Source organism: Triturus cristatus, chromosome 12 (assembly GCF_964204655.1).
Source record: "Triturus cristatus chromosome 12, aTriCri1.1, whole genome shotgun sequence".
Taxonomy (NCBI): Eukaryota; Metazoa; Chordata; class Amphibia; order Caudata; family Salamandridae; genus Triturus; species Triturus cristatus.
Window position 1 is genome coordinate 432374756 of NC_140595.1, and position 144179 is coordinate 432518934.

Sequence of the window (144179 nt, forward strand, 5' to 3'; positions counted from 1 at the left end):
ACAAACAAGATCCATCAACAAAAAGCACATGATCTGATTCAGGCAAGGGAGTATCAAGTATGTCAGGATGAGGCTTCGTACACAGTTCAGTCAAATCTAGACAATCAACAATCACCATCAGTTTTACCAATCACAATCTCATTTCCAGGAAGGGCCACTAGGGTTGCAGGATTCAGACTTGTGCATCTCATAAGAGTAACATTCTCTGCTCCCAGAATATTCTTCTCATACTTGGTGAGGCGGCTACTGGTAAGATGTTGAGTTCGGGTATGAGTAAGCAACACCTCAACTGAGTTAGAGACTTGACAATGTGCAACCTTGGCGCTAACTGCAGAACAAAGTAAAGCTCTTGTTATAATTGGGCATTCCCAAGGCTGGAGCTCGACAAAAACTCTCTCGCAGTTCATTAAAAGAGCACATGCAATTGTCATCCCAGGGTACCGGGATCAGACACATCCTGGTGTGTCAACCTCTGGAGAGGCTTTGCTGTCAGGGACAATTGGAGAATCCATTGATGACAGTAGCCAACCATTCCCAGAAACATGCAGACTTCCTTCTGTGTACTGGGCAGACTCATGTTTAGAATCGCGGTGAATCTATCTTGGGATACTTTCTTTGTTCCTTTTTCAATGTGATGCCTGAGATACAGAATGTCTCTTTTGCAAAATTGCAACTTGGACAAGGACACTTTATGTCCATTCTCAGTTAAATGGTTCAGTAATGCAATGGTATCACGTGTGCAAGCCTCCTGTGAACTTGATGGTACCAGCAGGTCGTCAATGCACTGGACAAGGACTGAATGATTGCGGTACCTAGAGGTATGGGTATTGCAGCCCCCACAAGGGATTCTGGCCTCAAACTTGGTAACAGGGCAGCTCCGACCTCAAGGGACGTAGAAACCCACCTCCTGTGATGCTGGAGTCTTTGGAGTCCATAGGAGCTACCGACCTGTCTCCTGCTCAAAGACCCTGCGAAGAAGAGAACTCCTGTCCCATGGCCAGCAACTTCTAAGAACCCCAGGAAGAATGCCATTCTTCAGACCAGACCAGATCTCCAGAGAACAGTAGCCCTGTTCAGAAAAACTCCATCTTCAAGGATTCTGGATCCAGGCAGATCCGCAACACCTGCCCAATCTGCAACCGACGACCATGGCCTGCGTTCAAGTGGTTTACCTGTCCTGTGAAGTCTCCCCGATGATCCTGACCTCATCACCATTGGTGGTTTACCTCTCCTGGACTCCACAAAGTTGCCTGCAGCCTCAATCTTAAGCGTTCCCCCAACACGACTGACTGCAGTAACGTAAATCCAACACCAAAAGGCACCCCTGCATCCTCCCCCCATTGACTTTGGGGAACCCAGCCAATGGCGGCCAGGTGTCCCTCAACTCTCCAACTTACCTGCCCAGCCGGGGGTCACCTTCATCCAGCCTCCTGATCCAAGCCAGCAGCCTTTTTGTGCGACCGAGATTCCCCATTGAAACAAATTGGGTGCTCCACGCTGATTTTGCACCCTGCACCCAGCCGCCGCTGGTGGTGCAGCTTTGGTGCTGCCTTGTGTCCCCCCTGTGCTGATCTTAGCCCCCGGTGCCTGTGCTCTAAAACCATGGGTACTTACCTGAAAACCGTGCCTCTTTGAGGTACCCCCAGCCTCCATTGACTAACATTGAGGCCAGTGAACTCTGCACCGTCTGCCCCAGTGCCGCTGGTGGTGCAATACCTACCTTGAACTGACCCTTGCCCAGCTTTAGTTCAAACCCCCAAAGACTGGAATTGTAAGTCATGTACTTACCTGCTAATGCATAACATTTTTTTCTCTCTATATGAGTGCATTGCATTTACCAACCTATTGCATACAAAAGTCTATCTGTTTCTATTGCAAAGTTCTACTATGCTAAACCGATTTTACAAAAGTATTTCAATTGCTGTAAAGCATATTCTACAGCCTAGCAAAACCATTCTAAACTGCATTTGAAAAGTATTGCTACTTTTAAAGATGTTACTTACCTACAACTGTGTTCCTCTTGGTTCTAGATAAAACAATAACAAAGTAATAGCTTTTTATACAAAACAGTTGGTCTGGATTCAGTCTTTGAGTGTGTGGAATAATTTCTTGCCTGCGTTTGTACTATAAATGCTTAGCACTACCCTCTGATAAGCCTAACTGCTCGACCCGACTACCACAAATAGAGCTTTTATTACTATCTACTTGAGCCTCTGGGGATTCACTGGACTCTCTACACACTATACCTTACTTTGGTATAGTATATACACAGCCAGCTTCCTACACTTCTCAATCAGGAATTACAGATTATAAGTATAATAAGGAGTTCCCAATGTTAACCTCAGAGAGAGGTAGGACTCATAGTAGTAAAAAATTGATTCGGGAGTTTTTCACTACCAGGAAATGTAAAACTTAAAAGTACATGTTGTGAGAAGCTGGCTTAGTATATGACCCTTGTGGTGATTTTAGTGGTCTTAGACAACCTTAGAAAGCTATCTAAGTGGTAGCTGTGGAGAGCAACCTTCAGGCTTAGTCCAGAAGGAGTGTAAAGCAGCTTGTTTTACCAGAACGTAATCTCATTGATACAGATTAAGTGAAACAGAACCACACAGTGTTTTTACGTATTTATTATAAGACACTCACTAATGCATAAAAATATCTCCTACCCGGAGATATACGAAATGCACACAATACTTTGCAAAGAAAACAGGTAAGCAGCACGAATACACAGTGGTCACAAGGGTGGACCAAACCATATACTAAAATAGAGGGATACGAACCACGACTCAAGTGAAGACTGTAACCAGAGGATGTAGAAATGCTGGGGACCCAAGGAACCACCCGAGGTAAGTAACCAGGAACCACACGGAGGCTGTGTGCAGTGTGGGAACACGATCGCGGGCTCAATTCAAGTCAATGGGTAAGTCGCAGTTGCAAATTTTAAAGAAGAATGACCCTTCCAAGTGGACACTGAAGAACCCCCATAAAAGACAGAAGGTTGGAGAGCCACCCTACCCGTGGATACCCTAGGAACCAGGATACTTACACCCAGGAAGCCCGGTGCATAGGTGTGAAGTGGCGTCGGAAACTGCCGTCAAACTCAAGGGAGGACTTCAGGATGATGCCTCTGGCAAAGAAGTGGAAAGTGTTCGGTGGAACCCAAAGGTGGATTCAAGATGAGAAGGACCTGCAAGTAGACGGAACTGAGTCTATGCCACTCGGGAGTGACCAGGGGGAATGGAAATTGAAAGCTAACCGATGTTGGGTGTTGCAGGAGAGTTGGCGGCGACCTTGGAACTGCAGCTGTGCAGACCAGGCGAGGCTGTGGAAGACCAGGAGCTGTTCCTGAGCTGTCCCATGTTGGATGTCGAGAGTTGAGGGGTCGGTGTCCATCGGGAGTACCAACAAGCCTTGGCAACTGCAATCAATGTGGAAGCAAAAAAGGTGCAGTGTTGGGACCGGGCAAAGTTCAGGTGACTTGCCACAAGCAGGGGAGTCAGAGCAGTCCATGAGCAATCAGGGGAGATTGCTGGAATCAAAGAAGACCCTCAAATAGACCCACCGGCCGGATGCACTGGAGTAGCGAGAGGACCTCAAGCAGCTCACCCAAGATGCAATACCACGGTGCAAGGGATACAGTGAGGATGAAGATCTTGGTCACAGGAGATGCATGAGGTAGAGGCTACTTCAAGCCCAAAGATTTCTGAGGATGAGAGCCAACAAGCCTTTGCAACTGCAAACCATCATAGTTCACAAGGGTTTAGTTCCTGAGGCTCCGACAAGGGATAATGGCCTCAAACTTGGTGAGAGGACAGGGCAGGCCTCGTGTGAAGTGAGACACCACCCCCTGTGTTGCTGAGCCTTTTGGAGTCCGTGGGAGCCCTGGATCAACAGACAAGTCAGCTTCATTGCGGTGCGTGCAGATGCAGGGAAGCGATTTCCTCACTTCAAGGGAGATTCCTTCAGGAGTCTTGGATGCCCACAGACCTTGGACGGATCCTGAATGGAGCACAGGCACAGATGTTGCAGCAGCTGAGTAGGGCGACAAGACCAGGAGCTGCAGGAGTCTTCCCAGTTGCAGTCTCATTGCCCAGAGCAAAGTCCAGCGAAGTCCAGAGTGCCCAGACGGTCGAAGATGAAGTGGTGTCTTGGTATGAATCTTGTCCCATGATGAATCTAAGGACCCACAAACATGTAAGCCTTTAAGTACCCTGAGGAAAGGATTGGAACGATTCAGGGTTCCCTCCCAGGGGAGGGGTCAGACTGTGGGAAGGATACGTCCATGTCCTTTGTCCAGTTTCGTGCCAGAGCGGGAGCCAACGGCTCCCTGATCTTGTTTGATCTGGACTATGCAAGGAGGGCACCAACTGTGCCCCTCAAGCAGACTGTGTGTGGCTGGCAAGTGTGTCCATTCAGCACAAATACACTAAACCCTGCCTGGGAGGGGGTCAAACCTCCCTGTGACAGGATACCTATTGTTCTGCCTTCCCCTGCTCAAGCTTGTCTCAGCAGCAGGAGGGCAGAAACGTGTCTCTGGTCGACAGAAGCCATGTTGTGCTGTCTGAGTCTAGAAGACTGGTACCGGGAGCACTGAGGTCTTCTTGAGGAGCTTTACTGTGCATGGAATCATACCTCCTATACTGTTTATGGTCTAGGGGTATGATTTCAACATGTTTGATACCAAACATGGCAGGGTTCATTACAGCCAGTTTAGAGATGATCATCGCATAATGATGCATGGCCACTCCATGTATCTTAATGGCTGATGCACTTACAACCTGGGAGAATGGCATTAACTACCTGTTTTTCCTCCTAATGTCTTCCTTGCTCTGTGCTCAGACATGTATGTTAAGCAATCCACCCCAGCTTCCATTTTGTATTAGCAAGTGAGTGAAACCAGACCCCCCTCTCCTTTTTCCTACTTAGCAACAGGGATAGTCTACATTAGAGAGTGAACAAAGGGTACTTTGAGACAGCAGCAATCTGCTGTGATCTGCTTAAGCTGTGTTATTTAGGGATTGAACACCCGTCTTTTGGCTGGAAGAGTGAGTATAGGTTTATACAAACAGAATAGTTGGAGGGCAGTTTGTTAGGCCCTTACCTGCAGAATCACAAAGTATGGATTGAGCCTGTCTGTCCTCCTAGGAGATTCTGAATTGAGGAGCAGCTTTGCGGCCCCTCTGGTCAGCAGCCTAAGCTTGCTGATTGGCTCCACAGCTCCCAGGCAACCCTGATCCCTCCTCTCACACCTGCCCAGGTCCCTTAAGGGTTTGTTAGGTGAACCCCAAAACATCCACCTCCATTTTGTGAGCTGCAGTTTCCCTGTGCCCCAGATTGCTGTGAACCAAAGACCAAGAGGTGGGAAGGAAGCAGACTTGTGCTGTCTCTTTACTAAAATTTAAAAAGTGATTTTCCCTACCCGTGATTGCATCATTTTTACCTGTTTTGCTTGTGGTTGTTACAGTTTAAAATTTGTAGTTTTTACCTGCCTCTCATTGCTTCATTTTTTCACCTCTTTTGTTTAGAAACTTGTGGTTTCTGCTTGCCCATGACTGTTTGATTTAACCTGTTGAATTGTAGGATTTGCAGTCCAAAATCTGTTGTTTTTTTCCCTCAGATTTCCATTGACTAACTGTTTTTCCCGCCTAATTTCTCCAATGCTCTGTGCTCATACCTGTATGTTAAGCAATCCACCCCAGCTACCATTTTGTGTTAGCAAGTGAGTACAACCAGATTTCCCCCTTAGCAACAAGGACATTCTACATTAGAGAGTAAACAAATGGTGCTCTGAGACAGCAGCAATGTGCTGTGAGCTGCTTAAGCTATGTTTTTTAGGGCTTGTACACTCGTCTTTTGGCTAGGAGAGTGAGTTAAGTTTTATACAAACAGTATTATTAAAGGGTAACATTTGTTAGGCCCTTACCTGCAGAAGTCCAAAGTATGGATTGAGCCTGTCTGTCTCATAGGAGATTCTGAATTGAGGAGCAGCTTTCCAGCCACCTTGAGCAGCAGCCGAAGCTTGCTGATTGGCTCCCCAGCTCCCAGGCAACCCTCTCACACCTGCCAAGGCCCCTTAAGGGTTTGTTGGGTGAACCCCAAAACATTCACCTCCATTTTGTGGGCTGCAGTTTCCCTGTACTCCAGATTGCAGTGAGCCAAATACCAGGTGGTGGTAAGGAGGCTGACCAGTGTTGTCTCTTTCCTGAAATTTAAAAAGCGATTTTCCCTACCAGTGATTGCATCTTTTTTAACTCTTTTGCTTGTGGTTGTTACAGTTTCAAAATTGAAGTTTTTAACCTGCACGTTGTCATGTAGTTCCTATAACTCCATATAGGATCTGCATGTTTAGACAACATAAACTGTGGGATTGGTGTCCAGACTGATTGCAGACACCCCCACCGGGTATGTTTGCCTGTAAAAAGCTAGCTCACAGTGCCACTGTAAACTCCACTTACCAAGGAGAGAATAGTTCCTGGCAAGTATCGAACATGACAACTCTGTCCCATCAGGGATTGTGGAAACAGTACAGTACTTTTCGCTCAGTCACTCGTGCTCACTTTGTCTCAGAGGAATATACAGAATAAACGGTAGGGACGTTCTTCAATAAGTATTTTATTGAGCTAGCGTCATTCTAGTGTAAAATAGGTGTGCTGAAACAACCGTAAGACAGAAACAGCTTAAAACCATTATATGCACCAACAGAGATAATGGATGGTAGATTTCTACCATAGTGCTAAAACAATGAGTATATGCAAGCTTATAAATACATGACAATATTAATGCTTACTCCTACTATGCAACCCAAACTTGATGTACCTAAGTGTACCTAGCATGTTTGTAGGTGTAGGGCTAAGAATCCCCCTAGGCTGAAGCCAACCGCATTACCTGGAGTGAGCGACTGTGGGACCCAGTCTTGATCTTGAGATGGACACCCGGCGAGGAATGTCAGACCACTGCGAGCTGGAGTGTCTGTGTGCAGGAACCTCAGCGTCTCGCGCCAGTGTGTCAGCATGGAAATCTTTCTCTTCTGCCTGCCCCTGCAAAGATATTGTGTATATATACCCAAAAGGTACCCTCAGGAGATTCTACCTTGCTGTGTCATGTCGGCTGAGGTTGGCGGAAGGGATGACCCTTATACACAGTTATTATGCAGAAGAAGGTAATCCTGCTGTGGTTATGAGAATCCTCATGCATAATTAATGAGTCTAGTTTTTGGGTTAAACCACACAACATTTATGCAGCGCTTAACTAGACAAAAGTTCAATACCAAAACCTGTTATGTAGTGTAATGGTACAGTATATGTAGGTGAAGGGTTAGGGGACTACTGAAACCTATACTGGGGTACCCTATGAAACATAACATGATTGCATTATTTTTTAAATGGTTTTGTTTCGAAACTTGTGGTTTTTACTTGCCCGTGACTGTTTGATTTATCATTTGAATTGTGGGATTTGCAGTCCAAAATCAGTTTTTTTTCCTCAAATTGCCAGTGACTACCTGTTTTTCCCTTTTCCAATCATACGGGGGGAGGGAGAAAGAATAGAAGCGGTGATCCATTCAGCTTCCAAGTAAAGTACAAAGATCAAAGGAGGGGGGGGAATGGATCACTTGTAACTACGTTACCAGGGTTGTTAGTTCATGGTGCCTTCCATAAAAACTCTCATACACGCACTTAGATGGAAAGGCGGTATATCTTGATTCTCCGCCTATTCGTAACGTGAGAGCATCATCATAGGGTTTATTTACTGGTATGCTAACCTCCACCTGGAGATAAACCACTGGTATTGCAGTAGTGTCCAGAGACCAAAAAATTGTTAAAAATTCAAATGCTCAAGGTGAAGTGAAATTAAAATTCTTTAAACATCCTCATTTGTGTGCAATTAATTTATTGAAGAATGGGTGTTAAAGAAGTTAAAAATAGTGGGTGTGCGTATTCAGATCGTGTAACTGGATCTCACGCATTAATAAAGTCCATAGGTGAGGTCGACATGTTTCAGCCCTATTTTGCCCAGCCGGGTCTAGGGGGCTTTCTTCAGGACCGGTGAAAAGTGTGAGCTGACACTATTTGTGCAGCATTCATGAGTGGTTTACTGTTTGTCCACTCTTACAAAAGTAGGTCGATAGTACTTATAATTGTAAGCCCAGCAGTGAAAGGAATAAGTGTGAATCCCTATTTTATTTCTAGATGCTAATCAAGCTTTGTGTCAACCATTCCTTCAGTAAAAGACTAGTGGGGTCAAGATTCTCGATCTCACTTCATCACGCATTTCGCTTAAGAAGGTTATTTATACATTATGTACATCATGGCATTATCCAGAACTAAGGCGCATAGGATATTGAGGCGCAAAGGTCTAGTGCAGGGTTACTCATAGTACGGCCCGCGGGCCGCCAGTGGCCCGGCAATCCTTCCTTGGCGGCCCGTTGACCTTGCAGACATCCTACATGTGTTTTAAAAAAAAATTAAATAGTGTTAGCAAACACTGCCGGTTGCAGCAACCCGGACTCTGAGACTCTGTTCTGTGGGGGCCGGGGGATTCCAGTGATTGTCAAAGTGGAGATGCAGGGGCCTAAGAGGTGAAATACAACAAAACTTTATTAACATGTAAATGGTCTTTTAAAGACCTGTGAAGTACTCGGTGCGGCTGTGTGTGAGCGCTGGGAAGTTGTCTCAGGGCGGCTGTGTGTGCGCGCTGGGAAGCTGTCTCAGCCCAGGCTGAGGGCTGACACACACACGCGTGAGATGACAGAGGGTGACGGAGGGAGGGAGAGGAAGACAGAGGGAGAGGGAGGGAGACAGAGGGAGACAGAGGGAGGGCGAGAGACAGGGAAAGAGACAGGGAGAGATAGAGGGAGGGAGAGAGAGAGACGGAGGGAGGGAGACAGAGGGAGGGAGACAGAGGGAGGGAGACAGAGGGGGACGGAGGGAGAGGGAGGGGGACGGAAGGAGGGAGAGGGAGGGAGGGAGAGGGAGGGAGAGAGAGGGAGGGAGACATAGGGAGGGAGAGAGACAGAGGGAGAGAGACAGAGGGAGGGAGACAGAGGGAGGGAGAGAGACAGAGGGAGAGAGACAGAGGGAGACGGAGGGAGGGAGACGGAGGGAGGGAGATGGAGGGAGACAGAGGGAGGGAGACGGAGGGAGGGAGAGGGAGACAGAGGGAGAGAGACAGAGGGAGAGAGACAGAGAGGGAGGGAGACGGAGGGAGGGAGATGGAGGGAAGGAGATGGAGGGCGACAGAGGGAGGGAGGGAGAGGGAGAGGGAGGGAGGGAGAGGGAGGGAGAGGGAGGGATACGGAGGGAGGGAGACGGAGGGAGAGGGAGGGAGGGAGATGGAGAGAGACGGAGGGAGAGAGACAGAGGGAGAGGGAGGGAGACAGGGAGGGAGACGGAGGGACGGAGACGTATGGTGGGAGAGAGTGGGAGACAGAGGGAGAGAGACAGAGGGAGAGGGAGGGAGACAGAGGGAGAGAGACAGAGGGAGGGAGAGGAAGACAGAGGGAGAGAGACAGAGGGAGAGAGACAGAGGGAGAGGGAGGGAGACAGAGGGAGGGAGACAGAGGGAGGGAGATGGCGGGAGAGAGAGGGAGGGAGAGGGAGGGAGGGAGACGGAGGTAGGGAGGGAGACGGAGGGAGGGAGACAGAGGGAGGGAGGGAGACGGAGAGAGACGGAGGGAGGGAGGGAGACGGAGAGAGATGGAAGGAGACAGAGGGAGATAGGGAGAGGGAGGGAGACAGAGGGAGAGGGAGGGAGACAGGGAGGGAGATGGAGGGTGACAGAGGGAGGAGGGCGACAGAGGGAGGAGGGCGACAGAGGGAGGAGGGCGACGGAGGGAGAGTGACGGAGGGAGGGCGACGGAGGGAGAGAGGCAGGGGAGAGACAGGGGGAGAGACAGGGGGAGAGACAGGGGGAGAGAGACAGGGGGAGAGAGACAGGGGGAGAGAGGGAGGGAGGAGGAGGGAGGGAGAGGGAGGGAGAGAGAGGGAGGGAGGGGGAGGGAGGGGGAGAGGGAGAGAGAGAGAGAGATCTGTGTATGCTGGGTCTGATGGCTCAGTGGACGAAGGCGTCTGCTGCAGGGACCTGTGTTCAACCTCATGGTCACAATTTTTTTTGCTTTAGCCCCGCCCCTCCCCCTCTGACCCCGCCCCCACCGGTGCGGCCCTCGGCCACAAACCACACTGTAAATTTGGCCCCCGAGAGAAAGTTTGTGAGTACCCATGAGCTAACTGAACGCAAAGAAACCTCACAAGTGACCCTGGAAATATTGGTTGGTCATTCTGTCAGGGACTGTCCTGGACTGTCTGGGACACACTCAGGGACTTGGACAAAGACTGTTGACTGGGTAGAAAATGAAGCAGAAAAAGAAGTACAGTACTGCCCAGGATCACACAGGAAGTCAGAGAAGAAAAAGACCCAAAAGCGAATCCAGCACAAAGGAACAAAATGGCTTAGACTCAGAAAGGACAGGCACTAATGAGGGGATTTAGCATTCAAAATAACTACACCCAGGACGAATGTGCAAGACTGATATATGAAACAACATTAACTATATTGGGGGTGTGGGGTAAAGCACTCAGGAGCTCCACACTGTAAGACTGAAGCTTCGTAAATTCCTCACCCACAATGGCTGTTACAGCTTCTAACTGCAAATACCCACATAGAGGATATGTATGCAAAGGCAGGGTCTGTGGAGATGATACCTATGGTGATGTTATAAATGTAACTCAAAGACAATACTCACAGTGAACAAGAAACACCACCTAGGTTGTCAGCTGTGCCCATGGATGCTGGCGATCAAACAGGAACACTCAAGGCAGTAACAACAAGGGGGTAGAACTACATACAAGCACAATAGACAATGAGCTAGCAAGGAGGAGTGCTTAACAGGAAAGGAAGGCAATCACAGGGCACACTTGGCAGAAAGCAAGTCACAAACATACAAGGTAATAGAAGCAATACAGCAGGAATAGAAAGACTGTAAACTAGGAACTGGAACCAAGGAAATGGGAAAAAAAGCAGGGGCTAGAAAAGGATATACAGTAGGTGAGACTACAAGGGTATACCAGAATAGAATAGAATCAGGAGTCAAGAAAACACAGTAACACTGATGGCTGTGCTGGAGCAGAAACAAGAATTGAGCAAGAGCTCAAAAGTCAAGGTAGTACTGCAGGCAGTGCTAGTTCAGGAACAAGGGAAACTGCTGCAGCTCAATAACAAGGAATGCTAAGGCTCAGGAGTCAATGTAGAACTGCAGGCAGTGCTAATTCAGGAACAAGGAAAACAGCAGCAGCTCAGGAACAAGGAATAACTAAAGCTCAGGAAACACTGGTTATACTTACTGGATTTTTTATGTTTTGGTATTTTGTTCATAAAAATATAAGCTATTTTTCTACACTGGTGTGGAGTCGTTTGTGGTATTTTCACTCTGTTACTGTTTGAAGTGTTGCACAAATACTTTACACATTGCCTCTTGAATTAATCTTTCCTGCTGTGTGCCAAGCCACCAGAGGGTGAGCACATGTAAATTTATAGTGTGTATCTGATTTAAGCTGACTGAGATTGTGGTTTCTGCTTGGAAAGGTTGCATACCTTTGCCAACCAGAAACCAATTTTTAACACACCCTCACAGTCTGCAACTTCCTACTCTACGGTATGACACACTAGTCCACTGTACAGCTCGCCACTCCACTCTACAACATTTGACTCCATTATATGAGACACCATGCCACTACACTAAATAACACTTTTCCACACTGTATGATATGCTACTCCACTTTACCTTTCTCCACTCTATTCCACTTTACAATGCTCCACTCTACGACAATAGACTTTACAACACTCTTCTCCACTATACTGTACGACACTCCACATAACAACACTGCATTCAGTGACACAGAACTCTTTGATTTGATAAACATTTTTTTTTTAAAGATTTACATTTAAATTTAATCAAAAAACCAAAGATTAAAGGTTAGTTATGGTTAGGAAACCTTTTTTGCCTATGCAAACTAAACTTAACCTTCTGAAACTTTCAAAGTTGTGAAGTTATAGCTTTCATTTACAAAGTAAACACCACCTTCAAATTATTATAAGTAGCACACTTTGTTACACACTCTTTTCAGCTAGTTAACTAAACAACACTAACTATAAGTCGCCACTCTTTGTATATGTAAAAATATCAAATTAGCCATAATTTATATCTGGATTTTAAAAGTGGATAATTGTATTTATTCTAACATTATTTCCTATGGAGTGTTATTTTTAAGTCCCTGCCACCATTATTTTCTACGGTAGTTGATTGTATTACCTTTGAGTTGCCACTTGTGGTGCTTGACTTACTCCAAAGTTTGGTTGGAGTACATTTACAACTGTTTTGAGATCTTTTTGGTTTTAGTAACTTTGGAAGTTCAGTTTGTGAATAGCAATGGGCTTACTCATGTGTGGGTGATTCTGTTATTGTTTTATTTTGCATGTTTCTCCTTAAACGTCTTCTTCCCCCTCAGTAAATGCTCCCTTTTAAGTGGAAGTATTCCCCATTTGCAGCCACTAAACCCTGTCCCTCACATATTTACTACTAAAACATAGACCTATGTGTGCAGAGAAAAGATAGGCGAGGCGGAGATCTCCGCGCATAGGTTTGTGAAATGCATTTTTTTGTATGTGAGTAGTACTACTGAGGTACCATTACATGTCCTTCAAAATGCAGTTTGTGAATAAGGCTCATTGCCTTAAATTACATAGAGAAACAATGATTCACAATCTAGGAACAGTTTAAGCATTGACTAGTGATGTTTGGTTATAACTGTTTCTGCTGTTGTGTGCAGCCCTTATTTCTACAGTGCTGTTTATGAAATGGAAAAGCAACATAAGAACATTTAACTTGATTAATGGAAATTAGAGGAGCATTCTGTTCGAACAGAGCACAGTAGCTTGGGCCACATACAAAGGGAGTTGTTTTAATAGCAGTGGCGGCGGTCGCCAGTCTAAAGTGGTAGGGCAGTCACGGGATTAGGGAGGGGGGGAAGTCATAATAAAAAACAAAACAAAAAAAAGACTTACCTGCTTCTGTGCTCTGCTCCCGCTGATGGCTGCCTCACTGCTGCTCTTGTCAGGCTGTAAGGGGATGGACCCTCAGGACACAGTCTCCACACCCAATTCAGAAGCTGCTTTTATAGCATGAGAGCAGTGCCAAGGTTGGTCTGAATGGCCTAGTTTGCTGCTCAGACAGTGCATTGGAGCCTATGGCTTTTCTCCAACTCAGCTGTGTAACACAGCTGTGTTAGAGAAACATAACCAGGCATGTGTGTTTGGCTGGCCTAGAATGGCCGTCCAAACACACATGTGCACTTATAAGTGCACAATACTACTCCTCCCAGACATGCCTGGTCCGGCCCCACCCTATACTTATTACGGGGCTCAGACAGCATAAATAAAATTATAATAACATTGTGTTATTATCGTTTTATCATCTGCTGGCATGAGGTGTGGGGCGATGCTTATCTGCCATACGGAGGAGCCACTCCTGTTTAGTAGCAGTGGTTATTTGTTGCCACTTACAATAATTTCCTTTTGTTCCCCTAAAGCATGTTTCAACTTTGTAGTGTCCATAAATAAAAGATAGCAGGATTTTGGCTGGCATCCATCCCTCTATCATCTCTAAGACGGTGAGTGATGAAAAGAAGGGATCTGTGTGCCAGCGATGCTTCATTCTGACATACCCAGGCCAATGTGAATTACAACAGCTGACTTGGCCACAGGTCAGTTGTGAATAATAACTTGTTTGTAAAATAAAATAAAGGCCAGACATTTATATGGTTATTACAGTGCCCCATGTATATGTGATCAGATATGGATGTTGCTCTGCATTGCATAGGCAAGTGCCTCCCTGCCATGTACCATTCATAAGGCGTTAGACTAACGCATTTCAGTGTGGTGGTTCGCATCACTGCATTGAAATGCAACATTGTGCATTTATGGTACCTCAGCTGTCAAGCTGGAACGCAGTTAGTACACTGTCAAAAAGCCAGGCTGCAGCGCTGGGTTCGTGCTGCTTGCTGCTGGATTTTTTTGGCGGCTGGCTCAGCTCGCGACTGGTCATGCTGAGAGGTTACAATATAACAAGAAAGTTCATTCAAATCAAATCAAATCAATCTTTATTCGGGAGCCAAAAAGGCAACCATAAAAGTACATAGAAAAACAGTTGACAAGAGCTTCAAGGTTTTCAGCGTAAAAGAAGCAGACATATTAAAACCAAAGAAAATATTTAAAAAGTAATTTAACAAGTCACAAATTCTGCCTATGTCTCACTACCAATTTCAAAAAAATAACTGTTTGTTTAGCAAACAACTCGGTGTCCAGTAGTTGCAAGACAAGGAAGGCGGGACGACATCTGCGTAAACCCCAAATTTTAAAAATCGGGGTTAACCACTGCTTTCTCAAGTCGTTGTAAAAATTACAAAACATTACTGTATGCATTGTGGATTGAGAAGAACTCATATCGCAGGGACATGGTGTTCTGCTTGGGTTTTCGGATCAGATAGAACCCGCTCATCAGAGCCTCACTAACCCAGCCAGAACGTTACCCCCTCCCTAGAACCTGTTTACAATAGTGCAACCACATATATCTACCACCTAAGGACAGGGGATTCCTACTATACATACCAAGACCTCTTATAATCGGCGGCCTCGCGATCCCACACGGATCCAGACCTCTCTGCCCATACGACAGTATCACAAGTGGCGGCCTCGCGATTCCACACGAATCCAGACCTCTCTACCTAGACGGCAGTCTCAGCACAATCGGCGGCCTCGCGATCCCATACGGATCCAGACCTCTCTGCCCATATGACAGTATCACAAGTGGCGGCCTCGCGATCCCACACGGATCCAGACCTCTCTACCCAGACGGCAGTCTCAGCACAATCGGCGGCCTCGCGATCCCATACGGATCCAGACCTCTCTGCCCATATGACAGTATCACAAGTGGCGGCCTCGCGATTCCACACGAATCCAGACCTCTCTACCCAGACGGCAGTCTCAGCACAATCGGCGGCCTCGCGATCCCATACGGATCCAGACCTCTCTGCCCATACGACAGTATCACAAGTGGCGGCCTCGCGATTCCACACGAATCCAGACCTCTCTACCCAGACGGCAGTCTCAGCACAATCGGCGGCCTCGCGATCCCATACGGATCCAGACCTCTCTGCCCATACGACAGTATCACAAGTGGCGGCCTCGCGATCCCACACGGATCCAGACCTCTCTACCCAGACGGCAGTCTCAGCACAATCGGCGGCCTCGCGATCCCATACGGATCCAGACCTCTCTGCCCATACGACAGTATCACAAGTGGCGGCCTCGCGATTCCACACGAATCCAGACCTCTCTACCCAGACGGCAGTCTCAGCACAATCGGCGGCCTCGCGATCCCATACGAATCCAGACCTCTCTACCCAGACGGCAGTCTCAGCACAATCGGCGGCCTCGCGATCCCATACGGATCCAGACCTCTCTGCCCATACGACAGTATCACAAGTGGCGGCCTCGCGATTTCACACGAATCCAGACCTCTCTACCCAGACGGCAGTCTCAGCACAATCGGCGGCCTCGCGATCCCCTACGGATCCAGACCTCTCTGCCCATACGACAGTATCACAAGTGGCGGCCTCGCGATCCCACACGGATCCAGACCTCTCTACCTAGACGGCAGTCTCATGCGACAGTTCATCCTATGATCACCATATCATACAAAAAGGGAATCAGTCTCACTATTCATCAGATCACACAAGGATTGCCAGTTCGAGCATAGCCTGTTCTCAGGTTCGAGGGGCTCCTCTTTCCCCTATTCAGTTACCACTTACCTGATCAGGGTTAACATCTGTTCATGTAGCCGCAGCTAACTAGAAGAATAGGCTACCCTCTCATACAAGAACACACAGCACATGTTGGTTCACTACAAACTGGGTACTTTATTACTCATTACATACGCAATCACATAACATTACAATATAACACATAACCTGCAAAGGAAAGTGAAAGATTAAGTTGTACACTCTAATAAGAAAGGGTCGACATCACCTTAGTAGTATGTAGCCTGCACTCAGTGGTCATCTAGGTTCCCTTCTCGTCTGTGCCTCGGCTCGCCTGGAATCACCCTTCTCCGAGTCACTGGGACCTCTTCCTTATCGGCTACTCTCTCCTCTCTGGCTATTCTGCTAGGAGAGCATCTGTCTCTCGGTTCTTCTCCGCCTTCAAGATGGCGTCTGTCTTCCCTGGAATAAGTAGTAGCTTTACTGCTAACGGCTAGATGCCGCCTACGGACTGAACATGTAACTGCCTCAGACTTTCACTAATATAGAGGTGCGTTTCCTCATGGAAAATTCCGGCCTGTAACCTGCCGCCCACCAAATTCTCGTACCTCCCCGTACCAAGGACACGTTCCCAGCCGGCCGGCCTGATGTAGTGTCTTCGGCATGAAGAAAAATACAATCCTTCGATAAGGGCCGGCCTGAACCGGTTCTCTCCAAGCGAATAACACCTCATAACTAAAACATTACGTTTGACCTAGAAGCATCCCAAGCTGCCGGAGCAGAAAGAAAGATGGAGTCTCTCCCGTTTGAGGCCTACCAGGCCTGAATTCAGCACAGCTCCGTGAAATACCCTCACTACAGGACAGGTTATCCCTAATACTAACGAATCTATCCCCTAGGCTATGTGTGCGAGCCCTGATCTATGGGGAAGAGCACAGAATCATGTCGAAGTGCCTAGTAAATAGGCTCCATTCACTACTCTAACCCTTAGACTTGAATGGTAAGAGACTGAAGTCACATTTAATCATCTTTTCCTCACAAGAAGGCCGGGAAAATCGAGCAGAACATTTCACCCTTGACTTCAGTCTATTATACATTCATTAAACGGAACTAATATCTGTGGAAGAATAATATGAAACAAGACTAACTGATCTATGTCTAGTACCAGGTGTGCAGAATTGAAGTAGTGAAGGAATACACTGAATAAAGCAACAGATAGAAATCAAAATGCCGATAGTAATCAGAATACCTCCTAATATTTGACGTAACATATGTAAATCAGGTAACCAATTAAAGAGCCAGTCAAACCAGCCCTGGTCAATGTGTTTTCTAACTTCTTCTGTCAAGTCATGTAATTTGTCAATGTGAGCTTGAATGGATTTTGTATGATCCGACAAGTTAAAACAACAAAGACCCTCAAAATCAGAACAATCGTGTCCATGTTTAAGCAAAAGATAATCAATGGCCGCTCGATTTTGCAAGATAGCCTTACGTTCACCCTGGGCGTCTAATAGCATGTCAGACAGGACTGTAGAAGTATGATTAATGGATTTTACCATCCAGCAGGCCATTTTCCCGATAGATTTGGCATTATAAACTGCCAAAGCAGGAACACCAACAATTGAAATAGCCAGGCTAAGGTATTCAGACTTGGAATAGTAATGGCACAAGGGCCTCCAGAAATATTTGCGGGGATATATGGCCAGGAAGTATTACCACATGAGAAAAGCCATCCGGCAGGTAGTAACATCGTGCGATAGTGACTGGGGGTAACTACCATACTCTTGCAAGTCATGTTATTCTGAACAGAAGTACATGTTTTCGGTGTCCTTTGAAGGCACAAAGTTCGTTCATGAGCGGTGAATGAAGTGGCACCTTTCAATCTTAAACGCATACATTCGGAAATCGCACTAGGATCACAAGTAAGGAAAAAACACAAATCACCTTGTGTGATATTATAGGTAACTATTTGGGACTGGATGGGGGGTATCGGGTCTGACAGTACAGTACACAAGGGGCAATACTCATGGGCAGCGAAATCGCCCAGAAGAACATTGGGGCGAGCATTTGATAAATTAAAAATATGAGTCAAAGTCTCCAATGAAGCAGGGACAGCAACTAAACAAGTTGCTAGAATATCCGTCACCGATCTCATCGGTGTCAAGCAGAAATGAGGGGCTTTAGTTACTTTCTTGGCTAATGTAATCCAAAAGTTCGACGACGAATCCCACGCAGCGAAGGAACGCGGCACTCGGGTTCTCCACTCAGCCCGGGTTGATGGGATCCATCCTCTCTCGTCGTACCAGCCCAAAAGGAGTCCAACGCCGACACATCCTGCAGCAACAGTCCAAAGAATGATCTGAAAGAGAATCAAATACAGGCATTATTCATTCTCGTAAGTAACATTTGTCAGCCGGGACTGCTTCCCAGCTATCTTTCCCTGGTCTCATAACTAAAATGGTGTTGTCTTGACCGGTTGCAATGACCTCTGCTTGTTCAGGGGGATTCTTAGGCGACTGCACCCAAACTTTGGCCCCAGGATTATCTGTGGAGCCAAAACCTTTCTGGCCTCGTACAGTTAGCAACGTTGGGGCAGTGCCTTTTGTGATCTCACCACTGAAAACAGGCATTATTAGCAATTGAGCCACTCGGTCAGTTTGATGTATCAGTAAGTCAACCTCACTGCTATTCAGCAGGAGCACCTTAATCTCTCCCTGATAATCACTATCAATGATTCCTCCAAGCACCTGAATGCCTTTTACAGCCAGCCCCGATCTAGGGGCGATTAATCCAAAATTTCCAGTTGGTATATGAACACCAACACCAGTTTCCATGATGACTCGATCCTTACTTTTTATAACGGTGTCATCCATGGCATGCAGGTCTAAACCTGCCGACCCTGGGGTCGCTCTACATGGAGCCAAAGCTCCGGGAGTAATCTCCCAGTACATCACGGTCTCTCTGATTTCATTGGGCTTAGCATTAACATTCGGAGGAAACAAACGCATAAGTGGGGATTCAGCATTTAGAAAAGGACGGTTATTCAAAATCAATAGCGCTTGAGGCAAAAAGTCTCGCCAATTCTTATACTTGTCATCTGTTAAGTTACGCAATTTATCTTTTAGCAGGCCATTCAACCTCTCCACAAGACCCGAGGCCTGTGGATAATATGGTATATGAAACACCCATTCAATATTGTTTTCCACACAGAATTCCTGTACCAATCTTCCACGAAAATGGGATGCATTATCAGATTGAATTTGGAATGGCACACCATAATACATCATAATCAATTCCAATGTTTTAATAGTATTCAATTGGGTAGCTTGCTTACAGGGAAGGGCCACCAACAGGCCACTGTATGTATCAACCATGGTGCAAACATATTGACAATTCCTACTCATAGGAAGTGGACCGATGTAATCAATCTGCCAAATTTGAGCGGGCAATTTCCCGCAATGTAAATGAACTTTAACAATTTGGGGCACTTTGCGCTGCCTGATATGCTGACAAATGGGACAATGTAGAATAACATTTTTAATTAAATCTAGGGGAATATAAATCCCTCGATCAGCAGCCCACCTGCTAGTGGCTTTCTCTCCAAAGTGTCCTGCTTTCTGGTGGGCCCATTTCGCCAATCCCGCAATATCAGAATCTTGCCTGTCCACCACTGCCTCAGCAATTTTAGATTTCTCATCTGCAATGTTATGAAAAAATTTGTCAAGACAGTCTATCGGGGTATGAGCATCCACATGGAAGATTGTAACAGTACTCTGTGGGAGCATTTCCCAAATCTCCTGCCATAATTCTTTTCCCCACAGTTCTTTTGAATGGATTCTCCAACTATGGGAATGCCAAGTCGGTAACCAAACTGCCAACCCATTGGCAGTAGACCAAGAATCGGTGAAAATATGACATGTGCCAGGTAACTCTTGTTTCAGAACTTGATAAACAGCATAGAGTTCAGCAAATTGACTGCTCTTACCCTCACCAGTTGTACTCAGCAATTTTTGTGTGATCGGATTATAGGACACCGCCTTCCAATGCCGTTTCATCCCTATGAACCTTGCTGAACCATCTGTAAACCAGACATGGTTTCTGTCCTCTGCGGACAAATCATCAAAAGGTCTACCCCACTTAACAGGAGACTCCTGTACTAAAGGTACGGAACATTCACTCTCAGTCTCAGTCGATGGCGCTCGTGCCACCTGCTCATGCAAAGATGCAACTCCTTTTTGTCCCACACGTGCCCTGTCTTGTATATACCATTTCCATTTAATCACACTCGCCTCTTGAGCGTGTCCAATTCGGTGAGTTTTCGGCGAACTCATAACCCACTGCATGATAGGAATTTCAGGTCGCAAAACTATATCATGTCCCAAAGTCAATTGCTCGGTATCCACCAGAGCCCAATAACATGCAAGTAACTGTTTCTCAAAAGGTGTATAACGCTCACCGGCATCAGGTAACTTTTTGGTCCAGAAACCTAACGGTACTCTACTCTTGCCTTGTTTCTGCCACAAACTCCAATTCGCATAAAGGCCTTGTACAGACACATTCAAATCCACATCACCATCACATACAGGCCATAAATCCAGAGCATGCTGAATTGCTTCTTTTGCCAGACTGAACGCATCTTGCTGTGGTTTATCCCATTCAAATGCATTGTTTTTACGAGTGACACGGTACAAAGGGGCCAATATTTGACTCAAATGAGGAATATGCTGGCGCCAAAAACCAAACAAACCAATGAAGCTTTGGGCTTCTTTCCTGTTCCTCGGAACTGCAAAATCAAGAATTTTCTGTTTAACCTGAGGGATCACTTCTCGGTGCCCCTCATGCCAATTAATACCCAAAAATTTCACAGCCTGGGACGGACCTTGTAATTTATCCGGGTTGATTTCCCAACCTTTCTCACGCAGGCACTCAATGACTCTGTCCAATTGTGTCTGAACTTCCTCTTGTGTTTCACCTTGGATCAAAATATCATCAATATAGTGACATATCTGAATTCGTGGATGAACCGGTACCTCAGCCAAATGCTCTGCCACCAGCCGGTGACATATCGTAGGACTATGCACATAGCCCTGGGGAAGACTTCTAAACGTCATCTGACGCCCGTTCCACGTAAAACTGAATTGTTCCTGACACTCAGAGGCAATCGGAATCGAAAAGAAAGCATTAACAATATCAATGGACGCATACCATGTACCTGGATGTTTTTGGATTCTTTCAATTAGGGTAATAACATCCGGTACTGCAACAGTCAAAGGGGGTGTGTGTCTATTCAATTCTCGATAATCAACAGTCATGCGCCAAGAATTATCACTCTTACGTACAGGCCAAACAGGATTATTCCAAGCAGAAGTAACTGGGGTGATAACACCTGCATCCACCAACTCCTGAATAGTGGTACTAATCTCTTCATGACCACCCGGAATACGATACTGCTTCTGACGAACCACTTTTGTCGCCTGGGGAACTTTTATGGGGGGCATTCTTAAACGACCAACCCGTACAGGCCTGGACGATATATAATGTTTAGTTCCAAATTGGTAACATCCATCATCTAAGTGCAAAGTCATTCCTTTCACAATATCAATTCCAATTATGAATTCTAAGAGTGGTACCACTAATACAGAGTATTCTTTTCTAGGAATTCTACCTATTCTCATTTCAAGTAAAGTTTGAACTGCGGGAGTTTCCTTTCCACCTAATCCGGTAATTGTAAAAGGCTGACCTTTAAACTTCTTTGATTTTCCATGAATAAGAGTGGCCTCCGCTCCTGTATCTACCAATGCTCGGGCCCTTTGGACATTACGATGTCTCCAATAAATATCAATATCTACATAGGGTCTATTATCTCTGTGAGCCCATCTGTGTACTGGAGCTTGACCTATTTCCTAGTCATCTTTACTGCGTTCTGTGTACCAGGATAAATCAGGATAAAGATTCTCACGTTTCCCAGGTATCGATACCTCCTGTTCATCTCCATCTCCATTACGAAATGGATTCCTGTTCTCTGCATTGTACTGCGGGTTTCGATCGGCCAATCTGTGTCGATCCTCTCTCCTTCTCAACTCAGGGGATTGATCCCTATCATCTCTACGTCTGCTGTTAACATAATCATCTCCCCCCCTCTCTCTTTCCCCCTCTCTCTCCCTGTTTCTCTCATGACGGGGGGACAAATCACGTACATAATGGCAATCATCACGACGATCAGAGCGCCCACGGCGGTCGTCATCACCGCTACCGTCAGAAAAACCACGATCACACTCAGTTGTCCGAACACGCCGGGCACCCTCCTTTCGATCCAAGCCACGTTTGCGAAACATTTCCCACAAACGAGCAGTGGTCTCACCATCAATGTCCTCCTTCCGCACACCATCGGCCATAAGACCAAAAAACATATCACGTCTAGTAAGTTTATTGTCACCAGGAGTACGAGTGTCAGGCCGGGATTGCCGTTCAGGTTTAAACCACTCACCCAACTCACCGAGTTGGCGTACCGATTCCAGCACCACAGATAACATGTTACCAGTCTGATTAATCAATAAAGTCATCATAACCTGCTTATAAGCAACAGGGGAAGAACGAATAATACGATTCCGCACAGAAGATGTCAAGAAACCATCAAGCAACCTGTCAGCAGTATTCAGAAAAATTGCCGTTTTCATCACCTCCTCTTTGAGACGTTGTGTAGCATCGCGCAAAGTATACCACGGTTTGTCATTCACAGGCCAATCAGATTCAGTAGGATATTTTTGATTACAACCCTCAGTCGCCAATTGAAGCAAAGAAATTTGACCACCAACATTAAAGTTACGAAAATGATCCTGTACAGTAGAATCCGAACTCAAGGAACAAAACTTCAAACTATCGCCAGCATCCAACATAATGCCAGCAGCGCCCAGTTCATAAAGGCGCACCATCCATGTGAGTAAGGTCTCACCAGCTCGCTGCCGAAATCTCTGTAAAATATCACTAATTTCTTGTTGAGTAAAATCCTCCAAAGAGTCTAAAGCAATACCATTCGGAGCACCGGGAGCCTGCTGCAACTTCCTCCGAAAAACCGAATGCACCGAGACCGCGGGACGAGCAGCACAAGGAGCTCGACCAGTACACGTAGAGGAACAATCAGTGTAAGAAGCATCGACCCCACTCGAAGGACGAACGCAATCATGGAGGGCACCATCAGAGGCGCAAGAAGCAGACTTACAATCACGGCCGGAGCGAGAGGACTCGCGCTTGGCAGACTCCTCACCCGAGGAAGGAGAATCACTCGAGTTCCAGATATTACCATCCCATTCATCAGGATTCCAATCCAGTCCGGCTTTCGCCACGACCAGACGCACCTTTCGCTTCGAAACCCGACCACGCCGATTTTTGTATTTATAACGAGCAATTCGCACAGCCGCCCTCTCGGCAATAGTTTGGTACGTCTCAAGTTTGTCAGCAAGCAACTTATTTTGACACCGTAACAAAGTATGAGCATTCTGAATCTCAACAAAATTCGCTTCCACATCCTTATGCACATTCTGTAACTTCAACAACCTCTCATGCAGGATCCTGTACGCGGACAGAACAATCCAACCCCTGCGCCCCAAAACGGGAAGTTCATCACCCTTAGATACCGGCGCCTTCTGTAAACAAGTAATCACATCAGCCGGTTCCGCCAGCTCCAAAAAAGAATTCCAATTCTCACTCAAACCAGTAGAATCAGCCCACTCACGGGCTAAGGCTTCATAAGGCGTTGAATCCCAACCGGGAATATCAACGGGCAACTTAAAAGTAGATTTCGACTTTCTAGAAAACATCTCGGAAAAGAAAGAGAAGAAAAAAAGAAAGAGAAGAAGAAAAGAAAAACTACACTCACACTTATATAGAAATAATATACAAACGAAACCACGCACGCACCGAAAGCAAACACGATACAACCACAACGCACACAGGTTTCGTAAACGGTTCGTGACGCCAAATGTTCTGCTTGGGTTTTCGGATCAGATAGAACCCGCTCATCAGAGCCTCACTAACCCAGCCAGAACGTTACCCCCTCCCTAGAACCTGTTTACAATAGTGCAACCACATATATCTACCACCTAAGGACAGGGGATTCCTACTATACATACCAAGACCTCTTATAATCGGCGGCCTCGCGATCCCACACGGATCCAGACCTCTCTGCCCATACGACAGTATCACAAGTGGCGGCCTCGCGATTCCACACGAATCCAGACCTCTCTACCCAGACGGCAGTCTCAGCACGATCGGCGGCCTCGCGATCCCATACGGATCCAGACCTCTCTGCCCATACGACAGTATCACAAGTGGCGGCCTCGCGATTCCACACGAATCCAGACCTCTCTACCTAGACGGCAGTCTCAGCACAATCGGCGGCCTCGCGATCCCATACGGATCCAGACCTCTCTGCCCATACGACAGTATCACAAGTGGCGGCCTCGCGATCCCACACGGATCCAGACCTCTCTACCCAGACGGCAGTCTCAGCACAATCGGCGGCCTCGCGATCCCATACGGATCCAGACCTCTCTGCCCATACGACAGTATCACAAGTGGCGGCCTCGCGATTCCACACGAATCCAGACCTCTCTACCCAGATGGCAGTCTCAGCACAATCGGCGGCCTCGCGATCCCATACGGATCCAGACCTCTCTGCCCATACGACAGTATCACAAGTGGCGGCCTCGCGATTCCACACGAATCCAGGCCTCTCTACCCAGACGGCAGTCTCAGCACAATCGGCGGCCTCGCGATCCCATACGGATCCAGACCTCTCTGCCCATACGACAGTATCACAAGTGGCGGCCTCGCGATCCCACACGGATCCAGACCTCTCTACCCAGACGGCAGTCTCAGCACAATCGGCGGCCTCGCGATCCCATACGGATCCAGACCTCTCTGCCCATACGACAGTATCACAAGTGGCGGCCTCGCGATTCCACACGAATCCAGACCTCTCTACCCAGACGGCAGTCTCAGCACAATCGGCGGCCTCGCGATCCCATACGAATCCAGACCTCTCTACCCAGACGGCAGTCTCAGCACAATCGGCGGCCTCGCGATCCCATACGGATCCAGACCTCTCTGCCCATACGACAGTATCACAAGTGGCGGCCTCGCGATTCCACACGAATCCAGACCTCTCTACCCAGACGGCAGTCTCAGCACAATCGGCGGCCTCGCGATCCCCTACGGATCCAGACCTCTCTGCCCATACGACAGTATCACAAGTGGCGGCCTCGCGATCCCACACGGATCCAGACCTCTCTACCTAGACGGCAGTCTCATGCGACAGTTCATCCTATGATCACCATATCATACAAAAAGGGAATCAGTCTCACTATTCATCAGATCACACAAGGATTGCCAGTTCGAGCATAGCCTGTTCTCAGGTTCGAGGGGCTCCTCTTTCCCCTATTCAGTTACCACTTACCTGATCAGGGTTAACATCTGTTCATGTAGCCGCAGCTAACTAGAAGAATAGGCTACCCTCTCATACAAGAACACACAGCACATGTTGGTTCACTACAAACTGGGTACTTTATTACTCATTACATACGCAATCACATAACATTACAATATAACACATAACCTGCAAAGGAAAGTGAAAGATTAAGTTGTACACTCTAATAAGAAAGGGTCGACATCACCTTAGTAGTATGTAGCCTGCACTCAGTGGTCATCTAGGTTCCCTTCTCGTCTGTGCCTCGGCTCGCCTGGAATCACCCTTCTCCGAGTCACTGGGACCTCTTCCTTATCGGCTACTCTCTCCTCTCTGGCTATTCTGCTAGGAGAGCATCTGTCTCTCAGTTCTTCTCCGCCTTCAAGATGGCGTCTGTCTTCCCTGGAATAAGTAGTAGCTTTACTGCTAACGGCTAGATGCCGCCTACGGACTGAACATGTAACTGCCTCAGACTTTCACTAATATAGAGGTGCGTTTCCTCATGGAAAATTCCGGCCTGTAACCTGCCACCCACCAAATTCTCGTACCTCCCCGTACCAAGGACACGTTCCCAGCCGGCCGGCCTGATGTAGTGTCTTCGGCATGAAGAAAAATACAATCCTTCGATAAGGGCCGGCCTGAACCGGTTCTCTCCAAGCGAATAACACCTCATAACTAAAACATTACGTTTGACCTAGAAGCATCCCAAGCTGCCGGAGCAGAAAGAAAGATGGAGTCTCTCCCGTTTGAGGCCTACCAGGCCTGAATTCAGCACAGCTCCGTGAAATACCCTCACTACAGGACAGGTTATCCCTAATACTAACGAATCTATCCCCTAGGCTATGTGTGCGAGCCCTGATCTATGGGGAAGAGCACAGAATCATGTCGAAGTGCCTAGTAAATAGGCTCCATTCACTACTCTAACCCTTAGACTTGAATGGTAAGAGACTGAAGTCACATTTAATCATCTTTTCCTCACAAGAAGGCCGGGAAAATCGAGCAGAACACATGGTTGAAGATGTCTTTCCCAAGATGTAGAAATAGGAAAGGTAACCGAATGGTGAAAAACATTCAGTCTAAGCCTTGTTAAAAGAGATTTCTCATAATCAGTAATGTTAAAAGTCAGGTAGGGCTGAATTGAAAGAGTCGTTTGGGTCAGTAAGGAGTATTGAACTGTGGGTTTGTGGGCTTCGCTAGTTAACCTCAGGGATTCAAGCTGAGCGAGGCACAACTTTTTAAATTGCTTCCTAGGAATTTCAGCAATTTTCGAGGGGGAAAGATAATACTGGATCATGCCCAGATCACCTAAGAATCTCTTTACATAAGCAATCCATCTGACCTTATGTACTCTATCCAAGGCCATACAGTCTTTTATGAACCCTTGGGTAAAGGTAGTGTCTATAGAGGTCCAAATGCGGTGCCATAGTAACAAAGGTTGGATCCTTATTAGATCTGCTACAAAGGGCAATCCTACTTCTAAATGGCATACATAGGTTGAGGTAGACCGCGGGACTGCAAGAAGAAATCTTAGGAATCTGTTTTCCACCCTTTGGACCTCGTCAATCATAGCGTAGCCCCACACACCCGCCCCATAAATTACGCTACCGATGCATTTTGCCTTGTAAATTTCCAGGAGTTCAACAGTGGGTCGTCTACCTAATTTGCTCGCGAAATTGACCAAAGCGGCAGTTGTTCTTGCAAAAGTGAGTTTTCTAGACTCAATGGCACTCTTCCAGGAGCATGTTTGATTGAAAACAATACCCAAGTATGGGTACGTGTTAGTACTCTCTATTTTTTGGTGATCTACAGAAATAGACATTTTGTTCTTTTTCGATGACCCGAGGGACATTATAAATGTTTTTTTAATGTTAATCCTCAGGTCCAAGTTCTCCATAAATGAATGGTATTTCGTGAGGGAACGCTGCAGTTCAAGCTGGGTACGCGCCAGAACTACAGCGTCATCCGCGTAGAGTAGGGCCGGTATGGGACGATTGTTTATGGTGGGGAGGTCCTTTGCCCCGGATAACATGGCTTTCTCCAAGCCGTTTGTGTATAAGTTGAATAAAAATGGGTCCAGGACGCATCCCTGTCTAACACCGCGCTCTACTCTAAACGGTTTTGTCACCTCACCCCCCAAGCCATATCTCACGCGGGTTGTAGCATCTGAGTACAGTCCGCGCAGGAAAAGTATTAGGGGCTCCTCTATTCCCATATTCTCTAGGATGATCCACAGTTTGGTGTGGTTGACACAGTCAAATGCTGCGGAGAGGTCCACATATGCCAAGTAGAGGGCCCCTCCTTTAGCACTAACATATTTGTCTATCATCAAGGAGAGGTTAAGGGCTTGCTCTGTAGTACCCAAGCCGTTGCGAAAGCCATACTGAAGATCAGAAAGAACTTTATTATCCAGTGCCCATTGCTGCAAGCGCTCTAGGATAATACGACCGGCCACTTTCCCGAGTGAGCCTAATAAAGAAATAGATCGGTAGCAGGATGGCAAGTGACGGTCCCCCTTTTTAAAGATGGGGACAAGAATTGATTTAGTCCAGGAATCAATGGGGCCTACTGCACAAGAAGCTTGTAAAACCCTCGTTAAAATTGGAAGCCATAAGTCCATCATGAATTTAAAAAAGTCAATTGGGACCCCGTCGGGGCCCGGGGCTTTACCATTTTTGCTAGCTTTTAAGGCTTGTTCCACCTCCTCATATGGAATATTAATTGACAGAGGGAAATTCGGGGTATATGATCTGGAAAGTGTTAAAGGGCCAGCAGTTGAGGGAAGGCTGAATATCCGCTCAAAATATCCAAGCCAAGTTTGTTCGTCTATTGCAACCTCAACTGTTGGTTTTGGCGCAGAATCAGTTAGAAAAGGGGATTTCACAACCTTCCAGAAGGCAGCGGTGTCCCCAAGAATTGATGTTTTATGTAATTGATCCAGGAGTTCTTTCTTTAGGTTATTTTTCCTATGCCTTAAAGCTTGTTTATATTTAATTCTGGAGGCTGCAATTTCCTTGCTGTACCTTGCCTTATTTTGGAGGACAGTTTTTAAATTCTTGTGCGCCTTGGAACAACAAGAATCGAACCATCCCTTAGGTTTTCCATTTTTTTTCTTTACTAATAGGGCATCCTTTATTGCAATCAATAGAGTTGCAAAGTTATCCATGATTCCCTCGTTAGAAATGTCTGGATCAAGACATTTGTTGATCACTGGACCCAGTTTTTTGACTAAAGATATTGAAATAGCCATGGGTTCAACCTTTTCCCATCTTAGTGAGTATCCGTTCAGTCTATCTAAGGTTAGATTATTTTGGGCTAAAGTTCCCTCAATATTAAACCTCTCTCGAGATTTTTAAAACAAGACTAATAGGATAATGATCGCTAATGGCGATATCGTGTGTTTTGCAGTTAAAGAGATCTTTACCTGCTGCCATCGAGAGAAATATAAAATCAATGGTGGATGGCCTGCCTCTTCCATTAAAAGTTGGTAACACGGGTGTGGGTGGATTCAACAAATTATTAGCTAGTGTAAGATCTGTTCCACTCAATATCTCATTCAAGAGATATCCAGTGGAGGTGTGCGCGAAGTGAGGTATTGGATCATCATTGTCATCCACTATGCCGCACACTATATTATCACTATGAGTACAAAGATTTTGATTAAAATCCCCACCCCATATTAGAACTAACTCCTTGTGGGTTTTTTAAAGTATTTCTTGAAAGTGACCATGTAATTCCTTAGTTACATTCGCCAAATCGGAAGCAGAAAGATTATTATAAAAATTCACTAGAACTAAGGCTTTACAGGTATTCCAATGAAGAAGAAGAATTTGGAAATTTGCTTTCAGCGCTATTGGGACTATTGATGTAAAACGGAGGGTGTTAGAAACAAAAATAGTCAGGCCCCCCTTGGCCCTGCCAGAGGGAGATGGTAAAGCTGGGGAAAAATATGTTTTGAAGCCCTGGAGATGTATTTCAGTGGAAGCCCAAGTTTCCTGAAAGCAGAGGATATCAAAATCCTGAATGAAAGTAAGGTCGTTCAAAACCTTTGAACGGAGGCCAGCAACGTTCCAAAATAAAATATTAAGCAGTGAGATATCTTTATGGGTCACTCCGTCAGGAAGCAGTCTTGACGAATCAACCTGATTAAGAGACTGAACAATGGGTGAAGAAAGGGACCCAGATGTTTCAAAGCCCTCAAGAAGATGGTCCGACTCTACACTAACGGGAAGTGGATTACACATGGGCATAGCTGACAAGCCATCTGATTTAAGTCAATCCACTCTCTCCAGATCAGAAAGTTGATCATAATGATTGAAAGTCGGAATATTATAACATAGTCTGGGGGCCTCATTTCTAGCCAGAGCTGTTAAATCACGAAAGTGTATGTCTGATAGGTGGGAAAAAGGTTGGGGATAGAAGAAAGTCAGATCCCTAACATGAATCTTGGTATTGGCACTAGATGGAAAAAAATTACAGATATGGTGGATCACTCGCCTATCCCTGAAGTTTATTACGATACAATCTCCTGAGATATCCTTTGGCCTGTGGCCCACCCAACTTAACCTTCTTGCGAATAGGATTTCTCCGGACATAGAAATGGGTAATGGTCTATTCGTATTCAACCAATGAGCAACTTTATTTCTTAGCTCAGAAAAAGTTTCTAATTTGCCCTGTAATAGCTCTGGTACCCCAACTAGGACAACAGTGTAAGGAGTTGATTGTGGGGGTAAATCAATATGTGAGAGAGACTGCAACGGGGTTGGTTGTGTGGAACGGTCCCTAGAGGGACCTAGGGTATGAGTGGTATTTGTTACACGGCTTACGGGCTCAGCGTCCCTGCATGGGGCAGCTGCCCCTGTTGTCCTGGGTTCGGAAATCCCCAAGGGAGCTGATAAAATGTTAGTGGGCGGGATGGACAATACCGGAGTGGTAGAGCGAGTTGGTGTTGGTCTTTTTTTACCAGAATGTGAATCAATTTTTTGTTTATCCTTGGGGTGTAGGTTAGTTTCCGCTTGGCCAGAACTAATATTAAAAGTGTGCATTATTTTTTCCATATTGTCCATTTTTTCCCCTAAACATTTTACCCTTTCCATGAGTGGAGACATTAAGGACTTCATAAGATGTTCAATTCTTTCCAATAAATTCTCATTTGAAAAGTGGGAAGGAGCTGGGATAGGTAACTGATCAGGAATATTTACGTGCAAGCCATTATCCTGGGACGGTTTAGCTGCACTCAAGGTTACATTTTTGGTTGCTTTTTTCCCTCTCGTGGCGGGGGATTTCGGGGTTACCTTTTTATATTTGTTATCGCCAGTGGCGCTTTTCCGAATTGTAGCAGGCTTTGCCTTTTTTATATTAAGCCCATCCCTAGTGGGATTTTTTAGAATGGACCTGGTTTTTTGCCCTCTTGTTATCACCCTCGGAGTATGAGGTAGTGGAGTTACCGGGGGGGTTGACCCCAAGGAAGAATTTATGGGTAAATCACAAAATGAAGTTAGGGAAACAGCTCCTGAATGGGGAAGAAAGTCCGTAGGCAAGTCATTGGAAAAAATGGTAGGGGACTGAGATAATCTGGGTGGATCTGGGGTTACGGCTGGGGGGTCAATAGCAGTGATAGATAAAGCAGGCTGGGTGGTGGAGATGGGGTGGGGTCCCGGTAAAGCCACAAACGACGGAGCTAGGATCGAATCTTGAGAATTAACAGTTACAAACAAAATGTTGGCAGCTTGTGGGGGAAGAAAACTACCAGCAGGTAAGGAAAGGCGGCGTTCAGTGTTTTCGATTGCATTGGCCACCACCCCTATCGTCTTCTGTAGCATGCGTTCAATAGCGGTCAGACTAGGTAAGGGTTTAGTTGCAGGCCCAGTATGATTTTTTACGAGTGTATTGCCAGAATGGTTTCTCCTACTCATGTTTTCACTGTTACAAACAGACAGAGCACGGGAAACAGTAAGCGGAAAAATAAACTAGCCAATATGGGTGGCCCAACCCGACCAGTCCGGCCACTAACGGCCACAAACGGTCCCGCCCTTGTCCCGGGCTTCTCCCGGCGCGCGGCCGCGCAGCGGGAGTGGCAGTCAGTTAAATGTCTGGGGCGGGAAGAGGATGCAGCTGATTCAGGTTACGGGGCTGCTGGTCCTCGCAGTCCCGACCTCAGCGTCAAACCGCCAGCAGCTTTCAGAAGGGTCCTTGAGTCACACACAGTAAAACTGGAGATTCAATAAAAAAGGCAGGCTTCCAAAGAGTGCACAAGACTCCCACGGCGAACGGCACCCATCAACAATCACCCTGAAGCACCCCGAAGCAAAGGAGGACGCACGCAGGAGGACGCCGCAGCAGCAGTCCTGCAATCCTGCAGCTCCACAGCTCCACCGCTCACCGCAGCATGTGAAGCATGAAGAGCGTCTCCCTCGCGATGCACCTGGAAGTGCTGGGGCGCTGGGGCACTGGGCGCCAGCCACGAAGAAAAGACAGGCAGCTCCTGCAGCGATGGGCAGGCTTTTCTAGGCAGGTTCTCCACAGCACATCGCTCCCCGCAGGCCTTCCGCGGCTCCTGCCTGCCGTCGTACAGCTTTTCGCGGCACCCCCTGCGGCTCCAGCCGCGTTCACACTTCGTTTTCAGTTCTCCCCTGCTGGGCACTGAGACCGGAGCCGGCAAGAGAGGCCCTCAGGTGAGGCGTGCGAGCCCGTCAGCTGGTCACTCACCTCGCTCATTCACCGCTGAGGCAATGGATTCAAATTCAATGACTGTGACATGACATCACGTGGCCGAGTGTAACAGTGAGTTAGTCTTAACAAGCATTTGCAATGTAATAGGTCTCGCATTGATACTTCTTTAGTTGTAAACACTGGAAAAGGACACTTAGATTAAGTTGAACGAGTCGCACAGTAAAAAGGTGCGTCCGCAATTGTTGAGTTGAAGCCCTGCGTGCTGCGCTGCTGAAGTTAAAACATAAGATTATGCACGGCTGAAAAAAAAAAAAAAAAGTATGCCGTGCTGCTTTAAAAAATATATATATTATGTTGTGTACAGTCTTAACATCAAGTTAAGTGAGCCGCAAACAGAGAAAGAGTGACGTGCTTGGGCTTCTGTTAGATGCAGGCAATTGAAGTAGGCAATGTGAGCACTGCAGCAGGAAGCGGAAACGGAAGCCAAAGTCTCAAATAGGAGGAACGCTAGTCACCCCAGCTGCAGGCACTGAAAAAGGACACTTAGATTAAGTTGGTCAAGCTACGCAGAAGAAAGGCGTGGCCGCTATTGTTGAAGTTGAAGCAAGGCGTACTGCGCTACTAAAATTAAAACATAAGATTATGCATGGCTGAAAAAAAAACTGGTGTGGCGTGCCACACTGCTTTTAAAAAAAACAAGGCGTGCCATGCTGCTTTAAAAAAAGTGTGGTGTGCCGCGCTGCTTTGAAAAAGAAATATTATGTTGTGTGCAGTTTCAACATCAAGTTCTGCGAGTCGCACATAAGAAAGGTTTTGTCGCCACTATTGCAGCTAAAGCCCAAAAGCATAAGATAAAGTTAGGCATGCATCACGCTTGATAAAAGAAAAAGCATCTGCTGTAGAGCGTGTCCTGCAGCGAAAGTCATCTCAGAAAATAGTGCTCACAGACTGTTATTAAGACATACCGAGTAACAACACATGTAATGGAACAGTCCTCGCGGGAGATTACAAGAGGAGAAAAGGAGGTACTTAGGAGGGACTACTAAGCCTACTAACAATCAAAAGCCGCCATTTACAAATGCCAGAAACAGGAGCCAATTGAAAAGATGGGTGGTAAAATGGGCGGAGCTTAAAGTCCATACCTGTTCCAACAGACAGCACAAGCCCTGCCTAAGCAGACCTAAAACTGACCTATGGCTACCCGCCGGCACGGTGTGAGCGGCAGACTTGAATTAGTTGCTCAGCGTTAGAAGAGCGTCCGGACGCCGCTTTTCGCTCAGAGCATTTGTTTACTGACTCAGTGCTTCATGCCGTAATGAGGAGAGTCTGCTGCAGTGCAGTCCGGCAGCACTGAGCTCAGCAGTCCGACATCAATCAGAATGCGTGTCACAGCGAGGAGCAATGGTGGACTTGACTCCTGGAGGTCCGCGCCCTGCCGTCAGACTGGCACTGCAGCTGATAACAAACAGTAAGGGTCAATACTGGTCCTTCAATTCTCAATTAACGTGGGTGCTGATTTATGTTACCTCCGCCTCAGATGAGGTCGGAGAGCGCTGGTATTTCTCTTTTCCACATGATGGCGGCAAAGCACTGTAATTCAAACCTAAAGGCAATAAGAGTGTACTGTGGCATCGAAGAGCCACAGAAACCCCTGTTTTCCTGTAAATGATCCTCTTAGAATGTATAATTTTCTTATAGAAGCAAAGGGATCATGATCTTGGAGGAAAGTGAACAATATTTATTCCAGTTGTCGCTTTCACGCTGCCCAAATCGCTCCAAATTTTCTCGGGAGTGCTGCACCTGGGTTATTGAACGCGAGTATCTTGTGTCTGGATTCTAAATATTATGACGAAAAAGGAGTTTTAGTTTATTTTTGAGTGTTTTATTCGGTTCAGTTTTCAGTATGCTCTCGTTACAACTGAACTGGCAGTGTGTTTCGAATCAAACTCGGCGATTAGCGCGCCCAACAGTCAAACTGAAATACTTCGTGATTCCATCTGCTTATCCCCGGCCAGTTCTTCGGGCCTCGCGTATGCAAAACGCAACAAGCCTCACCCTTCCCAGTCACAGTTCTTATTACATGTTGAATACTCATCTGCGTTACAGATTAGCCCTCTTACACAGCGTTTCACTTTCGTAGCACTCGATTATAAGTGTTATCATCGCAAACAGGATGGTTTTCGTTTCATATACTGTAGAAGGAAAAGATGCATCGCAGCAGTAGGGACACTAACCCTCCGACCTATTGCAGGCACAATATGGCGATTGGATAGGTAATCTTTTGGGATACAGAGTCCACACCAGAGAACTGTGGACCTAATCAGCATGATACGGTCTTATTCACAGAAGAGTCACAGTGCATGCGCTTGCCACGGGGCTTTGAGTGTAACCTGCAGGGCGCAAGTTAGCTCAGTGGCTCGTGCACATGACGGAAGGATCTGCTTGTAACCTGCAGGCCATTACTTTGTAATCCATTGCTATGGTTAAGTGCAAATAAACAATGCAGGGTGTCCCCCGTTTTGTATGAATATTGATGATTAGTTTATTAAACGCCTGGACTTACAAGTAAACTATACATTAAGGTGCATTGAGAGGCCATTATATCTGTGTCTGTATTTATGTATGCTGTGGCACTTTTATAGGGCAAACCTAGCTGGGCAGCAACGGAGCTCTGCGCAGGGGGCGTGAGCTCAAGAGAGTGATTCTTGTTACAAAAGGCCTTGACTGACCAAAAGACAGCAGCAGGGCAGCATGTTCTGAGGCCATTTCTTAGGTCATTCCTTTGAGGACGCTTTAGCTTCACCTTTTCTTAAAGCTTCTTTTCTTTGTCGCTGATCGAGTAGAAGTTTCAAGCCCGTTTGTGTTTCTTCCTGTTCATAGTTAACATTTGAATTATAAGCCGGAAAATATTTCACGTTTTTGCCTGTCTCCCATTACTTAATCATAAAAGAGTTGGTAGAGTGTGTGCGTTCCCCCATGACCGGATTGGACTTTGTCACCCTGGCATTTCCCGGTGGGCTGGGAGCGACTTCAGGAGTTTAATGTATAGCACAGAGGTGTTCCTTCGGAATCACTTTGCAAGTAGCGATAATTGCTCACGTGGGGGCAGAATGTGCACATCCTAAAACCAATGTACGGTAGAAGTAATGGAACATAAGGCGAATATCCACGGTCCACGCATTTAGCAAACCATGAAGTGAATATATTATTTTTTCACGGCAATGCACAATATATGCACATCTATACCACATCAAGTGAGGAAACGGCGCAGAGCAAGTGAACGGTGAAGAAGTGACTAGATCATTTAAAACCAAGCTTGGCATGTTTAAAGTCTGTTCTGGCTGTAGATGATCGGTATTCACAGAAGCAAGGTCCACTTCACTCTAAGTGCGCCTTATATATCCTGTTAATCACAGGCCTACACAATAGTTTTGTAACTGTTTCGATTCCTCCCAACAACCAAATCACATGGGATCTTTATTAGGACAAAAGCGAGGGTAAGACCCTCTGTCCAAAGTGCCACGACTCATTCCGCACATGCACAATCTGGAATATGGGCTCAGGAGGTGGGATGGAACTCATGCATAGGCTCACAAATTATAGTGCACATTTAGACCCCTTACATCACGCTTTCAAGATGGGTTGAGTTCAAACCAGGGTGGAATGTACAATTCTAAAGTGCTTTTACATCCATTTTTTCAGAAACACTGATTGGGGAAGAGCCCCCTATCCATGGAGTGGGTCCGGCTCACTTGACAAGTGTCTGGCATGCTGCAGTGTGGGGCTAATTGGAGCATATTTGCCGGGGCTGGTTTTGCTTTACAGTCCGGCCTTCATTCTTCTGGAAATCTGTATGAGTGCAGGAGGTGGTGACCAGCTGATGGGATGAGGCCTATTTTCCAAGGTCATTGCATCGCCTCATGAGTCCTGCGCAGATCCTGGAAAATGAAAGCCAATGAAAAGAAAAGTGCAAAGTATGAGATATTTAGTTCTAATAATATCACAGAGCAAATTACTGAACGGGAGGTATACTCTAGTGAAACATGCACACGGAGAAACCACTCCCCAGTTTTTGGGGGTAGTCTCTGTGAAATTAAACCAAATGCTGAGTGGACTCAGGCAACATAGTGGCCCGCGTGGCATTCAAACAGTGAACGCACCTTTGGAAGAAAGATCCCACCCATTCGGCGCAGTCCTGTAGCTGAAGTGGGCAGACCCGCACTGGACGTCTGGCAGGCTGCTCGCCTCTCTAAATAATACCCTTAGTTACTCAGCCTCTGTTTTGGAGCATTGGTTTCTAAATACACTTTTTAAACTAACTTGTGGTAGTTTGTGAAATCACTCGATCATTGTGTCCCTCAGATTCTAAATCTATGTAGGGCAGCATAAGTGTGATGTGATGCATGCAATATATATCTCAAAGATTTATTTTTTGTAAACTGAATTTGAGGCATGCGATAGTGTTCCCTATACAGCACATAAAGCTTTAGGCTTCTCATAATAACGTTCTCAGTGTACAGTCCACTGCTCCTGAGATCAGTTCAAACATCTATACACTACAAAAAATAGAAATTCATTTTGTAGTTTGTCTTTTAGCAGTGTGCACAGAGATAATCTTTTTAGGTTTCGCCTACACTGTTTTTGAAATCTTTTGTATTTAATATAAAAATTTAAAGGGGTTTACGCCCCGCCTCCATACTTTCCTTGCTTTTCATTGGTTCCTGTACTTGACACTTACTTTTCCTTCATTTCTATTTGCTGTAGCACACTTTTCCTCCATTTACCAATGCATGTTCCTTGTGTTATCTTATCAGTTTCCCTTCGCGAAGTACTGTTTTCATCCACTATTGTGGATTTTTTTTTTAAGGGTTTGCATGCAGAGCACGCGTTTACTTTCATCTGAGCACACAGCTCTTCTAATGTGTAGTCCTCTATCTGTTTCTGTTGGGTCGCTTCGTTTTGTTGGCTCCTTATTAGTAGCTTTCTGCTCAGCCTGACTTTAATATGGCTGCGTCTCAGGACATTGCCTTGTTCTTGTTTTCAGTGTTGCCTTCTGATCCTTCACCGGTGACTGTTTCTTGTGGCCATTCAACCCACAGTCCTTTGCAGTGCATTATTTCAGGTAGTTCACCATGAGTTTGTGTGCGTGCAGTTTTAGACCATGGATCGTACTAATGCTGTTCACCATGGACTTTCTTGCCTTCGGCCCATCACTTGTTACTTCATTCACCGAAGTGATGTCTGTTGCACCTGTCTTCCTCATCTGCTCCAGTCAGACAAGAGTACATTCTATCTCAAAATGTTTGCTTTTTCTGGTCTGTTCCTTCTACGAATATATTTAAAGCCATGCCTTTGTCCCCCTCTTGTTGAGTCAGTTCCTATAGTCTTCAGCGGGATCTTTTCGTTTATACTTATGCCCCTTTCACCCTTTTTAGGTCTCACATAGGCAGCGCATGCGCTGCCTCTCCGAGGCATGAAGTAATCTGTATATGGGGTGAAAGTCCGCCTATTGCCCGGTTCTTTCTCTGGCTGCTTGCCATTTGTTCAATGTTAGCACAGCTCCTGTTAGCTGGCTTTTTACTGGCTTTTGATCTGTAACTGACTTCCGTCTAGTCCGGAAATAGTGGTCCCTAATTACTGTTTTTGTTCGCCCGATTGCCCTTTTTTTTTTTTGTCTCCGCATTTTTGCCTGATGTAAACATGGCAGCATGTGCAAGGCTGCATCAGGAGCTGGTGTGCACGAGGGGTGGACAACACATGCTGCTTGTTACTGTTTTATATAGTGTTAACTCGACCGGAAGGCATGAGTGCGCATTACCCAAGCACCACTTGCATTACAAACGGGTGCATTAATTTTTAGGCACGGGGAGAGAAGTGATTCGTTCAGAAACACAGAATGCTTGAACTAGGTTTCCCAGCTTCAAAGTCGGCCAGATCGCACTTTTTTTTTTTTTTTTTGCTTGGCATTTTTGCCTGATGTAAGCATGGCAGCGCCTCCAGGCGCATGCACAAGGCTGATCGTCACCATAATCCCGTCCGGCCCCTGCAGACCTTATATGCTCATTATTTATAGCGCAGTCATCGACCAATGAAAGCATGGTGCGTGTGTCGAGCTCTCAGCTGCTGGACCTCAATCTACACCTATTGTAATGTAAAGGATTTATTATAGAGATTAAGCATGTCTGGGCATTAAGGATATTCATTACAGTTGCCATGCTCTCTTCTTAAGTTTCGTTCCTCTTCTGTCTTTTTTTTTTTTTTCTCTGTGGATGCGAGCCGTCACTTTCGTTTTGCTGTCTGAAGTGAGCAAGCCTGGCTCTCCCGGCCTCCAGCTTTCTCCTTCACTCCTCCGATGGCTCCATGGGGTGAAATGGGGGTGCTCATCTTCTCCTGATGGGCTGTTCTTGTTCCTGCTGTTCTGAGGGTCGTACTGTTCTCTCATGTTGTTCCTGTGACCCTACTCATTTACCCGCATCAAATCCAGTCAAAGTCCTAAGCGGAGCGGATAGGAGCTGAACATGTCCCTAGCGCCCCCCTTCTAGGGGCGCTGCTGCTGCCGGCAGCTGCCCTCCCCGTAGGTAAGGGCTGCGCTCGAGGGTGCTGAGGAATAAGGGGCGCACTGCAGAGATTAGTCCACAGCTCCAAATGTGTATCTCTGTGCCCTCCCAGCACATACCAGTCCCCTTATACTATGCTTAGACCGGTATACAGCTCATGCACTACCCCCACACCATCTTTTGGTCTCTGCTCAGTCGTTCCTGCACCCCGTCTAATGCCACTGCCCCTCCCCGTGTGTTGTAACTGTTCATCTGCTGACAGGATAATCTGACATGCTCTAACCTCCCGTCTTCTCTCACTTAAAGGCGTCCATGCTCGCATTCTCATTCCCACTTGTATCTTGGTTTCTGCATAGCATTTCGTCTGCACCTTTTTTTTCTCTCCCCTCTCAGCTTCTTCTGTCCCAAAATCTAGCTCATGTATTGTTTTAACCTTAATGTCATTACTCCACTTCTCAATGTTGCAGTACTCAGCTGTACCGCTCCTATATCCCTTTCTATTGATCTTCCCGTTTCACCACTTCCGTTGTCTTCACTCCCCTCCTTGTTGGGTGACAAAATTTGTAAATGAATATACTAGACATTTTAATGTTTGTCTTGCCGAAGAACAAACACATTTGTTGTGTACGGCACTATGAAATTTGGATATTTTGTGAACGCTTAGATGCCCCCACTGTGTTGTTTTAACATGTTGCATGCATCTGTTCTTGTCCACATCAGTTAGTCATTTTATTCTCAGGGGCCTAACGCAGGCCGTGTGGGGGCCCACAGCCCTCACGGTCCCCCTTTCTACCCAAGGGTATGAGTAGCTTTGGGGGCGCTCGCCACATTCTGCAGAGGAGGGCATCCTGTTTCGTTAAGATACTGTTTGTCCTGTTTTCCTCTTTTTCTCTTCTATCACTCATCTTCTATAATAGTTTATTCCGCCCCCCTTCGGTGCGTGCTTTTAGTGTTGTATTTGTGTACTCATCAGGCACCAACTAAACCACCAACTGATGGGGGCAGTTCTCGTTTACATTAATAACACAACGCGATAAGACTTTTGTTGTTACTGTTCATTTTTTAAGCGTAGAGCGGCGCCCACTTGTTACACATTGTTTCCAGATGTCTTGTGAGATGACAAATAAAAAGCGCGAGACTTGAGGCTGTCATCTTAAGGTCAGGCCGGCCCAATGGCCAGAGAAAGTCCACTTCAGGCATCTAATCCCCTCTCTACCGCTGCGGTCCCCCCCGCGCTTTCTTTCCTCTGTCACAGAGACTTTTTTTCCCCTCTTTGCATATTATTTGAAGTTACTTTAATTTTATGGAAACCGGGAGTTTTGGAGGCGTCGGAGGAAAAACACAACTTGATGCGTTCTTTTTGTAGTGCCCTGAAGCAGACTTCTTGTGGAGGCTACCGTGCCATCTTGTGCATTTGTTGCCCCCCTTTTTGCTGCCCCCCCCCCCCTTTTTGCTGCCCCCCCTTGCTTCCGCTCTCAGCCTCGATTGCTGCCTCCCTTACTTTTTGGTGCTACCTGCCATTCTCTCTCATTATTTTCCATTCCGCTGCTGTCTCTCATGCTCTGTTGGTCTGTCTCATTATTGTGTGTCACTCTCTCTTCCTGCCTCCTTCATTCTCCGTCTCTGCCTGCCTCCCTTATTCTCTGTTACCGTCTGCCTAATGCCCCGTCACTGTCTCATTCACTTTCTTTTATTTATCCACTTTAAGAGGGCATAGTTACACTGCTGGTGTGTCCCCGCGCTAGTAGCCAACAAGCATTTGCAATGCAGTAGGTCTCGCATTTGCAAGAGTTTGAGCTATTGGCATTGTAAATGACAATGCCTTTTCTTTATGCGTTTGAAAAGTCAAGGTAGTACTGCAGGCAGTGCTAATTCAGGAACAAGGAAAACAGCAGCAGCTCAGGAACAAGGAATAACTAAAGCTCAGGAAACACTGGTTATACTTACTGGATTTTTGATGTTTTGGTATTTTGTTCATAAAAATATAAGCTAATTTTCTACACTGGTGTGGAGTCGTTTGTGGTATTTTCACTCTGTTACTGTTTGAAGTGTTGCACAAATACTTTACACATTGCCTCTTGAATTAAGCTTTCCTGCTGTGTGCCAAGCCACCAGAGGGTGAGCACATGTAAATTTATAGTGTGTATCTGATTTAAGCTGACTGAGATTGTGGTTTCTGCTTGGAAAGGTTGCATACCTTTGCCAACCAGAAACCAATTTTTAACACACCCTCAGTCTACAACTTCCTACTCTACGGTATGACACACTAGTCCACTGTACAGCTCGCCACTCCACTCTACAACATTTGACTCCATTATATGAGACACTATGCCACTACACTAAATAACACTTTTCCACACTGTATGATATGCTACTCCACTTTACCTTTCTCCACTCTATTCCACTTTACAATGCTCCACTCTACGACAATAGACTTTACAACACTCTTCTCCACTATACTGTACGACACTCCACATAACACTGCATTCAGTGACACTGGACTCTTTGATTTGAAAAACATTTAAAAAAAGAAAGTTTTACATTCAAATTTAATCAAAAAACCAAAGATTAAATGTTAGTTATAGTTAGGAAACCGTTTTTTCCCTATACAAACCAAACTTAAACTTCTGAAACTTTCAAAATTCTGAAGTTATAGCTTTCATTTACAATGTAAACACCACCTTCAAATTATTATAAGTAGCGCACCTCGTTACACACTCTTTTCAGCTAGTTAACCAAACACTAACTATAAGTCGCCACTCTGTTTGTATATGTTTAAATGTCAAATTAACTATAATTTATATATGGATTTTAAAATTGGATAATTGTAGGTATTCTAACATTGTTTCCTGTAGAGTGTTATTTGTAAGTCCCTGCTGCCATTATTTTCTATGGTAGTGGATTGTATTACCTTTGAGTTGCCACTTGTGGTGCTTGACTTACTCCAAAGTTGGGTTGGAGTACATTTACAACTGTTTTGAGATCTTTTTGGTTTTAGAAACTTTGGAAGTGCAGTTTGTGAATAACAATGTGCTTACTCATGTGTGGGTGATTTTGGTATTGTTTTATTTTGCATGTTTCTCCTTAAACGTCTTCTTCCCCCTCAGTAAATGCTCCCTTTAAAAAGTGGAAGTATTCCCCATTTGCAGCCACTAAACCCTGTCCCTCACATATTTACTACTAAAACATAGACCTATGTGTGCAGAGAAAAGATAGGCGAGGCGGAGATCTCCGGGCATAGGTTTGTGAAATGCATTTTTATGTATGTGAGTAGTACTACTGAGGTACCATTACATGTCCTTCAAAATGCAGTTTGTGAATAAGGCTCATTGCCTTAAATTACATAGAGAAACAATGATTCACAATCTAGGAACAGTTTAAGCATTGACTAGTGATGTTTGATTATAACTGTTTCTGCTGTTGTGTGCAGCCCTTATTTCTACAGTGCTGTTTCTGAAATGGAAAAGCAACATAAGAACATTTAACTTGATTAATAGGAATTAGAGGAGCATTCTGTTCGAACAGAGCACAGTAGCTTGGGCCACATACGAAGGGAGTTGTTTTCATAGCAGTGGCGGCGGTCGCCAGTCTAAAGTAGTAGGGCGGCCACGGGGTTGGGGAGGGGGGGGGAAGTCATAATAAAAAGCACCAAAAAAAGACTTGCCTGCTTCTTTTTTCTGCTCCCGCTGATGGCTGCCTCACTGCTCCTCTTGTCAGGCTGTAAGGGGATGGACCCTCAGGACACAGTCTCCACACCCAATTCAGAAGCTGCTTTTATAGCATGAGAGCAGTGCCAAGGTTGGTCTGAATGGCCTAGTTTGCTGCTCAGACAGTGCATTGGAGCCTATGGCTTTTCTCCAACTCAGCTGTGTAACACAGCTGTGTTAGAGAAACATAACCTGGCACGTGTGTTTGGCTGGCCAGGATGGCCGTCCAAACACACATGTGCACTTATAAGTGCACAATACTACTCCTCCCTGACATGCCTGGCCCGGCCCCACCCTATACTTATTACGGGGCTCAGACAGCATAAATAAAATTATAATAACATTGTGTTATTAGCGTTTTATCATCTGCTGGCATGAGGTGTGGGGCGATGCTTATCTGCCATACGGAGGAGCCACTCCTGTTTAGTAGCAGTGGTTATTTGTTGCCACTTACAATAATTTCCTTTTGTTCCCCTAAAGCATGTTTCAACTTTGTAGTGTCCATAAATAAAAGATAGCAGGATTTTGGCTGGCATCCATCCCTCTATCATCTCTAAGACGGTGAGTGATGAAAAGAAGGGATCTGTGTGCCAGCGATGCTTCATTTTGACATACCCAGGCCAATGTGAATTATTACAGCTGACTTGGCCACAGGTCAGTTGTGAGTAATAACGTGTTTGTAAAACGAAAATAAAGGCCAGACATTTATATGTTTATTACAGTGCCCCATGTATATGTGATCAGATATGGATGTTGCTCTGCACTGCAGGGGCAAGTGCCTCCCTGCCATGTACCATTCATAAGGCATTAGACTAACGCATTTCAGTGTGGTGGTTCGCATCACTGCATTGAAATGCAACATTGTGCATTTATGGTGTCTCAGCTGTCAAGCTGGAGCGCAGTTAGTGCTCTGTCAAATAGCCAGGCTGCAGCGCTGGGTTCGTGCTGCTTGCTGCAGGATTTTTTGGGCGGCTGGCTCAGCTTGCGACTGGGCATGCTGAGAGGTTACAATATAACAAGAAAGTTCATTCACCGCTGCGGCAATGGATTCAAATTCAATGTCTGTGACATGACATCACGTGGCCGAGTGTAACAGTGAGTCAGTCTTAACAAGCCTTTGCAATGTTATAGGTATCGCATTGATACTTCTTTAGTTGTAAACACTGGAGAAGGATACTTAGATTAAGTTTAACGAGTCACACAGTAAAAAGGTGCTGCCGCAATTGTTGATGTTGAAGCCCTGCGTGCTGCGCTGCTGAAGGTAAAACATAAGATTATGCGCGGCTGAAAAAAAATAAAGTAAAGTGTGCCGTGCTGCTTTTTAAAAAAGCGCAGTGTGCCACACTGCTTTAAAAAATATATATTATGTTGTGTACAGTCTTAACATCAATGTAAGTGAGCCGCAAACAGAGAAAGAGTGACGTGCTTGGACTTCTGTTAGATGCAGGCAACTGAAGTAGGCAATGTGAGCACTGCAGCAGGAAGCGGAAACAGAAGCCAAAGTCTCAAATAGGAGGGACACTAATCACCCCAGCTGCAGTTAGAGGACACATCCCCAGCTGTAAGCACTGAACAAGCATTTACAATGCAATGGTCTCGGCATTGTTAAAGTTAGAGCTACTGGCATTTTCATGAAATTATTTTTGTTTTTAAAACATTTAAAGAAACAGCATTGGTATTTACAATGTCAATAGCTTAATCACTCTCAAATACGAGACATATTGCATTTGCACCCACACACAGAGCCACACACACCAATCCACCCACACACACAGAGCCACTCACATAGCCACCGACACACACACAGAGTTACCCACACAGAGAAAGCCACCACGCATAGAGCCACCTACAAAAAAAGCCACCCACACAGAGCCTCCCACACGCACACAGAGCCTCCCACACGCACACAGAGCCTCCCACACGCACACAGAGCCTCCCACACGCACACAGAGCCTCCCACACGCACACAGAGCCTCCCACACGCACACAGAGCCTCCCACACGCACACAGAGCCTCCCACACGCACACAGAGCCACCCACATGCACACAGAGCCACCCACATGCACACAGAGCCACCCAAATGCACACAGAGCCACCCACACACACACAGAGCCACCCACACACACACAGAGCCACCCACACATACACACACAGCCATCTGCGCTCCCTCAGCCGGCTTGTGAGTGTAATGTCCCATGTGCTTGTGCTGGTGGTCACTAGGATAAGCTAGTCCCCATTGTTTGGTTTGCTGCGCGCGTTAATGACAGCTTTGCGGTAATTGTTCATTATATGTAAGACATCAGGCCAATCTGAGCTGTTAGCCGAGACCTAAAAAACAGCTAAACGTTATATATCACTTGTAAGGCATCTCCGGACAGATTTTACACCTTCTGATGGAGTAGGGATGGAGTAGGGATCATTCAAAGATTTCTTACCTCCACACAAGGAGCACCTGTCAATTTTGCTGAAAGAAGAGAAAAAGCAGGAGGAAAAGGCACTTCCTGCAAAATAATGCAAGAATGTGTAGGACTTGGAATAAAGCCAAAAAAGCATGTTTTAGCCCAAAAAAACTAGAAGGCAGCACTTTGTGGATCCTCCTGACAGAAACAAAATGCCTCACTGACCCTTCCCTGCATGGTGGATAGTCTGGATGACTCTGGAGTTCCTTAACCCCTTGCATGCCCGCCCCTTTCCCCGCCCTGTGCCGCGCTTTGCCTTAGTGGGTGGGGTTCATGACGAGCTGGACTCGTCATGGGCACAGCGCCACCGCAGCCCATGACGAGTCCAGCTCGTCATGGGCACTGAAGGGGTTAAAGGGGCAGTGTAGTAAATTGTGGGGATTTACAAACGTAGGTCGTTCAGTGATGTTTTCAAACAAATGTATTTACGTTAATTAAAAGGTGTTTCTTTGTTTTATTTACTTTTCCCCTGTTAAATGCTTTACAAAAACTTAATAAACAGATATTTAAAAAAGATAACCTAGTTATTATACAAGAAGAAAAGGACATATATAGACATACACACCCACGTATCCATTAAAGAGAAGATAGAAGCAACGAAGCTCCTCGAAATGGACTGGAAAACTACAATTTGTAGAAGTATCAAAAAGATCACTGAGTGTTGAAAACTATTTTTGTTCAGGATAGATTTAGCAAATGTGCCGCCTGCCCGCTTGTTTAATCACACTGATATCTGGCCCATGTTTCCATCCAAACAGGTTCCTCAAACATTGGGAAGTGGTCGGCATTTGGAAGAAGACAGTGTACTATTCACGTAGTCCCTGGCCAGCTCTACTCCTCCATCATCGGTCAATGCTCCAGAGGCAACATTCGGGTTAGCAGGTAGGCATCGGAGTAACTAATACTTTAAGACTGCCCACACGTGACTTGAGTATACTCTCGGAATATTGGATAGCTATGAAAACGGAGCAGGTGTTGCTCGTTTTCATTATTTCCTTTCTGTGTCGCAGCGTGTAAACAAACAAAACAAGCATTTACAATGCAATGGTCCTGACAGAAACAAAATGCCTCACTGACCCTTCCCTGCATGGTGGATAGTCTGGATGACTCTGGAGTTCCTTAAAGGGGCAGTGTAGTAAATTGTGGGGATTTACAAAAGGAGGTTGTTAAGTGATGTTTTCAAACCTTCGAGCCGAGACCTAAAAAGCTGCCTCTACCCGGGAAGTGGCATTTTCCGAGTGATGTGCAAGGGCTGCTGCCTCTGCCCGACTGTGCTGCTGTCACGTGTGCATGCCGGGGCCACTCCTCTACTGCTGAGCCTGGCTGTTCTGTACCAACCCTCGCCTGTGTGGAAGTGACCACTGCACCGGTTGGTGGCTGTTCTTTACTCATCCCGTGAGTCTGTTGGAAAGACTTCACAGCTGCTGGCTTTATTGTACTTTTCTGAGTAGTCAGTGCGCCGGCGAAATCGGAAATTTTATTTTCAGGTCATTTACCTCAAAATGCAAAAACATTGAAGTACAAAAAAAAGGAGAGATAAGGAGATACATATAAAAGTTAAGTATTAAAGTCCTGGGGTATGAGTAACTGTTAGAAATTCATAAGGGTAAGTAAAATGGGGCAAAGCTAAAACGAGAATCTTAGACGAGTATTGGCAAAGCCAATAGGTTTCGTCTTTGTGACCTATTTGCTTTGCCAATAGCTTTCGGGCACGTTGAACGGTATCCGTGATGCTGTGGAGCATGGCTAAACTACAAGAAAAAAGCCGTAGACGCGGCCACCCGAGTAAATTTGTAAATGCTGATGCGCACGCGAACAATACGATACAGGTGTGGTTTTGTTGCTATAGTTTTCTAAGCGCGCAGGGGAGCGAAAGCTACACGGGGGGGAATAGGGCAAAGCAACATGCAAGAGAGAGGGGGGAGACCAAAGCAACACAGAAGGAGACGAGAAAGTAAAAGGGTGGGAGGGCTGGAGTGGATACGAAACCAACAGGGTGGAAGGCACAGTCTCTAATTGGGAGCAGTAGTGGAACCTACCACGTGCACACACAACTTAACGACACAGCACTCTTGAGTGGTGGTACGTGCACTGGCAACGAGCGGCGAGCGCAACTTTACTTACGGATATCCAAGAGATCTGATCATATCTGGCTGGTAAAGCGAACAATACGATACAGGTGTGGTTTTGTTGCTATAGTTTTCTAAGCGTGCAGGGGAGCGAAAGCTACACGGGGGGGAATAGGGCAAAGCAACATGCAAGAGAGAGGGGGAGACCAAAGCAACACAGAAGGAGACGAGAAAGTAAAAGGGTGGGAGGGCTGGAGTGGATACGAAACCAACAGGGTGGAGGGCACAGTCTCTAATTGGGAGCAGTAGGGGAGCCTACCACGTGCACACACAACTTAACGACACAGCACTCTTGAGTGGTGGTACGTGCACTGGCAACCAGCGGCGAGCGCATCTTTACTTACGGATATCCCAGAGATCTGATCATATCTGGCTGGTAAAAGAGGGCGGTCTTGGCCAACACAATTGTTAAACGAGAGGAGCACCGAGGGAGCCGAGAGCAGGGGGAGTGGTGGACGGGGATGACGCACCACCGCCTTTCTCCGAGGTCAAGCAGAAATGCCTCGGAGAAACGCAGTGGCGTTTTCGGATTCGGGGGCGTGTTTTTCTTTCTCTCCTCTTGCCATTGGCTGGAATGTTTACATTCCAGAGGAGAGAAAGAATCGAAAAAACACGCCCCCGAATCCGAAAAAGACGGGGCTTGTTTGGAGAGACAATGCTCTTCTCCAATGGCTGACCAGTATTTCAGAGGCCAGCCAATGGAGAAGAGATAAAAAAAAAAAGGGGCGGGTTAAAGCCCCACTCCTAACATTAAATCTCGGAGCGAAACTGCGCAAGCGCAGCCTTCAAGCCGAAATCTAAAAAGGACACTTAGATTAAGTTGGTCAAGCTACGCGGAAGAAAGGCGTGGCCGCTATTGTTGAAGTTGAAGCAAGGGGTGCTGCGCTGCTAAAATTAAAACATAAGATTATGCGTGGCTGAAAATAAAACTGGTGTGGCATGCCACACTGCTTTTAAAAAAACAAGGCGTGCCATGGTGCCTTAAAAAAATTGTGGCGTGCCACGCTGCTTTGAAAAATAAATATTATGTTGTGTGCAGTTTCAACATCAAGTTCTGCGAGTCGCACATAAGAAAAGAAAGGTGTCGCCACTATTGCAGCTAAAGCCCAAAAGCATAAGATAAAGTTAGGCATGCATCACGCTTGATAAAAGAAAAAGCAGGTGCTGGAGAGCGTGTCCTGAAGCGAAAGTCATTTCAGAAAATAGTGCTCACAGACTGTTATTAAAACATACCGAGTAACAACACTTGTAATGGGACAGTCCTCATGGGAGATTACAAGAGGAGAAAAGGAGGTATAGGAGGGACTACTAAGCATATTAACAATTAAAAGTCGTCATTTACAAAGGCCAGAAACAGGAGCCAATTGAAAAGATGAGTGGTAAAATGGGCGGAGCTTAAAGTCCATACCTGTTCCAACAAACAGCGCAAGCCCTGCCTAAGCAGACCTAAAACTGACCAATGGCTACCCGCCGGCACGGTGTGAGCGGCAGGCTTGAAGTTAGTTGGTCAGTGTTAGAGGAGCGTCCGGACGCGGCTGCTCGCGCAGAGCGTTTGTTCACTGACTCAGTAATTCATGCCGTAATGCGACAGACACTCAAGTCTGTGGACCCGTGGGACCCGGTCCGGACCGCCCGTCGGAGTGGAGGAGCTTCACAGGCAGTCTGCTGCAGTGCAGTCCGCTCTCACTAAGCTCAGCAGTCCCACATCAATCAAAATGCGTGCAGCAGCGAGGAGCAATGGTGGACTTGACTCCTGGAGGTCCGCGATCTGCCGTCAGACCGGCACTGCAGCTGATAACCAACAGTAAGGGTCACTACTGGTCCTTCAATTCTCAATTAACGTGGGTGCTGGTTTATGTTACCTCCGCCTCAGATGAGGTCTGGGGTCGGAGAGCGCTGGTATTTCTCTTTTCCACATGATGGCGGCAAAGCACTGTTAATCAAACCTAAAGCCAATAAGTGTGTACTGTGGCATCGAAGAGCCACATAAAACCCTGTTTTCCTGTAAATGATCCTCTTAGAATGTATAATTTTCTTTTAGAAGCAAAGGGAACATGATCTTAGAGGAAAGTGAACAATATTTATTCCAGTTGTCGCTCTCACGCTGCCCAAATCCCTCCAAATTTTCTCGGGAGTGCTGCGCCTGGGTTATTGAAATATTTTACGCGAGCATCTTGTGTCTGGATTCTAAATATTGTGATGAAAAAGGAGTCTTAGTTTACTTTTGTGTGTTTTACATCAGTTTTTTCAGAAACATTGATTGGGGAAGAGACCCCTATCCTACATCCACTGGAGTGGGTCAGATTTAAGTATGCTCTCATTACAACTGAACTGGCAGTGTGTTTCTAATTAAACTCGGCGATTAGCGCGCCCAACAGTCAAACTGAAACATCCCCGGCCAGCTCTTCGGGCCTCGCGTATGCAAAACGCTACATGCCTCACCCTTCCCATTCAAAGTTCTTATCACATGTTGAATACTCATCTGTGTTACAGATTAGCTCTCTTGCACAGCGTTGCACTTTCGTAGCACTCAATTATAAGTGTTATCATCGCAAACAGGAGCGTTTTCGTTTCACATACTGAAGAAGGAAAAGATGCATCGCAGCAGTAGGGACATTAACCCTCCGAACTATTGTAGGCACAATATGGCGATTGGATAGGTAATCTTTTGGGATATAGCGTCCACACCAGAGAATTGTGGACTTAATTTGCATGTTAGTCGTATTTGTAGTGTCCATGCATGGACACGTTCTAGTGCTCCGACCTGCTGTATTACACTGTACACCCACCCACCACAGACGTCACTGTGTCAGGTGACGCTGTCAATAAAAGGGGCCGAGCGCACGTGCTCGTGGCCATTCCCACTATCCCCAACTATGTGTGCAGTGTCCTTCTTCACCTAGCATGTGGGCCTAGGGCCCATCATTACAATGGCGACGAGAGTGGTACTACGCCCCGCGTGTGCAGCCTTCGTTCTGCGTGAAGGGGGAGAGAAGTACCGAGCGTAAAACCCCTGCAGGCGCGGATGACGCCTAATCGCCCGCCGGGCGTGCACAGAGCCCTAGCCACGAGCGGTGACCGGGAGCCCACCCCGCACCGCCACGAAGACCGGGAGGCCGACGCTGTGCCCCAGGGCGGAAGCGTGGCAGTCGGGTGCCCACCCCGACCTGCCGCTGTGCCCAGAAGCGCCCCGGAATAAAGCACAGGCCGAGCGGAGCCCACCCGCATCGGCCGCGACGCCGTGATTCTGCAGGACGAGGTCGGGTGCCCACCCCGACCCCGTCGACCCTGCCGCTGTGCCCGGAGGTGCCCTGAAGGACAGCAACCCGAGCGGAGCCCACCCGCATCGGCCGCGACCCGGCAAGTGGCGGCGACCACGCGGAGCCCACCCGCGTGGAAGAAAAGGCCCGCCGGCCGAAAGGTGAGGAGCCGCGCTGAGACGAAGACCAGCAGGGCGAAGGTGAGCCCTGGTTGTGAAGCACCCGGCCAGAGGAGAGAGGTGCCAGCACCCCCCCCGCGGCCCGCGATGTGAGGAGGCCGGCTGCGGGAGGGGGCGGTATCGATGTGAAAAGTAAAAGCAGAGCCACACCCAGCGGCGCCAAGAAGCCACCACATCAAGTGATCATGATACTAGGAGCAACGCTACACTGGAGATGTACCACGACGGTACGAAGAGTAGCACGCACCAGCGCCTGACAAGGCAGCGGACACAGGTACTCACACGACGTGACACACCTCGTGAAGCCGACCAGCCAAATGGTCGCACCACAAAGGCCAAGCCGACCTGCCCAACGGTCGCAACACAAAGGTCAAGCCGACCAGCCCAATGGTCGCACCACAAAGGGCAAGCCGACCTGCCAAACGGTCGCACCACAACGGTCAAGCCGACCAGCCAAATGGTCGCACCACAGAAGCCGACTCGTCAGGAGTTGCACACGGAGGTGACCGACGCACGGGTCAAGGAAGCTACAAAGCAAGAGGTCTGACGACAAGACCGAAGATTTCCTGCCAGTGATCGGCAGCGCGGACCGTCAAGTGGTCCAAGAAGCTCGAGAAGAACCAAAGCAACTGGTGAAAGGGAGAAGACCGAAGCGGACCATGAGCATGGCCCCACGAACTTCAACCGAAGTAACTGGTGACAAGGTGAAGATGAAGAGAAGGTCACGACCCTAACTCGGAATGCTGAGGAAGATGAAGAGAGTGTTCTCGGACGAGGACAAGACCAGGGGGAACACGTGCAGAGTGCGCGCGCTGCACGGAGAAGCCTGGCCAGATAAGAGAACAGAAACGGTCCAGAGTAGGTCGTGAAGCGAAGAGATGAAGAGACCAGAGTGGCACGTCCGCCACTACGAAGAAAGAAGAAATCGCAGTGGCACGTTTGCCACTACAAGAAAAGAAGAATGAAGATATCGGAGTGGCACGTTTGCCACCAAAAGAAAGGGGAAAGGAAGAGATCTGAGTGGCACGGTTGCCACTGCAACAAAGAAGAAGTCAGAGTGACATGACATCCTCACGGAGACAGACATAGAGGAAAGAGAGAAGAGTGTGGCAAGACTACTCACACCTCAAAGACAAGGAAGGTGACAAGCGTCAGAACACGGTGCGCAAGTCCTGAAGAACACCCGTGGCACGGAGAAAGACCATCTGTTTGATGATGCTTTCAGCGCACCTGGGATCTGCAGAGGTGAGCAGGCCGGACCATTCGAAACACCCACCTTTGGGGTCACACGGACACTGGACAACGCCAGCCGTGGTGACCCAGGGGCAGAGGCCTCAGGGATGCCAGTGAGAGAGCGTCCCCGCGACGAGAGATGGTCATCAGCCGCCCTCCAGCAAAGGTCCCAGGAGGATGAAGACATTGTGTGCGAAGACAGGAGCCAACAGCTACCCTCCAGGCACGACTGCAGAACCAGAGGTGAGACTTGTCGTCTCCTCTGCACCCACACGGATCGGCGTGCGAGTAACACGGCACAGTACACCCAGCTCAGGACAAGTCAGAGGGCCTCAGGGATATCCCGTGGCAGGGGAACACCTGCGAGAGAGGCATCATGGTGAGAGGGGTGTCTTGCAACCAATCCGTCTTTTGCAAAACAGAAACACACGCCACAGATAAAGAAAAGGACTGGACGAACAGACGAACGGCAACATCTAGCGGTAAACCACAAGAACTCAACTGCGTTTGTCGCCAAGAAAGTAAAAGCGAAGGAAAGACTGTGAGAACAACTTCAAGGCAGAGCCGTCAAACAGACTAGATCCATCGAGCACCCATGACTGGTGCCACAGTGAACTGGTGATCGTCTGCGACAGGAAGAGCATCGTCCGCGACAGGAAGAACATCTTCTGCGACTCCAAGCAGCTGAAGCGTGAGCGATTCTGCAGAAGTTTGGTCACTGTATTACAACTGTGTATATCTTTCTTTCTCCCCCAGGTTGAACTTTGACGTTGGGTTTTGTTATTAAAAATTGGGAGGGATGTAGTGTCCATGCATGGACACGTTCTAGTGCTCCGACCTGCTGTATTACACTGTACACCCACCCACCACAGACGTCACTGTGTCAGGTGACGCTGTCAATAAAAGGGGCCGAGCGCACGTGCTCGTGGCCATTCCCACTATCCCCAACTATGTGTGCAGTGTCCTTCTTCACCTAGCATGTGGGCCTAGGGCCCATCATTACAGTATTTACAGAACAGTCGCAGTTAATGAGCTTGCCACGGGGCTTTTGAGTGTAACCTGCAGGCCGCAAGTTAGCTCAGTGGCTTGTGCACATGATGGAAAGATCTGCGAGTATGGTTAAGTGCAAAGAAACAATGCAGTGTGGCCCGTTTTGTATGAATATTGATGATTAGTTTATTAAACGCCTGGACTTACAAGTAAACTATACTTTAATGTGCATTGAGAAGCCATTATCTGTGTCTGTATTTATGTATGCTGCGGCACTTTTATAGGGCGAACCTAGCTGGGCAGCAGTGGAGCTCTGCGCAGGGGGCGTGAACTCAAGGGGGTGATTCTTGATCCGTTACAAAAGGCTTTGACTGACCAAAAGACAGCAGCAGGGCAGCATGTTCTGAGGCCATTTCTTAGGTCATTCCTTTGAGGACGCTTTAGCTTCACCTTTTCTTAAAGCTTCTTTTTCTTTGATCAAGTAGAAGAGTTTCAAGCCCGTTTGCGTTTCATCCTGTTCGTAGATAACTTTCTAATTATAAGCAGGAAAATATGTCAAGTGTTTGCCTGTCTCTTGTTACCTAATCATAAAAGAAAGTTAGTAGAGTGCGTGCGTTCCCCCCATGACCGGATTGGACTTCCTGCCACCCTGGCATTTCCCGGTGGGCTGGAAGCCAGGGAGCGGCTTCTGGAGTTTAATGTATAGCACAGAGGTGTTCATTCTGAATCGCAAGTAGCAATAATTGCTCACGTGGGGCAGAATGTGCACATCTTAAAACCCATGCACGAGTGAAGTAATGGAACATAACGCGAATATCCACGGTCCACGCATTTAGCAAACAATGAAAAGAATATATTATTTTTTTCACAGCACTGCACAATATATGCACGTCTGTCACATCAAGTGAAGAAACGGCGCAGAGCAAGTGAACGGTGAAGACGTGACTAGATCATTTAAAACCAAGCTTGGCATGTTTAAAGTCTGTGCTCTGGCTGTAGATGATCGTATTCACAGAAGCAAGGTCCACTTCACCCTTAGTGCGCCTTACGTATCCTGCGTTAATCACAGGCCTACACAATAGTTTTGTAAATCTTTCGATTTCTCACAACAAACAATTCCCATGAGATCTTTATTAGGGCGAAAGCGAGGGTAAGACCCTCTGTCCAAAGTGCCACGACTCATTCCGCACATGCACAATCTGGAATATGGGCTCAGGAGGTGGGATGGAACTCATGCATAGGCTCACAAATTATAGTGCACATTTAGACCCCTTACATCACGCTTTCAAGATGGGTTGAGTTCAAACCAGGGTGGAATGTACAATTCTAAAGTGCTTTTACATCCATTTTTTCAGAAACACTGATTGGGGAAGAGCCCCCTATCCATGGAGTGGGTCCGGCTCACTTGACAAGTGTCTGGCATGCTGCAGTGTGGGGCTGACTGGAACATATTTGCCGGGGCTGGTTTTGCTTTACAGTCCGGCCTTCATTCTTCTGGAAATCTGTATGAGTGCAGGAGGTGGTGACCAGCTGATGGGATGAGGCCTATTTTCCAAGGTCATTGCATCGCCTCATGAGTCCTGCGCAGATCCTGGAAAATGAAAGCCAATGAAAAGAAAAGTGCAAAGTATGAGATATTTAGTTCTAATAATATCACAGAGCAAATTACTGAACGGGAGGTATACTCTAGTGAAACATGCACACGGAGAAACCACTCCCCAGTTTTTGGGGGTTGTCTCTGTGAAATAAAACGAAAGGCTGAGTGGACTCAGGCAACATAGTGGCCCGCGTGGCATACACGCAGTGAAAGCACCTTTGGAAGAATGGTCCACCCATACGGCGCAGTCCTGTAGCTGAAGTGGCCAGACCCGCACTGGACGTCTGGCAGGCTGCTCGCCTCTCTAAATGATACCCTTAGTCTCACAGCCTCCGTTTTGGAGCATTGGTTTCTAAATACACTGTTTGAACTAACATGTGGTAGTTTGTGAAATCACTCGACCTTTGTGTCTCTCAGATTCTAAATATATGTAGGGCAGCATAAGTATGTGTGATGCGATACATACAATATATATTTCAAAGATTTATTTTTTGTAAACTGAATTTGAGGCATGTAATACTGTTCAGCGTACAGCACATAAAGCTTAGGCTTCTCATAATAACGTTCTCAGTGTACAGTGCTACTGCTCTGGGGATCAGTTCAAATATCTATACATTACAATCAATAGGAATTCATTTTGTACTTTCTTTTAGCAGTGTGCACAGAGAAACTTTAGGTTTCGCCTACACTGTTTTTGAAATCTTTTGTATTTAATATAAAACTTAAAAGGGGTTTACGCCCCGCCTCCATACTTTCCTTGCTTTTCATTGGTTCCTGTACTTGCCACTTACTTTTCCTTCATTTCTATTTGCTGTAGTACACTTTTCCTGCATTTACCAATGCATGTTCCTTGTGTTCTTATCTTATCAGTTTCCCATCGGCGAAGTACTGTTTTCATCCACTATTGTGGAATTATTTTTTTTTAAGGATTTGCATGCAGAGCACGCGTTTACTTTCATCAGAGCACACAGCTCTTCTAATGTGTAGTCCTCTATCTGTTTCTGTTGGGTCGATTCTTTTTGTTGGCTCCTTATTAGTAGCTTTCTGCTCAGCCTGACTTTAATATGGCTGCATCTCAGGACATTGCCTTGTTCTTGTCTTCAGTGTTTCCTTATGAACCTTCACTGGTGACTGTTTCCTGTGGCCATTCAACCCACAGTCCTTTGCAGTGCATTGTTATTTCAGGTAGTTCACCATGAGTTTGTGCTCGTGCAGTTTTAGACCATGGATCATGCTTCTGCTGTTCACCATGGACTTTCTTGCCTTAGGTGAATGAAGTAACAAGTGATGCGCCGAAGTGATGCCTGTTGCACTGGTCTTCCTCGTCTGCTCCAGTCAGACAAGATTACATACCATCTCAAAATGTTTGCCTTCTCTGGTCGTTTCCTTTTATGAATATATTTAAAGCCATGCCTTTGTCCCCCTCTTGTTGAGTCAGTTCCTGTGGTCTTCAGCGGGATCTTTTTGTTTATACTTCTGCCCATTTCACCCTTTTTAGGTCGAGCCTAGAGCAGCGCATGCGCAGCTTGCTCGACTTTCGTAAGGGGATTTTCAAAGTGCTACCAGAGGCTTTTGCTGGCCTCTAGCTTGTGCGTGAACGCGCGCAGCCGCCATCTGTCTTTTCTCCGTCATGGGTAATTAAGTGCATCGCGATCGCGATGCACTTTCACTTTCGGCGCCAGCGCGGCAAATACTTTTCGTACGCTTGTCTTATAACATTCTCTCCCCCTACCCTTCTGTCAACTCCATGGCCATCGGTCACTTTCCTTGCCTGTCCGTTTCTTCCCAGCCTTTGTCTTTACCTGGTTCCTGTTTCTCCGCTACCCTTCTTTCTCTCCACTTGCCTTTATGCTTTTCCCCTTGCCCTTCTGTTTCTCTCCTTGCCTTCCTTTCTTTCCGGTGCTTCTGTCTCTACCTCGCCCTTCTATTTCTCCCCTTGCCCTTCTGTTTCTCTCCCTGCCTGAACAGAAGCACACTTCAACAAGACGCTCCGGAATATACATGCACTTGGCTGTTCAGCAACACTCTCAGATTGGCTTGCAGCGAGGAACCAATTAAGTTAGCCCCTAGGTATTTTTCCATGTTAAAATGCCAGCAGGCCACCCGCAGCACGGGTTAGAATAAAAAAGCTTCTACATTAATTAGGTTTTAGGAGACAAGGGTACCCCGATATGTGAACCTGGGGTGATAATGAAGAGTTAAGAACAATGGTTCAAGGATGGCCCAAAAGGGTCCAATAGAAAAGGTGACCCAGGCAGGGTCACTTGTTTTTTAAGATAAGTGAAATCAATTCCGTAGGGAGCAGGAGACAAAGTACGTAAAGGGTCATGTAGGTCAAAAGATAGCAGGTATTTATTTAAACAAAGTCAATTTTAGAATGCTCACAAAATAAGAAAAGCGTGGTGTGAAATAGTGATAGTAGTTTTTAAAAAGACATCGCATTGACAACAATATAGTAGTTGAATTCCATAATTGATCTTTACAAGTTATAAAGAATTCATGTTGTGGGGTGGTCGACGGCGTTTCGAACCCAATTATTGGGGTTCATCTTCAGGACAGTGGTGAGCATGCTGAAATTAAAGAGGGGGGAAGGGGGATGGGAACACATTTGTTTAAGACCCTGTGTATATGTAAACAAACACATTACTGCATACATTCTAGTAAATACAACAATAGCTCCCTAGAAGGAAAAAAGGAAAATAATTCTTACATTTGGTAGGCATTATAATCATGCATTTAAAACAAATTATCAAGAATTAGTGCTTGGAGTCCATAAAAAAAGACAAAAAATTGAGTCAAAAGGCGAGAGGGCAAAATTGCAAAAGTAGGTATTTGTTTAAATTAAATTAAGGGATGACAACGTATGGCGCTAGATTTTACCAGCTAAGACATGGCATTTCAAAAAGAGTAACAGGTGGTGCTAATTAGATGAAGTCCGGTGCTGGGAGCAGTCACAAAAAGCAGCTAATTAAATAAACTTGGTTTACTACTGGCAGTGAATCCGAAGCAAGCACACTATAAAAAATGAAGGCACAGGGGTGACTTGCTTAATTCTATTCGAAAAAGCTGTCAGTGTTACAGGGATAAGTGAGGGAAAAAGGGGGCTGAATTAATCTGTCTAACATGGATGAAACAGGGAGCACATGTGAAAGCATTCCGGCAAAGAACCATGAAGTGTCTAAGGTCAAGTGAGGGGCAAAACACTTACTATTTTGAAGTTAAACTGCCCGTAAAGTTCCTAGAGTCTCCAAAGTGGGAGGCAGGGGCTTCAAAGGCTGTATTGAATGAGAGCCAGAGTGTGGAAAAATTAACTGTAGTTGGGAAATGAATAATGGGATGGGTGTGAGGGATTTAAACACAAGTGAGAAACTTACTTAATTATTTGAAAACAAGCAGCTTGGCAGTACATAGATCCGCCTGGAGAATGTAATTCTGAAATGTAGAGAGATGTGAAATATGAGCTCCATAGGTGATGTGCTCTGCGAAGTTATTATTAGCTCAGGGGAAGAGACCGGAGAAAACTTACTTCTTTAGAGGGGCGACAGGGCAGTGAATGGGAGCCTGAGGCCGAGCAGTCAGAGACGTCCTGCAGCTGTTGGGGCTGGCTGATGAATGCGGAAATAGCGTTGCTAGCCTGTGTGTTTTATAGTAGGGCTCAGCTGGAGGGAGCTTTTTGTGACTGCTCCCAGCACCGGACTTCATCTAATTAGCACCACCTGTTACTCTTTTTGAAATGCCATGTCTTAGCTGGTAAAATCTAGCGCCATACGTTGTCATCCCTTAATTTAATTTAAACAAATACCTACTTTTGCAATTTTGCCCTCTCGCCTTTTGACTCAATTTTTTGTCTTTTTTTATGGACTCCAAGCACTAATTCTTGATAATTTGTTTTAAATGCATGATTATAATGCCTACCAAATGTAAGAATTATTTTCCTTTTTTCCTTCTAGGGAGCTATTGTTGTATTTACTAGAATGTATGCAGTAATGTGTTTGTTTACATATACACAGGGTCTTAAACAAATGTGTTCCCATCCCCCTTCCCCCCTCTTTAATTTCAGCATGCTCACCACTGTCCTGAAGATGAACCCCAATAATTGGGTTCGAAACGCCGTCGACCACCCCACAACATGAATTCTTTATAACTTGTAAAGATCAATTATGGAATTCAACTACTATATTGTTGTCAATGCGATGTCTTTTTAAAAACTACTATCACTATTTCACACCACGCTTTTCTTATTTTGTGAGCATTCTAAAATTGACTTTGTTTAAATAAATACCTGCTATCTTTTGACCTACATGACCCTTTACGTACTTTGTCTCCTGCTCCCTACGGAATTGATTTCACTCATCTTAAAAAACAAGTGACCCTGCCTGGGTCACCTTTTCTATTGGACCCTTTTGGGCCATCCTTGAACCATTGTTCTTAACTCTTCTACATTAATTAGGACACCAACGAGACCAGTCATTTATCAACCAGTGTGTCTGAAAACACATTTGGCCCACTGCAAAAACAGGGGGAAAAAGCAGCATTATCTTAACACTAGAAAAGCACGTATAGTTTCTGTTCGCGCCCGATAAGGGCGAATGTAAAGGTTAAAACACCCGTTACTACCCTATTCTTTGAAAAGTGCATTATCTTTAAGCATACATACTTTGAAGGTGAGTGCGGGTCTTTTCAGGCTTCCAGCAAAGTTTCATGTGTGTATCAGGGCGGCATTTTCCTATTTGACGCAGAATGTTAACTAGGCGCTATCCTTTAAAAAAATAAAAACCTAACAAACTTTAAAGGCTTTGCTAACAAGGATGCATCTTTTTTTAAATACGAACCAACAATTCCAATTCAATATCAAACCATTCAATGGTTAGATTTGAGTTTGTCAGAAGTCCAGTGGACTAGCTGGATTTAACAGAAAACGATGCTGGCAAAATGGCTCAGCCGGTGAAACGCTCACCCCTGACAACTGCTAAGATTTGCAGGATAAGTGTTTTGAATCTTAGTGTAAGCCAGCCCAACTTTCCGTCATTTCTACGTCCATAAAATGGAGTACAATTACACTGGGCTATAAAACATGTTATTTATAGCGCTATGAAACTGCAGACATCTGTGTAAAGGGCTATAAACAGCACGAGTTATTAGAAAGAATTATGACCGAGAACAAACTTATCACATTTTATTAGTCACTGAACTGCTCCCTAGTATCTTAATGCTTGCTTGGGTTTGAAACAAAGGTTTCATGGACTTAAAAAAAACAAGCATTGACATAGCCAATAGGTCTCACCTTTTTGGGACCTTATACGTATTTAGTTATCCAGCACAATATCCTTGGTGCTACAACATCAACTGTTGCATGGCTAAACACTTATAAGGTCCCAAAGGCGAGACCTATTGGCTATGCCAATGCTTGTTTCTATACTAGTATAACTCAAGGGCATGTTTCTCTCTCGCTCTATGTGCAAGCATCAACCCTCTCACGGGACTCGTCTTTGTTTCCTGATAGTGTTGTCTGTGTACCGTCTACGCCACTTGGTGTTTGCATTTTGTCCATTTATTGCATATTCGTAACCTATTGGGCAGGTAGTGCTAGGCTTAGAATTTTGAAAGACGGAGCCCTGCGACGTGCATTTCAGTTGCATAACCGGACTAAGTGCTTCTGCATATGCCACTGTTGAACTAAGACAGACCCTTTTACCTCCTTTTCTTGTTATGAGATGGTAGCTCCGATACCTTCTGTCATGCTTCGGGTGGGAAAGTCCTCTGTACCAAGGCTTTAAGTGAACTTGGCTCCTCTGGGTCTAAGACCCAGTTTTAATTAAAATGGGCATTGAAAACAGGTTCCTTTCTGGCCCTTCATTCATGTCCTTTAATTTTACTTGAATAAACACTGATGGCTTTCTGGACAATGAACGTTAAAAAGATTAAGTTGATCCATGTGAGCAATTTCACTCCAGTTTATATTTCATGATTTGCTTAATTTTGCATCCCCTAAGTGTTAGCTATTTCTAGGATGTTGCATTACTGTATTTTTTTTCCTGTAGTCTATTATTCCTGTGCAGTGCTGTTAGATCGGACAGCCTTTGGTGTGGTCTACCACCAAACCTTTTGTTTTCTTCCCTCCCGTTTGCTGAAATTCGTTGTTGTTTGCCTTAGGACTTTGCACTTTATCGCTGCTAACCAGTGCTAAAACGAGTCTTGACCTTCCCAGCACGTGGTGCCTGCACCCTTATCGTGCCCTTATTTGTTTATATAAAGAAAAATGATATTCTGAAACATATCACACGTAACTTTCAATGAACAATTTCTAGATTATTATTAAACACATAGATGAGACAGATGTATTACCAATGCTTGTTTTTTAATAGGGATACCATTCAGAGCTCAATTATTGAACGTAAACTGGATAGTGTTTAGGAACATGTGTCGAGATGTACTACGTGATTTAGGAGTTGCAGACCCGGGGAATTGCTCAATCATTTTTCCTATGCACTAAACTCATTTTGCAATTTAGAAACGTTTCTCCGAATTGCAAAATCTGGTTAGAAATGATTGATTAACAATTTGGGACGATTGTCTTTTGGGCGTTCCTTTCACATTACGAATCAGTACTATGTATATCAAGAGTTTGCCATCCTAATTCTGGACATAAACTTTTGACCATTTACTGAGTCCCAAGTTAGGTTGGTAGATTTGTGCTTCTTCATTTTGGGAGTCGGGTGGCAACTTTATGGGAAGTACTCACATGGCCTGTTCTTAGTGAATTTTTTCAAAATTAGATTTTTTTTTTTTTTAAAGCAGTCCCATTTCCTTTAAGGAAATCGTCCTGCTATAAAAGCAAAGGTTTTCAATTTTAAAATACAATGTTGGGGATGGTCGATTGTTGTCCCTTGCAGAACACAATCTCTATCGTTGCAGCAAATCACAGGGGTTGCAAATTGAAGACTGCCCGGTGAATATTCATTAGATTGGTAATTCGCCGACACCCTGTGCTCAATTGTTTTGCAAACCAACCTATTTGCACATCGATCGGTTCGCAAAATTAGATACTGGCCATAGAAAGTTGGGCTGCCAATTGTGACCACTTTTTGCAACCAGTGTTTTACTACATCTGGCTCTTAATTCTGATGATAAAAAAAAAATAAAGCAAACGGCAAGTAATATTTAAGAAGCAAGTAGAGGAAGTTAAATGAGTAGGTGAGGTTCCAGAGTCTGCTTAATAAGCAGTAAAGAAGATGTGTTAAACAGTTGGAAGCAGTCCCTCAGCTGTCCTGGTCTGTGATATGCAGCAAGCCTTCTTGTGCTTTGATAATTTATGCTATAAACCTTGATGTATATTAACTTTGCAATTTTTTGCTTGAGTATTTATAGTAGTGTAAGTTTTTATTGGACCTTAAAATGGGTGTGTTTGTTTAATAAGTTCACACTTTGCTGGTGCAGCATATGTGGGAGGATATTTTATTTTTGTGCAAGTGTGTGTGTGCTTGCAAATTTGCTACATGCCTTCTGTTCTACAAAGCTCAACATTATCGTTCCATAAGGCAAAAAATCCTTATTCTAAAATGTTGTGGGGTAGATTATACATAGGGGTAATTATGCACCTGCCATTAGTAATAAGGCCACTAACACGGTATAGGGGCCAATAGGGGTCTCAGTAAATTATCTCCTTAGTCTTTGTTGATTTTTCTACTGTCACTTCCACTGCTCCACTCTGTCCCCTCAGTGATAGTGGATGGGATTAGATCAACTGAAATGCCTGTTTTCTATCTCCTATGATTACTGTTTCGTGGCCATTCAACTTTACGGGTGACACGTCTTGTTTGTGTTTGTTCCTTCACCTGGATCCTCTATTAGTACTAATGTGGTCTTAGTTGCTCTCTGAAGTTGCAGTTCAGTCTTTTTTTGTCTTCGTCAGAGTCCTTAATACCACTTTGTGAAATGGCAGGCACTTGATTTGTGCAACAGTCTGCAGTTCTTCACCCCTTTTTTCTCCTTGCTGTTGTGGTGATCCTGCAGCCTGCTTGCTTACATTGTTTCTAATCTGAGAGAAACCTCATGAGCAAGTAGGCTGTTGGCTTTATTCAAGGAAACATTTCCAGACATTTAATAATCCAATAGCGGGATTTATTTACTTAAAGAAATTAGAAGATTTATCGGGGAATGCACAGCTATTTTTATGTAGAGTAAACCCCAGCTGGGGTCCTTGGAGTCATGAAATTTAGTAGGCAGGACCCAATCTGTGTGTTCCTGACTACATCTGTTGAGGGCTGTCCTCTGGTTATGTTAGCTTTTTAGTCCTGAGGAAGACCCGGTATGATGCATAGCTATTAACACCTGATCATAGGGTTGAAACGTCGATGATAATGTTTTATGTCCTACATCAGCTATCCTATGATAAGAAACAAAGATATAAGGACACCCTGAATGTGAATCTTTGGACAATAGACATCATATGTTATTTCATTGTCTCAAAGTTTTGTGTCAACCCTGATTTTCTTTTTTGCTTTTTTTTTTTCACCTTGCATATTTGTGTGATTAACTGAATATATTCTTTTTTTTGTCTTGTTTTTTGCAGTTTTATATAGCGCGAACTTGACCCGAATCCAATCAGGTGTCAGAGCGCTTTACATAGCACCAGTTACGTTGCATGAGGACACACATTCATTTTTTGTTGGGCATGGGGAGATTAAGTGATTTGCCCAGCATCACAGGATGTTCAGCGACATTACCGAAACTCGAACCCAGTTTCCGAGGTCGAGCGCCCTAGCCGTTAGCTGATCATTTATGAAAAACAAAAAAGTTAAAGAATGTTGGATATGTAGCAACAAATGTATTGAATTAGAAAACTGCGTTTGTGTGTAGTGTCTGTGGTTTTACTTTGTTTGGAATATTTATCTCACAAAAAGGTGAATTTCTTTCTGGAAGGGATCTTTCTGGACGCTTTGTATCAATGTTGAGTGGTCAACATTTTCTCACAATTCTTGGACCAGAATTGACCACCTGACAGAACGTTTTGTAATTTATCACTGTATATTCAGGTTCTGCGGGACACAGGGCAGCCCCATTATATTTAATGGTGTCATTGTAAACTACAAACTGTCAGGTTACTCTGGTCTCCCATCATTCGACATCAAAATTTAATTTATGTTTACATCACAGCCTGCTCTGAGCCAACCTTTCTGTTTTGCTTCTGAAACATTTTCTTGTACACTTTCTAATTCTTCCCATGTGTTGGATATTGACATCCACAAAAAAAAGACCAGTGTCTCAGACTTTCAAGCGAAAGTTCCATTAAATGTGCAGGCCACCAGTGCACAATACCATGCAACCTCGTTGGCATATCTGTTCCTGACTGCAATATAACCATTGCCACCCCTGTGTGCTGCACATTTAACCACCACAATTTTAGCAGGTAATTGGAGTGCTTCCAAAAGATTTCTTGCATGCTCCCCATTTCTGATTGGGATTCCAGATGAGGTCATGAAACCTCTGTGACCACATTTTCCCAAAATCATGGACCATGCCAAAGCCATACTGACAATCTGTAAATATGGTCACCTTTAATTGGGCTATGAACATTCAGTCTGTTTTAAGGGTAATACATTCTGCAATGTGTGCTGAGGTAATACCTCACCATCAAGCTGCTACAACTTAATTGTACAGATAGCATATGCTGCTCTCAGGATACTTCATAGTTTCTCAAACATGAGCTGTAAACAAATCTGATCAGGTTCATTCACGGGTTCATCTTTAATGTCGGGTCTTGGCTTTGTGCATAAATCCATACAATCCGGTCATCATTTATTGGCAACAAATGTGATGAGTTCAGAATCTGGCAGAGTTTTAAAGTAACATTTCTGTGGCCAGAATCTTTTGTTCATACTTTGAGTCTATTGTGTGTCATGTGTTTTTTATTTATTTTTGGGCCAGCAACATTTCTAAAAAGTATGGGACCTTTACAGTTAAAGGATATCCCATCACTATGCTCTCATTTCTTTCGAGACTAACACATGCTGCAGTGACTGCTTTACAGCAGCCAGGCAGTCCTGCAGCTGCAGGGTCCAGGGTAATTGAAAAGTAAGCCACACGTATTTGAGCATCTCCATGTATCTAATTAAGCACTGAGCGAGCACAGCCCTCACTCGCACTGCAAAATAGTATAAACTCTTTATTGTAATCTGGCATTCCTAGTGCCAGGGCATGACAGACTTTCTCTCAGCTTTAGGAAAACTTTCTAGCAATCGTTGTCCGAAGGCAGCAGTTCAGGTATAGCTTTGTGTGTCATCCTCAATAAAGGTGTTGCCACTAAGGAAAAGTTTGGTATCCACAGTCTACAGTAGCCAACCATTCCCAAAAACATCCTGCCTTCTCTATGTGCTTGAGGTGGATTCATTTGCAGAATTTCTTCCACTCTCTGACGGCTTTCTTGCTCCTTTCTCATTGTTGTGTCCCAGGTACTGAATTTCTTTCTGACCGTATTACAACGTCCCTGGCAACACTGTGTCCATCTTCAGCCAGGTGATTCTGAAGTGCCATTGCATCCTGTTTACAGGCTTCTCATGTCTGATGCCACAAGCAGGTCATCAGTCTATTGCACTTGTACTGATTGGTAGGGCATTTGCAATGACTATAGCTTCTTTTTCAAGATCTGATTAAAAATAGAAGGATTATCTATATACCCTTGTGGGACTTGGCATCATGCCAAAACTCTCTATTGAAATACAAAGGAAAAGCGATACCGACTATTCTCACGTAATGGCACTCGGGGGGGAAAAAGCTTGGCAGGGACCAATAACTGTATATCTTTCTGCAGTGAACAGAATTTGAACAAGTATAGCGGCTGAATTTGGTACTACGGGACAACATGGAACTACAATACTAAAGGTCGGTCCTGCACAATCCGATATTTAACATTGGTCATCTATAAACCTATGATCGGGGAGTTGCATGGACTCCCAACCAAATTCCTTCAAAATCCCTTCACGCAGAATGTCTTCGATTACCGGTGTTATTCCTGCAATTGTCTTTGGTGTCAAATTGTATGGTGGTGTCTTTGAATAGACTGCATTTGGCTTTAGTGTGACTGACTTGTTCTACACCTTTGATTAGTCCGATATCCTTTCCTGTGAAGTCTGATACTTCTGTGTTCACTGTTTCTTTTAAATAGGGAGGTCATTCTTTAATAGTTCTCACTGGGAGCAACCCTACAGCTGAATCTTGTTGAGGCATTTTGAACTCCATATCCTCATCAGTGGTGGTTTCTGTTCAAGTGCATCGGGGCTCCACCCCCATTACATTCACTGTCAAAAAGAAAACATTGAAGCAATGCTAAAAATGCTTCTTCAAAAAAAAAAAAAGCTCTTGCGCACACACAGTGTATAAACATTGAGTTAGCTTGCTGGGGCTGCTGTACACTCCCACCCACCGTGCTTGTTGCTGTGATGAGTGACGTGACTGTTTCTCTAAATAAGCTCCCCTAGGAGGGCCCAAAGTCTAGAGCATTTGCTGGGCTGACAATCTAACAGCCCTGAGGCCTGTGGAGTCATCAGCTTGGCAAAAACACTGCATCAAGGACCAGTCTCCACCTCCTGATTACGTGAGGGTAAAGTTTGCCCTGGGTGCTAAATACTCAAGCCCTGTAGTGCTAGGCCTCAAGTCAATAGGGGAGTGGACAGCATTGTCACCACACCCTTTTCCAACTCATCACAGGGTGGGACGGGACCTCGGTGGGGTGGGACCCCACCTTGTGACGAGTTGCTATAGGGTGTGGTAGAGACTGCAGAAGGGAAACCAAGAAATTGATCCTGCACTGTTTATCAGGACTTTTGAAGATACACTGCACAGACTCGAGATGTCTGCTTCCTGCACTGCCGTTAAAGATGGACACCATTTGAGCTCTGTTGTGTGTCCTCCGATTTAATGCGAGCAAGCAAACTCGGCAGACAGTGGAGCGAAAGGCAAGGTGTTGTGCAGCGCACATGTGCGTGTCTATGTGAAGGAGTCGGCATTGCTGACTTTCGTGATTTGAAGCTTCCCTCCATGTCACCAGGTGAGGTAACAAAAATACCAGCTGGGCCTGGTCCATTTGGTAAGTTACAATTATTGGAGGCCTGTTTAAAATTAATACTACTTTGGTTGTTTGGATAATTATTTCCTTCATACTGTTTGAGGTGTTTTGGAAGACGGCGACTATTTTTATTGGATTATGTGGGGGATTGTAGCAGAGAGGCTTAACTAATGCCTATATTGAACTCTACAAAAAATAAGGTCCGCGAGCTTGATTTCGAGACAGATGACCTAAATCAATTACTTTGAATCACTTGGATAAATATTTGGGACGCTCCAAAAAGAGGAATAATTTGTTGCACTCCCTAATTAGCGAGGAGTGTAAATGGGAGTCTGGGGATGGCACGTATACTGGAAACCTTGTCCACGTAGAGATGGCGCTCAAGGTTTAACCTGTGTGTACCTTTAACAGTTCTCCATCGAGACACATTATGTAAGCAAAATAATTGTGCAGCACTAAATTTCAAGCATCCGGATATCCGATGACTTTCTATTTTTCTGGGGCAATCTCACATAACCAGTAAACTGCATTTATTTCTGTCTGTTGCTCAGCCTTATTAGTCAAATGTAAATGCAGTCTTTGGATGTCTGTGGTCTGGAACATGACCAACAGTTGATGTCACTTATACATTTTCTTGTATGTGTTAGTAGCCTTAAAGCCCGATCCTGAAAACTGTACCCTTCAGAGTCCGATCAATATGTGTATTAGATTATATGTACATGGGCGAGGCGAAGTTTGGGTTTGTGTTTTGCTTTTGTTAAAGTTTGTCCCAGTTTGTTTTCAATCTCTGAGTATGATGATGTTGCAGCAATAGCCAATTGAAATGAATACCTTTTTCCCCCCTCACAGCTGGGGATGATTGGAAATTCATGAGGCTTCTATAAAGAATTTTCATTTTTGTAGCTAATGTTCTTTATAGTGTGTATACATGTCAGTTTTGCTCATGTTTTAGTGCATATTGTGTGTGTAGCTAGAATATACTTTAATATACTTTAAGCATGCTCTAACAGCTGCATCATTTTATCTCATATTTGTTGAACAACATTTGCACAGGAGATGGCAACCATCCTCCCAAAAAATGCCAGGTCCCTTTAACGTGACCCCTGTCCCTGGTCAAGTCAAGCCCAGCCTCACCACTCTCCGACTTCATCATCCACCACTGCCAAAAAGGCAATGTCTTTTCTTTGGCGTCGGAATATTAGATACAATGTTTTGAAAGACTGTGCTCCCCACATTGGAAAGGAAGGGGTTTAACAATGAGATCTATACCATCTCAAACACCGTTTAGTTGGTTCACAGGTTTAGGTACAGGTTACAGGAATACCAAATCATCACTACTTACTGCTGCAAACTGTTGGATGCAACAGTAGAGGCAAAGCAATAGACAACAGAATGGCCTTTGTTTTGAGATTACCCCCACTTTTTCCTTGCTGTGACACTGTTTTTAACTTATCTGGCTGGGATCCCGCGAATCCGGACTCCAGTCTGTCTGCTTTCTCCCTAAACTGTTGTGTTATGTACTTGGGTACACCCCAGATTGGATACTGGGGAAGCCTTATTTATTGTCCACTAATTAAAATGGGCTCCTTGCACCAGTCCAGACAACCCTTATGGTGATTTAAGAGGTCTAAGACAGCCTTAGAAAGCTATCCAAGTGGTCGCTGTGGAGTGCAGCCTTCAGATGAAGTCTTGACGGAGTGTAAAGCAGCTGGTTTTACCAGAATGCAATCTTATAGTATAGATCAAATGAAAAGAAAACCACACAGTAGTTATAAAAATATGTATTTATTATATAACACTATCTAGTACATAAGTCTCTCCCACATGGAGATACCCAAAGCACACAATACTTTAGCAAAGAAATGACAGTAAATAGCACTAATACACAGTGGGCCCCAGGAGGGGACCAAATCCTATACTAAAAGTGGTATAAGAACCCCAACTTGAGTCAGGACAATGTTGAGAGGACGTAGAATCTCTGGGAGCTCAAGGAACCACCCAAGGTGAATAGGCAGGAACCCCACGGAGGACCTGTGCAGTGTGGGAGCAAAACTGCGTGCTCCGTACAGCTTTATGTGAAAGTTGCGGTTGGAGTTGTAAAGATTAAGGACTCTTCCCAGTAGACCCTGAAGAAACCCCGTGGAAGACAGAAGGTAGGAGGACCACCCCACCCGTGGATACCTTGGTACCCAAGTTACCAATCCCAGGGAAGTCCCCAATGTCACACATCTTGCAAGTACATTGCCACACAGTGTCAGGAAAGCAGAGTCACAGAGAGGCTAGTTGGGATGGGTGGGAAGGTGTGTGGAGGACAGGGCCTGATGGGAGATGAAGTCAGGGCAAACATTCTCCCTTCCAAACAGCAGTAACTGTACCCATGCAACTCTGCTTACCTGGCAGTGAGTGGTTATATACTGGCAGGATAGATGACACTGGGGACTGGTGTGTGTAGCACAAGGCCCTGTTGGAATTTGTGGTCCACTCAGACACTAGGCACAAGTGTCGCATCTTGATAATCCATTTCTTATCATGGTCAGGAAACCATTTTGCCAAGTGGTCAGTTTTCTCTGGGTGAGAATAGTGTGTGTAGGACCAGAGCCTGATAGGAGTTTGAGTAATGGCAAACACTTCTCCTTCCCCCTCTTCCCCCCCCCCCCCCCCCCCCCTCCAGCCCAACCACTTCATCTGGTGCTAAGGCCACCTGACAGTGAATGGAAATGCACTAGCAAGATGGCTGACACTGTTGCATGGTGTAGGTGCGCAAGGCCTTTCTGGGAATTCGGATTAAAGTTGAACACCAAGCAGCAGCGTCTGCCTCCTTGCTAGAATACTTCCTCTCGCTGCCCATTAGCCATTGTCTCAGAGGAGTTAGCTGGGCTGGGTGGGAGTAGGAGTATTTGTATTTGCTGCAACTCACATCAGGCCCTGTCCAACATGCACCTTCCCACCTAGCACAAACAGCCCAACAGGACCTAGGCTTACCCAAAGTGTTTCAAAATGTACTAGCAGGATGCAGGGCACTGGGGTCTGACCTTTCCACAACTACCAACAGTGCCTTGTGTGCCAAACACCAGGCACTAGTGTCTGCTATCTTTGTTAGTACATATCCACTCACTCCCAGGAAATCATAGCTCTAGGGGTGCTGTTTGTGCATGGTAGAAATAGTCTGTGTAGTGCATGGCCTGATATGAGAGCTGGACATTGAAAACACTCCTCCTCCCATCCAGCCCTACAAGCCCAGTATGATGCATTCTTTCCAGACAGTGAGTGGAAATCTACTGCCAAAATGGCTGAAGCTGGGGACCGGTGTGTGGAGCCCAAGGCCATGAGGGGAGTTGTTGTAAAGTCAAACACCAATGGCCAGTGTCGGCCATCCTGCAGGTTCATTCTAACATACTGTGGGGTAAGCTTGAGTCCTGTTGGGCTGTTTGTGCTGGGCTGGAAGGTGTATGTAAGACGGAGCCTAATGGGAGATGGAGTCCGTGCAAACACTACTCCCACCCAAACCAAACTGCTCATCTGGGCATATGGCTAGCTTACAGTGAGGGAATGTGTACTAGCAAGATGGCCCACAGTGATCCCTGGTGTCTGAGTTGAGCACAACTACCATCATGACTTCATGCTCCAAAGACCCGTCCCCAGTGTCTGCCATCTTGCTAGTCCATTCCCCACTCACTGTCAGTTAGCCGTAGGCCCTGATGTGATGGATGTGCCATGTGGGGGGAGTAGTGGTGGTGATTAATCCAAATCCCATTAGGCAATGCAATAGAAACACATCCCACCAATCCCAAACAGCAAACCTGGGATCCTGTTTTAATGAGAGTGAGTGGGAATGTACCAGCAAGATGTTTGACACTGGTGCATGGTCTTTTCGAGCACAAGGCCCTGATGGGAGCTGATCTCAAGGCAGACGCCTCCCCCCCCCCCCCCCCACCCCTGTGTCAGACATCTTGCACGTAATTTGCCGCTCAGTGTTAGTAGAGCACATTTTCAGGGTGGCTGGTTGGGAATGTGTATGTAAGACCTGGCTTGATGTGAGTCGGAATAACCACACACATTCACTCACTCGCTCTTTTCATCGGGGCCTTTGTCTACCTGACAGTGAGTTCATGTGTACTAGCAAAATGGCTGACACTGGGGATTGTTATCTGAACCCATCACAACTACCAAATTTGCCTTTGTGCTATAAACACCAGCCACAAGTGACAACCATCTTGCAAGTACACTTCCCAGCATTATCTGGACAACACTCTTCCTGGTGGCCTGGTTGGACTTGGTAGGAGAAGGAGTGTAAGTTTCTCAAATAGAGCCTAAGCACTCAAACCTCAGTTCATTAAATTACTTTGCCACAAAATGGTAGAAAGCAGAGTTTGTGATGTCATCTGACTATGGAGTAAAAGTACAATACATTATCTGTGTAATAAAAAGATGAGCAATCCCATATTTGGCTCCTCACAACCATTCACTTGTGTATTATGAGATGAGAACAATAAGCACCTCACTGACACCATTCCCACAAATTTCAGGGTACAGGAACAGACTGTGAGTGTGTAGGCAACCAAACCTGGGTGACTGCTAAATACATGGACTAAGCCCAGTACCCAGGCCTGCAAAATACCAACATTAGGAGCTAAAGAGTACATGTGTCACAGTGAAAGTACAAATGTGGACAACACCAACCGACCTGTGTCATTCACAGGGTGTCACAAATCAGTCAATGTCTTTGGACATGTAATGTGAGCAAAACTCAACATGCCCATCTATTTACATAGCTAGACATGTTCATCAATCCCAATCTTGTCAGAATTAGATTGGCCTCCTTCATCCATGATGCTGGCCTATGTTTTTGGAGGACAATGTATGTACATTCACTCATCATTAATTTCAGAAACCTATGTAATGGGTATGATTTTGAGGGGCAGTGTACATTCACATCAATCATTGTCTTTTATGTACCCACAGGGTGAGCTGGGAACTCCCCCGGAAATAACCAGGACAGCCAGTCCCAGACTCATGTCGACCAGGAGCTCTCCGGCGTTCTCTCAACAATCCTCAGACGAACATCCTGGCCCATCCGGTTTGGGTCGGCCCACAGCACCAGCTGCAGCTACAGCAGGATCCTCTCTGACAAACTCCCGCCTCAGCTGACTAAACCCAGCTGACCCTTACCCTGATGGACACAGCAGCCCGAGGCACAACCACAGCACAGTAACATAGGGCATTCTGGAGTTGGTGGACAATAACACCCCTGTCAACAAGGTAGGAGGCTCCGTGTTGACTGTGCCAACACCAACTGGGCCTGCTTGGTGGGTTGTGGGGGTGGGAAGGACCGTGTGGATCTATACCATCAAACAGCTGGTGCTGCTGATGAGGAGCACCCAAACCTCTTCAGGATAATCCATGTTTCTGAGGGTTACCAGGAAGAATGTGGCCAGGTCGTAGGGATTCTCAGGAACATTGAGCAGCTGCAGGCAGCCCAAAACCAGCGTGTGGACACTTTCATGTCAAAGATTGATTAAATGACTGCGGTGCACCAGGACCTTGTCCCCTGCCATGGCCAGATCGCGAACATGTCCACACCACCTTGTGTGCCCACATCTGGTGTCTCAACATCTGACCAAGCCACAGGGAGGGACGTAGAGTCTGGCAGAGAGTCCCCAGCATCTCTGAGAGACAGATGGCAATGCATCACCCCAAGAAGTGACATCTGCCCTGATATCCTCCATTGTGTGCCAAGTGTTCACTTTGTTGACTGTCATCAAACTGTCCCACATTGGATGGAGGGTCTGAGTTGGACTTTGGACTCCAATAACTGTGGATTTACCTTTGAAGACTTCTTCTACAAACACTTTCAACTCTAGCTGCACTTTTCTTTTTTTTGTTGTGAGCACAACACCATTGTGTGGAATGATCTCCTACCTTCATGCACAAAAATAAAACACTTTTAACAACATTCTTGCTTATGTCGTGACTTTGAATCCCAAATGTATAGAATGGAATGACACGTAAAATCGCAAAGAAGAAAGTGTCAACAACATTGGCAACAAATCCGTTCCAAAATGTTAACTAATGACTTGTAAGTAAATGTACTTTGTCACAGCATGATAGATGGACACAACCAGGTTATCACACAACCCGTAGTACATGGTACTGATTTAGTGGAAGTATAATGTCTAAAAACGATCACCATTTGCCAGCACAATCAACACTCATTGTTAGCAAACCAGCTCATCAGGCTCCCTATTAGTTTCTAAAAATCTTTGGATGTGTGATAATGGACACGGCACACTACAATGTGGATCACCGTTTTATTCTCCAGATGCAACCTAGCGCCTTAACACAAAATCCGATCACATCATACCGTAACAAAATGCTCCCAAGTAAAAATAAAATGACCGTCGGAAGGAAGTGGATGCCAGGGCTTTAAGCAACAGTTAAATGTTGGAGTATGTCCCAGCATCATGGGGCTGGTGATATTACAACTCTGCAGTTAACATGGCAAAGTACCCTGGTAAGGAGAAACATAGAACAGAGTCAGGAACTCTGGAATAAAGTAGGTAAATTTTGCAAACCATGTCCTCTAAAGCACAAGAATGTCAGTGTGAACACTAGCTAGGATTCACGGTAGCACTGTACATGTTAACCTGCAAATGTAAGTGAACCATTTCAGTAAAAACCTCAGGACAATTATCATGCACTCACAGGCATACATACACAATGTACACCAGCAACAAACAAACAAATGGGGTTTGTCACCTCCCCTTTTTGCATACTTGCACTCGTGTAAAAAATGTGGATAAGCTGTTGTCTCAAATCCAAGCCCTCCTCCTCATCACCACTGTCCTCATATCCAAGTCCTGGATCCACCCACACTCGTGGCTGCTGGTTTCCATCGTCCTGTATGAGAGGTATGGCCATCCGTATTGCTAGGTTGTAGAGCATGCAACAAGCAGTGATGAACCCTCATCCGCCCCCGGCTTATTGGGGCATATTGGAGGGCTCCTCCTGTGTGATCCAGACCGCGGAATCTGGTCTTCAGTAGCCCAAAAGTCCACTTCACAATTTGCAGGGTCCTACCACTGCACTTCTGCAGGGGTTGGTTGGGGTATCCAGAGTCTTACCTTGAACACAGAAAAAAACTCTGTTATCTGAAAACAGAGCACTATCTGACATATAATCCACACACACCACAATATACAAATACATCATCACCTACCAACATGCCAGGCACGGTCATGTTGCAGCTGAGACATCAAATAGGGGATGACACTGATTCTCAAGATAAATGCATCATGTACAGAGCCAGGGAAACATGCGCAGACGTGCGAGATGGGCATATCAGCCAAACGTACCACCTGGAGATTGATGGTGGCTAGGTTTTCTCTTCCGATAGATTTGCTCATTGGCCTGTGGTGGGAGCACTGCAACGTGGGTGCCATTAATACAGCCAATTACATAGGGTATCCTTCCCAAGGCATAGAATTCCCCCTTGATGTCTGACAACTCTTCAAGAGTCGGACACTTTATGTACTGGTCCAGGTAACAGAGCAATGCCTCCACCTCCAATAAACCTACACGACAAAGACAAAACGGACATCTCAGCACTCTCACCCTGCACCCCAAACCCCATCATCCGACCACCATGCTGAGAATAAATCCAGTCTTGGAGAAATCGCACAGTCTCTTCAGTAACTCAAAACTGACCTACTGAATCGAACGAACATCATATCTGAGATCACACATATCAGAAGACCCTCAAAGCTACAGGAGAATAATAGACCACTACACCTTAACACACACCACTCCCACCTCCCAAGAATCCCTCTCAACAGGTCCACCCCTTTGCACCCACTAGTGGCAACAAAATTGCGTTCCACACCCTACCACAACTCCTCCTCAAGACCAGCCAGAACCAAGGTCCCCTCTCTGAAAAGGACATCCAAGCCCTTCTCCTGACATACAAGAAAAAACATCATGACTTCCCACTTAATCCGAAACCCATCTTAACAATTGCATCAAACCCACACAGAGAAAAAAGACCAAACTCTAGAGAGGTAAATAAGGCCAACCTCAAAACAGTACCCCTCACAGAGATGAACACCAAACCTCATTGCAGGTCGGCCGTAAAACCCGCAGCCGACATAGCAGACCTCATTATTATGAATTATCTTTACCTAATTCTCCTAACCGAAACATGGCTAAAGACAGATCTGCACCCATCCTTGAGATTCTAATATCTCCAGACTGACATCATAAGGGCTGACAGACCAAAAAGAACAAAGGGTGGCATAGCTTGTATACATCGCACTAACCTCAAGGTAAATCAATCACAAACCATCAACCACCCCACCTGTGAATACCTAAGCACAAATATTGTGAGCAACAAGTCCCCTATGCAAATTACACCTGATCTACCACCCTCCGGGCAAAAATCACTCATTCATCAAACAAATCATTGAAATAATCTCCTCCAATGCAGGACAACACTGTGAACTCCTCTTCCTCCGAGACTTCAACCTCCACTGGAATGATCACAACACCTCCTCAGTCAATAGCCTAAAAACCTTCCTCACTGACCTTATCCTGGTCCAAAGCTGTGACAGCCCAACACACAACCTGGATGCTACACTGGATCTCGCCATTGCTAGACCAAATTCCATCAAGCTAGTCTATCATCCCCTCTGACTGGACAGATCATCATTACATCCCCTTTGTGAGAAGTTGGCCTGGTATATGCTGCCCACTAATTAAAGTGGGCACCTTGCACCAGTCCAAACAACCCTTATGGTGATTTAAGAGGTCAAAGATTACCTTAGAAAGCTATCCAAGTGGTAGCTGTGGAGAGCAGCCTTCAGGCTTAGTCTTGAAGGAATGTTAAGCAGCTTGTTTTACCAGAATGTAACCTTATTGTAATAGTTAAATGGGAGGAGAACTGCACAGTAGTTACAAAAATATGTATTTAATATTATAACACGCTTTAAATACCTCACAGTATCTGCTAAACACAGATGAACATAAAGCACATAATACTATAGCACAGAAACATTCATAAGTAGCACTGATACAGTAGGCTCCAGGGGGAGCTAAACCATATACTAAAATAGTGGTATAAGAAACAGGACTCCAGTCAAGACTGTGTCTAGTGGTTGAAGAATCGCTGGGACCCCAAGGAACCACCCTAGGTGAGTAAGGAGGGAGCCCACAGAGGACTGGTGCAGTGTGAACACGGCCGCGTGCTGCATACAATTCAATGGGAGAGTCTCCGTTGCACTTTTAAAGTTTAAGGACCCTTCCCAGTGGATTACGAGAAAGCCCTTTGGATCATAGAAGGTTGGAGAGCCACCCCACCTGTTAGACGGACCGGGAGGGTCGGCCGAGGACAAGGGGAGAGGTCTCCGGGGAGAGCCGTCTCCAGCGATCGTACAGATGCGTAACTTCCCCCCCACAGATGTATACCACACAAGGCTAGGATTTATCGTTCTTTATAAGCGATTTCTTAAGGTACGATGGAATGGTACAAGGAGGTCTGGACTCGGGGGTCCCCTCGATTCTAGTCTCTTGGTTTGGAAAAGGGGGTAGCGGGACAGTCTGGTTACCAATCTGGTAGATGTGATGATGGATAGCTCACAATCCTCGAGCTCGGTGTTCTCGCTTGGACGGGCCGCGGCAGCGCCAGCAGGTCCCGGTGAAGGTGGTCGTTACACGGTCCGCGGCAGCGCCAGCAGGTCCCGATGAAGGTGGTCGTTACACGGTCCGCGGAAGCGCCAGCAGGTCCCGATGAAGGTGGTAGTTACAACGGTCCGCGGCAGCGCCAGCAGGTCCCGACGAGGATGGAGGATGCAGAAGGCCGCGACAGCGCCAGCAGGCAGGACGATAGTTCACAAGGCAGGGCTACGGCAGCGCCGGTAGTCCGTCAAGGCTGAGTTCTTCTCGGTGTCTCTCGACTCCAGGATACAACTGCCTTCCTGCTCTGGAGCTGCCCTAGTTATAGGTCTGGCGCCCTTTGATGTCCGGACCCTCGCACTTGGAGGTCGGGAGGTCCGGGATGAGGGAGTCCAGACACCCAGCAGGGGGGTGGAGCCAGCGCCCGGGGGAGCTGGAGGGCGATCGGCACCTGGCGGGGGAGAGCCATCGACACTTCTTTCTCCCATCGACCTGCCAAGTGGTCCGTTCACCTCCTGGGTGGATGGTGGTGCCGGGATGTCGGGGCCTGGCCAGGCCCAGGGTCAGGGTCGAGCTGAGGCCACGCGTGGTGCCGTGTCCAAGATGGCGGCTGGTCCGGCCTGGGGAGCCGGTAGTGGTTCGGCCCCATGATACATAGATGTCCGGGGGCAGGAGCTCCGTCTGGAGACGGGGTGCGGGTTGTTTCTGTGGGTAACACCTGGAGGGCCGGGGCTTGGGCCCTGTCATGCGGGGAGGGAGCAAGCCCTTCATGTGGCCTGTCCAACATGCGTCCCCCCCCAGCTGAAGGCGGGGAGAGTCACCCATCCTCTTGGGGACTCTCCTCGTCGAGGCGGAAAAAGCGTGACAGGCCATCTGCGTTGGCGTGGTCTTGGCCCGGTCGATGTTCCACAGTGAAGTCCATCCCCTGCAGGGAGATGGACCAGCGCAATAGTTTGGGGTTTTCCCCCCGCATCTGCATTAGCCACTGCAGGGGTCGATGATCTGTTTGCACCCGGAAGTGGGTACCGAAGAGATAGGGCCGGAGCTTTTTGAGGGCCCACACCACTGCGAAGGCCTCCCTCTCGATTGTGCTCCAGCGCTGTTCTCGGGCCAGGAGGCGTCTGCTGATGAAGGCCACCGGCTGGTCAAGTCCCTCGGGGTTCAGCTGGGAGAGGACCGCCCCGATGCCATGGTCGGAGGCATCCGTTTGCACAATGAATTCCCGACTGTAATCGGGGGCCTGGAGCACAGGGGCAGTGCACAGGGCGGCTTTCAGCTTCTCGAAGGCCGCTTGACAGTCTGGGGTCCAGTTAATCTTCTTCGGGTGGTTTTTGGATGTGAGACCCGTGAGGGGCCCCACAATGCTGCCATAGTCCCTCACGAACCGCCAGTAGTAGCCGGTGAGCCCCAAGAAGGCTCGGACCTCGGTCTGCGTGAATGGGGGCTGCCAGGACTGGATGGCAGCGATTTTGAGTTGCAGAGGGGCCACCAGACCGCTTCCCACCTGGTGTCCGAGGTAGGTCACGGATCCCTGACCAATTTGGCACTTGCCGGCCTTGATTGTGAGGCCGGCCCGCTGGAGGGCCTGCAGGACCTCTCGGAGGTGGTGGAGGTGGTCGGACCAGTGGCGGCTGTACACAGCGATATCGTCCAGGTAGGCGGCGCTGAACTCCTCGAGCCCCGCCAAGACCTGGTTCACTAGTCGCTGAAAAGTAGCTGGGGCATTCTTCATGCCGAAGGGCATGACTTTGACGTGGTAGTGGCCATCGGGGGTAGAAAAGGCGGACCGTTCTTGGGCCCGGGGTGTGAGACCGATCTGCCAGTAGCCCGCTGTCAGGTCGAAGATGCTGAGGTAGCGGGCAGCCCCCATGCGGTCGATCAATTCATCCGCTCGGGGGATGGGATGAGCGTCAGTCCTGGTGACAGCATTCAAGCCCCGATAGTCGACGCAGAATCGGAGTTCAGGAGTGGTGCCGGGGGCAGCAGCTTTGGGGACCAGCACGACCGGGCTGGCCCAGGGGCTGTCCGAGGGCTCGATGACCCCGAGTGTGAGCATATTGGATACTTCCTCTTGGATGCAGGCCCGCACCCGATCTGGTACGCGGTATGCCCGGTGTCTGATAGGGGGACTGTCCCCAGTGTCCACGTCGTGCAAGCACCAGGGGGTGACCCCTGGGGTGAGGGAAAACAAAGTAGCAAACTGCAGCAGGAGGTCCCGGCAGCCTTGGCGCTGCTCTGGGGTGAGGGCATCGGAGAGCCGGACCCCGTCCACGGAACCATCTTTCTCCTGAGTCTTCAGGAGATCAGGGAGAGGCTCGGAGTCTTCTTCCGCTCCACTGTCGGTAGCCATCAGGAGGCTGAGTTCCGAGCGCACAAAGTGGGGCTTGAGTCTGTTGGTGTGGAGGACCCGGAGGGGGTTCCGGGGAGATTCCATGTCGATGAGATAGGTGACGGGGCTCTTGCGTTCGACCACTTTGAAGGGCCCCGTCCACTTGTCCTGCAAGGCACAGGGTTCGGTGGGGGACATCACCCACACTTGTTGACCAGGTTTGAATTCGACGGAGGAGGCATTTTGGTCGTACCATTTTTTCATGTCCTCCTGACTGGCCTCAAGATTCGCTTTTGCCATTTCCCTGAATCGCCGGGTCTGGCTGCGTAGTGTCAGGAGGTACTTGAAGACGTCTGGAGGGGTCTTTAGGGGGGCCATCTCCCAACCTTCTTTGACTAGGCTGAGGGGCCCTCGAACAGGGTGCCCGTACAAGAGTTCGAAAGGGCTAAAACCGAGGGACTTCTGGGGAACTTCTCGATAGGCGAAGAGGAGGCACGGAAGTAGTACATCCCACTGGCGACGGAGGGGCTCTTCCAATCCCCCAATCATTCCCTTGAGCGTGCGGTTGAATCGCTCAACTAGTCCGTTTCCTTGAGGGTGATAGGGGGTCGTGAATCGGTAGGTGACCCCGCACTGTTGCCAGAGGGACTTCATATATTTCGAAATAAAGTTTGTGCCTCGGTCGCTGACGACTTCTCGGGGGAAGCCCACCTGGGAGAAGATCCCCATTAAGGCCCGGCCGACCACCGGGGCTGTTACAGTTCGCAGGGGCACAGCCTCGGGGTAGCGGGTGGCGTGGTCCACCAGTACCAGGATGAACCGATGTCCTTGTGCTGTGCGGGGGTCCAGGGGCCCCACAATGTCTATTCCCACCCTTTCGAACGGGGTGGTGACAACTGGGAAGGGTTGCAGAGGTGCTTTGAGTTTGCGGCCACTCTTCCCGCTGGCCTGGCACGTGGGGCAGGACCGGCAGTGGTTGAGGACGTCGTTTCTCATCTTCGGCCAGAAAAAGTGGGTCACCAGGCGACTGTAGGTTTTGTCCTGGCCCAGGTGTCCAGCCAGAGGGACATCGTGGGCCAAATTTAACAGGAAGTCTCTGAAATGGAGGGGCACCACCAGCACTCGACTGGCCCCTAACTCCGCGATTCTCTGTTCACTGTATAACAGGTCGTTATCCCAATAGATCCAATGGGCTCCGGTGGTGTCCCCTGCGCTCTGGGCGATGGCTTGCTGGCGGAGTCCCTCGAGGGAGGGACAGGTCTTCTGCTCTTGACGGAACTGTTCCTGGGTGGGCCCCCCTTCTTGACGCCACTGAGCCAGGTCGGGAAGGTCCTGGGGCTGGGTGACCCCTTCGGGGGTTTGCTCTGGGGGGTTGGTATAGTCTGTGTCCTCTACTGGAGCGATCGGGGGAGGAGGTGCAGGCCATTCTGGCTCTTCTGGTCGGGGGATGGCACGGGCGGCCATGGACCGGGTGGTTACGCACGCCCAGTCCGGGAGGCCCAACATCCCCAGGTGCTCTCTTCTTTCGACGGCGGCTCACGGGGAACTCTCAAGATCATTCCCCAGGAGACAGTCCACGGGGGCATCATCCCGGACCGTCACCTTCAACATGCCGGAGACCCCTCCCCATTCGAAGGGGACGCAGGCCATTCGACAGACTCTCTGAATTGTCGGCTGAACGGACGGGGCAGAGAATGTTCAGCAGGATCTGCTCTGGTTTTACCAGGTGACAGCGGCCGGCCGTCACACTGGCCCCTGTGTCACGTAGTGCTTCGGCCCGGCGCCCATTAATGTTCACCCACTGGCTATATTTTCTGGTGTTGGCGGGTAGGGGGGCCCGCGGGACCATGTCTTTTCCCCCTAGGCACGCTAGAACCATGGCGGCCGGTTCCCACTCTTGTTGTGCCTGCTCGTATTCTTCTCGTTCTTCGGAGATTTGTTCTCCCCCCAGGGCGGCGGCAGCCACCTGGCGGGGTTTTGGAGTTTGGTTCTGTGGACAGTCCGGGTCATTGGCGTAGTGGCCGACTCGCTGGCATCGGTGACACGTGACGTTGGCTCGGAACCCCGGGCGCATCGGAGGGTTGCCCCGGCTGGCCGGGGGAGGGGTGCTGGCAGCGGGAGCGGCCGGGACGGTGTCTCTCCCTCGCCCCTGGCCGCCTCCTCCTCCTCGGGGACGGTGCTGCCCTTGGTTGTTCCGGTTCTGCTCGTGTGGCCCTCTCCGGCCCACTCAGGTGCTTTCCCACCGGTCAGCTTCGGCGGCGAGTTGCCGTGGGTCAGTCAATTTACTGTCGAGGAGGTGCTGCCTGAGCTCGACGAAGCAGTTGTTAGAGAGGTGCTCCCACACCATGAGATTAAAAAGTTGCTCGTAGGTCGTTATGTGGCTTCCCTTGATCCAACCCTCGAAGGCTCGGCTGAAATAGTTGACATATTCCACCCACGTTGTACCCGGGATCCGGGTGCAGTCCCGAAACCTCTGGCGGTAAATTTCGGGTGTGAGCCCATATCGGGTGAGGAGGGCAGCCTTCATGTGGTCATAGGATGACATCTGATGGTCTGGGAGCTGTAGCAGGGCATCGCGGCCTTCGTTGACGAACCTCCCCCATAGGCCGGCTCCCCAGTCACTTCGATCGATCCGGTGGGAGGTCATGGCGATCTCGTAGGCCTTGAACCACTGTTGTATGTCGTCCTCTCGGACATACTCTCGAACGACATCCTTGGGGATGTGGACTTTCTTTTCTGTCGCTCCCGGGGTGCGCGGTCGCTCGGGCACCTCCGGTTCTTTGTTCTGCTTCCGTAGTTCTATTTCTGCCAGTTTGCGCTCGTGTTCGTATGCTAATCTCTTTTCTTCGAGCTCTCTCTGCCTCTGTTTTTCTTCCCGTTCTTCTCGGAGCCGCAGATGTTCTAGGTTCAGTTTTTGCTCGGCTAATTTTAGTTCACCGTCCATTTTGAGCCGTGCCATTTCTAACTCATGTCTGTTTTTTTCTCTTTCTTGGATCTCTTCCTGCGAGAGGCCCGTTCCTCGCTCCTCGGGAGCCGTGGCGTTCCTCTCTGATGCTGCACGGTTTCGGTCTGGGGATCTGGCGACCCCGGTTTCTGCCCACGACTCGATGGCGTGCTTGAAATCGTCTTTGGTACTCAGGCCGGTGGTAGCAATGCCTAGTTCCATGCAGAATTGTTTCAATTCACGATGGCTGTACTCTTCCAATTTATCCATCTGGAATTTCTCGGTGGATCCGCTCTCTTTGGTTGACATTGTGGTTTTGTCGTGGGGTGAGCTACTCTCTGTACGATTACGCGTTGATTCGGATCGCGCCGCTGGCCACCAATGTTAGACGGACCGGGAGGGTCGGCCGAGGACAAGGGGAGAGGTCTCCGGGGAGAGCCGTCTCCAGCGATCGTACAGATGCGTAACTTCCCCCCCACAGATGTACACCACACAAGGCTAGGATTTATCGTTCTTTATAAGCGATTTCTTAAGGTACGATGGAATGGTACAAGGAGGTCTGGACTCAGGGGTCCCCTCGATTCTAGTCTCTTGGTTTGGGAAAGGGGGTAGCGGGACAGTCTGGTTACCAATCTGGTAGATGTGATGATGGATAGCTCACAATCCTCGAGCTCGGTGTTCTCGCTTGGACGGGCCGCGGCAGTGCCAGCAGGTCCCGGTGAAGGTGGTCGTTACACGGTCCGCGGCAGCGCCAGCAGGTCCCGATGAAGATGGTCGTTACACGGTCCGCGGCAGCGCCAGCAGGTCCCGATGAAGGTGGTCGTTACACGGTCCGCGGCAGCGCCAGCAGGTCCCGATGAAGGTGGTAGTTACAACGGTCCGCGGCAGCGCCAGCAGGTCCCGACGAGGATGGAGGATGCAGAAGGCCGCGGCAGCGCCAGCAGGCAGGACGATAGTTCACAAGGCAGGGCTACGGCAGCGCCGGTAGTCCGTCAAGGCTGAGTTCTTCTCGGTGTCTCTCGACTCCAGGATACAACTGCCTTCCTGCTCTGGAGCTGCCCTAGTTATAGGTCTGGCGCCCTTTGATGTCCGGACTCTCGCACTTGGAGGTCGGAGGGTCCGGGATGAGGGAGTCCAGACACCCAGCAGGGGGGTGGAGCCAGCGCCCGGGGGAGCTGGAGGGCGATCGGCACCTGGCGGGGCAGAGCCATCGACACTTCTTTCTCCCATCGACCTGCCAAGTGGTCCGTTCACCTCCTGGGTGGATGGTGGTGCCGGGATGTCGGGGCCTGGCCAGGCCCAGGGTCAGGGTCGAGCTGAGGCCACGCGGCCTCGTGGTGCCGTGTCCAAGATGGCGGCTGGTCCGGCCTGGGGAGCCGGTAGTGGTTCGGCCCCATGATACATAGATGTCCGGGGGCAGGAGCTCCGTCTGGAGACGGGGTGCGGGTTGTTTCTGTGGGTAACACCTGGAGGGCCGGGGCTTGGGCCCTGTCATGCGGGGAGGGAGCAAGCCCTTCATGTGGCCTGTCCAACACCACCCATGTGGACCGTAGTACCAGAATTAACTATCCCAGGGAAGCCGTGTGCATAGGGCAGAAGTGGTGTCAGAAACCACTGTCTATCTCAGTGGAGGACGTCAAGGAAAATTACACTGCGGGAAAGAAGAAAAGTGTCTTTTGGAATACAAAGGTGGGTTCTTGGTGAAGGGTACCTGAAAGCAGACGGGGGCAGTGTCTGGGTCACTCAGGAGTAACCTGGGGCTCGGTGGACGAATGCCCACCGCTGTTGGGTGCTTCAGGTGTGATGATGGAGACCTTGACTCTACAGCTGCAGGGACCAAGAGATGTCGAGGATGACCAGGAGCCAGATATTCGCTGTCCCACAGAGGATGTTAAGGACGTTAAGTGCTGAGGGGGTTGGTGTTCGGCGGGAGCACCAACAAGCCTTGGCAGTGGAAACCCACGAAGGAGGTCAAGTAAGGTTTCGTTCTGGCCCAGCAAGGACCGGGAGACTCACGACAGCAAGGGGAGTGAGGGCAGGCCTGGAGCAACCAGGGGAGCCTAAGAAAAGCAGTGTTGTCCCACAAATGGGCCCACAGGCCAGAGGCACAGGAGTCGCGAGGAGGCCTCTAGCTGTTTCACTAAGTAACAGCTTGCAGGGCACAAATTACGAGTAGGCTGAAGTCCTTTGTATGAAATGTGTGCAGAGGTTGGGGCTATCGATAGCCCAATCAACTTACTCGGGAAACCGCAACAAGCATATGCAGTTTCAAGTGTACGCAGTGAACAGGAGTTAGGGTAATGCGGCCCCCATGAGGGATATTGGCCTCGGACTTGGTGAAAGGGCAGCTCAACCTCAGGGAATGTAGGAACCCACCTCCTATTTTGCTGGAGCCTTCGGAGTCCACTGGATCTTTGGATCAGCAGACTGGTCAATTGTGTTATGGTGCCTGTGAATGCATGGGTGTGAGTCCTTCACCCCAACAGAGATAACATCAGTTGTCCTTGATGGTCCATAGGTCCTACACGGAGCCTGTATGGTGCACGGGCACAGACGATGCTTCAGTCTGAGAGGGAGACTAAGTTGGGCCCAAGCTCAATCCGGCTAAGTCCAGAGTGTCGAAGATCAGTGTTTTTTTTTTTGTACAGAAACTTGTCCATGTTGAATCTAGGGTCCTACAGCCAGGTAAGCCCCCTTTGTACCCATGGGAGAGGGTTGGACAGATTCAGAGTACCCTTCCAGGGGAGGGTTTGGACAGTGGGGAGATTACTCCCATGTCCTTTGTCCAGTTTCGCGCCAGAGCTGGAGCCAACGGCTCCCAGTACTGGTTTGAACTAGACTATGCACAGGGACACCAAATGTGCCCCTCTTGCAGAATTTTGGTCGCTGGCAAGCACACCCAGCCCGAATACACTAAATCCTGTCTGGGAGGTGGTCACACCTCCCTGTGACAGGATGCCTATTGTTCTGCTATCCCCTTCTCAAGATTAGTTCAGCAGCAGGAGGGCAGAAATGTCTCAGGTTGGCAGCAACCATTTTGTGCTGTCTGGGACTAGAAGACTGGTACCAGGAACACCTGGGACCCCACGAAGCTTGGCTTATGAGGAGTGGAATCATATCTCCCACACCAGTTACCAGTGTGGGGGTATCATTCCAACATGTTTGGAACCAAACATGATGGGGTTAGTTTTAGCGTTGGTCATCACGTGGTCACACAATGCCACTCTGTCGTAAATGGCTGCCTCACTGACAACCCAGGAGAATGGACTCCGTAGGCTGCAGGGGTGTCCTGCTCATGTAGTGGCACCCTCTCACTTAGAACCAAGAACCCTGCCTTCAGGATTGATAAGGCCTGCTATAGGGTTGACTTCTAGGTTATGAGTGCAATGACCCTTGGATATAGGAAACCTATATCTAAAGTAAGAGGTGCATGTACCATCTTACACAGGCTGCAATGGCAGGGCTGTAGTTCCATTTTGCATGGTTTCTCATGGGTGGCATAATACATGCTTCAGCCCATGAGAGGTCTCTGGGGTACCTATGCCCTGGATACATGGGTACCATATACTACGGACAGACAAGGGTACCCCAGTATCCAATCTGCAGTGTACCAAAGTACATGTCGTAACAGTTTAATGAGAAAGCAGATAGACTGGGGTCCTTATTAGCAGGATCCCAGTTAGACTAGTCAAACAGTATTACATTTAGCAAAAAGTGGGGGTAACCATAAGAAACAGACCCTACTTTATTACACATACCCTAACCTTTAACTATTTAGGAATTCCTTTTAACGCCATCACCCCCTTCAGCCTGGGACACAAAGATACACTAGTAAATCACATTACAAACACAAGCCAATGTGGCTGCTTAATGCAACGGTCTACTCTTTCAAAGGTAAATACATAATCCATGACTTTGAAAAAAATAAATTTACAGTCCGAAATCACTCTGATTGCACTCTGGGTCACACAGTCCCCAAATGCAGAGAATATGTGAAGAATGCACATCTATATTCCCCCCCCCCCCCCCCAAAAAAAAATTCATTGAAACTGCGACCAAGCCAAAGAGGCTAAATGGAGTAGGTACCTTTCATAGTTATAGTTCACATCTGAAAATGGTGAGCTGTTTCCAATGTGCACAACCTTCTGAATCATCTGCATGACCCTGTGCATAGATGTCACAAGACTGTGGGACACATGCCTCTTACCCTAGTTACCCAAGTTACAGGACAAATAAGCTCAATCGGTGTAATCTTAGTGATATGACTTATACAATGGCTACTCCAGCTTGACATATGACAGTCATATGACCTGTAGCATCTGAGCCAATGATTCACAATTTGATGACTAGGGATTGCCGACTGGATACTATGTCTCCATTCATTTGTGTGAATCCTATTTCCATTGTGAGTTCAAAACTCCCTCGCATGAGATGAGACATGTATGTCATGACAAGAGACCATCAGGAGCAAAAGACGATGCATCACCTGCTACACATTGAAGTAGTTGACATTGTCGTTGTGGAATTTTATATTGACACACACAATGTTGCAGATATCATGTGTAAGGGAGAAATGGGTGACTGGCATAATGACAAGTGCCACGTATGGAACTATATTGCAATGTAATGACACAAGTCCAAATGATGTATTTGGTTGATCTGTGAAGATGTGTGATGATACCAATCTGTTCAGTACATACGGATGACTTATGTGAATCTTTATCATTCTTGTTCACAGCATCAGCACCGGCCAGCGGAGGAGGCCTTGTCATGGACAAAGGGGAAGCAACTCACCAGACTGGGTACAGTGCTGAGTCTGAGGAGGAGAGACCCAGTGGCGTGGAGGGTGAGGGGAGCCAAACTGAGAGCAGTCTGACATAATATCCGTTGGATCTCAAGACCTCTGAAGTTTTAGTGAGGACTCCCTTGTGATGGGAGATGACCCATGGACTGACTCTTCTACATCTGAGTCCACCACCCCCACCCCTAATGTCTCCACCCTCCCAGCTGCTCCCAGGAGCAGCATCCGTGGCCGCTGCACTAGGTGGGGACCGGTCTCCTTCACGCCAGGCCCCTTACCCCCTGCCCCCATCTCCCCTGTTGCCCTCAGTATGGAGGCCATTGACATCCTGAGGCTGCTCTCTGTAGGGCAGACAGCGGTGATGAATGTCCTCCAGGTGCATACCAATCTTTTAACACAAATGGTATTATTCCTGGATCGCATTCACTCTGACATGTCTGCCCTACAGAAAGAAAATCAGGCTCTGGCTTCCACACTGATCGCTGCAGTGTCTCAACTCCAGCTGTCCCACCCCCTCCTGCCTCTTCCCCATCCACAGTCCTAACTACCTTCCCTGACCCAAGCACACCCACACATATGCATGCATCCACCTCAACAGACCAACGCAAGAGACAAACACAAGGACAAACTCACAAGCATGCACACTCAGAAGATGGACAGCACACTCACCACCAGTCATACCACCAGACAACAGACCTGCATCCAGACACTCCGCAGACCTCAGACACTCTGCTTCCACAACCCCTTCCTCTCCTTTTTCCCCCCAGCCCAGGCACCCCACCTCATTCCTGTTGATTTCTTCCCTACCAAATCCTACCCAATCCCTCCCAAGAAGCGTAGAATCATCCCCCCCCCCGGACCTGACATCTACATCTGCCCCCCTGAGAAGAAACAAAATCCCAAACCAGCCTCTTACATTCCATATAGGGACCCTATATAGGTGCAGGTATCATTGCAACCTTTCACCTATATTCTTCCCTGGATTACATACATAACGGTTCAGAGAGACTGACCTTTAACCTAGTTACGAAACTGCTTTCAGAACACCGGTTTTTCCCTAGTTTGGATCTCATGCATTATGCATGAGGCTTCTTGGAAGCACAGCAGGACAAACATCTCCTGTATAATATCTCTTTATAAAGTTCAGGCCCGACGTCGTCCTTTAGGCCCACACAGTAACACAGCAAGGTAGGGCCCCTGGGGAGACCTATGGGTATATATGCATCACTTTTTGCTTAGAAAGACGGAGGAGACCGAGAATTCCCAGCTGACACACTAACCAGAGAAGCTGAAGTTCTTGCATGCAGACACTCCTGTTCGCAGTGGTCTAACATTCCTCGTGGGGTGTCCAACTAGAGACCAGGACAGGGTCCCATATTCTCTCATTCTCAGCTAATGGGGCTGACTAGATCCTAGAGGGATTCTTGGCATAACACCTACATAGATGCTAGGTACATTGAGGTACATCTAGTTTGGGAGGCATCGTAGGAGTACGCACGTTTTATCATGTGTTTTATATACTTGTATGTATTTATGATTATTACAAGATGGTAGAACTTTACCATCCCTTTACTTTCATAGTGCTTCTAATCTTGTATCTCTGCTACTGTCTAATCGTTGTTGCAGGTCATCTATTCTACACTAGAATAACTGTTCAATAAATTCTTATTGAAAACGCCCAGACGGTTTATTCTGTGTATCTCTCTGAGACAAACTAAGTGAGCACCAGTGACTGAGCGAGAGTATATTGTTTCCACGATCTTTGGGGATCAGGATTGTCATGTTCTGAGGTTGCCAGAATCTATTCTCTCCTTGGTAAGAGGAGGTTCTAGTGTCATTGTGAGCTAGCTAATACAGACAGGCTAACATACCTGGTGGGGGTGCACGGAATCAGTCTGTAATCAGCCCCACAGTTTATCCAAATGTGCAGATCCCGTATTGGTTATATAGGAGCTACACGGCAAGCCTCCACCAGAAAATCCCCCTGGGCTACAATAAACAAATCCCCTCCAGTAATCCATACTAACCCCAGCCCAGTCCCTCTGGCCCCAACCCCCCCGCCCTCCTTAAAAGGCAAAACCCCTCCCTATTCCTGTCCAACTCATCCAATAATTCAAAATACCCAAATTAGTCAAAAGGCCAGCCTATACCCCTTCGTCCATCTAGCCCTCCCACTACAGCTGCCCCCTCAATCTAAGCCAACCACTGGGGTGGACACACCACCCCTTAATCTAAACCTACCATTGCAGTGGACCCACCCCCTCCTGATTCCATCCCTCCCAAAACCCAAACCAGTCCCTCTAGTTTTGTCCCTTTTGTGTTTGACCTGCCCCCTAGATGCCCCTCCTGTGAGAGGTATCCCTTTGCAGAAGAAGTGCAGGCAAGCAGTGAAGGCCAGGAGATTTATGGCCCTCAAAGCCATTGACTTTTATTGGACTGGCCATTGTCCTTTTTCTAATCACCGTTCACAATATATATTGCTGAATAAAGCATTTCCTATTTATTTTTCAAATTTTGTGTCCTCAAAATGGATTTCTGGTTAACTGTCATTCATGTGTAGTATGTAATGGAAGTATGCACTGATGTTTGTATGGTGTGGATTGCATATGGTCCATGGAGTACAAGCACTAGGGCAGTATGTTTTCTAGATTTGTGGGCCTCCTTCGACTAGATCAATGTTAAAATTGGTTTTACCTGCGAGTGTGACATGAAGTCATAAAGCTCGTTTCAGTAAAACGCAGTTCCACATGATTGATGCTTTCAGATGTCAACATGGTGCATGCTGCATATGTTTGTCAAGTGCAGAAAGACACCTATTTCATCAATGCACCTGGATACAAATGGAGGTTGACTACATGGTAGTGACTTTGGACACACCCATGTACACAAAGTAATGGCACAAACATTTCAGGTGATTTGATAGTGGTGGACCCATGTCTGTCATCAATAGATCTGGTAGACTAGTGGCAATGACAACCTTGCCACAGATAGCATACCACTGTGGGCCAATTCCCTTCATGGCTGTGTACTCATCTGATACACTTCCTGTGCCCATGATGGGTATAAGGTAAGCAGTATTCTCAGTCTTCTGACCCTGTTGCCTCCAAGGACTCCACTTTCTGCAGATATTCCTGTTAGGCAAGGTTTCTGTGGTCTTAATAGTCCAGTGTGTTCACATTTAGATGTCAGTCATTGCATCCTGCTTTAATTTAGGTACATCATATGGATGGTGTGTGTGTCCAGGACATGTCTCAGTAAGTTGCAGTGTGTTACTGTCTTTACGGGGACACAGTTGTTGTATGTTAGTTGAATGTGTACACAGCGTACATGGTACATTAAGGTTTGTCGCAGAATTTGAATTATAGTGATGACATGCTGTGATTTCAAAGTTGTACAGTAGCTGTGTTGTAATGTGCAGCGAATTCTGGTCTTATGCCACAGTATTGGTGTAAGAGTCTAGGCTTTTTCCAATTCTTTTAAGTGTACATGGGCAACATCTTGGTTATGTGATATTCAATTTGAATCTGTATTCGTGTACACGGGACTGTGCTTTTGCATATACAACCACATTATGATGTACCAGACTATGGTAAGCAGCAGGATGGGGATGTATAGCCCAGGGTGATGTTATTGTAAAGCTTGCCCACCATATTGCAAATGAGTATTTGTGTGATTAGTGATTTTGAGTGTGTCTCCATGGCTAGAGAGGATGTGTAACAAGCAAACTGTAAGCAAGACACAATGCGTGCTACTTCAGGCATGTGGTTTTGTCATTAGTTCAAATGTTTTTTGGCATTGTGATAAGCTTTGTGTTGTTTCAATGAGACCTGCTGTGTATCCTGATTGGTCAAGGGTTGGTTTGGGTGTTGTCATAGGGATATGTGTCATGAGTAGGTCTGCCTTTTCAACCCAACTGAGCAACCTGCCTGTGCATTTCACATATGTGCACAAGTTCTAAATGTTTCAGGCATTTGATTCAGACATGAGATGTGACACGCATAACATTGGCACTGAGGTGGCAGGCAGTTTGTATGTGCCAAATTCTGATATACTTCTGTCAGATGACACACGTGACCTAGCTACAAATGGTTCAGGAGTTGTCACGAAACTGTCTTGAGTAGAAAGTGCTTGTTGTGTCCAAGATATCTTATCTCCTTGTTCAGGGACAATGCTGGGTGCTGCCTGTTCTTAGTGTGTCACTGTTACACCTGCCAGCCCTTTAGCTGTCCCCTCCTCATTTTTTCTTCCTTTACCCTCTAATTTTTCTGTCCTAGTTTTTTTTTGGTGTTGACTTGGAGGCTCTGAGTGCCCCATCATCACTAATTGATGGTGTGGCGCAAGGTGCTTTCCTAAAATGGAGGGAGGGAGAGAGCTCCTCCACAAAATGGTGGCCTAAACTGTCACCTTAGAAACTGGGCCATAGGCTGGCATGAGGAGTTCCAGAACCTTCTGGGCCACTCTAGCCAGTCAGGGCCCAGGCTATATATAGAGGTGAGGTGCGACGGCCATTTTGTGTGAACTGAGTTAGTCAGGAGTAAGGCACCTGAGTGGGGAGGTAGGAGCGCAAGTGGGGGGGAACTGACTGTTCTTAGGGCCTGCTTTTTCTCCCCCCCTCGGTTGACACTACCCACTACCCCCTACCTCGTGACCTAGCCCTGCCTTCAGCCTCTGACCCTGGGATCACGTCAACTTTTTTGTGCTCCCCGTCTAGTCAGGACCCCTGAAGAGAACTGGGGAAGAGTGACCATTTCTGACCTTATCCACCATTTTCCTGACTGTGCCTGGGTCCCCCCTATCTTGTTCCGCCACTGGCGTGTGGCCTGCCGCATTCCAACCAACCTGTCCTGAGCCTGGGCGTCGCTGTGAGGAAACGGGGAGCGCTAGGCGCCGAACACTTCGCCACCCCCGAACTGCAGGCCACCACTTAATTTGTGCCACCCCCGTCGGGGCTGTCCCAGAGAATAGCTCACCGCTGCAGCCCAGGGCCGGAAAGATCACCCCCATAGTCATCGGGGCCCGTGGAGAAGCCCAGGGCCCCATCGCTGCAGTCGGAAGGCAGAAAAGCCACTGGAATCCTGCAAAGGCTTCACCAGGCCTGGAGCCATCCTGTGAGGGCCGCGCAAGGCCATGAAGCGGATTACCCCCATCACGTGACGGGGGCGGACTGCGAGACGCCGCCCCTGCCGCCGTGTGATTTGCCGACAGGGCCGTGCCCCCACAGGTCGCGCTGCATCGGCGGCTGCGGGCGCGGGCCCTGGAAGTCTGAGGGAAACTCCGGAGCCGTCTGGAGTCCTGCGGAGCCCCCACCACCTCTCCGGACCACGCCGAGTGGAGCGCTGACTGAAAGGAGGCCCGTGAGGGGCGAAAACCAGCGCAAGGGCCGAGAGAAGGCTGAGGAGAAAGGTAACCCCTGGGGGTGGGCGGGTGGAAGGCCGTAGAGAGGCCCAGAGTTCGCCCCTCCTCTGGGGAGGCCCAGTGAGCCACAACATTTCCCCCTGACCTGGGACCCACCTCACCAGCATCTCCTGCCTCTGTAGGGCTCCAGGACAAGGGAGTTTGGGGCCCGAGGACCTCGCCTCAGACGGAGAGTCCCGTTAAGGCCTTAGGTACTTGCCGGGGATAGCACTAATGAGGTACTGAGTACACCGCTAAGCGGAAGGGCCACTTTTGAGGCGCAAATGTTCTGCCGGGTGCAGTGATATGTCACAGGCCATGTCTTCAGGCGCTATGAAATTACCAAGTGCAGTGCTTTGTTAATGACTCTATTTAAGGCACTATGAAATTACTATGTGTAGTGCTACGTAAATAACTCTATTTAAGGCGCTATGAAATCGCTATGTGCAGCGCTATGTTTAATGACTCTATTTAAAGCGTTATTGAATTTGCTGTGCTGTTTGACCACCAGGTGGCGCGCTTGATTTCACATCAGGGCTAAGGTACTTAAGTACTGCCAATTTAACCACAATGAAATGTTTTGACCCTAATGTGGTGTAGATAAAAACTGATTGGTTTCATTTGAAAGAAAAGAGAAACCTGATAAAAGGAAAGATAAAGCTTTTCTAACTTTTATAATACCTTGGTGTAGTGTCGTTTTTAGTGGTGATACGCTGGAGTGCTGAGGTGAGTGTGATGCAAGCATGACCTGTTACTCCAGAACGAGGCCTTTCCACCTGAGCCAAGCTACCCTAGGACTTTAGGTCCAACAGTCACTTATGCTTCAGGCATTATGGCAAAATCTATTCATTTCGAAAGTTTATTTTTTGTAACATCAAATTGACCTGTTGGTGGTAATAGGCAATGTCAAGTGCTGTCAGTACATCCAGTGTGTACACCATTTGTTTGTGCTTTGTAATACACAGCCCTTTCTAGCCCTCACATTCGACACAGCTGAAGGTATACCTATTCAGCATGACCGTGCACAGCAACAATCCCCTTCTTTGCTCCGTTTATGCAAGCCGTTTGAACCTCAGTTGTTGGTACCTGAAGTGGTGTAGAGTGCCAAAGGAGCCCCATGCTATCAGTGGTTCAGAGTACTTTCTTAGTATACCTATTTGCCTTGCCATCATAATTACAGATAGGATCCTAGTGCATAATTGCTGTCATCCTCCAGTATCACCTTCACCCAGGACAATTGGTGCCCTGACATCGTAAAGCTACAGCAGGAAGTCATTGACATGAGGGCTAATCAATTGCTTAGCAAGCAATAGGATACATTTATCATGGTATTTAATTGGGAAGCAGGGTAGACAGGATGCTCAGCTAAAGACTATGATGGTGAGATGAAAGAAATTAGGCCATTATTTGAGACTTGTAAAATTGTTTGAAGGTGTGGTTGATCATAATTTTCTCAACTTCAACATTAAAAAAGTTCACAGCATTTGAGTGTCCTCACTACCTTATAGTGGGGGCCTGTGCTTGAATATAATTTCTGTCATGATGGAAGTAATCTGGATCACATTGTGCTGGCCATGATAGTTAATAAATGACGGTCTCCAACGCCACTAACGCCTGCTTTAGATCCTGGTGCTAGCAATGTTCCATTCAAGGAAATTGCTGCCTTTAAGGCTACAGTATACCATCTTACTTTAGAATGATAGTCTTACTTTCTGATGGAAGGTAGCTCATTTAACTCTTCCCCTGCACTCTGTATGTTGGACTCTGACTCTCAAGTTGGATTGTTGTTAAGGATAATCAAGATGTTGTCTTCCATCACTCTGTGTTGCCTAGCAAGCAATAGGATACATTTATCTTGCTAATTAAATGAGTAGCAGGGTAGGCAGGATGCCCAACTGAAAACTAAGATGTAAGATGAAAGAAATTGGGGCATTTTTTGAGACTTCTAATTTTGTATGAACGTACGTTTTAAGCATAAGAGTCTCAACATCACTCTTGCTGAACTGGTAGGAATTGGCTAAAATGAAGATGGTAATTATGCTATTCATAGTTTTTATTATTCCCATTAACTGTAGCAAAACCCTTCCTCTCTCAACTTATCAGCTGGCTTAATTGCTACTGGTGTACCCTATCCTAAAACAAATGCAGTGAGAAGGGTACGCTGCCACTTGGCTGGAAAAAGATCAATTTATCTATGTCCTAATGTATGTGTGTAACGCCCTGAACGTCTCAGGATCGTTTAACAGACACGACAATGAGGACGCAACCACTTGTGAAGGGTTAGTTCTTTTAATGAAGGCAAATAAAATACAAAGAACAAACAAAAGTTATAGTCACTGGAATCCTCCAGGCTAAGTACGTTACCAGCCCACAGCACGGATGGTCCTAACCGTCCTCTGCATATACGCCGATCCCGGCGTATGCCAACAGAGGGCAGAAATGAAATGGCCGACAATGCCAATCTGTAGGCTGTGAGGGGCACTAAGTGTTGGGGAGAATCGAGGAGTCAGGGAAACACCCAGCCGGGGTCTCTACCTGAAGGGAGCAGCCGCTCAACCTCTTCCTCAGACTGCACCGGGACGCGGAGTCACCTCCTGGTGATGCGTCACCGATACCCCAATCACAAGCAAGAAGACTGAACCGAGAGCAGCCGCTCGATCGATCCTGTGGACTTCCGAGTCTGTAACGCGGCAAACACCTCCTGGTGTGCGTTACAGCTGGCAGTCCCTGTGTCTCTGGTCGGGCTGGGAGTTACGACTCCAACCAGCAAAAGCGCCACTGCGCTTGGACTCAGCCGAGTCAAAAAGCGAAGCTCAATGGTTGACCGGTAGAGCTTCCGGGTCCTTCACAGGTGACGATGGGGCAAGACACGGCCCAGGGAGTAACGACTCGACCTACCTCCGTTCTTGCCTTACTGGAGCACCACTCCGGAACACTGCTCTTCACGAAGCAGGTACGTCGGTGTAAACACAATATCCGACAGCCTTGTACCTCCCGGTTCCTCCCTTTATAGGGCGTGTTTTCCTTGAGTTATGTAACAGCTCTCCTGTTTACATAAGGGCGTGTTTCCCTTGTATGACAGGAATTCTTGACAATGTGCTACAGCTGTTTAGGGAGTGTTAGCAAGCAAGGCATAGGATTCAGAGAAGTATAGGAGGTTAAAAACACAAATTGAGATTTGATTTTCTAATGAGCTGTTGATTTTCACAATTATACAGACTCCACAGTATTGATCTGTTTACCCTCAAACAAGAATTTTGGTATTTCTTATAGTAAATGTGCTAACAGTGGACTTTTCCATCTGCAGATTATACTGAATGACCACCAGTGGCAGTGTTTCACAACAGTTTCTCTGCAGTGCCGAGACTGAAGAAAAAAAAAAGTCTTCCGACATACAGCATCATTTTACCAATTTCTACGATAAGCAAAAATCACAATCATTCCTTTTAGGCATTAAAAAGGCGTTCACAGCATCAGAATGTCCTCACTACCTTCTAGTCGGAGCCTGTGCCTGAATATAATTTGTGTCAAGATGGAAGTAATATGGATCACGTTGTGTTGGTCCTGATAGGTGAAAAAAGACGGACTGCTTCCAATGCTACTAAAGCCTGCTTTAGATCCTGGTATTTGCAACGTTCCATTCGAGGAAATTGCTACCTTTGAGGCTAAAAAGCACTATCTCACTTTAGAACGATAGTGTTAAATTCTCAAGGAAGAAAGCTTATTTAACCTCTTCCCCTGCACTCTGTATGTTGTACTCTGACACTCAAGGTGGATTGTTGTTAAGGATAATCTGTTATTGTGTATATATCTCCATTCCACTTTCAAAAAGACCCCAGTGCTTTGAAGTGGTTTAGAGTCCTTTAACATTCCCCCTCATATTTGCCTTGCAGTCATGAATACAGATAGTAGCCTACTGCATAACGTTTGATATCTAATCCTTCTCTGTGCTCAGCTTCCACAAGGACGATTGGTCCAGCAGTGACCTGACATCATAAAGCTAAAGCAAGATGTTGTCTGACATGAGGGCCACTCTGTTATCTAGCAAGCTGACATCATAAAGCTAAGGCAAGATGTTGTCTGACATGAGGGCCACTCTGTTATCTAGCAAGCAGTAGTATACATTTATCTTGGTAATGAAATGAGTAGCAGGGTAGACAGGATGCCAAACTGAAAACTAAGATGTAAGATGAAAGACCTTAGGGCATTTTCTGAGACTTCTAATTGTGTATGATGGTAAGTTTTAAGCATAAAAAGTCTCAACATCACTCATGCTGAACTGGTAGGAATTGCCTAAAATGAAGATGGTAATTATGCTATTCATAGTTTTTATTATTCCCATTAACTGTAGCAAAACCCTTCCTCTCAACTTATCAGCTGGCTTAATTGCTACTGGTGTACCCTATCCTAAAACAAATGCAGTGAAAAGGGTACGCTGCCACTTGGCTGGAAAAAGATCTATTTATCTATGTCCTAATGTATGTGCTACAGTTTTTTAGAGTGTTGGATATGAGGCATAGGATTCAGAGAAATATATGCGGTTAAAAACACAAATTGAGATTTGATTTTTTAATGAGCTGTTGATTTTCACAATTATACAGACTCCACAGTATTGATCTGTTTACCCTCAAACAAGATTTTTGGTATTTCTTATAGTAAATGTGCTAACCGTGGACTTTTCCATCTGCAGATTATACTGAATGACCACCAGTGGCAGTGTTTCACAACCGTTTCTCTGCAGTGCCAAGACTGAAGAAAAAAAAAAAAAAATTCCGACATACGGCATCATTTTACCAATTTCTACGGTAAGCAAAAATCACAATCATTCCTTTTAGGCATTAAAAAGACGTTCACAGCATCAGAATGTCCTCACTACCTTCTAGTCGGAGCCTGTGCCTGAATATAATTTGTGTCAAGATGGAAGTAATATGGATCACATTGTGTTGGTCCTGATAGTTGATAAAAGACTGACTGCTTCCAATGCTACTAAAGCCTGCTTTAGATCCTGGTATTTGCAATGTTCCATTCGAGGAAATTGCTACCTTTGAGGCTAAAAAGCACTATCTCACTTTAGAACGATATTGTTAAATTCTCAAGGAAGGAATCTTATTTAACCTCTTCCCCTGCACTCTGTATGTTGGACTCTGACTCTCAAGTTGGATTGTTGTTAAGGATAATCTCTGTTTTTGTATATATCTCCATCCCACTTTCAAAAAGGCCCCAGTGCTTTGAAGTGGTTTAGAGTCCTTTAACATTCCCCTCCTATTTGCCTTGCAGTCATGAATACAGATAGTAGCCTACTGCATAACTTTTGATATCTAATCCTTCTCTGTGCTCAGTTTCCACAAGGACGATTGGTCCAGCAGTGACCTGACATCATAAAGCTAAAGCAAGATGTTGTCTGACATGAGGGCCACTCTGTTGCCTAGCAAGCTGACATCATAAAGCTACAGCAAGATGTTGTCTGACATGAGGGCCACTCTGTCGCCTAGCAAGCTGACATCATAAAGCTAAGGCAAGATGTTGTCTGACATGAGGGCCACTCTGTTATCTAACAAGCAGTAGTATACATTTATCTTGGTAATGAAATGAGTAGCATGGTAGACAGGATGCCAAACTGAAAACTAAGATATAAGATGAAAGACCTTAGGGCATTTTCTGAGACTTCTAATTGTGTGTGATGGTAAGTTTTAAGCATAAAGAGTCTCCACATCACTCATGCTGAACTGGTAGGAATTGGCTAAAATGAAGATGGTAATTATGCTATTCATAGTTTTTATTATTCCCATTAACTGTAGCAAAACCCTTCCTCTCTAAACTTATCAGCTGGCTTAATTGCTACTGCTGTACCCTATCCTAAAACAAATGCAGTGAGAAGGGTACGCTGCCACTTGGCTGGAAAAAGATATATTTATCTATGTCCTAATGTATGTGCTACAGTTTTTTAGAGTGTTAGATATGAGGCATAGGATTCAGAGAAGTATAGGAGGTTAAAAACACAAATTGAGATTTGATTTTCTAATGAGCTGTTGATTTTCACAATTATACAGACTCCACAGTATTGATCTGTTTACCCTCAAACAAGATTGTTGGTATTTCTTATAATAAATGTGCTAACAGTGGACTTTTCCATCTGCAGATTATACTGAATGACCACCAGTGGCAGTGTTTCACAACAGTTTCTCTGCAGTGCCGAGACTGAAGGAAAAAAAACAAAAGAAAGTCTTCCGGCATCATTTTACCAATTTATACGGTAAGCAAAAATCACAATCATTCCTTTTAGGCATTAAAAAGACATTCACAGCATCAGAATGTCCTCACTACCTTATAGTCGGAGCCTGTGCCTGAATATAATTTGTGTCAAGATGGAAGTAATATGGATCACATTGTGTTGGTCCTGATAGTTGATAAAAGACTGACTGCTTCCAATGCTACTAAAGCCTGCTTTAGATCCTGGTATTTGCAATGTTCCATTCGAGGAAATTGCAGCCTTTGACGCTAAAAAGCACTATCTCACTTTAGAACGATAGTGTTAAATTCTCACGAAAGGAAGCTTATTTAACCTCTTCCCCTGCACTCTGTATGTTGGACTCTGACTCTCAAGTTGGATTGTTGTTAAGGATAATCTCTGTTTTTGTATATATCTCCATCCCACTTTCAAAAAGGCCCCAGTGCTTTGAAGTGGTTTAGAGTCCTTTAACATTAACCCTCCTATTTGCCTTGCAGTCATGAATACAGATAGTAGCCTACTGCATAACTTTTGATATCTAATCCTTCTCTGTGCTCAGCTTCCACAAGGACGATTGGTCCAGCAGTGACCTGACATCATAAAGCTAAAGCAAGATGTTGTCTGACATGAGGGCCACTCTGTTGCCTAGCAAGCTGACATCATAAAGCTACAGCAAGATGTTGTCTGACATGAGGGCCACTCTGTTGCCTAGCAAGCTGACATCATAAAGCTAAGGCAAGATGTTGTCTGACATGAGGGCCACTCTGTTATCTAGCAAGCAGTAGTATACATTTATCTTGGTAATGAAATATGAGTAGCATGGTAGACAGGATGCCAAACTGAAAACTAAGATGTAAGATGAAAGACCTTATGGCATTTTCTGAGACTTCTAATTGTGTATGATGGTAAGTTTTAAGCATAAAGAGTCTCAACATCACTCATGCTGAACTGGTAGGAATTGGCTAAAATGAAGATGGTAATTATGCTATTCATAGTTTTTATTATTCCCATTAACTGTAGCAAAACCCTTCCTCTCTCAACTTATCAGCTGGCTTAATTGCTACTGGTGTACCCTATCCTAAAACAAATGCAGTGAGAAGGGTACGATGCCACTTGGATGGAAAACGATCTATTTATCTATGTCCTAATGTATGTGCTACAGTTTTTTAGAGAGTGTTAGATATGAGGCATAGGATTCAGAGAAGTATAGGAGGTTAAAAACACAAATTGAGATTTGATTTTCTAATGAGCTGTTGATTTTCAGAATTATACAGACTCCACAGTATTGATCTGTTTACCCTCAAACAAGATTGTTGGTATTTCTTATAGTAAATGTGCTAACAGTGGACTTTTCCATCTGCAGATTATACTGAATGACCACCAGTGGCAGTGTTTCACAACAGTTTCTCTGCAGTGCCGAGACTGAAGGAAAAAAACCAAAAGAAAGTCTTCCGGCATCATTTTACCAATTTATACGGTAAGCAAAAATCACAATCATTCCTTTTAGGCATTAAAAAGACATTCACAGCATCAGAATGTCCTTACTACCTTATAGTCGGAGCCTGTGCCTGAATATAATTTGTGTCAAGATGGAATTAATATGGATCACATTGTGTTGGTCCTGATAGTTGATAAAAGACTGACTGCTTCCAATGCTACTAAAGCCTTCTTTAGATCCTGGTATTTGCAATGTTCCATTCGAGGAAATTGCAGCCTTTGACGCTAAAAAGCACTATCTCACTTTAGAACGATAGTGTTAAATTCTCACGAAAGGAAGCTTATTTAACCTCTTCCCCTGCACTCTGTATGTTGGACTCTGACTCTCAAGTTGGATTGTTAAGGATAATCTCTGGTTTTGTATACATCTCCATCCCACTTTCAAAAAGGCCCCAGTGCTTTGAAGTGGTTTAGAGTCCTTTAACATCCCCCTCCTATTTGCCTTGCAGTCATGAATACAGATAGTAGCCTACTGCATAACTTTTGATATCTAATCCTTCTCTGTGCTCAGGTTCCACAAGGACGATTGGTCCAGCAGTGACCTGACATCATAAAGCTAAAGCAAGATGTTGTCTGACATGAGGGCCACTCTGTTGCCTAGCAAGCTGACATCATAAAGCTACAGCAAGATGTTGTCTGACATGAGGGCCACTCTGTTGCCTAGCAAGCTGACATCATAAAGCTAAGGCAAGATGTTGTCTGACACGAGGGCCACTCTGTTATCTAGCAAGCAGTAGTATACATTTATCTTGGTAATTAAATGAGTAGCATGGTAGACAGGATGCCAAACTGAAAACTAAGATGTAAGATGAAAGACCCTATGGCATTTTCTGAGACTTCTAATTGTGTATGATGGTAAGTTTTAAGCATAAAGAGTCTCAACATCACTCATGCTGAACTGGTAGGAATTGGCTAAAATGAAGATGGTAATTATGCTATTCATAGTTTTTATTATTCCCATTAACTGTAGCAAAACCCTTCCTCTCTCAACTTATCAGCTGGCTTAATTGCTACTGGTGTACCCTATCCTAAAACAAATGCAGTGAGAAGGGTACGATGCCACTTGGATGGAAAAAGATCTATTTATCTATGTCCTAATGTATGTGCTACAGTTTTTTAGAGAGTGTTAGATATGAGGCATAGGATTCAGAGAAGTATAGGAGGTTAAAAACACAAATTGAGATTTGATTTTCTAATGAGCTGTTGATTTTCACAATTATACAGACTCCACAGTATTGATCTGTTTACCCTCATACAAGATTGTTGGTATTTCTTATAGTAAATGTGCTAACAGTGGACTTTTCCATCTGCAGATTATACTGAATGACCACCAGTGGCAGTGTTTCACAACAGTTTCTCTGCAGTGCCAAGACTGAAGAAAAAAAAGTCTTCCGACATACGGCATCAGTTTACCCATTTCTACGGTAAGCAAAAATCACAATCATTCCTTTTAGGCATTAAAAAGACTTTCGCAGCATCAGAATGTCCTCACTAACTTATAGTCGGAGCCTGTGCCTGAATATAATTTGTGTCAAGATGGAAGTAATATGGATCACATTGTGTTGGTCCTGATAGTTGATAAAAGACTGATTGCTTCCAATGCTACTAAAGCCTGCTTTAGATCCTGGTATTTGCAATGTTCCATTCGAGGAAATTGCTGCCTTTGACGCTAAAAAGCACTATCTCACTTTAGAACGATAGTGTTAAATTCTCACGAAAGGAAGCTTATTGAACCTCTTCCCCTGCACTCTGTATGTTGGACTCTGACTCTCAAGTTGGATTGTTGTTAAGGATAATCTCTGTTTTTGTATATATCTCCATCCCACTTTCAAAAAGGTCCCAGTGCTTTGAAGTGGTTTAGAGTCCTTTAACATTCCCCCTCCTATTTGCCTTGCAGTCATGAATACAGATAGTAGCCTACTGCATAACGTTTGATATCTAATCCTTCTCTGTGCTCAGCTTCCTCAAGGACGATTGGTCCAGCAGCGACCTGACATCATAAAGCTAATGCAAGATGTTGTCTGACATGAGGGCCACTCTGTTGCCTAGCAAGCTGACATCATAAAGCTAAGGCAAGATGTTGTCTGACATGAGGGCCACTCTGTTATCTAGCAAGCAGTAGTATACATTTATCTTGGTAATTAAATGAGTAGCATGGTAGACAGGATGCCAAACTGAAAACTAAGATGTAAGATAAAAGACCTTAGGGCATTTTCTGAGACTTCTAATTGTGTATGATGGTAAGTTTTAAGCATACAGAGTGTCAACATCACTCATGCTGAACTGGTAGGAATTGGCTAGAATGAAGATGGTAATTATGCTATTCATAGTTTTTATTATTCCCATTAACTGTAGCAAAACCCTTCCTCTCTCAACTGATCAGCTGGCTTAATTGCTACTGGTGTACCCTATCCTAAAACAAATGCAGTGAGAAGGGTACGATGCCACTTGGATGGAAAAAGATCTATTTATCTATGTCCTAATGTATGTGCTACAGTTTTTTTAGAGTGTTAGATATGAGGCATAGGATTCAGAGAAGTATAGGAGGTTAAAAACACAAATTGAGATTTGATTTTCTAATGAGCTGTTGATTTTCACAATTATACAGACTCCACAGTATTGATCTGTTTACCCTCAAACAAGATTGTTGGTATTTCTTATAGTAAATGTGCTAACAGTGGACTTTTCCATCTGCAGATTATACTGAATGACCACCAGTGGCAGTGTTTCACAACAGTTTCTCTGCAGTGCCGAGACTGAAGGAAAAAAAAAAAAAGAAAGTCTTCCGGCATCATTTTACCAATTTATACGGTAAGAAAAAATCACAATCATTGCTTTTAGGCATTAAAAAGACTTTCGCAGCATCAGAATGTCCTCACTACCTTAGTCGGAGCCTGTGCCTGAATATAATTTGTGTCAAGATGGAAGTAATATGGATCACATTGTGTTGGTCCTGATAGTTGATAAAAGACTGACTGCTTCCAACGCTACTAAAGCCTGCTTTAGATCCTGGTATTTGCAATGTTCCATTCGAGGAAATTGCTGCCTTTGACGCTAAAAAGCACTATCTCACTTTAGAACGATAGTGTTTTATTCTCACGAAAGGAAGCTTATTTAACCTCTTCCCCTGCACTCTATATGTTGGACTCTGACTCTCAAGTTGGATTGTTGTTAAGGATAATCTCTGTTTTTGTATATATCTCCATCCCACTTTCAAAAAGGCCCCAGTGCTTTGAAGTGGTTTAGAGTCCTTTAACATCCCCCTCCTATTTGCCTTGCAGTCATGAATACAGATAGTAGCCTACTGCATAACTTTTGATATCTAATCCTTCTCTGTGCTCAGCTTCCACAAGGACGATTGGTCCAGCAGTGACCTGACATCATAAACCTAAAGCAAGATGTTGTCTGACATGAGGGCCACTCTGTTGCCTAGCAAGCTGACATCATAAAGCTACAGCAAGATGTTGTCTGACATGAGGGCCACTCTGTTGCCTAGCAAGCTGACATCATAAAGCTAAGGCAAGATGTTGTCTGACATGAGGGCCACTCTGTTATCTAGCAAGCAGTAGTATACATTTATCTTGGTAATGAAATATGAGTAGCATGGTAGACAGGATGCCAAACTGAAAACTAAGATGTAAGATGAAAGACCTTAGGTCATTTTCTGAGACTTCTAATTGTGTATGATGGTAAGTTTTAAGCATACAGAGTGTCAACATCACTCATGCTGAACTGGTAAGAATTGGCTAGAATGAAGATGGTAATTATGCTATTCATAGTTTTTATTATTCCCATTAACTGTAGCAAAACCCTTCCTCTCTAAACTTATCAGCTGGCTTAATTGCTACTGGTGTACCCTATCCTAAAACAAATGCAGTGAGAAGGGTACGATGCCACTTGGATGGAAAGCGATCTATTTATCTATGTCCTAATGTATGTGCTACAGTTTTTTAGAGAGTGTTGGATATGAGGCATAGGATTCAGAGGAGTATAGGAGGTTAAAAACACAAATTGAGATTTGATTTTCTAATGAGCTGTTGATTTTCACAATTATACAGACTCCACAGTATTGATCTGTTTACCCTCAAACAAGATTGTTGGTATTTCTTATAGTAAATGTGCTAACAGTGGACTTTTCCATCTGCAGATTATACTGAATGACCACCAGTGGCAGTGTTTCACAACAGTTTCTCTGCAGTGCCGAGACTGAAGGAAAAAAAAAAAAAGAAAGTCTTCCGGCATCATTTTACCAATTTATACGGTAAGAAAAAATCACAATCATTGCTTTTAGGCATTAAAAAGACTTTCGCAGCATCAGAATGTCCTCACTACCTTAGTCGGAGCCTGTGCCTGAATATAATTTGTGTCAAGATGGAAGTAATATGGATCACATTGTGTTGGTCCTGATAGTTGATAAAAGACTGACTGCTTCCAATGCTACTAAAGCCTGCTTTAGATCCTGGTATTTGCAATGTTCCATTCGAGGAAATTGCTGCCTTTGACGCTAAAAAGCACTATCTCACTTTAGAACGATAGTGTTTTATTCTCACGAAAGGAAGCTTATTTAACCTCTTCCCCTGCACTCTATATGTTGGACTCTGACTCTCAAGTTGGATTGTTGTTAAGGATAATCTCTGTTTTTGTATATATCTCCATCCCACTTTCAAAAAGGCCCCAGTGCTTTGAAGTGGTTTAGAGTCCTTTAACATCCCCCTCCTATTTGCCTTGCAGTCATGAATACAGATAGTAGCCTACTGCATAACTTTTGATATCTAATCCTTCTCTGTGCTCAGCTTCCACAAGGATGATTGGTCCAGCAGTGACCTGACATCATAAAGCTAAAGCAAGATGTTGTCTGACATGAGGGCCACTCTGTTGCCTAGCAAGCTGACATCATAAAGCTACAGCAAGATGTTGTCTGACATGAGGGCCACTCTGTTGCCTAGCAAGCTGATATCATAAAGCTAAGGCAAGATGTTGTCTGACATGAGGGCCACTCTGTTATCTAGCAAGCAGTAGTATACATTTATCTTGGTAATGAAATGACTAGCATGGTAGACAGGATGCCAAACTGAAAACTAAGATGTAAGATGAAAGACCTTAGGGCATTTTCTGAGACTTCTAATTGTGTATGATGGTAAGTTTTAAGCATAAAGAGTCCCAACATCACTCATGCTGAACTGGTAGGAATTGGCTAAAATGAAGATGGTAATTATGCTATTCATAGTTTTTATTATTCCCATTAACTGTAGCAAAACCCTTCCTCTCAACTTATCAGCTGGCTTAATTGCTACTGGTGTACCCTATCCTAAAACAAATGCAGTGAGAAGGGTACGATGCCACTTGGATGGAAAAAGATCTATTTATCTATGTCCTAATGTATGTGCTACAGTTTTTTAGAGTGTTAGATATGAGGCATAGGATTCAGAGAAGTATAGGAGGTTAAAAACACAAATTGAGATTTGATTTTCTAATGAGCTGTTGATTTTCAGAATTATACAGACTCCACAGTATTGATCTGTTTACCCTCAAACAAGATTTTTGGTATTTCTTATAGTAAATGTGCTAACAGTGGACTTTTCCATCTGCAGATTATACTGAATGACCACCAGTGGCAGTGTTTCACAACAGTTTCTCTGCAGTGCCGAGACTGAAGGAAAAAAAACAAAAGAAAGTCTTCCGGCATCATTTTACCAATTTATACGGTAAGCAAAAATCACAATCATTCCTTTTAGGCATTAAAAAGACATTCACAGCATCAGAATGTCCTTACTACCTTATAGTCGGAGCCTGTGCCTGAATATAATTTGTGTCAAGATGGAAGTAATATGGATCACATTGTGTTGGTCCTGATAGTTGATAAAAGACTGACTGCTTTCAATGCTACTAAAGCCTTCTTTAGATCCTGGTATTTGCAATGTTCCATTCGAGGAAATTGCAGCCTTTGACGCTAAAAAGCACTATCTCACTTTAGAACGATAGTGTTAAATTCTCACGAAAGGAAGCTTATTTAACCTCTTCCCCTGCACTCTGTATGTTGGACTCTGACTCTCAAGTTGGATTGTTGTTAAGGATAATCTCTGTTTTTGTATACATCTCCATCCCACTTTCAAAAAGGCCCCAGTGCTTTGAAGTGGTTTAGAGTCCTTTAACATCCCCCTCCTATTTGCCTTGCAGTCATGAATACAGATAGTTGCCTACTGCATAACTTTTGATATCTAATCCTTCTCTGTGCTCAGCTTCCACAAGGACGATTGGTCCAGCAGTGACCTGATATCATAAAGCTAAAGCAAGATGTTGTCTGACATGAGGGCCACTCTGTTGCCTAGCAAGCTGACATCATAAAGCTACAGCAAGATGTTGTCTGACATGAGGGCCACTCTGTTGCCTAGCAAGCTGATATCATAAAGCTAAGGCAAGATGTTGTCTGACACGAGGGCCACTCTGTTATCTAGCAAGCAGTAGTATACATTTATCTTGGTAATGAAATGAGTAGCATGGTAGACAGGATGCCAAACTGAAAACTAAGATGTAAGATGAAAGACCTTAGGGCATTTTCTGAGACTTCTAATTGTGTATGATGGTAAGTTTTCAGCATAAAGAGTCCCAACATCACTCATACTGAACTGGTAGGAATTGGCTAAAATGAAGATGGTAATTATGCTATTCATAGTTTTTATTATTCCCATTAACTGTAGCAAAACCCTTCCTCTCAACTGATCAGCTGGCTTAATTGCTACTGGTGTACCCTATCCTAAAACAAATGCAGTGAGAAGGGTACGATGCCACTTGGATGGAAAAAGATCTATTTATCTATGTCCTAATGTATGTGCTACAGTTTTTTAGAGTGTTAGATATGAGGCATAGGATTCAGAGAAGTATAGGAGGTTAAAAACACAAATTGAGATTTGATTTTCTAATGAGCTGTTGATTTTCACAATTATACAGACTCCACAGTATTGATCTGTTTACCCTCAAACAAGATTGTTGGTATTTCTTATAGTAAATGTGCTAACAGTGGACTTTTCCATCTGCAGATTATACTGAATGACCACCAGTGGCAGTGTTTCACAACAGTTTCTCTGCAGTGCCGAGACTGAAGCAAAAAAAAAAAAAGAAAGTCTTCCGGCATCATTTTACCAATTTATACGGTAAGAAAAAATCACAATCATTGCTTTTAGGCATTAAAAAGACTTTCGCAGCATCAGAATGTCCTCACTACCTTAGTCGGAGCCTGTGCCTGAATATAATTTGTGTCAAGATGGAAGTAATATGGATCACATTGTGTTGGTCCTGATAGTTGATAAAAGACTGACTGCTTCCAATGCTACTAAAGCCTGCTTTAGATCCTGGTATTTGCAATGTTCCATTCGAGGAAATTGCTGCCTTTGACGCTAAAAAGCACTATCTCACTTTAGAACGATAGTGTTAAATTCTCACGAAAGGAAGCTTATTGAACCTCTTCCCCTGCACTCTGTATGTTGGACTCTGACTCTCAAGTTGGATTGTTGTTAAGGATAATCTCTGTTTTTGTATATATCTCCATCCCACTTTCAAAAAGGCCCCAGTGCTTTGAAGTGGTTTAGAGTCCTTTAACATTCCCCCTCCTATTTGCCTTGCAGTCATGAATACAGATAGTAGCCTACTGCATAACTTTTGATATCTAATCCTTCTCTGTGCTCAGCTTCCACAAGGACGATTGGTCCAGCAGTGACCTGACATCATAAAGCTACAGCAAGATGTTGTCTGACATGAGGGCCACTCTGTTGCCTAGCAAGCTGACATCATAAAGCTAAGGCAAGATGTTGTCTGACATGAGGGCCACTCTGTTATCTAGCAAGCAGTAGTATAAATTTATCTTGGTAATTAAATGAGTAGCATGGTAGACAGGATGCCAAACTGAAAACTAAGATGTAAGATGAAAGACCCTATGGCATTTTCTGAGACTTCTAATTGTGTATGATGGTAAGTTTTAAGCATAAAGAGTCTCAACATCACTCATGCTGAACTGGTAGGAATTGGCTAGAATGAAGATGGTAATTATGCTATTCATAGTTTTTATTATTCCCATTAACTGTAGCAAAACCCTTCCTCTCTAAACTGATCAGCTGGCTTAATTGCTACTGGTGTACCCTATCCTAAAACAAATGCAGTGAGAAGGGTACGATGCCACTTGGATGGAAAAAGATCTATTTATCTATGTCCTAATGTATGTGCTACAGTTTTTTAGAGAGTGTTAGATATGAGGCATAGGATTCAGAGGAGTATAGGAGGTTAAAAACACAAATTGAGATTTGATTTTCTAATGAGCTGTTGATTTTCAGAATTATACAGACTCCACAGTATTGATCTGTTTACCCTCAAACAAGATTTTTGGTATTTCTTATAGTAAATGTGCTAACAGTGGACTTTTCCATCTGCAGATTATACTGAATGACCACCAGTGGCAGTGTTTCACAACAGTTTCTCTGCAGTGCCGAGACTGAAGGAAAAAAAAAAAAAGAAAGTCTTCCGGCATCATTTTACCAATTTATACGGTAAGCAAAAATCACACAATCATTCCTTTTAGGCATTGAAAAGACTTTCACAGCATCAGAATGTCCTCACTACTTTATAGTCGGAGCCTGTGCCTGAATATAATTTGTGTCAAGATGGAAGTAATATGGATCACATTGTGTTGGTCCTGATAGTTGATAAAAGACTGACTGCTTCCAATGCTACTAAAGCCTGCTTTAGATCCTGGTATTTGCAATGTTCCATTCGAGGAAATTGCAGCCTTTGATGCTAAAAAGCACTATCTCACTTTAGAACGATAGTGTTAAATTCTCACGAAAGGAAGCTTATTTAACCTCTTCCCCTGCACTCTGTATGTTGGACTCTGACTCTCAAGTTGGATTGTTGTTAAGGATAATCTCTGTTTTTGTATATATCTCCATCCCACTTTCAAAAAGGCCCCAGTGCTTTGAAGTGGTTTAGAGTCCTTTAACATTCCCCCTCCTATTTGCCTTGCAGTCATGAATACAGATAGTAGCCTACTGCATAACTTTTGATATCTAATCCTTCTCTGTGCTCAGCTTCCACAAGGACGATTGGTCCAGCAGTGACCTGACTTCATAAAGCTAAACCAAGATGTTGTCTGACATGAGGGCCACTCTGTTGCCTAGCAAGCTGACATCATAAAGCTACAGCAAGATGTTGTCTGACATGAGGGCCACTCTGTTGCCTAGCAAGCTGACATCATAAAGCTAAGGCAAGATGTTGTCTGAGATGAGGGCCACTCTGTTATCTAGCAAGCAGTAGTATACATTTATCTTGGTAATTAAATGAGTAGCATGGTAGACAGGATGCCAAACTGAAAACTAAGATGTAAGATGAAAGACCTTATGGCATTTTCTGAGACTTCTAATTGTGTATGATGGTAAGTTTTAAGCATAAAGAGTCTCAACATCACTCATGCTGAACTGGTAGGAATTGGCTAAAATGAAGATGGTAATTATGCTATTCATAGTTTATTATTCCCATTAACTGTAGCAAAACCCTTCCTCTCTCAACTGATCAGCTGGCTTAATTGCTACTGGTGTACCCTATCCTAAAACAAATGCAGTGAGAAGGGTACGATGCCACTTGGATGGAAAAAGATCTATTTATCTATGTCCTAATGTATGTGCTACAGTTTTTTAGAGTGTTAGATATGAGGCATAGGATTCAGAGAAGTATAGGAGGTTAAAAACACAAATTGAGATTTGATTTTCTAATGAGCTGTTGATTTTCACAATTATACAGACTCCACAGTATTGATCTGTTTACCCTCAAACAAGATTGTTGGTATTTCTTATAGTAAATGTGCTAACAGTGGACTTTTCCATCTGCAGATTATACTGAATGACCACCAGTGGCAGTGTTTCACAACAGTTTCTCTGCAGTGCCAAGACTGAAGAAAAAAAAGTCTTCCGACATACGGCATCAGTTTACCCATTTCTACGGTAAGCAAAAATCACAATCATTCCTTTTAGGCATTAAAAAGACTTTCGCAGCATCAGAATGTCCTCACTAACTTATAGTCGGAGCCTGTGCCTGAATATAATTTGTGTCAAGATGGAAGTAATATGGATCACATTGTGTTGGTCCTGATAGTTGATAAAAGACTGATTGCTTCCAATGCTACTAAAGCCTGCTTTAGATCCTGGTATTTGCAATGTTCCATTCGAGGAAATTGCTGCCTTTGACGCTAAAAAGCACTATCTCACTTTAGAACGATAGTGTTAAATTCTCACGAAAGGAAGCTTATTGAACCTCTTCCCCTGCACTCTGTATGTTGGACTCTGACTCTCAAGTTGGATTGTTGTTAAGGATAATCTCTGTTTTTGTATATATCTCCATCCCACTTTCAAAAAGGTCCCAGTGCTTTGAAGTGGTTTAGAGTCCTTTAACATTCCCCCTCCTATTTGCCTTGCAGTCATGAATACAGATAGTAGCCTACTGCATAACGTTTGATATCTAATCCTTCTCTGTGCTCAGCTTCCTCAAGGACGATTGGTCCAGCAGCGACCTGACATCATAAAGCTAATGCAAGATGTTGTCTGACATGAGGGCCACTCTGTTGCCTAGCAAGCTGACATCATAAAGCTAAGGCAAGATGTTGTCTGACATGAGGGCCACTCTGTTATCTAGCAAGCAGTAGTATACATTTATCTTGGTAATTAAATGAGTAGCATGGTAGACAGGATGCCAAACAGAAAACTAAGATGTAAGATAAAAGACCTTAGGGCATTTTCTGAGACTTCTAATTGTGTATGATGGTAAGTTTTAAGCATACAGAGTGTCAACATCACTCATGCTGAACTGGTAGGAATTGGCTAGAATGAAGATGGTAATTATGCTATTCATAGTTTTTATTATTCCCATTAACTGTAGCAAAACCCTTCCTCTCTCAACTGATCAGCTGGCTTAATTGCTACTGGTGTACCCTATCCTAAAACAAATGCAGTGAGAAGGGTACGATGCCACTTGGATGGAAAAAGATCTATTTATCTATGTCCTAATGTATGTGCTACAGTTTTTTAGAGTGTTAGATATGAGGCATAGGATTCAGAGAAGTATAGGAGGTTAAAAACACAAATTGAGATTTGATTTTCTAATGAGCTGTTGATTTTCACAATTATACAGACTCCACAGTATTGATCTGTTTACCCTCAAACAAGATTGTTGGTATTTCTTATAGTAAATGTGCTAACAGTGGACTTTTCCATCTGCAGATTATACTGAATGACCACCAGTGGCAGTGTTTCACAACAGTTTCTCTGCAGTGCCGAGACTGAAGGAAAAAAAAAAAAGAAAGTCTTCCGGCATCATTTTACCAATTTATACGGTAAGAAAAAATCACAATCATTGCTTTTAGGCATTAAAAAGACTTTCGCAGCATCAGAATGTCCTCACTACCTTAGTCGGAGCCTGTGCCTGAATATAATTTGTGTCAAGATGGAAGTAATATGGATCACATTGTGTTGGTCCTGATAGTTGATAAAAGACTGACTGCTTCCAATGCTACTAAAGCCTGCTTTAGATCCTAGTATTTGCAATGTTCCATTCGAGGAAATTGCTGCCTTTGACGCTAAAAAGCACTATCTCACTTTAGAACGATAGTGTTAAATTCTCACGAAAGGAAGCTTATTGAACCTCTTCCCCTGCACTCTGTATGTTGGACTCTGACTCTCAAGTTGGATTGTTGTTAAGGATAATCTCTGTTTTTGTATATATCTCCATCCCACTTTCAAAAAGGCCCCAGTGCTTTGAAGTGGTTTAGAGTCCTTTAACATTCCCCCTCCTATTTGCCTTGCAGTCATGAATACAGATAGTAGCCTACTGCATAACTTTTGATATCTAATCCTTCTCTGTGCTCAGCTTCCACAAGGACGATTGGTCCAGCAGTGACCTGACATCATAAAGCTACAGCAAGATGTTGTCTGACATGAGGGCCACTCTGTTGCCTAGCAAGCTGACATCATAAAGCTAAGGCAAGATGTTGTCTGACCTGAGGGCCACTCTGTTATCTAGCAAGCAGTAGTATACATTTATCTTGGTAATTAAATGAGTAGCATGGTAGACAGGATGCCAAACTGAAAACTAAGATGTAAGATTAAAGACCTTAGGGCATTTTCTGAGACTTCTAATTGTGTATGATGGTAAGTTTTAAGCATAAAGAGTCCCAACATCACTCATGCTGAACTGGTAGGAATTGGCTAAAATGAAGATGGTAATTATGCTATTCATAGTTTTTATTATTCCCATTAACTGTAGCAAAACCCTTCCTCTCAACTTATCAGCTGGCTTGATTGCTACTGGTGTACCCTATCCTAAAACAAATGCAGTGAGAAGGGTACGATGCCACTTGGATGGAAAAAGATCTATTTATCTATGTCCTAATGTATGTGCTACAGTTTTTTAGAGTGTTAGATATGAGGCATAGGATTCAGAGAAGTATAGGAGGTTAAAAACACAAATTGAGATTTGATTTTCTAATGAGCTGTTGATTTTCAGAATTATACAGACTCCACAGTATTGATCTGTTTACCCTCAAACAAGATTGTTGGTATTTCTTATAGTAAATGTGCTAACAGTGGACTTTTCCATCTGCAGATTATACTGAATGACCACCAGTGGCAGTGTTTCACAACACTTTCTCTGCAGTGCCGAGACTGAAGGAAAAAAAAAAAAAGTCTTCCGGCATCATTTTACCAATTTATACGGTAAGCAAAAAACACAATCATTCCTTTTAGGCATTGAAAAGACTTTCACAGCATCAGAATGTCCTCACTACTTTATAGTCGGAGCCTGTGCCTGAATATAATTTGTGTCAAGATGGAAGTAATATGGATCACATTGTGTTGGTCCTGATAGTTGATAAGACTGACTGCTTCCAATGCTACTAAAGCCTGCTTTAGATCCTGGTATTTGCAATGTTCCATTCGAGGAAATTGCAGCCTTTGACGCTAAAAAGCACTATCTCACTTTAGAACGATAGTGTTAAATTCTCACGAAAGGAAGCTTATTTAACCTCTTCCCCTGCACTCTGTATGTTGGACTCTGACTCTCAAGTTGGATTGTTGTTAAGGATATTCTCTGTTTTTGTATACATCTCCATCCCACTTTCAAAAAGGCCCCAGTGCTTTGAAGTGGTTTAGAGTCCTTTAACATCCCCCTCCTATTTGCCTTGCAGTCATGAATACAGATAGTAGCCTACTGCATAACTTTTGATATCTAATCCTTCTCTGTGCTCAGCTCCCACAAGGACGATTGGTCCAGCAGTGACCTGACATCATAAACCTAAAGCAAGATGTTGTCTGACATGAGGGCCACTCTGTTGCCTAGCAAGCTGACATCATAAAGCTACAGCAAGATGTTGTCTGACATGAGGGCCACTCTGTTGCCTAGCAAGCTGACATCATAAAGCTAAGGCAAGATGTTGTCTGACATGAGGGCCACTCTGTTATCTAGCAAGCAGTAGTATACATTTATCTTGGTAATGAAATATGAGTAGCATGGTAGACAGGATGCCAAACTGAAAACTAAGATGTAAGATGAAAGACCTTAGGGCATTTTCTGAGACTTCTAATTGTGTATGATGGTAAGTTTTAAGCATAAAGAGTCTCAACATCACTCATGCTGAACTGGTAGGAATTGGCTAAAATGAAGATGGTAATTATGCTATTCATAGTTTTTATTATTCCCATTAACTGTAGCAAAACCCTTCCTCTCAACTTATCAGCTGGCTTAATTGCTACTGGTGTACCCTATCCTAAAACAAATGCAGTGAGAAGGGTACGATGCCACTTGGATGGAAAAAGATCTATTTATCTATGTCCTAATGTATGTGCTACAGTTTTTTAGAGTGTTAGATATGAGGCATAGGATTCAGAGAAGTATAGGAGGTTAAAAACACAAATTGAGATTTGATTTTCTAATGAGCTGTTGATTTTCAGAATTATACAGACTCCACAGTATTGATCTGTTTACCCTCAAACAAGATTGTTGGTATTTCTTATAGTAAATGTGCTAACAGTGGACTTTTCCATCTGCAGATTATACTGAATGACCACCAGTGGCAGTGTTTCACAACAGTTTCTCTGCAGTGCCGAGACTGAAGGAAAAAAAAAAAAAGAAAGTCTTCCGGCATCATTTTACCAATTTATACGGTAAGAAAAAATCACAATCATTGCTTTTAGGCATTAAAAAGACTTTCGCAGCATCAGAATGTCCTCACTACCTTAGTCGGAGCCTGTGCCTGAATATAATTTGTGTCAAGATGGAAGTAATATGGATCACATTGTGTTGGTCCTGATAGTTGATAAAAGACTGACTGCTTCCAATGCTACTAAAGCCTGCTTTAGATCCTGGTATTTGCAATGTTCCATTCGAGGAAATTGCAGCCTTTGACGCTAAAAAGCACTATCTCACTTTAGAACGATAGTGTTAAATTCTCACGAAAAGAAGCTTATTTAACCTCTTCCCCTGCACTCTTCATATGTTGGACTCTGACTCTCAAGTTGGATTGTTGTTAAGGATAATCTCTGTTTTTGTATATATCTCCATCCCACTTTCAAAAAGGCCCCAGTGCTTTGAAGTGGTTTAGAGTCCTTTAACATTAACCCTCCTATTTGCCTTGCAGTCATGAATACAGATAGTAGCCTACTGCATAACTTTTGATATCTAATCCTTCTCTGTGCTCAGCTTCCACAAGGACGATTGGTCCAGCAGTGACCTGACTTCATAAAGCTAAACCAAGATGTTGTCTGACATGAGGGCCACTCTGTTGCCTAGCAAGCTGACATCATAAAGCTACAGCAAGATGTTGTCTGACATGAGGGCCACTCTGTTGCCTAGCAAGCTGACATCATAAAGCTAAGGCAAGATGTTGTCTGACATGAGGGCCACTCTGTTATCTACCAAGCAGTAGTATACATTTATCTTGGTAATGAAATGAGTAGCATGGTAGACAGGATGCCAAACTGAAAACTAAGATGTAAGATGAAAGACCTTAGGGCATTTTCTGAGACTTCTAATTGTGTATGATGGTAAGTTTTAAGCATAAAGAGTCCCAACATCACTCATGCTGAACTGGTAGGAATTGGCTAAAATGAAGATGGTAATTATGCTATTCATAGTTTTTATTATTCCCATTAACTGTAGCAAAACCCTTCCTCTCAACTTATCAGCTGGCTTAATTGCTACTGGTGTACCCTATCCTAAAACAAATGCAGTGAGAAGGGTACGATGCCACTTGGATGGAAAAAGATCTATTTATCTATGTCCTAATGTATGTGCTACAGTTTTTTAGAGTGTTAGATATGAGGCATATGATTCAGAGAAGTATAGGAGGTTAAAAACACAAATTGAGATTTGATTTTCTAATGAGCTGTTGATTTTCAGAATTATACAGACTCCACAGTATTGATCTGTTTACCCTCAAACAAGATTGTTGGTATTTCTTATAGTAAATGTGCTAACAGTGGACTTTTCCATCTGCAGATTATACTGAATGACCACCAGTGGCAGTGTTTCACAACAGTTTCTCTGCAGTGCCGAGACTGAAGGAAAAAAAAAAAAAGTCTTCCGGCATCATTTTACCAATTTATACGGTAAGCAAAAATCACAATCATTCCTTTTAGGCATTAAAAAGACTTTCACAGCATCAGAATGTCCTCACTACCTTCTAGTCGGAGCCTGTGCCTGAATATAATTTGTGTCAAGATGGAAGTAATATGGATCACATTGTGTTGGTCCTGATAGTTGATAAAAGACTGACTGCTTCCAATGCTACTAAAGCCTGCTTTAGATCCTGGTATTTGCAATGTTCCATTCGAGGAAATTGCAGCCTTTGACGCTAAAAAGCACTATCTCACTTTAGAACGATAGTGTTAAATTCTCACGAAAGGAAGCTTATTTAACCTCTTCCCCTGCACTCTATGTAGGACTCTGACTCTCAAGTTGGATTGTTGTTAAGGATAATCTCTGTTTTTGTATACATCTCCATCCCACTTTCAAAAAGGCCCCAGTGCTTTGAAGTGGTTTAGAGTCCTTTAACATCCCCCTCCTATTTGCCTTGCAGTCATGAATACAGATAGTAGCCTACTGCATAACTTTTGATATCTAATCCTTCTCTGTGCTCAGCTTCCACAAGGACGATTGGTCCAGCAGTGACCTGACATCATAAACCTAAAGCAAGATGTTGTCTGACATGAGGGCCACTCTGTTGCCTAGCAAGCTGACATCATAAAGCTACAGCAAGATGTTGTCTGACATGAGGGCCACTCTGTTGCCTAGCAAGCTGACATCATAAAGCTAAGGCAAGATGTTGTCTGACATGAGGGCCACTCTGTTATCTAGCAAGCAGTAGTATACATTTATCTTGGTAATGAAATATGAGTAGCATGGTAGACAGGATGCCAAACTGAAAACTAAGATGTAAGATGAAAGACCTTAGGGCATTTTCTGAGACTTCTAATTGTGTATGATGGTAAGTTTTAAGCATAAAGAGTCCCAACATCACTCATGCTGAACTGGTAGGAATTGGCTAAAATGAAGATGGTAATTATGCTATTCATAGTTTTTATTATTCCCATTAACTGTAGCAAAACCCTTCCTCTCAACTTATCAGCTGGCTTAATTGCTACTGGTGTACCCTATCCTAAAACAAATGCAGTGAGAAGGGTACGATGCCACTTGGATGGAAAAAGATCTGTTTATCTATGTCCTAATGTATGTGCTACAGTTTTTTAGAGTGTTAGATATGAGGCATAGGATTCAGAGAAGTATAGGAGGTTAAAAACACAAATTGAGATTTGATTTTCTAATGAGCTGTTGATTTTCAGAATTATACAGACTCCACAGTATTGATCTGTTTACCCTCAAACAAGATTGTTGGTATTTCTTATAGTAAATGTGCTAACAGTGGACTTTTCCATCTGCAGATTATACTGAATGACCACCAGTGGCAGTGTTTCACAACAGTTTCTCTGCAGTGCCGAGACTGAAGGAAAAAAAAAAAAAGTCTTCCGGCATCATTTTACCAATTTATACGGTAAGCAAAAATCACAATCATTCCTTTTAGGCATTAAAAAGACTTTCACAGCATCAGAATGTCCTCACTACCTTCTAGTCGGAGCCTGTGCCTGAATATAATTTGTGTCAAGATGGAAGTAATATGGATCACATTGTGTTGGTCCTGATAGTTGATAAAAGACTGACTGCTTCCAATGCTACTAAAGCCTGCTTTAGATCCTGGTATTTGCAATGTTCCATTCGAGGAAATTGCAGCCTTTGACGCTAAAAAGCACTATCTCACTTTAGAACGATAGTGTTAAATTCTCACGAAAGGAAGCTTATTTAACCTCTTCCCCTGCACTCTATATGTTGGACTCTGACTCTCAAGTTGGATTGTTGTTAAGGATAATCTCTGTTTTTGTATATATCTCCATCCCACTTTCAAAAAGGCCCCAGTGCTTTGAAGTGGTTTAGAGTCCTTTAACATTAACCCTCCTATTTGCCTTGCAGTCATGAATACAGATAGTAGCCTACTGCATAACTTTTGATATCTAATCCTTCTCTGTGCTCAGCTTCCACAAGGACGATTGGTCCAGCAGTGACCTGACTTCATAAAGCTAAACCAAGATGTTGTCTGACATGAGGGCCACTCTGTTGCCTAGCAAGTTGACATCATAAAGCTACAGCAAGATGTTGTCTGACATGAGGGCCACTCTGTTGCCTAGCAAGCTGACATCATAAAGCTAAGGCAAGATGTTGTCTGAGATGAGGGCCACTCTGTTATCTAGCAAGCAGTAGTATACATTTATCTTGGTAATGAAATGAGTAGCATGGTAGACAGGATGCCAAACTGAAAACTAAGATGTAAGATGAAAGACCTTAGGGCATTTTCTGAGACTTCTAATTGTGTATGATGGTAAGTTTTAAGCATAAAGAGTCCCAACATCACTCATGCTGAACTGGTAGGAATTGGCTAAAATGAAGATGGTAATTATGCTATTCATAGTTTTTATTATTCCCATTAACTGTAGCAAAACCCTTCCTCTCAACTTATCAGCTGGCTTAATTGCTACTGGTGTACCCTATCCTAAAACAAATGCAGTGAGAAGGGTACGATGCCACTTGGATGGAAAAAGATCTATTTATCTATGTCCTAATGTATGTGCTACAGTTTTTTAGAGTGTTAGATATGAGGCATAGGATTCAGAGAAGTATAGGAGGTTAAAAACACAAATTGAGATTTGATTTTCTAATGAGCTGTTGATTTTCAGAATTATACAGACTCCACAGTATTGATCTGTTTACCCTCAAACAAGATTGTTGGTATTTCTTATAGTAAATGTGCTAACAGTGGACTTTTCCATCTGCAGATTATACTGAATGACCACCAGTGGCAGTGTTTCACAACAGTTTCTCTGCAGTGCCGAGACTGAAGGAAAAAAAAAAAAAAAAAGTCTTCCGGCATCATTTTACCAATTTATACGGTAAGAAAAAATCACAATCATTGCTTTTAGGCATTAAAAAGACTTTCGCAGCATCAGAATGTCCTCACTACCTTAGTCGGAGCCTGTGCCTGAATATAATTTGTGTCAAGATGGAAGTAATATGGATCACATTGTGTTGGTCCTGATAGTTGATAAAAGACTGACTGCTTCCAATGCTACTAAAGCCTGCTTTAGATCCTGGTATTTGCAATGTTCCATTCGAGGAAATTGCGGCCTTTGACGCTAAAAAGCACTATCTCACTTTAGAACGATAGTGTTAAATTCTCACGAAAGGAAGCTTATTGAACCTCTTCCCCTGCACTCTGTATGTTGGACTCTGACTCTCAAGTTGGATTGTTGTTAAGGATAATCTCTGTTTTTGTATATATCTCCATCCCACTTTCAAAAAGGCCCCAGTGCTTTGAAGTGGTTTAGAGTCCTTTAACATTCCCCCTCCTATTTGCCTTGCAGTCATGAATACAGATAGTAGCCTACTGCATAACTTTTGATATCTAATCCTTCTCTGTGCTCAGCTTCCACAAGGACGATTGGTCCAGCAGTGACCTGACATCATAAAGCTACAGCAAGATGTTGTCTGACATGAGGGCCACTCTGTTGCCTAGCAAGCTGACATCATAAAGCTAAGGCAAGATGTTGTCTGACATGAGGGCCACTCTGTTATCTAGCAAGCAGTAGTATACATTTATCTTGGTAATTAAATGAGTAGCATGGTAGACAGGATGCCAAACTGAAAACTAAGATGTAAGATAAAAGACCTTAGGGCATTTTCTGAGACTTCTAATTGTGTATGATGGTAAGTTTTAAGCATACAGAGTGTCAACATCACTCATGCTGAACTGGTAGGAATTGGCTAGAATGAAGATGGTAATTATGCTATTCATAGTTTTTATTATTCCCATTAACTGTAGCAAAACCCTTCCTCTCTAAACTGATCAGCTGGCTTAATTGCTACTGGTGTACCCTATCCTAAAACAAATGCAGTGAGAAGGGTACGATGCCACTTGGATGGAAAAAGATCTATTTATCTATGTCCTAATGTATGTGCTACAGTTTATTAGAGTGTTAGATATGAGGCATAGGATTCAGAGAAGTATAGGAGGTTAAAAACACAAATTGAGATTTGATTTTCTAATGAGCTGTTGATTTTCACAATTATACAGACTCCACAGTATTGATCTGTTTACCCTCAAACAAGATTGTTGGTATTTCTTATAGTAAATGTGCTAACAGTGGACTTTTCCATCTGCAGATTATACTGAATGACCACCAGTGGCAGTGTTTCACAACAGTTTCTCTGCAGTGCCGAGACTGAAGGAAAAAAAAAAGAAAGTCTTCCGGCATCATTTTACCAATTTATACGGTAAGCAAAAATCACACAATCATTCCTTTTAGGCATTGAAAAGACTTTCACAGCATCAGAATGTCCTCACTACTTTATAGTCGGAGCCTGTGCCTGAATATAATTTGTGTCAAGATGGAAGTAATATGGATCACATTGTGTTGGTCCTGATAGTTGATAAGACTGACTGCTTCCAATGCTACTAAAGCCTGCTTTAGATCCTGGTATTTGCAATGTTCCATTCGAGGAAATTGCAGCCTTTGACGCTAAAAAGCACTATCTCACTTTAGAACGATAGTGTTAAATTCTCACGAAAGGAAGCTTATTTAACCTCTTCCCCTGCACTCTGTATGTTGGACTCTGACTCTCAAGTTGGATTGTTGTTAAGGATAATCTCTGTTTTTGTATATATCTCCATCCCACTTTCAAAAAGGCCCCAGTGCTTTGAAGTGGTTTAGAGTCCTTTAACATCCCCCTCCTATTTGCCTTGCAGTCATGAATACAGATAGTAGCCTACTGCATAACTTTTGATATCTAATCCTTCTCTGTGCTCAGCTTCCACAAGGACGATTGGTCCAGCAGTGACCTGACATCATAAAGCTACAGCAAGATGTTGTCTGACATGAGGGCCACTCTGTTGCCTAGCAAGCTGACATCATAAAGCTACAGCAAGATGTTGTCTGACATGAGGGCCACTCTGTTGCCTAGCAAGCTGACATCATAAAGCTAAGGCAAGATGTTGTCTGACATGAGGGCCACTCTGTTATCTAGCAAGCAGTAGTATACATTTATCTTGGTAATGAAATGAGTAGCATGGTAGACAGGATGCCAAACTGAAAACTAAGATGTAAGATGAAAGACCTTATGGCATTTTCTGAGACTTCTAATTGTGTATGATGGTAAGTTTTAAGCATAAAGAGTCCCAACATCACTCATGCTGAACTGGTAGGAATTGGCTAAAATGAAGATGGTAATTATGCTATTCATAGTTTTTATTATTCCCATTAACTGTAGCAAAACCCTTCCTCTCAACTTATCAGCTGGCTTAATTGCTACTGGTGTACCCTATCCTAAAACAAATGCAGTGAGAAGGGTACGATGCCACTTGGATGGAAAAAGATCTATTTATCTATGTCCTAATGTATGTGCTACAGTTTTTTAGAGTGTTAGATATGAGGCATAGGATTCAGAGAAGTATAGGAGGTTAAAAACACAAATTGAGATTTGATTTTCTAATGAGCTGTTGATTTTCAGAATTATACAGACTCCACAGTATTGATCTGTTTACCCTCAAACAAGATTGTTGGTATTTCTTATAGTAAATGTGCTAACAGTGGACTTTTCCATCTGCAGATTATACTGAATGACCACCAGTGGCAGTGTTTCACAACAGTTTCTCTGCAGTGCCGAGACTGAAGGAAAAAAAAAAAAAGTCTTCCGGCATCATTTTACCAATTTATACGGTAAGCAAAAATCACAATCATTCCTTTTAGGCATTAAAAAGACTTTCACAGCATCAGAATGTCCTCACTACCTTCTGGTCGGAGCCTGTGCCTGAATATAATTTGTGTCAAGATGGAAGTAATATGGATCACATTGTGTTGGTCCTGATAGTTGATAAAAGACTGACTGCTTCCAATGCTACTAAAGCCTGCTTTAGATCCTGGTATTTGCAATGTTCCATTCGAGGAAATTGCAGCCTTTGACGCTAAAAAGCACTATCTCACTTTAGAACGATAGTGTTAAATTCTCACGAAAGGAAGCTTATTTAACCTCTTCCCCTGCACTCTGTATGTTGGACTCTGACTCTCAAGTTGGATTGTTGTTAAGGATAATCTCTGTTTTTGTATACATCTCCATCCCACTTTCAAAAAGGCCCCAGTGCTTTGAAGTGGTTTAGAGTCCTTTAACATTCCCCCTCCTATTTGCCTTGCAGTCATGAATACAGATAGTAGCCTACTGCATAACTTTTGATATCTAATCCTTCTCTGTGCTCAGCTTCCACAAGGACGATTGGTCCAGCAGTGACCTGACATCATAAAGCTACAGCAAGATGTTGTCTGACATGAGGGCCACTCTGTTGCCTAGCAAGCTGACATCATAAAGCTAAGGCAAGATGTTGTCTGACATGAGGGCCACTCTGTTATCTAGCAAGCAGTAGTATACATTTATCTTGGTAATGAAATATGAGTAGCATGGTAGACAGGATGCCAAACTGAAAACTAAGATGTAAGATGAAAGACCTTAGGGCATTTTCTGAGACTTCTAATTGTGTATGATGGTAAGTTTTAAGCATAAAGAGTCTCAACATCACTCATGCTGAACTGGTAGGAATTGGCTAAAATGAAGATGGTAATTATGCTATTCATAGTTTTTATTATTCCCATTAACTGTAGCAAAACCCTTCCTCTCAACTTATCAGCTGGCTTAATTGCTACTGGTGTACCCTATCCTAAAACAAATGCAGTGAGAAGGGTACGATGCCACTTGGATGGAAAAAGATCTATTTATCTATGTCCTAATGTATGTGCTACAGTTTTTTAGAGTGTTAGATATGAGGCATAGGATTCAGAGAAGTATAGGAGGTTAAAAACACAAATTGAGATTTGATTTTCTAATGAGCTGTTGATTTTCAGAATTATACAGACTCCACAGTATTGATCTGTTTACCCTCAAACAAGATTGTTGGTATTTCTTATAGTAAATGTGCTAACAGTGGACTTTTCCATCTGCAGATTATACTGAATGACCACCAGTGGCAGTGTTTCACAACAGTTTCTCTGCAGTGCCGAGACTGAAGGAAAAAAAAAAGAAAGTCTTCCGGCATCATTTTACCAATTTATACGGTAAGCAAAAATCACACAATCATTCCTTTTAGGCATTGAAAAGACTTTCACAGCATCAGAATGTCCTCACTACTTTATAGTCGGAGCCTGTGCCTGAATATAATTTGTGTCAAGATGGAAGTAATATGGATCACATTGTGTTGGTCCTGATAGTTGATAAGACTGACTGCTTCCAATGCTACTAAAGCCTGCTTTAGATCCTGGTATTTGCAATGTTCCATTCGAGGAAATTGCAGCCTTTGACGCTAAAAAGCACTATCTCACTTTAGAACGATAGTGTTAAATTCTCACGAAAGGAAGCTTATTTAACCTCTTCCCCTGCACTCTGTATGTTGGACTCTGACTCTCAAGTTGGATTGTTGTTAAGGATAATCTCTGTTTTTGTATATATCTCCATCCCACTTTCAAAAAGGCCCCAGTGCTTTGAAGTGGTTTAGAGTCCTTTAACATCCCCCTCCTATTTGCCTTGCAGTCATGAATACAGATAGTAGCCTACTGCATAACTTTTGATATCTAATCCTTCTCTGTGCTCAGCTTCCACAAGGACGATTGGTCCAGCAGTGACCTGACATCATAAAGCTACAGCAAGATGTTGTCTGACATGAGGGCCACTCTGTTGCCTAGCAAGCTGACATCATAAAGCTACAGCAAGATGTTGTCTGACATGAGGGCCACTCTGTTGCCTAGCAAGCTGACATCATAAAGCTAAGGCAAGATGTTGTCTGACATGAGGGCCACTCTGTTATCTAGCAAGCAGTAGTATACATTTATCTTGGTAATGAAATGAGTAGCATGGTAGACAGGATGCCAAACTGAAAACTAAGATGTAAGATGAAAGACCTTATGGCATTTTCTGAGACTTCTAATTGTGTATGATGGTAAGTTTTAAGCATAAAGAGTCCCAACATCACTCATGCTGAACTGGTAGGAATTGGCTAAAATGAAGATGGTAATTATGCTATTCATAGTTTTTATTATTCCCATTAACTGTAGCAAAACCCTTCCTCTCAACTTATCAGCTGGCTTAATTGCTACTGGTGTACCCTATCCTAAAACAAATGCAGTGAGAAGGGTACGATGCCACTTGGATGGAAAAAGATCTATTTATCTATGTCCTAATGTATGTGCTACAGTTTTTTAGAGTGTTAGATATGAGGCATAGGATTCAGAGAAGTATAGGAGGTTAAAAACACAAATTGAGATTTGATTTTCTAATGAGCTGTTGATTTTCAGAATTATACAGACTCCACAGTATTGATCTGTTTACCCTCAAACAAGATTGTTGGTATTTCTTATAGTAAATGTGCTAACAGTGGACTTTTCCATCTGCAGATTATACTGAATGACCACCAGTGGCAGTGTTTCACAACAGTTTCTCTGCAGTGCCGAGACTGAAGGAAAAAAAAAAAAAGTCTTCCGGCATCATTTTACCAATTTATACGGTAAGCAAAAATCACAATCATTCCTTTTAGGCATTAAAAAGACTTTCACAGCATCAGAATGTCCTCACTACCTTCTGGTCGGAGCCTGTGCCTGAATATAATTTGTGTCAAGATGGAAGTAATATGGATCACATTGTGTTGGTCCTGATAGTTGATAAAAGACTGACTGCTTCCAATGCTACTAAAGCCTGCTTTAGATCCTGGTATTTGCAATGTTCCATTCGAGGAAATTGCAGCCTTTGACGCTAAAAAGCACTATCTCACTTTAGAACGATAGTGTTAAATTCTCACGAAAGGAAGCTTATTTAACCTCTTCCCCTGCACTCTGTATGTTGGACTCTGACTCTCAAGTTGGATTGTTGTTAAGGATAATCTCTGTTTTTGTATACATCTCCATCCCACTTTCAAAAAGGCCCCAGTGCTTTGAAGTGGTTTAGAGTCCTTTAACATTCCCCCTCCTATTTGCCTTGCAGTCATGAATACAGATAGTAGCCTACTGCATAACTTTTGATATCTAATCCTTCTCTGTGCTCAGCTTCCACAAGGACGATTGGTCCAGCAGTGACCTGACATCATAAAGCTACAGCAAGATGTTGTCTGACATGAGGGCCACTCTGTTGCCTAGCAAGTTGACATCATAAAGCTACAGCAAGATGTTGTCTGACATGAGGGCCACTCTGTTGCCTAGCAAGCTGACATCATAAAGCTAAGGCAAGATGTTGTCTGACATGAGGGCCACTCTGTTATCTAGCAAGCAGTAGTATACATTTATCTTGGTAATGAAATGAGTAGCATGGTAGACAGGATGCCAAACTGAAAACTAAGATGTAAGATGAAAGACCTTAGGGCATTTTCTGAGACTTCTAATTGTGTATGATGGTAAGTTTTAAGCATAAAGAGTCCCAACATCACTCATGCTGAACTGGTAGGAATTGGCTAAAATGAAGATGGTAATTATGCTATTCATAGTTTTTATTATTCCCATTAACTGTAGCAAAACCCTTCCTCTCAACTTATCAGCTGGCTTAATTGCTACTGGTGTACCCTATCCTAAAACAAATGCAGTGAGAAGGGTACGATGCCACTTGGATGGAAAAAGATCTATTTATCTATGTCCTAATGTATGTGCTACAGTTTTTTAGAGTGTTAGATATGAGGCATAGGATTCAGAGAAGTATAGGAGGTTAAAAACACAAATTGAGATTTGATTTTCTAATGAGCTGTTGATTTTCAGAATTATACAGACTCCACAGTATTGATCTGTTTACCCTCAAACAAGATTGTTGGTATTTCTTATAGTAAATGTGCTAACAGTGGACTTTTCCATCTGCAGATTATACTGAATGACCACCAGTGGCAGTGTTTCACAACAGTTTCTCTGCAGTGCCGAGACTGAAGGAAAAAAAAAAAAAAAAAGTCTTCCGGCATCATTTTACCAATTTATACGGTAAGAAAAAATCACAATCATTGCTTTTAGGCATTAAAAAGACTTTCGCAGCATCAGAATGTCCTCACTACCTTAGTCGGAGCCTGTGCCTGAATATAATTTGTGTCAAGATGGAAGTAATATGGATCACATTGTGTTGGTCCTGATAGTTGATAAAAGACTGACTGCTTCCAATGCTACTAAAGCCTGCTTTAGATCCTGGTATTTGCAATGTTCCATTCGAGGAAATTGCGGCCTTTGACGCTAAAAAGCACTATCTCACTTTAGAACGATAGTGTTAAATTCTCACGAAAGGAAGCTTATTGAACCTCTTCCCCTGCACTCTGTATGTTGGACTCTGACTCTCAAGTTGGATTGTTGTTAAGGATAATCTCTGTTTTTGTATATATCTCCATCCCACTTTCAAAAAGGCCCCAGTGCTTTGAAGTGGTTTAGAGTCCTTTAACATTCCCCCTCCTATTTGCCTTGCAGTCATGAATACAGATAGTAGCCTACTGCATAACTTTTGATATCTAATCCTTCTCTGTGCTCAGCTTCCACAAGGACGATTGGTCCAGCAGTGACCTGACATCATAAAGCTACAGCAAGATGTTGTCTGACATGAGGGCCACTCTGTTGCCTAGCAAGCTGACATCATAAAGCTAAGGCAAGATGTTGTCTGACATGAGGGCCACTCTGTTATCTAGCAAGCAGTAGTATACATTTATCTTGGTAATTAAATGAGTAGCATGGTAGACAGGATGCCAAACTGAAAACTAAGATGTAAGATAAAAGACCTTAGGGCATTTTCTGAGACTTCTAATTGTGTATGATGGTAAGTTGTAAGCATACAGAGTGTCAACATCACTCATGCTGAACTGGTAGGAATTGGCTAGAATGAAGATGGTAATTATGCTATTCATAGTTTTTATTATTCCCATTAACTGTAGCAAAACCCTTCCTCTCTAAACTGATCAGCTGGCTTAATTGCTACTGGTGTACCCTATCCTAAAACAAATGCAGTGAGAAGGGTACGATGCCACTTGGATGGAAAAAGATCTATTTATCTATGTCCTAATGTATGTGCTACAGTTTATTAGAGTGTTAGATATGAGGCATAGGATTCAGAGAAGTATAGGAGGTTAAAAACACAAATTGAGATTTGATTTTCTAATGAGCTGTTGATTTTCACAATTATACAGACTCCACAGTATTGATCTGTTTACCCTCAAACAAGATTGTTGGTATTTCTTATAGTAAATGTGCTAACAGTGGACTTTTCCATCTGCAGATTATACTGAATGACCACCAGTGGCAGTGTTTCACAACAGTTTCTCTGCAGTGCCGAGACTGAAGGAAAAAAAAAAGAAAGTCTTCCGGCATCATTTTACCAATTTATACGGTAAGCAAAAATCACACAATCATTCCTTTTAGGCATTGAAAAGACTTTCACAGCATCAGAATGTCCTCACTACTTTATAGTCGGAGCCTGTGCCTGAATATAATTTGTGTCAAGATGGAAGTAATATGGATCACATTGTGTTGGTCCTGATAGTTGATAAGACTGACTGCTTCCAATGCTACTAAAGCCTGCTTTAGATCCTGGTATTTGCAATGTTCCATTCGAGGAAATTGCAGCCTTTGACGCTAAAAAGCACTATCTCACTTTAGAACGATAGTGTTAAATTCTCACGAAAGGAAGCTTATTTAACCTCTTCCCCTGCACTCTGTATGTTGGACTCTGACTCTCAAGTTGGATTGTTGTTAAGGATAATCTCTGTTTTTGTATATATCTCCATCCCACTTTCAAAAAGGCCCCAGTGCTTTGAAGTGGTTTAGAGTCCTTTAACATCCCCCTCCTATTTGCCTTGCAGTCATGAATACAGATAGTAGCCTACTGCATAACTTTTGATATCTAATCCTTCTCTGTGCTCAGCTTCCACAAGGACGATTGGTCCAGCAGTGACCTGACATCATAAAGCTACAGCAAGATGTTGTCTGACATGAGGGCCACTCTGTTGCCTAGCAAGCTGACATCATAAAGCTACAGCAAGATGTTGTCTGACATGAGGGCCACTCTGTTGCCTAGCAAGCTGACATCATAAAGCTAAGGCAAGATGTTGTCTGACATGAGGGCCACTCTGTTATCTAGCAAGCAGTAGTATACATTTATCTTGGTAATGAAATGAGTAGCATGGTAGACAGGATGCCAAACTGAAAACTAAGATGTAAGATGAAAGACCTTATGGCATTTTCTGAGACTTCTAATTGTGTATGATGGTAAGTTTTAAGCATAAAGAGTCCCAACATCACTCATGCTGAACTGGTAGGAATTGGCTAAAATGAAGATGGTAATTATGCTATTCATAGTTTTTATTATTCCCATTAACTGTAGCAAAACCCTTCCTCTCAACTTATCAGCTGGCTTAATTGCTACTGGTGTACCCTATCCTAAAACAAATGCAGTGAGAAGGGTACGATGCCACTTGGATGGAAAAAGATCTATTTATCTATGTCCTAATGTATGTGCTACAGTTTTTTAGAGTGTTAGATATGAGGCATAGGATTCAGAGAAGTATAGGAGGTTAAAAACACAAATTGAGATTTGATTTTCTAATGAGCTGTTGATTTTCAGAATTATACAGACTCCACAGTATTGATCTGTTTACCCTCAAACAAGATTGTTGGTATTTCTTATAGTAAATGTGCTAACAGTGGACTTTTCCATCTGCAGATTATACTGAATGACCACCAGTGGCAGTGTTTCACAACAGTTTCTCTGCAGTGCCGAGACTGAAGGAAAAAAAAAAAAAGTCTTCCGGCATCATTTTACCAATTTATACGGTAAGCAAAAATCACAATCATTCCTTTTAGGCATTAAAAAGACTTTCACAGCATCAGAATGTCCTCACTACCTTCTGGTCGGAGCCTGTGCCTGAATATAATTTGTGTCAAGATGGAAGTAATATGGATCACATTGTGTTGGTCCTGATAGTTGATAAAAGACTGACTGCTTCCAATGCTACTAAAGCCTGCTTTAGATCCTGGTATTTGCAATGTTCCATTCGAGGAAATTGCAGCCTTTGACGCTAAAAAGCACTATCTCACTTTAGAACGATAGTGTTAAATTCTCACGAAAGGAAGCTTATTTAACCTCTTCCCCTGCACTCTGTATGTTGGACTCTGACTCTCAAGTTGGATTGTTGTTAAGGATAATCTCTGTTTTTGTATACATCTCCATCCCACTTTCAAAAAGGCCCCAGTGCTTTGAAGTGGTTTAGAGTCCTTTAACATTCCCCCTCCTATTTGCCTTGCAGTCATGAATACAGATAGTAGCCTACTGCATAACTTTTGATATCTAATCCTTCTCTGTGCTCAGCTTCCACAAGGACGATTGGTCCAGCAGTGACCTGACATCATAAAGCTACAGCAAGATGTTGTCTGACATGAGGGCCACTCTGTTGCCTAGCAAGCTGACATCATAAAGCTACGGCAAGATGTTGTCTGACATGAGGGCCACTCTGTTATCTAGCAAGCAGTAGTATACATTTATCTTGGTAATTAAATGAGTAGCATGGTAGACAGGATGCCAAACTGAAAACTAAGATGTAAGATAAAAGACCTTAGGGCATTTTCTGAGACTTCTAATTGTGTATGATGGTAAGTTTTAAGCATACAGAGTGTCAACATCACTCATGCTGAACTGGTAGGAATTGGCTAGAATGAAGATGGTAATTATGCTATTCATAGTTTTTATTATTCCCATTAACTGTAGCAAAACCCTTCCTCTCTCAACTGATCAGCTGGCTTAATTGCTACTGGTGTACCCTATCCTAAAACAAATGCAGTGAGAAGGGTACGATGCCACTTGGATGGAAAAAGATCTATTTATCTATGTCCTAATGTATGTGCTACAGTTTTTTAGAGTGTTAGATATGAGGCATAGGATTCAGAGAAGTATAGGAGGTTAAAAACACAAATTGAGATTTGATTTTCTAATGAGCTGTTGATTTTCACAATTATACAGACTCCACAGTATTGATCTGTTTACCCTCAAACAAGATTGTTGGTATTTCTTATAGTAAATGTGCTAACAGTGGACTTTTCCATCTGCAGATTATACTGAATGACCACCAGTGGCAGTGTTTCACAACAGTTTCTCTGCAGTGCCGAGACTGAAGGAAAAAAAAAAAAGAAAGTCTTCCGGCATCATTTTACCAATTTATACGGTAAGAAAAAATCACAATCATTGCTTTTAGGCATTAAAAAGACTTTCGCAGCATCAGAATGTCCTCACTACCTTAGTCGGAGCCTGTGCCTGAATATAATTTGTGTCAAGATGGAAGTAATATGGATCACATTGTGTTGGTCCTGATAGTTGATAAAAGACTGACTGCTTCCAATGCTACTAAAGCCTGCTTTAGATCCTAGTATTTGCAATGTTCCATTCGAGGAAATTGCTGCCTTTGACGCTAAAAAGCACTATCTCACTTTAGAACGATAGTGTTAAATTCTCACGAAAGGAAGCTTATTGAACCTCTTCCCCTGCACTCTGTATGTTGGACTCTGACTCTCAAGTTGGATTGTTGTTAAGGATAATCTCTGTTTTTGTATATATCTCCATCCCACTTTCAAAAAGGCCCCAGTGCTTTGAAGTGGTTTAGAGTCCTTTAACATTCCCCCTCCTATTTGCCTTGCAGTCATGAATACAGATAGTAGCCTACTGCATAACTTTTGATATCTAATCCTTCTCTGTGCTCAGCTTCCACAAGGACGATTGGTCCAGCAGTGACCTGACATCATAAAGCTACAGCAAGATGTTGTCTGACATGAGGGCCACTCTGTTGCCTAGCAAGCTGACATCATAAAGCTAAGGCAAGATGTTGTCTGACCTGAGGGCCACTCTGTTATCTAGCAAGCAGTAGTATACATTTATCTTGGTAATTAAATGAGTAGCATGGTAGACAGGATGCCAAACTGAAAACTAAGATGTAAGATTAAAGACCTTAGGGCATTTTCTGAGACTTCTAATTGTGTATGATGGTAAGTTTTAAGCATAAAGAGTCCCAACATCACTCATGCTGAACTGGTAGGAATTGGCTAAAATGAAGATGGTAATTATGCTATTCATAGTTTTTATTATTCCCATTAACTGTAGCAAAACCCTTCCTCTCAACTTATCAGCTGGCTTGATTGCTACTGGTGTACCCTATCCTAAAACAAATGCAGTGAGAAGGGTACGATGCCACTTGGATGGAAAAAGATCTATTTATCTATGTCCTAATGTATGTGCTACAGTTTTTTAGAGTGTTAGATATGAGGCATAGGATTCAGAGAAGTATAGGAGGTTAAAAACACAAATTGAGATTTGATTTTCTAATGAGCTGTTGATTTTCAGAATTATACAGACTCCACAGTATTGATCTGTTTACCCTCAAACAAGATTGTTGGTATTTCTTATAGTAAATGTGCTAACAGTGGACTTTTCCATCTGCAGATTATACTGAATGACCACCAGTGGCAGTGTTTCACAACACTTTCTCTGCAGTGCCGAGACTGAAGGAAAAAAAAAAAAAGTCTTCCGGCATCATTTTACCAATTTATACGGTAAGCAAAAATCACACAATCATTCCTTTTAGGCATTGAAAAGACTTTCACAGCATCAGAATGTCCTCACTACTTTATAGTCGGAGCCTGTGCCTGAATATAATTTGTGTCAAGATGGAAGTAATATGGATCACATTGTGTTGGTCCTGATAGTTGATAAGACTGACTGCTTCCAATGCTACTAAAGCCTGCTTTAGATCCTGGTATTTGCAATGTTCCATTCGAGGAAATTGCAGCCTTTGACGCTAAAAAGCACTATCTCACTTTAGAACGATAGTGTTAAATTCTCACGAAAGGAAGCTTATTTAACCTCTTCCCCTGCACTCTGTATGTTGGACTCTGACTCTCAAGTTGGATTGTTGTTAAGGATATTCTCTGTTTTTGTATACATCTCCATCCCACTTTCAAAAAGGCCCCAGTGCTTTGAAGTGGTTTAGAGTCCTTTAACATCCCCCTCCTATTTGCCTTGCAGTCATGAATACAGATAGTAGCCTACTGCATAACTTTTGATATCTAATCCTTCTCTGTGCTCAGCTCCCACAAGGACGATTGGTCCAGCAGTGACCTGACATCATAAACCTAAAGCAAGATGTTGTCTGACATGAGGGCCACTCTGTTGCCTAGCAAGCTGACATCATAAAGCTACAGCAAGATGTTGTCTGACATGAGGGCCACTCTGTTGCCTAGCAAGCTGACATCATAAAGCTAAGGCAAGATGTTGTCTGACATGAGGGCCACTCTGTTATCTAGCAAGCAGTAGTATACATTTATCTTGGTAATGAAATATGAGTAGCATGGTAGACAGGATGCCAAACTGAAAACTAAGATGTAAGATGAAAGACCTTAGGGCATTTTCTGAGACTTCTAATTGTGTATGATGGTAAGTTTTAAGCATAAAGAGTCTCAACATCACTCATGCTGAACTGGTAGGAATTGGCTAAAATGAAGATGGTAATTATGCTATTCATAGTTTTTATTATTCCCATTAACTGTAGCAAAACCCTTCCTCTCAACTTATCAGCTGGCTTAATTGCTACTGGTGTACCCTATCCTAAAACAAATGCAGTGAGAAGGGTACGATGCCACTTGGATGGAAAAAGATCTATTTATCTATGTCCTAATGTATGTGCTACAGTTTTTTAGAGTGTTAGATATGAGGCATAGGATTCAGAGAAGTATAGGAGGTTAAAAACACAAATTGAGATTTGATTTTCTAATGAGCTGTTGATTTTCAGAATTATACAGACTCCACAGTATTGATCTGTTTACCCTCAAACAAGATTGTTGGTATTTCTTATAGTAAATGTGCTAACAGTGGACTTTTCCATCTGCAGATTATACTGAATGACCACCAGTGGCAGTGTTTCACAACAGTTTCTCTGCAGTGCCGAGACTGAAGGAAAAAAAAAAAAAGAAAGTCTTCCGGCATCATTTTACCAATTTATACGGTAAGAAAAAATCACAATCATTGCTTTTAGGCATTAAAAAGACTTTCGCAGCATCAGAATGTCCTCACTACCTTAGTCGGAGCCTGTGCCTGAATATAATTTGTGTCAAGATGGAAGTAATATGGATCACATTGTGTTGGTCCTGATAGTTGATAAAAGACTGACTGCTTCCAATGCTACTAAAGCCTGCTTTAGATCCTGGTATTTGCAATGTTCCATTCGAGGAAATTGCAGCCTTTGACGCTAAAAAGCACTATCTCACTTTAGAACGATAGTGTTAAATTCTCACGAAAAGAAGCTTATTTAACCTCTTCCCCTGCACTCTTCATATGTTGGACTCTGACTCTCAAGTTGGATTGTTGTTAAGGATAATCTCTGTTTTTGTATATATCTCCATCCCACTTTCAAAAAGGCCCCAGTGCTTTGAAGTGGTTTAGAGTCCTTTAACATTAACCCTCCTATTTGCCTTGCAGTCATGAATACAGATAGTAGCCTACTGCATAACTTTTGATATCTAATCCTTCTCTGTGCTCAGCTTCCACAAGGACGATTGGTCCAGCAGTGACCTGACTTCATAAAGCTAAACCAAGATGTTGTCTGACATGAGGGCCACTCTGTTGCCTAGCAAGCTGACATCATAAAGCTACAGCAAGATGTTGTCTGACATGAGGGCCACTCTGTTGCCTAGCAAGCTGACATCATAAAGCTAAGGCAAGATGTTGTCTGACATGAGGGCCACTCTGTTATCTAGCAAGCAGTAGTATACATTTATCTTGGTAATGAAATGAGTAGCATGGTAGACAGGATGCCAAACTGAAAACTAAGATGTAAGATGAAAGACCTTAGGGCATTTTCTGAGACTTCTAATTGTGTATGATGGTAAGTTTTAAGCATAAAGAGTCCCAACATCACTCATGCTGAACTGGTAGGAATTGGCTAAAATGAAGATGGTAATTATGCTATTCATAGTTTTTATTATTCCCATTAACTGTAGCAAAACCCTTCCTCTCAACTTATCAGCTGGCTTAATTGCTACTGGTGTACCCTATCCTAAAACAAATGCAGTGAGAAGGGTACGATGCCACTTGGATGGAAAAAGATCTATTTATCTATGTCCTAATGTATGTGCTACAGTTTTTTAGAGTGTTAGATATGAGGCATATGATTCAGAGAAGTATAGGAGGTTAAAAACACAAATTGAGATTTGATTTTCTAATGAGCTGTTGATTTTCAGAATTATACAGACTCCACAGTATTGATCTGTTTACCCTCAAACAAGATTGTTGGTATTTCTTATAGTAAATGTGCTAACAGTGGACTTTTCCATCTGCAGATTATACTGAATGACCACCAGTGGCAGTGTTTCACAACAGTTTCTCTGCAGTGCCGAGACTGAAGGAAAAAAAAAAAAAGTCTTCCGGCATCATTTTACCAATTTATACGGTAAGCAAAAATCACAATCATTCCTTTTAGGCATTAAAAAGACTTTCACAGCATCAGAATGTCCTCACTACCTTCTAGTCGGAGCCTGTGCCTGAATATAATTTGTGTCAAGATGGAAGTAATATGGATCACATTGTGTTGGTCCTGATAGTTGATAAAAGACTGACTGCTTCCAATGCTACTAAAGCCTGCTTTAGATCCTGGTATTTGCAATGTTCCATTCGAGGAAATTGCAGCCTTTGACGCTAAAAAGCACTATCTCACTTTAGAACGATAGTGTTAAATTCTCACGAAAGGAAGCTTATTTAACCTCTTCCCCTGCACTCTATGTAGGACTCTGACTCTCAAGTTGGATTGTTGTTAAGGATAATCTCTGTTTTTGTATACATCTCCATCCCACTTTCAAAAAGGCCCCAGTGCTTTGAAGTGGTTTAGAGTCCTTTAACATCCCCCTCCTATTTGCCTTGCAGTCATGAATACAGATAGTAGCCTACTGCATAACTTTTGATATCTAATCCTTCTCTGTGCTCAGCTTCCACAAGGACGATTGGTCCAGCAGTGACCTGACATCATAAACCTAAAGCAAGATGTTGTCTGACATGAGGGCCACTCTGTTGCCTAGCAAGCTGACATCATAAAGCTACAGCAAGATGTTGTCTGACATGAGGGCCACTCTGTTGCCTAGCAAGCTGACATCATAAAGCTAAGGCAAGATGTTGTCTGACATGAGGGCCACTCTGTTATCTAGCAAGCAGTAGTATACATTTATCTTGGTAATGAAATATGAGTAGCATGGTAGACAGGATGCCAAACTGAAAACTAAGATGTAAGATGAAAGACCTTAGGGCATTTTCTGAGACTTCTAATTGTGTATGATGGTAAGTTTTAAGCATAAAGAGTCCCAACATCACTCATGCTGAACTGGTAGGAATTGGCTAAAATGAAGATGGTAATTATGCTATTCATAGTTTTTATTATTCCCATTAACTGTAGCAAAACCCTTCCTCTCAACTTATCAGCTGGCTTAATTGCTACTGGTGTACCCTATCCTAAAACAAATGCAGTGAGAAGGGTACGATGCCACTTGGATGGAAAAAGATCTGTTTATCTATGTCCTAATGTATGTGCTACAGTTTTTTAGAGTGTTAGATATGAGGCATAGGATTCAGAGAAGTATAGGAGGTTAAAAACACAAATTGAGATTTGATTTTCTAATGAGCTGTTGATTTTCAGAATTATACAGACTCCACAGTATTGATCTGTTTACCCTCAAACAAGATTGTTGGTATTTCTTATAGTAAATGTGCTAACAGTGGACTTTTCCATCTGCAGATTATACTGAATGACCACCAGTGGCAGTGTTTCACAACAGTTTCTCTGCAGTGCCGAGACTGAAGGAAAAAAAAAAAAAGTCTTCCGGCATCATTTTACCAATTTATACGGTAAGCAAAAATCACAATCATTCCTTTTAGGCATTAAAAAGACTTTCACAGCATCAGAATGTCCTCACTACCTTCTAGTCGGAGCCTGTGCCTGAATATAATTTGTGTCAAGATGGAAGTAATATGGATCACATTGTGTTGGTCCTGATAGTTGATAAAAGACTGACTGCTTCCAATGCTACTAAAGCCTGCTTTAGATCCTGGTATTTGCAATGTTCCATTCGAGGAAATTGCAGCCTTTGACGCTAAAAAGCACTATCTCACTTTAGAACGATAGTGTTAAATTCTCACGAAAGGAAGCTTATTTAACCTCTTCCCCTGCACTCTATATGTTGGACTCTGACTCTCAAGTTGGATTGTTGTTAAGGATAATCTCTGTTTTTGTATATATCTCCATCCCACTTTCAAAAAGGCCCCAGTGCTTTGAAGTGGTTTAGAGTCCTTTAACATTAACCCTCCTATTTGCCTTGCAGTCATGAATACAGATAGTAGCCTACTGCATAACTTTTGATATCTAATCCTTCTCTGTGCTCAGCTTCCACAAGGACGATTGGTCCAGCAGTGACCTGACTTCATAAAGCTAAACCAAGATGTTGTCTGACATGAGGGCCACTCTGTTGCCTAGCAAGTTGACATCATAAAGCTACAGCAAGATGTTGTCTGACATGAGGGCCACTCTGTTGCCTAGCAAGCTGACATCATAAAGCTAAGGCAAGATGTTGTCTGAGATGAGGGCCACTCTGTTATCTAGCAAGCAGTAGTATACATTTATCTTGGTAATGAAATGAGTAGCATGGTAGACAGGATGCCAAACTGAAAACTAAGATGTAAGATGAAAGACCTTAGGGCATTTTCTGAGACTTCTAATTGTGTATGATGGTAAGTTTTAAGCATAAAGAGTCCCAACATCACTCATGCTGAACTGGTAGGAATTGGCTAAAATGAAGATGGTAATTATGCTATTCATAGTTTTTATTATTCCCATTAACTGTAGCAAAACCCTTCCTCTCAACTTATCAGCTGGCTTAATTGCTACTGGTGTACCCTATCCTAAAACAAATGCAGTGAGAAGGGTACGATGCCACTTGGATGGAAAAAGATCTATTTATCTATGTCCTAATGTATGTGCTACAGTTTTTTAGAGTGTTAGATATGAGGCATAGGATTCAGAGAAGTATAGGAGGTTAAAAACACAAATTGAGATTTGATTTTCTAATGAGCTGTTGATTTTCAGAATTATACAGACTCCACAGTATTGATCTGTTTACCCTCAAACAAGATTGTTGGTATTTCTTATAGTAAATGTGCTAACAGTGGACTTTTCCATCTGCAGATTATACTGAATGACCACCAGTGGCAGTGTTTCACAACAGTTTCTCTGCAGTGCCGAGACTGAAGGAAAAAAAAAAAAAAAAAGTCTTCCGGCATCATTTTACCAATTTATACGGTAAGAAAAAATCACAATCATTGCTTTTAGGCATTAAAAAGACTTTCGCAGCATCAGAATGTCCTCACTACCTTAGTCGGAGCCTGTGCCTGAATATAATTTGTGTCAAGATGGAAGTAATATGGATCACATTGTGTTGGTCCTGATAGTTGATAAAAGACTGACTGCTTCCAATGCTACTAAAGCCTGCTTTAGATCCTGGTATTTGCAATGTTCCATTCGAGGAAATTGCGGCCTTTGACGCTAAAAAGCACTATCTCACTTTAGAACGATAGTGTTAAATTCTCACGAAAGGAAGCTTATTGAACCTCTTCCCCTGCACTCTGTATGTTGGACTCTGACTCTCAAGTTGGATTGTTGTTAAGGATAATCTCTGTTTTTGTATATATCTCCATCCCACTTTCAAAAAGGCCCCAGTGCTTTGAAGTGGTTTAGAGTCCTTTAACATTCCCCCTCCTATTTGCCTTGCAGTCATGAATACAGATAGTAGCCTACTGCATAACTTTTGATATCTAATCCTTCTCTGTGCTCAGCTTCCACAAGGACGATTGGTCCAGCAGTGACCTGACATCATAAAGCTACAGCAAGATGTTGTCTGACATGAGGGCCACTCTGTTGCCTAGCAAGCTGACATCATAAAGCTAAGGCAAGATGTTGTCTGACATGAGGGCCACTCTGTTATCTAGCAAGCAGTAGTATACATTTATCTTGGTAATTAAATGAGTAGCATGGTAGACAGGATGCCAAACTGAAAACTAAGATGTAAGATAAAAGACCTTAGGGCATTTTCTGAGACTTCTAATTGTGTATGATGGTAAGTTTTAAGCATACAGAGTGTCAACATCACTCATGCTGAACTGGTAGGAATTGGCTAGAATGAAGATGGTAATTATGCTATTCATAGTTTTTATTATTCCCATTAACTGTAGCAAAACCCTTCCTCTCTAAACTGATCAGCTGGCTTAATTGCTACTGGTGTACCCTATCCTAAAACAAATGCAGTGAGAAGGGTACGATGCCACTTGGATGGAAAAAGATCTATTTATCTATGTCCTAATGTATGTGCTACAGTTTATTAGAGTGTTAGATATGAGGCATAGGATTCAGAGAAGTATAGGAGGTTAAAAACACAAATTGAGATTTGATTTTCTAATGAGCTGTTGATTTTCACAATTATACAGACTCCACAGTATTGATCTGTTTACCCTCAAACAAGATTGTTGGTATTTCTTATAGTAAATGTGCTAACAGTGGACTTTTCCATCTGCAGATTATACTGAATGACCACCGGTGGCAGTGTTTCACAACAGTTTCTCTGCAGTGCCGAGACTGAAGGAAAAAAAAAAGAAAGTCTTCCGGCATCATTTTACCAATTTATACGGTAAGCAAAAATCACACAATCATTCCTTTTAGGCATTGAAAAGACTTTCACAGCATCAGAATGTCCTCACTACTTTATAGTCGGAGCCTGTGCCTGAATATAATTTGTGTCAAGATGGAAGTAATATGGATCACATTGTGTTGGTCCTGATAGTTGATAAGACTGACTGCTTCCAATGCTACTAAAGCCTGCTTTAGATCCTGGTATTTGCAATGTTCCATTCGAGGAAATTGCAGCCTTTGACGCTAAAAAGCACTATCTCACTTTAGAACGATAGTGTTAAATTCTCACGAAAGGAAGCTTATTTAACCTCTTCCCCTGCACTCTGTATGTTGGACTCTGACTCTCAAGTTGGATTGTTGTTAAGGATAATCTCTGTTTTTGTATATATCTCCATCCCACTTTCAAAAAGGCCCCAGTGCTTTGAAGTGGTTTAGAGTCCTTTAACATCCCCCTCCTATTTGCCTTGCAGTCATGAATACAGATAGTAGCCTACTGCATAACTTTTGATATCTAATCCTTCTCTGTGCTCAGCTTCCACAAGGACGATTGGTCCAGCAGTGACCTGACATCATAAAGCTACAGCAAGATGTTGTCTGACATGAGGGCCACTCTGTTGCCTAGCAAGCTGACATCATAAAGCTACAGCAAGATGTTGTCTGACATGAGGGCCACTCTGTTGCCTAGCAAGCTGACATCATAAAGCTAAGGCAAGATGTTGTCTGACATGAGGGCCACTCTGTTATCTAGCAAGCAGTAGTATACATTTATCTTGGTAATGAAATGAGTAGCATGGTAGACAGGATGCCAAACTGAAAACTAAGATGTAAGATGAAAGACCTTATGGCATTTTCTGAGACTTCTAATTGTGTATGATGGTAAGTTTTAAGCATAAAGAGTCCCAACATCACTCATGCTGAACTGGTAGGAATTGGCTAAAATGAAGATGGTAATTATGCTATTCATAGTTTTTATTATTCCCATTAACTGTAGCAAAACCCTTCCTCTCAACTTATCAGCTGGCTTAATTGCTACTGGTGTACCCTATCCTAAAACAAATGCAGTGAGAAGGGTACGATGCCACTTGGATGGAAAAAGATCTATTTATCTATGTCCTAATGTATGTGCTACAGTTTTTTAGAGTGTTAGATATGAGGCATAGGATTCAGAGAAGTATAGGAGGTTAAAAACACAAATTGAGATTTGATTTTCTAATGAGCTGTTGATTTTCAGAATTATACAGACTCCACAGTATTGATCTGTTTACCCTCAAACAAGATTGTTGGTATTTCTTATAGTAAATGTGCTAACAGTGGACTTTTCCATCTGCAGATTATACTGAATGACCACCAGTGGCAGTGTTTCACAACAGTTTCTCTGCAGTGCCGAGACTGAAGGAAAAAAAAAAAAAGTCTTCCGGCATCATTTTACCAATTTATACGGTAAGCAAAAATCACAATCATTCCTTTTAGGCATTAAAAAGACTTTCACAGCATCAGAATGTCCTCACTACCTTCTGGTCGGAGCCTGTGCCTGAATATAATTTGTGTCAAGATGGAAGTAATATGGATCACATTGTGTTGGTCCTGATAGTTGATAAAAGACTGACTGCTTCCAATGCTACTAAAGCCTGCTTTAGATCCTGGTATTTGCAATGTTCCATTCGAGGAAATTGCAGCCTTTGACGCTAAAAAGCACTATCTCACTTTAGAACGATAGTGTTAAATTCTCACGAAAGGAAGCTTATTTAACCTCTTCCCCTGCACTCTGTATGTTGGACTCTGACTCTCAAGTTGGATTGTTGTTAAGGATAATCTCTGTTTTTGTATACATCTCCATCCCACTTTCAAAAAGGCCCCAGTGCTTTGAAGTGGTTTAGAGTCCTTTAACATTCCCCCTCCTATTTGCCTTGCAGTCATGAATACAGATAGTAGCCTACTGCATAACTTTTGATATCTAATCCTTCTCTGTGCTCAGCTTCCACAAGGACGATTGGTCCAGCAGTGACCTGACATCATAAAGCTACAGCAAGATGTTGTCTGACATGAGGGCCACTCTGTTGCCTAGCAAGCTGACATCATAAAGCTAAGGCAAGATGTTGTCTGACATGAGGGCCACTCTGTTATCTAGCAAGCAGTAGTATACATTTATCTTGGTAATGAAATATGAGTAGCATGGTAGACAGGATGCCAAACTGAAAACTAAGATGTAAGATGAAAGACCTTAGGGCATTTTCTGAGACTTCTAATTGTGTATGATGGTAAGTTTTAAGCATAAAGAGTCTCAACATCACTCATGCTGAACTGGTAGGAATTGGCTAAAATGAAGATGGTAATTATGCTATTCATAGTTTTTATTATTCCCATTAACTGTAGCAAAACCCTTCCTCTCAACTTATCAGCTGGCTTAATTGCTACTGGTGTACCCTATCCTAAAACAAATGCAGTGAGAAGGGTACGATGCCACTTGGATGGAAAAAGATCTATTTATCTATGTCCTAATGTATGTGCTACAGTTTTTTAGAGTGTTAGATATGAGGCATAGGATTCAGAGAAGTATAGGAGGTTAAAAACACAAATTGAGATTTGATTTTCTAATGAGCTGTTGATTTTCAGAATTATACAGACTCCACAGTATTGATCTGTTTACCCTCAAACAAGATTGTTGGTATTTCTTATAGTAAATGTGCTAACAGTGGACTTTTCCATCTGCAGATTATACTGAATGACCACCAGTGGCAGTGTTTCACAACAGTTTCTCTGCAGTGCCGAGACTGAAGGAAAAAAAAAAGAAAGTCTTCCGGCATCATTTTACCAATTTATACGGTAAGCAAAAATCACACAATCATTCCTTTTAGGCATTGAAAAGACTTTCACAGCATCAGAATGTCCTCACTACTTTATAGTCGGAGCCTGTGCCTGAATATAATTTGTGTCAAGATGGAAGTAATATGGATCACATTGTGTTGGTCCTGATAGTTGATAAGACTGACTGCTTCCAATGCTACTAAAGCCTGCTTTAGATCCTGGTATTTGCAATGTTCCATTCGAGGAAATTGCAGCCTTTGACGCTAAAAAGCACTATCTCACTTTAGAACGATAGTGTTAAATTCTCACGAAAGGAAGCTTATTTAACCTCTTCCCCTGCACTCTGTATGTTGGACTCTGACTCTCAAGTTGGATTGTTGTTAAGGATAATCTCTGTTTTTGTATATATCTCCATCCCACTTTCAAAAAGGCCCCAGTGCTTTGAAGTGGTTTAGAGTCCTTTAACATCCCCCTCCTATTTGCCTTGCAGTCATGAATACAGATAGTAGCCTACTGCATAACTTTTGATATCTAATCCTTCTCTGTGCTCAGCTTCCACAAGGACGATTGGTCCAGCAGTGACCTGACATCATAAAGCTACAGCAAGATGTTGTCTGACATGAGGGCCACTCTGTTGCCTAGCAAGCTGACATCATAAAGCTACAGCAAGATGTTGTCTGACATGAGGGCCACTCTGTTGCCTAGCAAGCTGACATCATAAAGCTAAGGCAAGATGTTGTCTGACATGAGGGCCACTCTGTTATCTAGCAAGCAGTAGTATACATTTATCTTGGTAATGAAATGAGTAGCATGGTAGACAGGATGCCAAACTGAAAACTAAGATGTAAGATGAAAGACCTTATGGCATTTTCTGAGACTTCTAATTGTGTATGATGGTAAGTTTTAAGCATAAAGAGTCCCAACATCACTCATGCTGAACTGGTAGGAATTGGCTAAAATGAAGATGGTAATTATGCTATTCATAGTTTTTATTATTCCCATTAACTGTAGCAAAACCCTTCCTCTCAACTTATCAGCTGGCTTAATTGCTACTGGTGTACCCTATCCTAAAACAAATGCAGTGAGAAGGGTACGATGCCACTTGGATGGAAAAAGATCTATTTATCTATGTCCTAATGTATGTGCTACAGTTTTTTAGAGTGTTAGATATGAGGCATAGGATTCAGAGAAGTATAGGAGGTTAAAAACACAAATTGAGATTTGATTTTCTAATGAGCTGTTGATTTTCAGAATTATACAGACTCCACAGTATTGATCTGTTTACCCTCAAACAAGATTGTTGGTATTTCTTATAGTAAATGTGCTAACAGTGGACTTTTCCATCTGCAGATTATACTGAATGACCACCAGTGGCAGTGTTTCACAACAGTTTCTCTGCAGTGCCGAGACTGAAGGAAAAAAAAAAAAAGTCTTCCGGCATCATTTTACCAATTTATACGGTAAGCAAAAATCACAATCATTCCTTTTAGGCATTAAAAAGACTTTCACAGCATCAGAATGTCCTCACTACCTTCTGGTCGGAGCCTGTGCCTGAATATAATTTGTGTCAAGATGGAAGTAATATGGATCACATTGTGTTGGTCCTGATAGTTGATAAAAGACTGACTGCTTCCAATGCTACTAAAGCCTGCTTTAGATCCTGGTATTTGCAATGTTCCATTCGAGGAAATTGCAGCCTTTGACGCTAAAAAGCACTATCTCACTTTAGAACGATAGTGTTAAATTCTCACGAAAGGAAGCTTATTTAACCTCTTCCCCTGCACTCTGTATGTTGGACTCTGACTCTCAAGTTGGATTGTTGTTAAGGATAATCTCTGTTTTTGTATACATCTCCATCCCACTTTCAAAAAGGCCCCAGTGCTTTGAAGTGGTTTAGAGTCCTTTAACATTCCCCCTCCTATTTGCCTTGCAGTCATGAATACAGATAGTAGCCTACTGCATAACTTTTGATATCTAATCCTTCTCTGTGCTCAGCTTCCACAAGGACGATTGGTCCAGCAGTGACCTGACATCATAAAGCTACAGCAAGATGTTGTCTGACATGAGGGCCACTCTGTTGCCTAGCAAGTTGACATCATAAAGCTACAGCAAGATGTTGTCTGACATGAGGGCCACTCTGTTGCCTAGCAAGCTGACATCATAAAGCTAAGGCAAGATGTTGTCTGACATGAGGGCCACTCTGTTATCTAGCAAGCAGTAGTATACATTTATCTTGGTAATGAAATGAGTAGCATGGTAGACAGGATGCCAAACTGAAAACTAAGATGTAAGATGAAAGACCTTAGGGCATTTTCTGAGACTTCTAATTGTGTATGATGGTAAGTTTTAAGCATAAAGAGTCCCAACATCACTCATGCTGAACTGGTAGGAATTGGCTAAAATGAAGATGGTAATTATGCTATTCATAGTTTTTATTATTCCCATTAACTGTAGCAAAACCCTTCCTCTCAACTTATCAGCTGGCTTAATTGCTACTGGTGTACCCTATCCTAAAACAAATGCAGTGAGAAGGGTACGATGCCACTTGGATGGAAAAAGATCTATTTATCTATGTCCTAATGTATGTGCTACAGTTTTTTAGAGTGTTAGATATGAGGCATAGGATTCAGAGAAGTATAGGAGGTTAAAAACACAAATTGAGATTTGATTTTCTAATGAGCTGTTGATTTTCAGAATTATACAGACTCCACAGTATTGATCTGTTTACCCTCAAACAAGATTGTTGGTATTTCTTATAGTAAATGTGCTAACAGTGGACTTTTCCATCTGCAGATTATACTGAATGACCACCAGTGGCAGTGTTTCACAACAGTTTCTCTGCAGTGCCGAGACTGAAGGAAAAAAAAAAAAAAAAAGTCTTCCGGCATCATTTTACCAATTTATACGGTAAGAAAAAATCACAATCATTGCTTTTAGGCATTAAAAAGACTTTCGCAGCATCAGAATGTCCTCACTACCTTAGTCGGAGCCTGTGCCTGAATATAATTTGTGTCAAGATGGAAGTAATATGGATCACATTGTGTTGGTCCTGATAGTTGATAAAAGACTGACTGCTTCCAATGCTACTAAAGCCTGCTTTAGATCCTGGTATTTGCAATGTTCCATTCGAGGAAATTGCGGCCTTTGACGCTAAAAAGCACTATCTCACTTTAGAACGATAGTGTTAAATTCTCACGAAAGGAAGCTTATTGAACCTCTTCCCCTGCACTCTGTATGTTGGACTCTGACTCTCAAGTTGGATTGTTGTTAAGGATAATCTCTGTTTTTGTATATATCTCCATCCCACTTTCAAAAAGGCCCCAGTGCTTTGAAGTGGTTTAGAGTCCTTTAACATTCCCCCTCCTATTTGCCTTGCAGTCATGAATACAGATAGTAGCCTACTGCATAACTTTTGATATCTAATCCTTCTCTGTGCTCAGCTTCCACAAGGACGATTGGTCCAGCAGTGACCTGACATCATAAAGCTACAGCAAGATGTTGTCTGACATGAGGGCCACTCTGTTGCCTAGCAAGCTGACATCATAAAGCTAAGGCAAGATGTTGTCTGACATGAGGGCCACTCTGTTATCTAGCAAGCAGTAGTATACATTTATCTTGGTAATTAAATGAGTAGCATGGTAGACAGGATGCCAAACTGAAAACTAAGATGTAAGATAAAAGACCTTAGGGCATTTTCTGAGACTTCTAATTGTGTATGATGGTAAGTTGTAAGCATACAGAGTGTCAACATCACTCATGCTGAACTGGTAGGAATTGGCTAGAATGAAGATGGTAATTATGCTATTCATAGTTTTTATTATTCCCATTAACTGTAGCAAAACCCTTCCTCTCTAAACTGATCAGCTGGCTTAATTGCTACTGGTGTACCCTATCCTAAAACAAATGCAGTGAGAAGGGTACGATGCCACTTGGATGGAAAAAGATCTATTTATCTATGTCCTAATGTATGTGCTACAGTTTATTAGAGTGTTAGATATGAGGCATAGGATTCAGAGAAGTATAGGAGGTTAAA

At 44.3% G+C, this 144179-nt stretch overlaps 1 long non-coding RNA gene across 1 annotated transcript; it reads left to right on the forward strand.

Annotated features, from left to right (window-relative positions):
* Positions 1 to 33096: 33096 nt before the first annotated feature.
* On the forward strand, positions 33097 to 72069 carry LOC146776073 (uncharacterized). The gene is made up of 3 exons (XR_014971904.1): positions 33097 to 33409; positions 45423 to 45546; positions 71079 to 72069. It is a non-coding gene; the product is annotated as an uncharacterized LOC146776073 (long non-coding RNA).
* The last annotated feature ends 72110 nt before the right edge of the window (positions 72070 to 144179 follow it).